General features: G+C 46.6%; 1 protein-coding gene and 1 long non-coding RNA gene across 2 annotated transcripts; one reads left to right on the top strand and one right to left on the bottom strand.

Moving 5' to 3' along the window:
- Positions 1 to 31,301: 31,301 nt before the first annotated feature.
- On the bottom strand, positions 31,302 to 33,794 carry LOC129549294 (uncharacterized). Its single transcript, XR_016036998.1, has 3 exons — positions 33,005 to 33,794; positions 32,220 to 32,345; positions 31,302 to 31,516 (listed from the first exon to the last, which is right to left on the bottom strand). It is a non-coding gene; the product is annotated as an uncharacterized LOC129549294 (long non-coding RNA).
- Positions 33,795 to 36,869: 3,075 nt separating this feature from the next.
- Positions 36,870 to 135,578, top strand: KCNJ6 (potassium inwardly rectifying channel subfamily J member 6). The gene is made up of 2 exons (XM_055420520.2): positions 36,870 to 37,782; positions 135,253 to 135,578. The coding sequence occupies exons 1-2, from the start codon at positions 36,885 to 36,887 to the stop codon at positions 135,576 to 135,578; spliced, it is 1,224 nt and encodes a 407-aa protein (XP_055276495.2). The 5' UTR covers positions 36,870 to 36,884.
- Positions 135,579 to 144,179: the final 8,601 nt, after the last annotated feature.

Raw genomic sequence — 144,179 nt, 5'->3', positions numbered from 1 at the left:
CAGGCTAGGACATTAAAAAAAAAAAAAAAAAAAAGCCACAGAGCAATCAGAGAATGAAGTACAATTTAGGGAGCATGAAAAATGAAAAAGCTGCAGACTACCATTCCAGATGTTCAGTCTTAAGAGGAAATGAGCTCCTATTAGGTGCAAGGTCTCGTTTTAAGTACCAAGTTTATGGTCAAAGGAAGCCCTGTGCACTCCTTTATTTCCCCACGGTTTGATCAGAGGGGAGTTACTCAGAGTAGAGTGAGTATGATGAAGGATGTGGCATTGTCTTTTTTTTTTTTTTTTTTTGGTAATTATTTTTTATTGGAGGCAAATTATTTTACAATATTATATTGGTTGGTTTTGCCATACATTGACATGAATTCGCCCCGGGTTTACATAAGTTCCCCCTCCTGAACCCCCGTCCCACCTCCCTCCTCCCTCTATCCTCGCTCTGGGTCATCCCCGCATGCCAGCCCCGAGCATCCTATAACATGCATTGACCCTGAACTAGTGATTCGTTTCACATATGACAACATACGTGTTTCAATGCCATTCTCCCAAATCATCCCACCCTCACCCTCTCCCACAGAGTCCCAAAGACTGTTCTATACATCTGAGTCTTTTTGCTGTCTAGTATACAGGGTTATCATTTGCATCTTTCTAAATTCCATATATATGTGTTAGTATACCGTATTGGTGTTTTCTTTCTGGCTTACTTCATTCTGTATAATAGGCTCCAGTTTCATCCACCTCATTAGAACTGATTCAAATGTATTCTTTTTAATGGCTGAATAATACTCCATTGTGTATATGTACCAAAGCTTTCTTATCCATTCGTCTACAGATGGACATCTAGGTTGCTTCCATGTCCTGGCTATTATAAACAGTGCTGCAATGAACATTGGAGTACATGTGTCTCTTTCAATTCTGGTTTCCTCGGTGTGTATGCCCAGGAGTGCGATTGCTGGATCATAAGGCAGTGTTATTTCCAGTTTTTTGAGGAATCTCCACACTGTTCTCCATAGTGGCTGTACTAGTTTGCATTCCCACCAACAGTGTAAGAGGGTTCCTTTCTCTCCACACCCTCTCCAGCATTTATTGCATGTAGACTTTTGGATAGCAGCCATTCTGACTGTTGTGAAATGGTATCTCATTGTGGTTTTGATTTGCATCTCTCTGATTATGAGGGATGTTGAGCAATTTTTCGTGTGTTTGTTAGCCATCTTTATGTCTTCTTTGGAGAAATGTCTGTTTAGTTCTTTGGCCCATTTTTTGATTGGGTCACATTTTTCTGGAATTGAGCTGCAGGAGCTCCTTGTATATTTTGGAGATTAATCCTTTATCCGTTGCTTCATTTGCTATTATTTTCTCCCATTCTGAAGGCTGTCTTTTCACCTTACTTATAGTTTCCTTTGCTGTGCAGAAGCTTTTGATTTTAATTAGGTCCCATTTGTTTATTTTTGCTTTTATTTCCAATATTCTGGGAGGTGGGTCATGGAGGATCCTGCTGTGATTTATGTCGGAGAGTGTTTTGCCTACTTTCTCCTCTAGGAGTTTTATAGTTCCTGGTCTTACATTTAGCTCTCTAATCCATTTTGAGTTTATTTTTGTGTATGGTGTTAGGAAGTGTTCTAGTTTCATTCTTTTACAAGTGGCTGACCAGTTTTCCCAGCACCACTTGTTAAAGAGACTGTCTTTTCTCCATTGTATATTCTTGCCTCCTTTGTCGAAGATAAGGTGTCCATAGGTGTGTGGATTTATCTCTGGGCTTTCTATTTTGTTCCATTGATCTATATTTCTGTCTTTATGCCAGTACCATACTGTCTTGATGACTGTGGCTTTGTAGTAGAGCCTGAAGTCCGGCAGGTTAATTCCCCCAGTTCCATTTTTCTTCCTCAAGATTGCTTTGGCTATTCGAGGTTTTTTGTATTTCCATACAAATTGTGAGATTATTTGTTCTAGTTCTGTGAAAAATATCGTTGGTAGCTTGATAGGGATTGCATTGAATGTATAAATTACTTTGGGTAGTATACTCATTTTTACAATATTTATTCTTCCAATCCATGAACATGGTATATTTCTCCATCTATTAGTGTCCTCTTTGATTGCTTTCAGTAGTGTTTTATAGTTTTCTATGTACAAGTCTTTTGCTTCCTTAGGTAGATATATTCCTAAGTATTTAATTCTTTTCGTTGCAACAGTGAATGGAATAGTTTCCTTAATTTCTCTTTCTATTTTCTCATTATTAGTGTATAGGAATGCAAGGGATTTCTGTGTGTTGATTTTATATCCTGCAACGTTACTATAATCATTGATTAGCTCTAGTAGTTTTCTGGTAGAGTCTCTAGGGTTTTCTGTGTAGAGGATCATGTCATCAGCGAACAGTGAAAGTTTTACTTCTTCTTTTCCAATTTGTATTCCTTTTATGTCTTTTTCTGCTCTGATTGTTATGGCCAAAACTTCCAGAACTATGTTGAATAGTAGTGGTGAGAGTGGGCACCCTTGTCTTGTTCCTGACTTTAGGGGAAATGCTTTCAGTTTTTCACCATTGAGGATAATGTTTGCTGTGGGTTTGTCATATATAGCTTTTATTATGTTGAGGTATGTCCCTTCTATTCCCACTTTCTGGAGGGTTTTTATCATAAATGGATGTTGAATTTTGTCGAAGGCTTTCTCTGCATCTATTGAGATAATCATATGATTTTTATTTTTCAGTTTGTTAATGTGGTGTATTACGTTGATTGATTTGCGGATATTGAAGAATCCTTGCATTCCTGGGATAAAGCCCACTTGGTCATGATGTATGATCTTCTTAATATGTTGTTGGATTCTGATTGCTAGAATTTTGTTAAGGATGTTTTCATCTATGTTCATCAGTGATATTGGCCTGTAGTTTTCTTTTTTTGTGGGGTCTTTACCAGGTTTTGGGATTAGGGTGATGGTGGCCTCATAGAATGAGTTTGGAAGTTTCCCTTCCTCAGCAATTTTCTGGAAGAGTTTGAGTAGAATAGGTGTTAGCTCTTCTCTAAATTTTTGGTAGAATTCGGCTGTGAAGCCGTCTGGACCTGGGCTTTTGTTTGCTGGAATATTCTTGATTACAGACTCTAGTTCCATGCTTGTAATGGGTCTGTTCAGATTTTCTATTTCTTCCTGGTTCAGTTTTGGAAAGTTGTACTTTTCTAGGAATTTGTCCATTTCTTCCAAGTTATTCATTTTATTGCCATATAATTGCTGATAGTATTCTCTAATAATCCTTTGTATTTCTGTGTTGTCAGTTGTGATCTCTCCATTTTCATTTCTAATTTTATTGATTTGATTCTTCTCCCTTTGTTTCTTGATGAGTCTGGCTAGTGGTTTGTCAATTTTATTTACCTTCTCAAAGAACCAGCTTTTGGCTTTGTTGATTTTTGCTATGGTCTCTTTTGTTTCTTTTGCATTTATCTCTGCCCTAATTTTTACAATTTCTTTCCTTCTACTGACCCTGGGGTTCTTCATTTCTTCCTTTTCTAGTTGCTTTAGATGTAGAGTTAGGTTATTTAGTTGACTTTTTTCTTGTTTCTTGAGGTGTGCCTGTATTGCTATGAACTTCCCCCTTGCACTGCTTTTACAGTGTCCCAGAGGTTTTGGGTTGTTGTGTTTTCATTTTCATTCATTTCTATGCATATTTTGATTTCTCTTTTGATTTCTTCTATGATTTGTTCATTATTCAGCAGCGTGTTGTTCAGCCTCCATATGTTGGCATTTTTAATAGTTTTTCTCCCGTATTTGAGATCTAATCTTACTGCATTATGGTCAGAAAAGATGCATGGAATGATTTCAACTTTTTTGAATTTACCAAGGCTAGATTTATGGCCCAGGATGTGATCTATCCTGGAAAAGGTTCCATGTGCGCTTGAGAAAAAGGTGAAATTCATTGTTTTGGGGTGAAATGTCCTATAGATATCTATTAGGTCAAACTGGTCTATTGTATCATTTAAAGTTTGTGTTTCCTGGTTAATTTACTGTTTAGTTGATCTATCCATAGATGTAAGTGGGGTATTAAAGTCTCCCACTATTATTGTGTTATTGTTAATTTCCCCTTTCATACTTGTTAGTAATTGTCTTACATATTGCAGTGCTCCTATGTTGGGTGCATAAATATTTATAATTGTTATATCTTCTTCTTGGATTGATCCTTTGATCATTATGTAGTTTCCTTCTTTGTCTCTTTTCACAGCCTTTGTTTTAAAGTCTATTTTATCTGATATGAGTATTGCTACTCCTGCTTTCTTTTGGTCTCTATTTGCATGGAATATCTTTTTCCAGCCCTTCACTTTCAGTCTGTATGTGTCCCTTGTTTTGAGGTGGGTCTCTTGCAGACAACATATATGGGGGTCTTGTTTTTGTATCCATTCAGCCAGCCTTTGTCTTTTGGTTGGGGCATTCAACCCATTTACATTTAAGGTAATTATTGATAAGTACGATCCCATAGCCATTTTCTTTATTGCTTTGGGTTCAAGTTTATACACCCTTTCTGTGTTTCCTGTCTAGAAAAGATTCTTTAGCATTTGTTGGAGAGCTGGTTTGGTAATGTTGAATTCTCTCAGCTTTTGCTTGTCTGTAAAGCTTTTGATTTCTCCTTCATATTTGAATGAGATCCTTGCTGGGTACAGTAATCTGGGCTGTAGGTTATTTTCTTTCATCACTTTAAGTATGTCTTGCCATTCCCTCCTGGCCTGAAGAGTTTCTGTTGAAAGATCGGCTGTTATCCTTATGGGAATCCCCTTATGTGTTATTTGCTGTTTTTCCCTTGCTGCTTTTAATATTTGTTCTTTGTGTTTGATCTTTGTTAATTTGATTAATATGTGTCTTGGAGTATTTCGCCTTGGGTTTATCCTGTTGGGGACTCTCTGGGTTTCTTGGACTTGGGTGATTATTTCTTTCCCCATTTTAGGGAAGTTTTCAACTATTATCTCCTCAAGTATTCTCTCATGGTCTTTCTTTTTGTCTTCTTCTTCTGGGACTCCTATGATTCGAATGTTGGAGCGTTTAACATTGTCCCAGAAGTCTCTAATATTGTTCTCATTTCTTTTAATTTGCTTTTCTTTTTTCCTTTCTGTTTCACTTATTTCTACAATTCTATCTTCTAGCTCGCTTATCCTGTCTTCTGCCTCTGTTATTCTACTGTTTGTTCCCTCCAGAGTGTTTCTGATCTCATCTATTGCATTATTCATTGTATATTGACTCTTTTTTATTTCCTCTAAGTCCTTATTAAACCTTTCTTCCATCTTCTCAATCCTTTTCTCCAGGTTATTTATCTGTAACTCCATTTTGCTTTCAAGATTTTGAATCATTTTCACCACCAAAATTCGAAATTCTTTATCAGGTAGATTCCCTATATCTTCCTCTTTTGTTTGTGTTGGTGGGCATTTATCTTGTTCCTTTACTTGCTGGGTATTTCTCTGCCTCTTCATCTTGCTTATAATGCTTTGCTTGGGGTGGCCTTTCCCTCTTCTGGCCGTTTGTGGAGTTCTCTTTATTATGTAGTTTCCTCTCTGTGTGGGGGATTGGTCAGGTGACTTGCAAGGTTCCCTGGTTATGGAAGTTTGTGTCAGTGTTCTGGTGGGTGGAGCTGGATTTGTTCTCTCTGGAGTGCAATGAAGTGTCCAGTAATGAGTTATGAGATGTCAGTGGGTTTGGAGTGACTTTGGGCAGCCTGTATATTGAAGCTCAGGGCTAGTTTCCTGTGTTACTGGAGAATTTGCATGGTATGTCTTGCTCTGGAACTTGTTGACCCTTGGGTGGTGCTTGGTTTTAGTGTAGGTATGGAGACGTTTGATGAGCTCCTATCGATTAATGTTCCCTGGAGTCAGGAGTTCTCTGGTGTTCTCAGGATTCGGGCTTAAGCCTCTTGCCTCTGGTTTATGGTCTTATTCTTGGAGTAGCCTCTAGACATCTCTATCTGTCATTTCCAAGGTGGTTCCCTCTGTTTTAGCTTCTGTTTGCTGGTCTCTTCAGTGTCTAATTTCCGCCCTGATACTAGGGGGTGGGTGGACACTTTTTAAGGCTCAGTTGTTCAGTCCTGTTCTGGGAAGGGAGGAATGCTGCAGACAAATATCTCTGGCGTCTGTGGGGAGTGCTCGCAGCGTCTCGGCCACACTGGGTTTGCCCCCGCTCGCAGCCCATGTGTTGTCCAGTCTACACTGCACAGGCTCTAGGTTGCTCTGCCGGGAACTGTCCGAGGCCGGCGCCAGGTTGTATGCACTTCCCAGGTCTGAGCGGCTCAAGTTCAGGTTCTCAGGTACTCCACAAAGGCGCAGACTTGGTTGGGCCTGCGTTTTGTGCCTTCCCTGGTCCGAGCAGCTCAGGGGACCAGGTGTTTGGCGAGCGCAGTCTCTGCGACTTATCGCCTCCCCAGTCCCCGCCACTCAGTTTTCTGGGTGTACAACCGGCGCACCTTCTCAGGGGGATATCGACTGGCCCGAGCCCAAGAAGTCCTGATTAGCAACAAGCCTGCCTGCAGTTTGTATCAGATGCCTTTCTGGGGCCGTGGTTGCCTGCTCCGGCTCTGGCTGCGCTCCCTGCCTGTCTCGGCGGGGGATGGGGGATGGGCCAACAGCAGCCGGCTCGCTCTGCTCAGTCCTTTATTCTGTGAGCAGGGCTGGCCGAGTCTTAGGTTAGAGCTTTCCGCCTTTTCTTGGGGAAGCTATCACACAGTCTGCTTTGCTCTCCCCAGTTCTCTCAGATTGCCCTCGCGGCATTCAATCCAGTCCTCTCTCTAAGCAGTTCAGCCGGCTCCTCCCTGCCCAGCCCCCGCTTGCTAATGGCGTATGCAGGCGTCTGCCCTGCTTCTCCGCTGGGAGTTACCGTTTGGCGGGTAATCTGTGGGTTTTAAAAAAATCTTAAAAAAAAAAGAGGGTTATGTGGCCCTCTGAGCTTCCAAGGCCCGCCACAGATTTGCCAGTGAGAGTGTTTCCTGGTGGTTGGAAACTTCTCTCTTTTTAAAGCCTCCCTTCCCAGGACGGAGCTCCATCCTTACTTCTTTTGTCTTGCTTTTTATCTTTTATGTTTTCTCCTACCTCCTTTCGAAGACAATGGGCTGCTTTTCTGGGTGCCTGACGTCCTCTGCCAGCATTCAGAAGTTGTTTTGTGGACTTTACTCCGCGTTCAAATGTTCTTTTGATGAATTTGTGGGGGAGAGAGTGGTCTCGCCATCCTATTCCTCCGCCATCTTGTTCCTTCTCTGGCGTTTGTCTTTAATAAATGGATTTTTGGCTGCACTGTGTCTTCGTCGCTGTGTTCGGGCTCTCTCTAGTTGCAGTGAGTGAGGGCTACTCTCTAGTGGTGTACGGGTGTCTCACTGCAGTGGCTGCTCTTGTTTCGAAGTGCAGGCTCTAGAGTGTTGTTACACATGGGTTTGGTGGCCTGTGGGCTTTTCCTGGGCCAGGGATCAAATTCATACCCCCTGCACTATCAGGTGGATTCTTTACTACTGGACCACCAGGGAACTCCAAGGAGGAGGGCTTTGACGTAAGACAGGAACTCAGACATGCTGGCTAAGCTACAAAATTTTTCAGAACCTCCTCTTCCTGTACCTTGCTGCTACTGCTAAGTTGCTTCAGTCGTGTCCAGCTCTGTGCGACCCCATAGACAGCAGCCCACCAGGCTCCCCCGTCCCTGGGATTCTCCAGGCAAGAACACTGGAGTGGGTTGCCATTTCCTTCTCCAATGCATGAGAGTGAGAAGTGAAAGTGAAGTCGCTCAGTCGTGTCCGACTCTTATCAACCTCATGGACTGCAGCCTACCAGGCTCCTCTGTCCATGGGATTTTCCAGGCAAGAGTACTGGAGTAGATTGCCGTTTCCTTCTCCATCCTGTACCTTACCAATTGTAATACTGCACAGATGATATCTGCTCACAGCATTTGGGGGAAGATACAGTTGCACACATAGAGTGAACTTGATAAATATCCCTCTCCTCCCCCTCTCAGAGGTCACACTCAGAGCCATGCCAGATCGCCAGACTTCCAGGTAGAAAGAAGGAAGTGGCTTTCTTGCAATCTCATACTTTGTTTAAGCTCTTCGCCACATTTGGGATGTTTCTAAGCCTCTCCTTTTCCACCTAAGAACTCCCTGCTTTCTTCAACCTCCACCTCACACCTGATCCCAGACCATTAGTCCACCTTCTCTACATTTCTATATGCTGTGTGTGTATGTGTTAACAGCTCAGTCGTGTCCCACTCTTTGCAATCCCATGGACTATAGTCCACCAGTCTCCTCTGTCCATGGGATTTTCCAGGCAAGAACACTGGAGTGGGTTGCCATTCCCTTCTCCCAGGTATCTTCCTGGGCCAGGGATCAAACCCAGGTCTCCCACATTGTAGGCAGATTCTTTACCACTGAGCCACCAGGGAAGTCCTAGACCAAATTCACTTCAGTTCAGTCACTCAGTTGTGTCTGAATCTTTGCAACCGCATGAACCTCAGCACGCCAGGACTCCCTGTCCATCATCAACTCCTGGAGTCCACCTAAACCCATGTCCATCGAGTCGGTGATGCCATCAAACCATCTCATCCTCTGTCGTCCCCTTCTCCTCCTGCCCTCAATCTTCCCCAGCATCAGGGTCTTTTCAAATGAGTCAGTTCTTCGCATCGGGTGCCCAAAGTATTGGAGTTTCAACTTCAGCATCAGTCCTTCCAATGAACACCCAGGACTGATCTCCTTTAGGATGGACTGGCTGGATCTCCTTGCAGTCCAAGGAATTCTCATTATGTCTTCCCAAAATTCGTGTGTCGAAGCCCTAACCTTCAGTGTGATGGGATCCGGAGGTGGTGCTTCTGGGGGTGGTTAGATTGTGAGGATGGAGCCCATTGATGAAATCAGTGTCTCATAAGAACAAACCCCAAACAGCGCTCTCCCTCTTCCCGCCCCCCACCATTGCCATCGTGTAAGGACATAGGAAGAAGGAGACCATCTACAATCCACCAAGAGTCCCCACCAGGAACCGAATCAACCAGTGCCTTGACCTAGAACCTGGCCTCCTGGACTGTAACAAACAAGTGTCTGTTCCTGAAGCCTCTCATTCTGCTAGTCTAGTGAAGCAACCTGAGCTGACTAAGACCCCAGAGTCCTGGGATCCCCAAGGCTGACTAGTGGCTGTGTGCACAGATCTTCCCTTCGAAGCTGAGATCCCACAGGGGCGGGGCCGCGTCCTTATTCACCATGACCCCCCAAGCACTTAGCGTGGGATCTACTATCTTAAACGGTTTCCTGTCGCTGCTGTAAGATGTCATCACCGATTCACCACACTGCTAATGCTTACAGTTCTGGAGGTCAGAAGGCTGACACAAGTCTCGCTGGGCTAAGGGCAAGGTTGCATCTTTTCGGGAGGCTCTAGATGAGGCTCTGCTCCCTTCCCCCCACCAGCCTCTGGAGGCCACTTGCATTCCTGGACTCCTGGCTTCATTCCGCCATGTTTGATATTATGTTGCCATCTCTCTGGTCTTCCCTGTTCCACTTTTAAGGACCCAAGATAATTCCAATGGAGTAAAACTTCACTTCCATCTTGAACTTCAACTTCCATTTGCTGTGCAACATACATATTCACAATGGCTCAGTAGGGAAAGAATCAGTCTGCAGTGCAGAAGACACAGGAGACCCAGGTTCGATCCCTGGGTTGGGATGATCCCCTGCAGAAGGAAATGGCAACCTGCTCCAGTATTCTTGCCTGAAAAATCCCAAGGATAGGGGAGCCTGGCAGGCTGCAGTCCAAAAGGTCTCAAAGAGTCGGACACTCCTGAACAACCAAGCATGCACGCATAGATATTCACAGGATCCAGGGACTAGGATGTGGACATCACAGGGCATGGTCTTGCCCACTACAGGCCATAGAAGGATACATCAAATAAACCTGGATCCTAATGTGTGATGTCCAAAACTCAGCAAAACCCTATCCCCACCACCCTACTGCCATCCTCATGACACTCACCCCCAATAAGCCGGGTCTCTAGTCTTGAATATCTCAGAAACCTATTCTGGAAAACATTGCTTAAGAGATACATTACCCATCCCATGATGCTTGAGGGTTTTTGTTGGTTTTTTTTTTTTATGGCCTTTAGTCCAAGAACCATTTAATCTTCACTTTTCTCACTTGAGTTACTTCTGCAAGTGCTTCTGGGAAAGTTTTGCAAGGGAGTTCTGCCACTTTCGCTGCCCCTGCACCTTTCCAAAGGACACTGGCTGGTGACTAGGAAACCCTAGATGAGCCCCACATGTGATCTGCGTGTCTAGCCACTTGGACCTCGAATTCTTTGTTTCCAGGAAATCATAGATCATCTGCATTGCTTCCCCATCATCTCTCCTGAAGTCCTCTCGTGGGAAAATGGGATCCATGCTATCCACTATTTATACAATAGTGCAGCTCCCTTATTGATTTGGGGAAAAGTGAATTTTCCTGCAAAAAACTCAAAGCATTTTTATGAATATAACATTTCACTTTCCATGAGATCTTTGTAGAATTATAGCCAGGAGAAATAAAAATGGAGGCAACAAATACAGAATTAGTACTGACCACATTTAAAGGCAATAATCCAGATTTTTTTTAAGTGGTTTAAGTGGCCACTCCAAGGAAGGCAAGTGTTGGCATTTTCTACTGGTACCCAAAATCAACCCTGACGTGCAGCGAGTTCATCTACAGATCGATATGTGTGTGGAAACACACATATTCATACAATTTCATCCATCCACCAACTTACTCATTCAGACAGCGTCTACAGAGCCTCCACAGTGTTTCCCACATCATCAGAGGCATGGGGCTCAGGGGTGCAGAGAAAGCGGGTGAGCCATCACCGGTCACCCCTGAGAGTTCGGGGCCTGCCGGGAGAAGGTGGCCTCTGTCACATGGCACACTGAGTGCTGTCCTCTGCAGGCACTGGGTGGTGAGGATGCCAACCAACCATCTTGGGAGCTCCCTGGGGAAGGGAAGTTTGAGCGGAGTCCTGAGGACTCGGGTGAGTTGTGGGAGGTGAGAAACAGCACGGAGGATGAGGGAAGTGAAAAGACATATACGTGAGTGCCCACTGTGCCTTAGAGAACCCTGGGATCTTTAGGTTCAGGCAGAGGGAAAGCCAAGGTCACAGCATCGCTGGGACCACTGAACAACGCAAAGCAGGCTAGGAACACGGTGGGATCCGAGCTAGAAAGAGCCCAACTGGAAGCTCTGTGAAAAAGGAAGTGGAATCTCTATCTGTTTTACACCTGAAGTTAACACGACATTGTAAATCAACTATACTCCAGTTTTTTAAGTAAAAAGGAAGCGGAGTAGGAAAGATTGGAACTGTGACCTAAACTTGGAGACCCCTGCAGGAATCCAGATGCAAACTGATGAGAGGGCTACAAAATAGCACGCGCGGCCTGACCGCTTGGGTGTGCGTCTGTGTTGTGACACACAAAAAGGCAGTGGGAAAGATGTCCACTAAAATGTTGACGGTGGCTTCCTCGGGCGGCAAGACCCAAGGCAGATGCTTGGCTTTGCTTCGTTATTCTTTCCTTGGCTCCTCAAAAATTTCTCCGCGAGGCTATGTGGTCTTTATAATCGAAAACAGAAAAAAAAAGTTTTGTTGCTGTTGCTTATTAAAAACTGACAGTGAGGTCCTTCCCAGTCTGTCCGGCAGTCTATGCTCCCCTGAGCAGGGGGCTCAGGTTCGATCCCTGGTCAGGGAACTAAGATCCCACATGCTGCACTGTGTGGCCAAAACAAAATAAATAATTTTTTTTTAAAAAGCTGCCAGTTACCTGAGAGACTGAATATATAAATAGGCAATAGCCAGACCATATATAAAAATAGAACATTGACCCACATCCAGCAGCAATTTCCCCAGGAAACCAACCCCTTATGTACAATAAACAACCCAGGAAGCTAACCTGCTGTTAAATCAGAGGGGTAGAAACCCAGACTTTCATCTCTAGTAAAACCCAGGAAACTAAATAGTGACTCCCATAACAGTCAGCTCAGAATGACCAGGCCTTGAGTAATAATGGACAGCTTTCCTAACCTTTGTCTCCACTTCCAATTTAGTACCAATTAAAGAAAGCTAACTACATAGCCCTAAGAAATCCCATGGGATGCCTCCCTGACTAGTTGGCCACCTACAGCTTCTCCAATAGCTTCACCTTCAGCCTCCAATCAGGGCCTACCCGCAGCCTCCTCTGTCTCCATTATGAAGCTTTCCCGCTCCTCTGCCTGCCTTTGAACTGCTGCCAAAATGCAAGTCGCACGGTTGACTCTCCTGCTGCAGCAAGTCCTAATAGTCTCTGCTTTTCTCGTCTGGTTGGTCTTCATTTATTCCACAACCCAAGCTGTTCTGGTACAGGGAAGTCATAAAGTGAGGCCAAGAGGAAAAGCTTTTAGGAAGAAGAAGCCCTGGGACTTGGCCATCTTAGTGGCCGTGGGGTGAAGCAGACAGGAACAAGGATGCCCTGGCTCCTGGCTTGCGGGTCTGAACAGACGCCACTGCCATCCGTGGAGTCAGGGGAAGGGAAGAGACACGTGGGAGATGTATGTGTCAGGGTCTATAGGACACAGAAGACACACATGGTGGAGGGGATGTGGAGGGTCGGAAGACAGATCCCATAGAGATGTGCGGAAAGCTAGGGGGAAACATTCACGGAAGGGGGGGCAACAGGGCTGGGAATAACTGGAGCCCTCCACCCAAAGTGCCAAAGGAGGAGGCAAGATAGAAGTGTGGGAGAGAGGACCACTGAACGGGACTGCGCTGGTGTGAAAGAAAGATTGCGATAAGTCGTGTCCGCCTCTCTGCAACCCCATGCACTGTAACCCCCCAGGCTCCTCTGTCCATGGGATTCTCCAGGCAAGAACACTGGAGTGGGTAGCCATTTCCTTCTCCAGGGGCTCTTCCTGACCCAGGGATCAAACCCACATTTCCTGCATTGGTAGGTAGATTCTTTACCACTGAGCCACCTGGGAAGCACCTTTTCTCACTTAGGCCGGCAGTTTGGCTGCTCCTTGGAATCAATTTCATTTACAACATGCTAGAAGGAATAAGTGTTGCTAAGTGGTGTACGTTCCCGTGACAACCCTGTCCAGTGGAAACATAATGCCAGTCACTCATGTTAACTTACATCCTCTAGCAGGCAAGTTTAAAAGGAAAATTAAACAGGTGAAATTAATTAAATGGGTGAAATAGTGAAATATTGTATTTAACCCAGTATAATAATAGAGTATTATCATTCTAGTGCAATCAATAGGTGAACCATTGGTGATACAGTTTACATTACTGCATTTTTACTTTTCACGTGATGGCTTCAAAATCCCCTGCTTAGTTTGCACCTACAGCGCATCTCAGTCTGGCTCAGACCCATTTCAAATGCCCCGCAGGGACATGTGGCAGGTAGCTGCCGTATCAGTCCAGTTCCATGAGATCACAAGAGACCAGGGAACTTCCTGGCCCACCCGCTGGGAACCGCCACAGTGTTCTCTCCAGAAAAAGTCACTCATTCTTCCCAGATGAAATGAGTCCGTCAGTCCATCCAAGTGGAACTTGCGGACTAAAAAGGATCTCTTTGTTTTGCATGTATCAAGAAGTTTTTAGAAGTTATCATATTAAATAAGTCCGCAGAGTTGGACACACCTGAGTCACTGAGCATACAAGAAAGTCAAAGACAAATATATGGCATTGCTTATATGTGGAATATAAAAAAAATAATACAAATGAATTTATTTATAAAACAGAAACAGACTCACAGACTTAGAAAACAAACATGGTTACCAAAGGGGAAAGGGATAAATTAGGAGTTTGGGATGAACATATACACACAGCTAATTATGGAGTTTAGCACAAGGAACCATACTCCATATTTTGCAATAACACATAATGGAGGGACTTCCCTGATGGTCCAGGGATTAAGACTTCAACTTGCAGTGTGGGCAGTGTGGGTTCGATCCTTGGTTGGGAAGCTAAGATCCCACATGTCTCACAGCCAAAAAAATTAAAACATAAAAACATCAGAAACAATATTGTAATGAATTCAATAAAGACTTTTAAATGATCCATGTCAAAAAAGATCTTTAAAAATACATATAATGGAAAAGGATCTAAAAAAGAATATATATATATATTCTTATAGATATAAAAGAAGATATATATCTAAAAGAAGAATATATAGATAAAAGAATATATATCTAAAAAAGAATATACATATATAAATATAGTGTGAAAGTCGCTCAGTTGTGTCCGACTCTTTGCAACCCCATGGACTATACAGTCCTTGGAATTCTCCAGGCCAGAATACTGAAGTGGGTAGCCTTTCCCTTCTCCAGGGAATCTTCCCAACCCAGAGATGGAAGCCAGATCTTCCAAATTGCAGGCGGATTCTTTACCAGCTGATCCGTGTAGTGTTGGTCACTCAGTTGTGTCCAACTCTTTGCGACCCCATGGACTGTAGACCACCAGGCTCTTCTGGCCGCAAGGATTTTCCAGACAAGGATACTGGAGTGGGTTGCCATTTCCTTCTCCAGGGGATCTTCCCGACCCAGGGATCGAACCTGGGTCTCCTGCACTGCCAACATACTCTTTACCATCTGAGCTCACGTTGCTGTACACCTGAAACCAATGCAACTTTGTAAATCATCTATATTTCAATGTTTGAAAATTTGAAAAGAAAAATCTGAAAAAGGAAGCTATTAGTTTTTAGGGATGGTACGAAAGGAGACCGAGCTGATACGTAACCCATTGTGCCTTGTTATGTAATTAACAGCATTCTCTAAACCAACACAGGAGCCACTAAAGCAAACACACAAGCAAAATCTCTCCTGGTCCACCTGAGTATTTAGTTGAAAAGTATTTCTTGGGACTCGAGGGAAAGGAGATAAATAGGAATATTAGATTTATAGTTAGGAGCACCAGCATCTCTGAATTTATGATAAAAGCCAGAAGTTTGCAAAGCTAGATAAAACATGACTTTTCAAGGACACATCATTTGCAACTGTTGACTTCCATAGGCAAGGCAAAGTCGAGAGAAGAACACAGATTTCTATTTTTCCTTTTAAGAAGAGCAGATGTAATTACTTCAGTGTAGGTATCTGCGTGGAGAATTCAATCAAGTGACTTTAAAAAAATCAAATAAACCTTGGCTGGAGAACCGAAAAGCAAGAATGATTCAGTGGGAGGCTGAACTAAGAGCACAGCAATGCTGATGGGCCCCAGGGGAGGAGCACAGAAGCAGGAGAAAATGTAATTTTAAAAGGACCATATCCCAGGAGCATGAAACCCAAACAGCATTGCAGCAGACAGACCACAGGGGCAGAGGAGCTTGAGACCATTTGCAGTCTATGGGCTGATAATAAGTCAGCCTCAGGAGATACACAACGCCAAATGGGGCATCGTAGTTGCCCCCAAGGGCTGCCTGAAACCATAGCCCATGCCAGCTTCTGCGGCAGCAGAGAATCAGAAAGAGCTTACTGTTTAAAAAGAGCCTGATGGGCTTCCCTGGAGGTCTAGCGGTTAAGTCTCCGCACTGCCACTGCAGGGGACACGGGTTCAATTCCTGGTCCGGACGCTAAGATCCCATATGCCACCCAGCACAGCCAAAATAAATAAATAAAATAAGAAGAGCACGGTGTGGACATTGAGCATACACAGCATCAGGAAACCTCCGAAGCCACTGTCCCAAACCCCTCCCTCCACCCAACTTCCCTGAGAGCTGACCAGATGCAGAGTCACGTCAGCAAGAACGTTCCCTCTCTTTCCAACAAAGGCAACTTCCTTGAGAAGCACACTCAGCCACAGAGACTTCCAAACCCATGAAAACGCAGACTTGAAAACCTAGGAGCAGACTGGCCCTCCTCCCCTAGTCAGAGCCATGCAGGGCTTAACCAGCTTTACTGTGCAGACATGTGCAGCTGGTGGCAGGCCTTCCCTGGTGGCTCAGACGGTAAAGAATCTGCCTACAATGCAGGAGACCTGGGTTCAATCCCTGGGTTAGGAAGATCCTCTGGAGAAGGGAACGGCTACCCACTCCAGTATTCTTGCCTGGGAGATCCCATGCACAGAGGAGCCTGGCGGGCTACAGTCCACGGCGTCGCAAAGAGTCGGACGTGACTGAGAGACTGACATGTACAGGAAACAGCCCAGAGCCGTGGCTTGGGGGACTGAGAGCCTCAGGTGGCGTTCCCCTCTCTCTAGCTGTGAGAGGACAGAGGGAGTAGACAGTCCGCTTTCCAGACCTCTTTCCCTCCCGGGACAGAAGGCTCAATTCGAGACCTGTTAAGGTCAGCACTGCCTGAAGTTATTCCAAAATGCAAGGTTGCTGCTTGGGAAAACTGTCTTCCTTTTAGCAAAACGACACCGGAAAAGAAACAAAACTGGCAGAGAAATCGTCCCCTTGATGTGCCTTCTGCTTTGCTTTACAAAGGCACTTGATTTTGCAAGAGACACACGCAGTCTGAGCTGGAAGAAGGAGGGAAATGCAAATATTTCCAGTGGCTGATAAAAATTCACACAGTACTGCAGGCTCAAGCGGGGAATCGTCCTCCAGGAGTAAATGAATGGTAGGTACCGATTCAGCCCACTTCTGGCCGCTGTAACCCCAAAGGAGACCTTCTCTTCCAGCAAACTCATGCAAAGCGGGGCAAGATGAAATAGGTCTCCACTTGGCATCGGATGGAGAGGGGGCCTTAAGGAAGGAGCAAGCCGTGCTTTCTAAGGAAACTGCTGTGCACCTCATGACATCAGAGTCAACCCGGGAATGTTAACATCACAAAAGGAAAAAGACGGCTGTCCCCAAGGGATCTGTTGGGAAACTGACCTCAGAAGAAAAGCTTGCTGTCAGCCAGTCAACTGCAACAGTCCATGGTGGCAACTGATGTCTAATTAGCATAATGACCGGATTCAGATGGCACCACCCATCCAGGGACTGTGAAAGGCTAACGCTGGTTGGAGCTCACGGGCATTCATTATAGTCACTGGTTATGAAGGGGTAGGCAGAGGTCCTAAACTGGCTTCGGCGTGATGGTGGGCACTGGAGAGGTAGCAGTGAATGGCACATGAACAGGGAGCTGGGCAGACAGTCCTCACCTCTGTCCACCTCTGCATGAGGCCAGTGGCCCTGGGCAGGTCTGCCAACATGCTCCACCTCCCAACTGCCTGTGTGATTCTCAGGTTTCAGCAGACGGGGAGTCATGACCTTCTGGATTTTTACCATGCAATGCAACATTTTTCTTAGGTGAAATCCACATAACATGAAAGCTAATCTTTTCTTTTCTTCTTCTTTTTTTTTTTTGCTGCACCACTCTGCATGTGAGATATTAGTTCCCCAACAAGGGATCAAACCCAGGCCCCATGCAGTGTAAGGTCAGCGTTTTAACCACTGGACACCCAGGGATCCAAAAACCTAATTTTTCTGAAGCAGCTTTCAATAGCATTTAGTCCATTGACAAGGTCATGCAACCAGCATCCCCATCAAGTTCCCAAACCTTCTCATCCCCACCAAAAGAAAACCCCTTGCCCATTAAGCTGACACCCTCCCTCATTCCAACACAACCTTTAAAAGAACATCTTCTCCTTGTGGTACATATGCACAATTGAATAGTACTCAGCCATAAAAAGGAACACATTTGAGTCCGTTCTAATGAGGTGAATGAACCTAGAGCCTATTACACAGAGTGAAGTAAGTAACAAAGAGAAAAACTAATATCATATATTAATGCATACGTCTGGAGTCTAGAGAGACGGTACTGATGATCCTGTTTGCAGAGCAGGAATAGAGACGCAGCCATGGAGAACAGACGCGTGGACTCAGTGGGAGAAGGAGAGGGTGGAATTAATTGAGAGAGCAGCACTGGAACGCAAACATTCCCACGTGGAAAGCAGAGAGCCGGTGGGAATTTGCTCGATGTCACAGGGAGTTCAAACCTGGTTCTCTCTGACAGCCTAGGTAGGTGGGATGGGGTGGGAGGCAGGAGGGAGGTCCAAGAGGGAGGGGACACATGCCTACCTATTGCTGATCCATGTTGATGTATGGCAGAATCCAACATGATATTAAAGCAACTATCTTCCAGTTAAAAATAAATAAAATTTTCAAGAAAGAACATCCTCTTTAATTCCCTAAAACTGTCTCCCCTCACTCCCTCCCTGACCTCAGCCCAGCTTCTAGCCACAAAAGAGCATGGTGTTCTCAGGCAGGGAGTTAGGCTTGGTCCATCCTTACATCCCCAGGGCCTTAGCACAGGGTGTGGCTCCCAGTTGAAGTTGTGGGAGCAAAACGGTAGAAACAGGGTGCTGAGCCTGCAAGAAAGACATCAGGAGTGCAGACTTCAGCTCCTCTGAAAGTGCCCGCCACCCCAGACTCTGTGGCAAGCTCACCCAAGGCCTAAGCTCACGGGGAAACCAGGGAAAGCCAGGAGTGAGGACCTCCTTCCCTCACGGTGTCGGGACCCCAAGGGCTTCCCAAATGGCACATCCACAGATGGGCTCCATGTCAGCATCCCCTCTCCCCCGGGAGACTCAGCCACGGGCAGTCCATGGGATGCTGGAGCGTGATCCGTCACAGCACAGAACAGCAAGCACTTTTCAGGGACAGACATTTGACTGTGGCAAACTGTCCCCTAGGAATCCCATCTGGTTCCAATAAAGCAGCACCTGCTGCTCCAGGGAGGGGGCTTTGGCCTCAACCCCCACCTACTGCGGGCCTCTCAGAGCAGATGTCTTTTTCTCGTCTGTCTGCAGCTGTGGGTCTGCACCCAACAAGGACTTTGTCCCTTTAAGCATCTCTTCTGCCCCGTGGCCCCACACTATGTCTCTGGGGGAGGGTTCGGGACTTGCCCTGACCTTTTGGAGTGGGGTCAGGTCTGGATAGGGCTTCCCGGATGGTTCAGTGGTAAAGTATCTGCCTGTCAATGCAGGAGACTTGGGGTCGATCCCCCGGTGAGGAAGATCCCCTGGAGGAGGAAACAGCAACCTGCTCAAGTATTCTTGCCTCGAAGATTCCATGAATAGAAGAGCCTGGGAGGCTACAGTCCAAGGGGTTGCAGAGACGGATGTGACAGTGACTCACACACACACACACACACACACACTGGTCTCACACACACACACACGTCTCACACACACACACACACACACACTGGTCTGGATACTGGGCTGGCCTGGCACCAGCTTTCCCCAGAGGGGCAAGCTTTGGGGAAAAGGGCTGGAAGGAGATAAATACATGAAAATGCCCAAAGTCTGGGTGCTGAGATCTGGGGTTCCCTGTTCCTCTAAGGGGTAGGACCACACTTGAACATGGAAAGATTGCACTTTCAAACCCATAGGGAAAGACGCACTGGGTAAAAACAGAAAAAGCAGTGCGATGCATCTGTAGGTGATTCCCAGCCCCAGGCGGTACCCATTTCTGGTTAAGTGATTCTATTTTAGAACCTTGACTTCCATCTACCCTCTTAGTCTAGCAACAGAGGCGCAGGTAACCTCCCATTTGTGTTAGAGAGTCTTCCTTTTATTGGGATAATATGTCACTCTCATCTTGGCTCATCACTGAGGGACTGAGTCATATCTTTCTTTCCCGAGCCAAGGGGAGGGAGGAGGAGCATGGGAGGAGAAACTCCGAGAACAATAGGGATCCTGAGAGTCAGGGAAGCCTGCAGCACCAGCCATGTCAGCCAAGCAGAGGGCAAGAGGGGCCAGCCCTGAGCAAACAGTAAAGAGGGCCACGGGTGGACCCGACCGTCTCCAGACCCCACTGCACCCCAGGAACCAGCAAACGTGCATTTCAGATACACGGTCCCCAGACCTGAGATGTGCACAGGTGGTCCTGAGCTGAAATGAGCTTGGGGAATTTGGGCGGGGAGCACATTCAAGCAATTACAAATTACATCCGTGATATATTCTTATATTCCCACTCCAGTATTCTTGCGCTTCCTTGGTGGCTCAGCTGGTAAAGAATCCGCCTGCAATGCAGGAGACCTGAGTTCGACCCCTGGGTTGGGAAGATCCCCTGGAGAAGGGAAAGGCCACCCACTCCAGTATTCTGGCCTGGAGAATTCCATGGACTGTATAGTCCATGGGGTCGCAAAGAGTTGGACACAACCGAGTGACTTTCACTTTCACTTTTCACTTTCATATATAGCACAATATAACATTATAATAAAACATGTATAATCTATAATATATATAACATTATTTGTTGTCCAGTCGCTAAGTCGTGTCCCACTCTCTGTGACCCCATGGACTGCAACACGCAGCTTCCCTGTCCTTCACCATCTCCCAGAGTTCACTCAAACTCATGTCCATTGAGTCTGTGATGCCATCCAACCATCTCATCCTCTGTCGTCCCCTTCTCCTCTTGCCTTCAATCTTTCCCAGTATCAGGGTCTTTTTCAATGAGTCAGCTCTTCTCATCAGGTGGCCAAAGTATTGGAGTTTCAGCTTCAACAGCAGTCCTTCCAATGAACACTCGGGACTGATCTCCTTTAGCATGGACTGGATGGATCTCCTTGGGAGTTTTTACAACACAGGAATTGGCAGACTCTCCAATCAAGGCTTCTCTTCTCCCCTCCCCCAGTGGAGCTGCATTACCAGCGTAAGAGGGCTCTTAGCCCAATTTACAGTGTCTCATGGACTTGGAGGGCGTGTCGGGGGGCTCTGAAGATTCCCCATGTCCTGCTCTCTGCTCTGTACAATTCTTGAACCAGGTCCCCTTTGGGGAACTTTTGAGGATTCCCTTCTCCGCAGACTGGAAGGGGGTGGTACTTTCCACTCCACTCTTTCAAGTGGGAACACCTTGAACCATACCCCAACTCTCAGCCCTAGGGTGAGTAAATCCACCTGATATGGCTTATAAAGTAATCTCCAGACAGTGAAATAATTATGAAAAGAAAGACAGTGGTATTCCTGGAACCCGGCAAAACAGAGAACCAGAAGCCCACATCCAGCCTAGAGATTGAGATTCTGCTTGCCTGCATCTCAGAGCCCTGGACAGGCGTCACACTGTGGCTGCAACAAATGAGAAGAACACTTAAAATACAGGAGACTACAGGAAATAGAGCCAGTGAGATCGGCTGCCTACGCGGTCACCTGGCCGGCTGCCTCCGTCAAGTGCCATCTCGAAGAGAACCCAGGATGCAAGCACTGGTTCACAGGAAGCCGGGGCACCCAGGGCGTTGGGGTGGAGGTCAGCGAACGGCCACACCTACCTGTCTGATGCCGGTGGTGGGGAGCCACGTCCTCTTCCTTGAAACCTGGGGGAACACAAGCCTTGTCAAACGTAATCACGTGTGTGAATAGATGGTGACTGTGACTGTGAGTCTCACATCGACTGAAAACTCACTAAAGTCTTTAGAGAAGTTATGGCTACAATTCTATTTTATTTGCTTCCCAGGGAAAACTACATGCAATTTGCTTCAGTAGATAGAGATCATTCAAAAATACATCAAGCTTCTTTTTTTAATGTTTTGAATCGAAGTACAGTTGATTTATAGTGGTGCGTTAGCTTCTGATGTGGTTTCAAAGTGATTCATATATATAATATATATATATAGTCTGTGGGGCCGCAAAGAGTCGGACACAACTGAGCTACTGAGCACACATATACATACATTGATTTTTATAGTTTTTCCAGTATGCTTTATCACAGGATGTTGAATATAGTTCCCTGTGCTACACAGTTGGTCCTTGTTTATTTTATATACAGTGCTGTGTATCTGTTAATCCTAAGATCTTTGTTTATCCCCCGCTTTCCTCTTTCGAAACCATAAATTTGCTTTCCACATCTGTGAGTCTGTTTCTGTTTTGTACACAGGTTCATTTGCATCATATTTTAGATTCCACAGATAAGCGATATCATATGATGTTTATCTTTGGCTTATTTCATTAGTACGATCATCTCTAGGTCCATCCACGTTGTTACCAATGGCGTTATTGCATTCTTTTCGAGCTTCCTTTTAAAAGAAATTTCTTATTTCATCCTAGAAAACAACTGTAGATGGAAATTATTTTTCAGGATCAAAGCTGGTGGGGTAGGTTGTCTACCAGCAGTCCTTGGGGAAAAGGCACCGGGAGATGGGGAAGTAAGGCCCGGGGACCAAGATAGGGGACCAAGTGGTTATCTGAGGACTGAGGTCCCAAATCCAGTGAATTTTCCCTCCACAAAGTCTAAGGAGAATGTCTGGCTAAGGACCTGCCCCTTCCTGAGGACTAAGGCAGTGAGTGAAGGGACCAGGCTTCTCTTCAACAGACTCTGAGACGCCAACAGCAGGTTTCTCCAGAACAGCACAGACTTCATGAAACGCACAATGTAGGCCTCCTGCACTCCAGCCAGAGCTGTACCAGGAATTTAAACCACATCTCGATAAAAGCGATGCAGTTTCTCTGCTGTAGAAATTAGTGTAATCACTGCAATACATTCAGAGGATACAAGCCTTCATAGGAAGGGGACCATCAGGTTTAATCTGATCAAAATGCTAACAAACTTTGAGTGCCAAGTTAAATGACATGGTCCCTATAGATTGAGCAGTAATGGTGAAGATGAGGGGAAATGACAGGGAAATAACTGTTTTCTTATAAAATTAAATATACCTTATTAGAGCAAATACCCCGAATCCTGGTCTCCAAGTCACTCCCACAGGTAACAGAGTCTCCCAACAAGGGTTTCATGCGGGGACCAGTTTTCCTGAAGCTTCCATTTACCTGGTCACTGCTCAGAGTGAACTACCAGGACCTTTCTCCTTCTTTTTATTCCTTTATAATTTTTATTGGAGTATAATTGCTTTACTATATTCTAATAAAATCCTAAAGGAAATCAACCCTGAATTTTCACCGGAAGAACTGATGCTAAAGCTGAAGCTCAGATACTTTGGCCACCTGATGCAAAGAGGCAACACATTAGAAAAGACCCTGATGCTGGGAAAGATTGAAGGCAGAAGGAGAAGGGGACGACAGAGGATGAGATGGTTGGATGACATCACTGACTCGATGGACGTGAGTTTGAACAAACTCCTGGAGTTGGTGATGGACAGGGAGGCCTGGCGTGCTACAGTCCGTGGAGTTGCAAAGAGTAGGACACAACTGAGCGAATTCACCTTCCCTTTGCTGCTTAGTCCAACCACTGCTGACCCCTGTCTCTGACATGCTGGAACATTCTAAGTCTCTTGCCCACCGTATAGCATGCGTGTTTAAAGAGATAACTAATAACTAATGTACAGCACAGGGAACTCTACTTAACAGGGAACTCTCCTCTACTCTGTGATGACCTAAATGGGAAGGAAATTCACAGAAAAGGGGATTTATGTACATGTACAGTCCATGGAGTCACAAAGAGTTGGACATGACTGAGCAGCTAACACACATACATGGCTGATTCACTTTGCTTCATACTTTGAATATTAGTCAATTCACTTTGATTCAAACTGACACAGCAGTATGAAGCACCTGTATTCCAATAATTAAAATAAAAATGCAACAAACTAGGGAACATTACCAGAATGAAGCAGAATCGCAAATACAGAGAACAAACTAGTGGTTACCGTGGGGGGAGGGGAGAGGAGGGAAGGGCAACACAGGGTGGAGGATTAACAGGTACAAACTAAGGTATAAAACTAGTTACCAGCATATATTGTACAACAAGAGAAATATAGCCAATATTTTACAATCACTATAGAGCGTGATCTTAAAAAAACTATGAATCACTAGAGCATGCACCTGTAACTAATCTAATCTTGTACATCAACTATACGTCAATAAAAAATTTAAATTTGGAAAGGAGGAGGATGAAATCAATGATACCCAAAGGCAGGCAAAGCACAGACTGGATCTCAGCCTCTTACTCCCCTCCCCCAGGCACCCTATGCAGTGCGCAGCCCACGCAACTGTGTGCAGTGGTCCTGAGAGGTTCTCAAGGGTCCTGAAACAGAGCAGGACCCTACAGCCCTTTCTCCCGCCCCAGCCCCCATGTCCTCAGCCTGCCTGACTATTATTGATTGTCTTTGACTATTTTCCTTTGTTTCTGCACATAACATAAAATTTACCATTTCAGTCATTCTATAGAATCTACATTTTCGTGGCATTAAGTACATTCATATTGTTATGCAGCCATACTATCTATCATTCAACTACAGAATTCTTCACCTTCCCACACTGAAGCTCCGTACCTATTAAACCCTAACTCCTCATTCCCTCCTTGGCACTTTCTGTCTCTAAGGACTTGCCTGTTCTAGGAAGCTCCTATAAATGAAATCAAACAACAGTTGCTGTCTGTGACTTTATCTCACTTACTGTAGGGTCCTCAAGGTTCATCTGTGCTGTCGTATGTGTCCGAATTCCCTTCCTTTTAAGGCTTATCAATTCATCTGCTGATGGATTCTTGGGTTGCTTCCACCTTCTGGTTGTTGTGAACAGTGCTGCTATGAACAGGAGGGTACACGTTTCTGTTTACATGTGCCTTTCTTGAGCAGTGAGGATGCGGAAAGCTTAGGCTGATCTCTGATTATGCAGAGTTCAGTTATTTGCATTGTGAGATGTACATGCAATTCAATAAGTCTACTGAAGTGCAGACTGCTTTTTAAATTCACACTGGAAAATGAGCCCATCTGAAGCTCCTCCGGGACATGAAGCCTGAGAGAGATGTCGCCAAGATTCCCTCCCCATCCTTCTCTCTTCCTCTCCATTCCACACCTGCCTCTGGGGAGGAAATGGACATGTCCATGGCTCAGCAGGTCAAGAATCTGCCTTCAAGGCAGGAGACACCGGTTTGATCCCTGGGTCGGGAAGATCTCCTGGAGAAGGAAATGGCAACCCACTCCAGTATTCTCGCCTGGGAAATCCCATGGGCAGAGGAGCCTGGCGGGCTGCAGTCCATGGGGTCGCAAACACAACAGAGCTTGCATGCACCACACCCTGCCCCGCTCCACCTTTGCTCTCAACAGTACTCCGTGTTGATTGACAGCCCATCAGACACCTCACTCCTCCACACCCTCCGTCCCTGTAGAGTCAACCTCTCCCCTTCGCTTCTTCTCAGGATATAAACCTGCCCAACCACCCCACCCCACCCCACCCCCGCCGCCCTGGTTCAAAGTCACCAACTGCATTAGTTTCCAGCGGCCAGAACAACCAAGTGGGTGGCTTGAAACAACAGAAAAGTCTCCTCTCTAATTTCTGGAGGCCAGAGTTTGAAATTAAGGTGTCAGCAGGGCCGCCCTCCCTCCAGACGCTTCAGGGAAGAATCCTACCTCACCCATCTGCTTCCGGGGGCTCCAGGTGTTCCTTGGCTTGCGGTGGCATCACTCCACCCCCCAACTTTCCCATCACACAGCCTTCTCTGCCTGTCCCTTTCTGTCTTGTATAAGGATGTTCTAATTGGCTTTGGAGCGCACCCTACTCCAGAATGATTCCATCTTAATCCTTATCTGAATTACAGCTCCAAAGTGGACTCCTATTGTTGCTTAGTCACTGAGTCATGTCCGACTCTTTTTCGACCCAATAGACTATAGCCCACCAGGCTCCTCTGTCCATGGGATTTCCCAGGTAAGAATACTGGAGTGGGCTGAAATTAGATTCTACTTCCAAACAAAGTAATAGTCTGAGGTTCAGTTGTGCGTGAATTTGAGAGCAACACCATTCAACCCTAGTAAATCCCAATTGCCAAGACCAACGGACATGGCCCTGTAGCTATCTGCAGCAATTGTTTTGATTGTTTAAAACAGAAATAGCTTTATATTTCCTACAGATTGTTTAGATTATAGAGTCATTAAGGGAAAGTTTCAGTGTCGAAAAATTGAAAGAAAGCAAAAACACCCACAAACTTACAGCTCTTGGAGATTTACAGAAATTAACATTTTGGAGGACATTCTTCTACACTCATTAATATAAGACAATAGATGCAAAGTAAACTGTGTATTTTATTATTTTTTTTCACTTAAACTGCGACATGGACAACATACCAGGTTGATAAACACATACTCACTCATTCAACAAATAGATGCAGAGGCTTGCTATGCGCGCGTCAGGTACATTTTCCAGAGCCTGAGACCTAACGGTGAATAAAACACGCATAGATCTTTGCTCAGAAACTGCCTTTCTGACAGAGACAACCGACAATAAGATGATTAGCAGAATAAATAACCTCCTTGGAGATGAAAAGTGCTACAGAGAACGCAAGCAGCGGCATAAGGGAGAGCAGTGTAGGAGTGAGTGGCAGTGACCGCGACTTTAAAAGAGGAGGTAGGTGCCTCATCAAGAAGGCGCCTTCCGCACAAACAGCTGAAGACGCCAAACACTGGAAAACCGTTTTCAATGACTGCATAGTATTCCACTGGTTATACCTGCAACAGTATATTTAACTGGTGCTCCGTGGATCTATATTTAAATTGTCTCTATTTTTTAACTATTATAAAAGAGGCTGCAATATCCCCTGCCTGAAAGTGAAAAGTGAAAGTGAAAGTCACTCAGTTGTATCCAACTCTTTGCAACCCCACGGACTATAACAGGCCATGGAATTCTCTAGGCCAGAATACTGGAGTGGGTAGCCTTACCCTTCTCCCGGGGATCTGCCCAACCCAGGCATCAGACCCAGGTCTCTGGCACTGCAGGCGGTTTCCTTACCAGCTGAGCCGCAAGGGAAGCCCATGCCTACAATAGAAAAGTGTTGTAAAATTATTTTCTTAGGATAAATGTCGAGACCTAGAATGGCTAATACATCCAATCATTTCCAAATTGTGAGACCTACCGTCACCCCATCCTCCAGGAAGACTTTGCCAGTTTACACATCCAATAATATATGCAAATTCACAGTTCTACTGACCTACCATGCACACAAACTCCACATACTGTATTTATGGTCTATTTTTAATGATACTAACTTTAGAGTTTTAAAAAAATGTTATTATATTTGCAGTGCTTTTACTTTGCCATGGTTGAACATATGTTCCTCAACTCTGTGTATTTCTTCACTTATAAATTCCTTATTCACTTCCTTTGATCATTTTTTTTTCCTATGGGGGTATTCATTGTTTTTGTAAATTGAAAACATTATGTGTGAAAATATTTTTGGTGGTTTATCTTCTTGCTTTATCTTTGAAACACTTATAACTTTTATATTAACAAAACATCAGCGTCCCAAGATAGTTTTTGAGACCCCACAGACTGTAGCCCATCAGGCTTCTCTCTCCATGGAATTTTTCAGGCAAAAATACTGGAATGGTTTGCCATTTACTCCTCCAGGGGGGTCATCCTGACCCAGGGGATTGAACCCACCTCTCCTGTATTGGCAGGTGGATTCTCTACCACTGAGCCACCTGGGAAGGCCATGAAAGAGGGAAAGGATGCACCACTCTTCCTCCAGCTGCCCCCCCAGCGTGTGTGTCCCACCTGCCGCCTGGGCAGCCCTCTGCCCCTCACGTCTTCCACCCGTCCCTGCCTCAGGACCCTCTCTGGCTCCTCTCCTTCTGACTTCATACTATAGTTGGTTTCCGGACTCTTGTCTTCTGTCTCCTGTACTCACGATACAGTCTCCCAGGGAAGAGAGAGGCTTTCACCAGACCCACAGTTACACTTCCATGAGTGTGTGCTGACCACCTCCAAATCTAGAGCTTGGCCCGGTCCCTGATAAGCCACATCCCCACACACCTGATTTCCCACAGGTGCAAGCACGTGCATGCGTACTCAGTCATGTCCGACTCTTTGTGACCCCTATGGACTGTATCCCGCCAGGCTCCTCTGTCCATGGGGATTCTCCAGGTAAGAATACTGGAGTGGTTTGCCATGCCCTCCTCCTGGGGACCTTCCCAGTCCAGGGATTGAACCTGAGTCTACTGCATTGGCAAGCGGATTCTTTACCACTGAGCCACCCGGTCAGCCCACGGAAGTGAGCAGATACTTTCACCTGAAGCATCATCCTCTGCCTCCAGGTCTCAACCATCCTGCCATCCCCCATCCTCCTGGCTGCTCCCCTCCGTGGCCACTAATCTCCAGATTATTTGAGTTTTGCTTCTTATTCAGCCCAGATCCATTGCCCCATCTTCACCCTCATGGCTGCTCCCTTAATCCAGCTGTGAACTATCTCTCTTTCTTACCAGCATTCTGCTAACCCAGAGGTCTGTCAACCACAGCCCAGTGAGTCAAATCCAGCCTGCAGCCTCCTTTTGCACTGCCCATGAGCTAAAGATAATTTTATATTTTTAAAATTTTATAAAAATTTTATATTTTTAAATTTTTTTAAAAAATTTAAGCTTTTTTTTTAGTGTGGACTATTTTTAAAGTCTTTATTGAATTTGTTACAATATTGCTCTGCTTTATGTTTTGGTTTTTTGGCATCAAGGCATGTGGGATCTGGATCCCCAAACAGGGATCAAACCTGCACCCCTACATTGGAAGGTGAAGTCTTAACCACTGGATTGCTAGCGGGGGGCTGGGGGAGCAGAGGGAAGAGTGTGCAACAAAGATCTATGTTATTTGCAAAACCTGAAGTATTTACCATTGGCCCTTTACAGAAAACATTCACAGACCTTTGCCTCCAAGCTATACTTCATATCCACCCCTGCAGTGGTCTTGTTGCAGGAAGGAGGACCCCTTCCATGGCCCAAAAGTGAGCTCTTGTTTAACACTCGGAAATGAATTGTCCAAGGAGACACATGTGCTAAGAAAGCAAGAGATTTTATTAGGAAGGGGCGGCAGGGCAGAGATCAGTGGGTTCAGAGAACCCAGGAGAACAGCTCCGCCACGTGGCTCACAGTTTTATGGTGATGGGATTAGTTTCAGGTTGTCTCAGCCAATCACTCTGACTCAGGGTCCTTCCTGGTGGGGCACACCTTGTTCAGCCAAGATGGATGCCACTGAGAAGAATTCTGGAAGGTGGTTGGACGTGGTGTCACTTTTTGACCTTTCCCGGACTCTTCCGGTTTGTGGTGGCAGCTTATTAGTTCTGTGCTCCTTACCAGGACCTCCTGTCGTAAAACAGCTCGTGGAAATGGTTGCGATGGTGCCTGGCCAGGGTGGGCAGTTTCAGTCAGTGTGCTTCCCGTAACAGTCTCAGACCCACACACATTCCCCGTACCCACTGCTCCTCCCAGCACAAGCATCCCATGGGACTCACTTATGATTTCCTTAGAGTCAAGTGAAGCAAATGTCCTCATTTCCACGTTACGAGACACTTGGGATGGGACACCTTCAGATCAAGTACTTGATCATTCCTTAGCTCCTATGTGCTAAATTCTGTCAGTCATACGCCAGGAGAGTCTCAACATTTTGTTTGAAAAATACCTTTTTTTTTTCCCCCTTCTGATGGTAAAAGTAATATAAAGTCATCCTAGAAAAATTGGGGAAACAATCAAGACTCTTTTAATATGTATTTATTTGCTGCCGAGGTTCTTGCTGCTGCACACAGGATCTTTGTTGGTGATGTGCGGGCCTCTCCCTGGTCGTGGCACGTGGGTGTTCCCTCTGCAGTTTGCAGAGCTCCAGCTCTCTAGCTGAGGTGCAGGCTCAGTAGTTGCGGTGGGATCACTTAGCTGCCCCGGGGCATGTGGTGTTGCAGCCACGCGTTCCGGGAAACAAAGTCACTCAGAAGGACAATGCAGATGGTGGACTGCAATTTATTACACTGGCGGGCCCAAAGCAGAGTCTCCTCTTAGCCAAGAAGCCCGACCAATTTTTGTGAAAACCTTATATACCCTAAGTGTTTGTCCCCAAATTCCCTGAAACTAGTCTGAACAAAGGAAAAAAAAGATTCAATCAAAGTTAACCCTGATGCCTTAAGCCTAGGTAGTTAACAGTGGACAATTATCAATAGGCATGTGGTCATATCCCAATAAGCATAATAGAATGTATGATTCTATTTGGTTACACAGATAATTACGGTATTCTTTTAGGTGACAGAGAGTCTAGGTATGAGCCCCGGGCTCTTCCATAGGGGCGGTGTGGGGGAGGGTCTGGTTTTCCAGTTGGTATGTCGTCTCCATAGACACTGGGCATATAGCTCAAAGTCCACAGTCCGGCCCAAGACGGAGTCCTGCTTTCAAGACGGAGCTTGTTCTGTCTGTCTCCTCCTTCAGTGGGATCTTAATTCCCCAACCAGGGATGGAACCCACATCCCCTGCACTGGAAGGAGGATTCTTTACCACTGGAACTCCAGGGAAGTCCACAGAGTATCTAAAAGGAAAATTAGAAGCCCCCTCAGCCCCCCTCTCAGAAGTTCCCTATTAATATCTGTGTACGTTTCCTTCCAGTCTTTGATTTGGTCTGTGCCTTTGAGATCCACCCTGTTTTTCTGTGGGGTTTTCCCCCATGATACTAGAAATTCTCAAAGGGCTCCTTGAACACTCTCTTAGACATCACAAGTTTCCCCCATAGAATTCATGTATAATTTGCCATGTAGACTTGCTCATCCGGAGAAGGCAATGGCAAGCCACTCCAGTACTCTTGCCTAGAAAATCCCATGGATAGAGGAGCCTGGTAGGCTGCAGTCCGTGGGGTCGCTAGGGGTCGGACATGACTGAGCGACTTCACTTTCACACATTGGAGAAGGAAATGGCAGCCCACTCCAGTGTTCTTGCCTGGAGAATCCCAGGGATGGGGGAGCCTGGTGGGCTTCCGTCTATGGGGTCACACAGAGTCGGACACGACTGAAGTGACCTAGCAGCAGCAGCAGCAGACTTGCTCATCAGAAGAACATTTCTACTGGCCTAGAGCATCACAGCAGCCTCTGTCCACAAGCGAAGCCCCCAAAACTCGAGGTGACTCTAGTGATTCTTTGACCAGGTCCTTTCCAGCTTGTAACTCAGTCATGTGTTGTTTTTTTGAGGTTAGAGTTCACCATCGGATTATTTTGCACCTTAGCTAGTTTAATATTAATTAATCATCTTTCTAATGTCTTTCTGAGCTAAGTCACTCAGTCTTATCTGACTCTGTGTGACCCTATGGACTACAGCCTGCCAGGCTCCTCTGTCCATGGGATTCTCCAGGCAAGAATACTGGAGTGGGTGGCCATTACCTACTCCAGGGGATCTTTCCAACACAGGGACCCAACCCCTCTCCCGTTTCCTGCATTGCAGGCAAATTCTTTACTACAAGCACCACCTGGGAAGCCCATCCTTCTAATAAGGAGAGAGAAAAAGAACAGGGAGAAGGGGTTGGCTTTTTCACACAGACCCACATTTACTCTGAAACAACAGACAGAAAAGCAACTCAGGTCAAGGAAACCATCAAGATCCCGGGCCCCGCTCGGGTCATCCTTTTGCATGCTGTACAGCACTTCACAGTTTGCAGAGAGTTGTGCTACATCATCTCTGGGCAAGCCACGTGCCAGATGTGGAAGGACCGGGGCAGCGGTTCTGACCGGCAGTCTGATGCGCGTGCGCTTGACTGGGGCCCAGGGCAAGTGCCGGCAGGGCGGTGGTGGGGCTGCAAGGCTGGCGGGAGAAGTCCTTTGCGTCCCAGGCTGTGCAGGAACAGGAAGCACGGTCTGTTCTACCAGCCACATCTCCAGCTCTCCCCGCTGAGCAGCTCAAATGCTCTTGCCAATGCAATTCACATCACCCCCTCAAATTCACACCTGGGATTCCAAGAAAGAAAGAAAGAAACGTTAAAAGCGATCATTAACATTCCTTTCTGTATTCCCCCCCACTTCCCCACCCCCCCCCCGTGCATATTTGCATTCGTGCCCACAGGTGCTGAAGCAATGCTCACAGCTCAGACCTGCCATGGCCCTCTCCCATCTCCAGGCACGGCAACCCCCTCCAGTATTCTTGCCTGGAGAATTCCACAGACTGAGGAGCCCGGCGGGCTAGTCCATAGGGTCTGAAAGAGTCCCTGTGAAGTGACTGAACATACCTCCCCAGTCCAGGGCTGCCTGCATGTGCTCCGGACTGGGCCTTGAGGCTGGGCCACTCCCTTCTGCCCACTCCACACCTGACTCCGACTCCTCCTGGCGTCATACTTACTTGACACTCCAAATGCAGTCTCCTCTACGCTCCAGATACTCTCACATTTCATCGGCTCTTTTTGGTTTCTCAACTGTGTTCCTATTCCCCACCAGGTGCTATTAAGCTTCGCATCCCACCTTCCCTCGGATACACCTTACTTAACACACACTGCCTCACCTGGCTGAGGCTGCTATATAGTCCAGGCTCATATGACTCGCCCACTACAGGCCAATGAGTCAGGAGAAGAGTCGCAGGGGCAAGGAATAATGACTTTATTTGGAAAACCAGCAGACTGGGAAGATGATGGACTAGTGTCCCAAAGCACCACCTTACCCAAGTCAGAGCTCGGACTTCTTTTATACTGAAAGCGGAGGGAGCGTGGTTGGTTGTTGCAAACTTCTTGGTGTCGGAATCCTTTGCTATTGCAATGTTGTTTGTGTAGGTCCAGTCATGATGATCCTAGAAACCTCCAACAAGACAAATGTTATTCTCAATTCTACAACTTTCGATCTCTATATCAATGAGTATTACACCTTTAAAGGTCAGAGCTTTGAGAATGGGCTACCCTGTGTATCTCAGGCTATAGGCAACATTCTTAGCTTGTAGCAAAAGCAATTGAGTACAAAGGTTAAAGTAAAAGAAACCAATGCAACAGAGAGTCAGATTTGTTCTTCCCTACTTCAAGGCCACCTTTCCATCCCACTCCCTGGAACTGTTACCTTTCTTTGCTCCCATTTTTGTTCATTTTTAAAAGGCACTTAAGTAGCATATGCATGGACATTTTTTTCCCTGACACACAACACGGACATTCGATTAACCACGTGCTAGTTCATTACGGTGTCAACTGAAAAAAACAAAAACAGCACAACCTAAAGGCTGAGAGTTGTGTTTTATTCAGAAGACTGACTGAGAGCTTCAGGCTTGGGAGGCAGTATCTCAACTAACTCAGAACTGCTCTAAGGCGGCGAGGAGGGGGAGCTAGAACATGTAAGAGTTTTGCAACAAAGGGCATATAATAGGAAAAAAAAGATGACAGTTAATAAAAGGAAACTAGCTATCTCAAGCTAAGGAACTGAGTGCTTTTCTACGAATGGGAAAATGCAAGCGTCTGAGCTTACTGAAGTCATTCCTTTGACATGCTCCTCAGCTGTCTGGGGCCAGCATCCTGTGCTTTCACATCCTGAGTTTCTGCAGGGCTCCCTGTGGGGAGTGGTCACAATCTGATGGCTGCTAGATGACAGGTATTCTTCGTTTCCTTCCTGAGTTCCCTCAGCGCTCATCTTTGGAGGGCTGCAGTTGCTGAAGACCATGACAGTCTTTGTTTACTGACATAGCAGGCGGTATTTTATTTCTCACTAGATACTGTTAAAAAGCAAAACTCAGCTGAGTACCTTTGAAGATCAAATTGGCTTTATTCAACAACACACAAACTAGGCAGCATCCTATTTAGCAGACTGACACCAGGGGTGCTGTACAAAGTGGATGATTTCCAAAGGTCTAAAGGGGATGGGACAGGAAGTCATAAACAATAAAGGATTATTTCAGGCAAGATCACCTGCTTTACGGGGAAAGGGGGGGTCTATGTGGGAGATTACCTCATCTGTGGCCAGGAAATTCCAGACTGACTGGTAAAAAGTCACATTTCTGGAGAGACTGAACCTGGGGTTAGGATAGGTATTCAGTCTGCATTGGCTGATATAGAGCTTGGCACAAGGGACTCCATGTGGGGAGACCCTTGTTTCTTTTCAGCAACATCAAACCCAAACACTCCATCTTCACTTTCTTCCTCTCTCCCAGCTTTTTCCCACATCAGCCCTGCGAGAACTCTTCTATCTGCTTATCCATGTCAGTACTGATGCCCACAGCATTAGAGAAAAAGCTCGATTCAAAATGCTTCACTGTTTAAACACAATGATTTTTGTTTCTGGTTAGATGGCAGCTTTCTGCCACCAGCTGGGGACACCAGGCCCCTCCACCTCATGATTCCATCATCCATCCTACAAGGGACAAGGCCAGAGGAGGGGGCATACCCATTCTTTAAGACCTTGGCCCAGCAGGGCACATCCACTCCCGGTGGGCCAGGCCTGGGCACGTGGCTGCCCCTCCATGCAAAGGAAGCTGAGAAATGTGGTCCAGTCCTGAGCTAGGAAAAGGGGGAAAGGATCAACTGGCAGGCTCCCAGGACTTCCCAGAGCAGTTACCTCTGTTCATGTAGGTCCAGAAACTCATTGACCATTCAAACAGGAAGGTTAGAGATGACCCAGAAGATGGAGAATACAGCTTCAAACTGGGGGCTGAGATGAGTGTAGGTTCCCTTCATGACATGTGAACGTGTGAAAGATGGCAGAAAACTGTTGCTGTTGAGTTGCTAAGTCATGTCCGACTCTTTCATGACCCCATGGACTATAGCCCACAAGGCTCCTCATGTCCGTAGGATTTCCCAGGCAAGAATATTGGAGTGAGTTTTGCCATTTCCTTCTCCAGGGGATCTTCCCAACCCAGGGATCAAACTCACGTCTCCTGCATTGACAGGTGGCTTCTTTACCATTGGAGCTACCAGGGAAGCCCAGAAAACTGTTAAGAGGCAGCTAATCTGACAAAGCCCCCTCTTCCACCTCAGCACTCAGCGAAACAAGACCCCAGGGTGACTCTAGACAAGCAGAGAGCTCCCCACCTGGGGCCAAGGTCAGACCACACTCCAGGTCTCCAGACAAGAGTGCCCAGCCTGGCTGATTTTGAACCGAGTTCAGCCCACATGAAGTCAGACTTAGAGACTCCATCTCAGGGCGAAATCAGCAATGAGAGCTCAGGTATGACAATCCCTGCATCAAACACCCCCCTTGCATCGGGTGCTGGCAGTGAGCAGGGACATTGCCCATGACCCCATCCAGATCCCCCAACCCCATCCACCCTGTTTCAGTGGCTTCCTTTGACTCTTGTCCTGGTGTCTGTTCTGCTGTCGGGGGAAAAGGCAAGGTTCCTCCTCGACAATGAAGAGTTACTGAGGGCAGTTACCTAAACGTCAAAGCTATCTCGCCAAACACTGGACTCACAGACCAGATGCTGCTTCTTCCTCGTGCTGAAAAATAAAAACAGATCCATGGGATTGATTATTAAGGAAACTATCCAACCATGAGCAAGGTTAATCCATAAGATAAGTTGGTACTACTCGAGTCCCATCCCCAGCTGCTTGCTTATTCAGACAAACGTGTTCTCAACAGACTGTTTTTCTCCTTTAACCAGGGGGAGAAAATGCACCCCAGAGTCAAATGACACAGAACACAAGCCTGAGGGAAGGAACTGCTTATAAAACTTTCAGAAAGCTTTAAAATTATTGGCTGAACAAGAAATTTCACACAGCAGTGTATATGTGTTTCATAGCAACATCGGTTCTAAATGTCCCCTTGCACTCGGATTCCGGGAGAGTCTTCCTAATGCTTCGCCATCAAATGATTGTACCAATGCATTAATCATGAAGGCCAGCAGAAAGAATACAACCACAAGCCGAAACTGCAGATGTTAAATGTTGAGGCAGAAACCAAATCAAATATGTAAGCACATAGAAAGAGAAAGGGCATGCCCCACACTGCTTTTAACCTTGGCATCGCCTTAGCGTAAAATGCATGCATGTGAAAATCACTCAGTCATGTTCAACTCTCTGCCACCCCATGGACTGTAACAGTCCCTGGAATTCCCCAGGCCAGAATACTGGAGTAGGTTGCCATGCACTCTTGCAGGGGATCTTCCTGACCCAGGGATCGAACCCAGGTCTCCCACATTGCAGGCAGATTCTTTACCAGCTGAGACATGAGGGAAGCCCAAGAATACTGGAGTGGGTAGCCTATCCCTTCTTCAGGGGATCTTCCCGACCCAGGAATCGAACCGGGGTCTCCTGCATCGCAGGGGGATTCTTTACCAGCTGAGCTATCACGGAAGCTCATACTTACCAATAAAAACAAGAATTTTTTCAACTCTGAAATTTGACTGACAATTTAAAGAGTTCACTCAAAATTCTTGCCCCTAAAATCGAGAAGAGTAGCAAAGGAACAATTACAAAGGAATGTTTATTACACGTCTGTTCCATACAGACATATATCATCCACGTGGTTTTGTTTAACTTTATAATAACCGTATGAATTGGCTATCCTGATGACCGTTTTGTAAATGTGAAAACTGAGGATCAACCAAGGAATTCGAATAGTCTATTGGTCTACTCAGGCTGCCGTAACAGAACCCTGCAGACCGGGGGGCTTAAACAGCAGCAATTTATTTTGCCACAGTCCTGGGGGCTGGACGTTTAAGACCACGGTGCCCGCAGGGTTGGCTTCTGGTGCCCTCAATCGGTTTGGAAGACCTTTCTTCCTACCTTCTCACTGTGTCCTCACATGGCCTTTGTCTGCAAGCTCAACCCCAGTGTCTCTTCCTTTCCTTAAAAGAGCACAAGTCCTTTTGGATTCAGGCTTCACCCTTATGCCCTCATTTAACCTTAATTACATCCTCAGAGGACCCGTCTTCAAATAGAGTCACACTGGGTGTCAGGGCTTCAGCATACGGCTTTAGGAGAATACAGTCTGTAACAGCACGACCAGGAGCCCACAGCCGCTGAGTGGTAGAACCAAGGCTGTCTGGATCGAGACATTTCTTTATCCGGAGTGTGCCGCTTCTCACATACCGCAGCATCTCAGAGAGCCAGGAGACACCCTGCTGTCAGAGCCGCTGGCAGGGAGACACTTTCACAGCAGTGAGCCTCGTCCCGGTGGGACGTGTGGCAAAGTCCTTACACAAGCTAGAGCACAGAGCACAGGCAGATGACGCTCCCCCCAAAAGAGGCTTCATCTACTCTGATAGGAGCGGCACGAGTGGTCCAGGGATGCTCGGTCGTGGACCGCACTGCCAGCCACCCAGGGGGTTTGCAGGACCCTCAGCGGGCCAGCGGTTCACTGGGTTTTTCTTTTCTTTCCCTCCAAACCGCCAGCTAACGTCCTAGAGGGCGACTCCATGGACCAGGACGTTGAGAGCCCCGTGGCCATTCACCAGCCAAAGCTGCCTAAGCAGGCCAGGGACGACCTGCCGAGGCACGTCAGCCGGGACCGGACCAAGAGGAAGATCCAGCGGTACGTGCGGAAGGACGGCAAGTGCAACGTGCACCACGGCAACGTGCGCGAGACCTACCGCTACCTGACGGACATCTTCACCACCCTGGTGGACCTCAAGTGGCGCTTCAACCTGCTCATCTTCGTCATGGTCTACACCGTGACCTGGCTCTTCTTCGGGATGATCTGGTGGCTCATCGCCTACATCCGCGGCGACATGGACCACGTGGAGGACCCGTCGTGGACCCCGTGCGTCACCAACCTCAACGGGTTCGTCTCCGCCTTTTTGTTCTCCATAGAGACAGAAACCACCATCGGCTACGGCTACCGGGTCATCACGGACAAGTGCCCGGAGGGCATCGTCCTCCTCCTCATCCAGTCGGTGCTGGGCTCCATCGTCAACGCTTTCATGGTGGGGTGCATGTTCGTGAAAATATCGCAGCCCAAGAAGAGGGCGGAGACCCTGGTTTTCTCCACGCACGCCGTGATCTCCATGCGGGACGGGAAACTGTGCCTGATGTTTCGGGTGGGGGATCTGAGGAATTCCCACATCGTGGAGGCTTCCATCAGAGCCAAGCTGATTAAATCCAAACAGACCTCGGAAGGGGAGTTCATCCCTCTGAACCAGACGGACATCAACGTCGGGTATTACACGGGGGATGACCGTCTGTTTCTGGTGTCCCCGCTCATCATCAGCCACGAAATTAACCAGCAGAGTCCTTTCTGGGAGATCTCCAAAGCCCAGCTGCCCAAAGAGGAACTGGAAATTGTGGTCATCCTGGAAGGAATGGTGGAAGCTACAGGTAAGGCGTGCCTGCTCTGGGGTGTCTGGGGATGGTTGTTCATGTTAAGCCGGACTTCACATCCTTACTCACGACAAGATCTGGAAAACCGAACCTCCCTCACTATTAGACGTCACCTCTTTATTCATGAAATGGTATGTAGCCTCTTACCTTAAGGATGTCCACCAAGAAGTCTAACCATTTAGCTTTAAAAAAAAAAAAAAACTTGGGAAAATAAATTTACAATTTTTTAAAACACCTCTTAATATATATTACATTTTCAAACATTTACTTAAATGAAAATTTGATCTCCCTCTAAACCAATTTTAGGTAGTTTTAAAGCATTGTTTTCTTTGTATAACTTGAGGCTATTTATTGCCAAGACAGGAAAAAGAAGTTAAGCCTTTCAAAGGAAAACCTGACAAATTGCTTTAATAAAAATGCAATTTTGCCCCTTCTTTGGAAGTCATTTGCAAGACCCACAACCTTGGCTTTTCTTTTACATCAAGTGAGAACTTGGTGTCTTTTCTCTATACTCTAACTGCCACACCTCCTGTACATGCAATAATGCAGACCCAGTAAATAACTCAAGCAGAAAAGAATAAAAATTGAGACCCACTCAGCATAGTCTTATTGACCCTTCTGCTGTGAACAGCTAATTGTTGGAATATTTTAACCAAGATAATCTCTTCTAAAAATAGAGAAATGGCCTGTTTTTATTGAAGTCTTCACTCATATCTTTTCATATGTCTTACACATCCCAGCCACAAAGGAGGTCTTCCATATTGATCTGTAACATTCTGTGAAATAGAGTCATAACCGCTGACCTAAGCTAACAATAGTGCCCCATGGGACAGGCATAAAGTAGAACACTAACCCACACGTTGCTTTACTGTCTTCTGAGTTATTGATATTAGCCTTGGGATGCTCTTTAGTTGCACAATCAGCCCTTCTATGCTTTGAGGTCTTCAACTTGAGGCCCAGGGTGGGTTCACACAGTCTGAAAATGCGTGGCCACTGGCCAGACTCCAGGCTCTTCGTCTACCCATACTTGAGCTCAGTCATCCCATCCAGTGAAAGTCATTGGTGCCGTGTCTCTGCCTCCCTGGACCCAACAGGCAAGGTCATTACCTCTAACAAATTTCTCTTAAGGTGGTAAAACCTTCGGTGGTAGATTTTTTAAAATGCTGCAAGCAGTGAAAACGTGAATAAAAGGTGTTGCATAAACTGTGCTTCTTTGCATGAGACAAAAGGAACGTCTAAAACAAAATAATTATTGTGAAATGCTAAATAAGTGCTACACAGGTGCACAGGGCTCTCTGTACCCGGAGCCTGCTTTGGGGCACACGTGAGGCAATAGTTGTGTGGGAGGAAGGGAGAAGGGAGGAGGAGAGCGGGGAGGAGCCTGGATCAGGGAGAGGGAGGGGAAACAGACTCAAACAGGGAGCTCCATCAATTCCCACGGACCAGAAACTTCCTCCCCGGCCAAGCACAGGGACTCTGGGTCCCCCTAGTGGTGGCCATTGAGATACAACCTCTGGCAGCACAAACTGACCACTGGGGATACAGTTTTAATATTTGATTTCTCGCTTTAAACTGTCCCAAAAGGACAGGAGGGAGGAAAATGGGCAAGCCTCGTTCTCCTCCCATCTCTGAGCCCCAGAAGCAAAATCCAGTGGAGAGGTACCATCTGGTTACTGGTGTTAATGCAAACTTCAAATTGCAGGAGCTGTGTTTCCTCAGATCAAAGCCCAATCGTGAAAGATAAATAAATGCAGAATAAGGAAGTTATCTTTGTGTTGTCCCTGAGTTGGAATCCTCCCCCGGGCACACCGCGTCCTTCTGATGACAGCTTGTAATGAGTGAGCCTTTCCAACCAGAGGAACGTCCCTTTGTTGGTAATTAATAGTGATACTTGCCTCTGAGCATCCAGTGGCCTTTCTGCTGCTGCTTTAGAGACAACTGGGTGTTTGCCAGCAGAAAGGAATCAAAACACTCCTGTTCCTGGGGAAAAGGCAACTGCCATTAACTTTCTAAAAATAATAACAATAATTTTCTAATTTCTGGAAAATGGAGGGGCAAGGAGGAGTGCTCTAGAAAGTTCTGGGTTTTTCTAGAAGCTGGACACCTTTTTTTTTCTTGACAGGATTTGCACAGTTCAGTCTTTCCAGCACGTCTGATCTCTTAAACTTTAGGGGGACACTTTTTTCTTTGTGAATGAAAAGCACAATTGGGATTTATGGGTATGAAACAGGCCTTTGGGAAGGACTCCCTGGTGGTTCAGACGGTAAAGCATCTGCCCGCCATGCAGGAGACCTGGGTTCGATCCCTGGGTCAGGAAGATCCCCTGGAGAAGGAAATGGCAACCCATTCCAGTACTCTTGCTTGGAAAATCCCATGGACAGAGGAGTCTGGTAGGCTACAGTCCATGGGATCGCAAAGAGTCCGACAGGACTGAGCGACTTCACTTTCACTTTGGGGAAGGAAAGATGTTTCAATGAATCAAAGCCACAGGAAAAAAAATTAATGTGAACCAAATGCAAACTGAGGAAAACAAATTCACAAAGATCTCATTATTCATTGGAGAGCTAGATGGGAAACTAGGAGTCATGGAAATCACAAGCTGACACAAAACAGCCTCTGCTTGACTCCAGCTTTGTTTCAAGTCTGCCTCAGTTGACCTTAAACTACTGTCCGTGACCTCCATCAGGGAGCCTTTCACTGAGGCCCATTTCAAGGGCAAGCCCCATCAGCAACACCTCTGCAGCCTCGAAGCAATGCCCTCTTCCTGTCTTGCACGGTGTGGGCGCACAGTGACACGATGTGGTATTTTCTGGAGATCCGAGCTACTGAGCAGTAGGCTCAGAGGACCAGTCCTTCAGATGGCTGGGGACTCAGACTCAGCACAGGTCAGCCAGTGACGCATAGTAAATATCCCATCCCCGAGCTCGCTGCCCCCAGCCTGCTTCAGTCACGTCACTCAGGGTCAGGCTCTTCTTTAGAAATGGCAGGTCAGCTCCTGGAAGGCAAGCAGCTGAGACTTACCCACCGTTGGGGGCCTGCGGGTCCTGGCCACAGTCCTTTACTCAGTGAACGTCTCCAGCCTCGTAAAAGACAGACTCATGCCCACAAAAGACAGACCCACGCTCCTGGTGGATGGCTTGGATCTGGCCCTGCCCGGATCAGGGGGAATGTGTCACCTCTCAAGAACCTTCCAGTCATGAGATTCTATTTTTGAAAATGAATCCAACCCTGGAAAATTCTGACACCAGTCACCCAGACATCTGGGCACTGGCCACATCTCATCGCGCAAATGTATTTTTAAAGGGGGCCCTTTATGTGCCTGACACATGGGCAATTTGGAGATAGTGATGTTTACAGAAGGGTTCACAGCTACGTAAACAGACACGCCGAGCAGCTGCGGCAAGCGTGCGTTAAAATAGTAAAGCATTCATATAGACTGATATTTATAGAGGGCAAATTGGCCTGGAGGCTAGATGACAGCCACACAGAGCTGGGCCCCGTGCCAGCTAGCGCCTCCTCACTATAGGCTTTCTGATTGATGCACTTCCAAATTTACCCCCAACGATTATGCAACGGTGACAGGCGGCCCTTTCCAACACCTCAGCAAATATGTCTCCTCCAGGATGAATCCCTGTTAAGCTTTTTTTCTTTAATTTTATCCGGGAGTACAGTTGATTTACAGCACTGCTTTAGTTTCCGGGGTACAGCAAAGTGATTCGGTTACATGTATCTGCGTTTCTCCTCTTCTTTGGATTCTTTTCTCATATAGGTTGTTATGGAATGTTGAGTCAAATTTCCTGTGCTGTGCAGTAAGTCCTTGCTATCTATTTTAACCTTTTACATATTTTTTAATCGATGGAAGCTATGAGACTTATACAAAAGTAGACCAAATCATGTAATCAGCTCCCATGTGCCCACCAGTCAGTTTCTATAACTGTCAACTCATCGCTGAGCTCGTTTCATCTGCATCATCCATTCACTAACTGCCCCTCCAGCATCGCATTCTTCTATCTGCAAATATTTCCAAATCTGTCTCTAAAAGATAAGGACTCTTTTTAACACGTAACTGTAACCCTGGTATGACACCTAAAAAAAAATTCGTGATCATTTCTTAAGATTCAATATCTACTAAATGTGCCAGTGCCAATTGTCTTACAAATGTCTTTTTAATTTTTTTTTTAAATCTGCTTGTTCGAATCCAAATGAGGTTAACACACTGTGGTTGGCTGAAATCTCTTCCAAGCCTTAGTCTGTGAGCTCTTCTTCCGTCTCTGTGGGATTTTTTTTTTCCTTTCAAGTTTCGCTCAAAGAAGAGAATTTCTGAAACATTTATATACTACATAGAAAACTGGGGCTTGGTGGAGGGTGGGAAGCTCCCAACTTAGTGAGGTTATCCTAGATAACATTTTGTGGATGACAAAGAGGGCTGACTGTCCAGAAGTCAGTATCTGGGGGTTACCAAGGAGGAGAGGGCAAACCAGAAGCAGATGAAGGCAAACCCTCCTTCACCCTAGGAAAGCTCAGTTCCATTTCCAGAGTCACTTGATTTCACATGAAGAGAGCTTTGTCACATAAGTCACACAACAGACGGCGGGATTTTTGAGTTGCAAGTCTTCAACCTACTCTTACTTTACTGGTGAGGAAATCGAGTCCCAGCAAGACCAGTGAGCTGGCTAAGGTCAGCTCGTCAGGGGCAGAGCGAGAATTTGAAGCCCAAAAGCCATGGGTGATGTTGTCCAGCCCCCAGGGGCAGCACCGAATGCTGTCATTTCGTGAAGACTCTGTGGGGCCAGGCACCCAGAAGGACAGCTGGCGTTTCATGTGAGGACAGGGTCTCTTCTCTCTCACCATCAGTTTGTCTTCTCTGAGTTTCTCTGTTGGGCTCCAATGTTATCAGCTTATTTTAAAATTCCTTGTTACATTCACATGAATTTTTAACAACTGTATATTAAAATCAGATGTGCCACAAAGCCATTCTGAAATTGAAATTAAGTAAGCACCACCTACAAAAGTACTCCTGGAAGACCATAATGTTGCGTCAAGTCTGATTCCCAAGGACCACTTTTCTTTGCCATAATCAAAATGCCACTTCACTATAATAGAGGCACTCACAGAGTTTGAAAAGGTGGCATTTCTCAGCTAAGATGGTTGAGGGTTAGTGCTACAGTACTTTTAAGCCGTTTCTACTAATAATATTTCACAGCCTTTGTATTTCTCAAATCTTATTTTCTTCTTTAGATAAGTTACTGCTAATCCCTCTGCTGGCCATTCCTTATCTCCAGATTTGCCATTTTTCTTTTAAGTTGCAAACCCCAACTACCTAGCCTGGGAAAAGAATTCATTGATAAGATCTAGAATGCTTAGATCTTGGGTGAAAATCTCCCGGTAAATCTCTATAAGGTGCAATTAAAAAAAATAATAATTCGAAGGTATATGAATTTATTTTTCCTGGTAGAAATCTACCACTCATCAACATCAAGAAATCCAACCACCCTCTCTTCTTCCAGCATTAGGCTCAGGTGATTTCTTCAGAGCTTCCTCTCAAACGTCCACCTCAGTATAAGATACCAGGGTAATGTCATTGGCTGGCTGAAACCTGATAATACCTACTCCCCAAACATGGTCAACTTTTTGTGACCCTAAGCAGTTTGGGGATGCTGTTCCGACCCTAACAATCGGAAGTCGGATGCGACGGAACACACATAGAATTTTAACCTCTTCCACCACCCCTTCTAAAAAAAAAACAATGCTGTCACCCTGTTAAACATTATAACTCTGTTAAATATTTCCCATGATTTAGAAGGCACTTAGAATCTCACAACTTAGACAGCAGCAATGTATCAAGGTCAGCATATATTATTGTGATTGAAAAGGCAAAAATACTGGGTAACTATAAAACTTTTCATTATTAAAACACCAGTACCAGAAAATCTGGGGCTCTCCAGGCAGCTCAGGGGTAAAGAACCCACCTGCCAATGAGGAGCCACACGAGACACGGGTTTGATCCCTCGGGTTTGATCCCTGGGTCTGGAAGATCCCCTGGAGGAGGAAATGGCAACCCACCCCCGTATTCTTGCCTGGAGAATCTCCATGGACAGAGGAGCCTGGCAGGCTGCAGTCCATGGGGTCACAAAGAATTGGATGTGATTGAGTGACTGACCACACACACAGACAAGAAAATCCGTTGTTCTTCCTTCTCCAGAGGGGCTTTGAGGAGCTCATAAACTAGATGTTCAGGAAAAGTCAGGGATGGTCACACAATATATACCATTTAAAGTTCAAACCCAAGAAAAAAATAGACTAGCACCTAAAAGTTTGCTTTTTAGCTAATTTTGTTTTTCAAACTCTGAAGTCAATACCCATGTTGGGAAGATACTACACCATTCAAATTAAGAGATGAGTATCAAAGAGTGAGACACCTCTAATTAGGGCATCCTTAAATAAATTGAGCTTTATTATTTCCTAGGGCATTCAGTAATGTGAGTGCTGACAGCGTGGTGCCAGTGAAGCGGTTCTACCCAGCAATTTCTAATGACCGGAAGAGGATCACTGGGAAAAACTGTGTAAATTACACACATACACAAATACACACACACACACACCTCTGCTAAATACCTAAACATGCAGAGGGGCTTCTTCCCCACTTAAGCATGCCCTTGCTCCTCTGTTTTATACCAACCCACTTACAAATCTTATTTGCTATTTTAATTATTCAGTACTCCTCTTTTTTTTTTTCGGAAGTAATCTCTCTAGGCCATAGCTCAGTTTATCTGCACTTTTCTGTGTCATTTATAGTGTCAGGCAATCCTGGGTTGAAACCACAATTGTCGCATTCACTGGCCCATTTAACCTCTCTAAGGCCTCAGTTGTACCCTCTTTAAAATGGGAACGGGCTTCCCTGGTGGTTCAGCAGTAAAGTATCTGCCTGCCAACGCAGAAGACACAGGAGACACGAGTTTGATCCCCTGGGTCAGGAAGATCCCCTGGATGGGGAAATAGCATCCCACTGCAGTATTCTTGCTTAGAAAATCCCCTGGACAGAGGAGCCTGGCGGGCTATAGTCCACAGGGTCACAAAGAGTCGGATATGACTGAGCACACACGCACATCACAGAATGGGAACAGTAATGGAACCTACCTCATCGGTGACTTCTCAGCATCACAGATTCTATTAGATAATTCCTTCCCCTCTAGACGGCACAGGTGGATGTCGCTAGAGAGGAAGAAAGCCGGGCATTTGGGAGAGCCAGTCTCAGGCACGGACTCCATTGTCTCCAGGGACCTGTGCCCCAGGATGACATGACTCCCTCTTGGAAGGCACTCTGAAGAAGTCAAAACGGCAAATGCCAACCTGTGATGGCCAGTGCAAGAAATGCCCACTCACCACATGACAGTAAATGCCAGCTGGGCCTCTGTTGCCGTTACCTGGCATCGGAAATTGATACGCTCTGAATTAATGAGGCTCACTGGAAGAAGAGACTTTGCACTCCTATAGATAGCAACATTTTATCATTATAATGTCTGCCCCAATTGGACATGAATATCGATTATGCTCAGGGCTTCCAAGGCCACTCCTCAGGGAAGACAGGACCAAGAGTCTGCGTTGAAACAAGATTCAAGTTTCAACTGAAACAAGTTTTCTTTTTTTTTTTAAGACATTGAAACAAACAAGTCTGCATAGAAACAGGATTTTTGTGTTCCCGACCCCCCTCCTAGGCCCTTCATAAGAACGCTTATCAGTTGATGCCCCAATTTGGAGCATGTATTTTTGTGCTGTGAACTCAACTGAATAATACTTATTTATATAATAAGTCCTGAGAGAAACTTCTGCTTTAAAGTACAGGTGTACTTCCACGAAGCAGACGGTAAATGTAGATTTCTATTTAGCCAATTCCATTGTTCTCTATTTACTGAGAATGGTAAACATCATAGCGGTCTGCTCTGGCTCCTTCACGCTGCAGTAACGAGCAGCTCCAAGTTTTCTGAACCCAGAGGTTCATTTCACACTCATGTTAAACGCCAGCCGCAGCCCTGGTTCATGTCCTGCTGGCTCCAAGATGCAGACCGAAGGAGCAGCCTCCCAAAGGACGTGCCACTCTAACAGCAGGGAGAAAAGACAGAAATGCCAGAACACCGCACTTGTGCTTGCCATTCATTAGTCACAGCGAGTCATATGGCAGGGCCTGATGTCCATGGAATGGGGAATGTGATTCTCTCACAGGAGCTTGGAATAAACAATTCAGAACAAAATAATACCATCAACCACAGATACCCAGGTGGTTCTGAAAACCCACAGGGTAAGTTTAAAAGTTTTTGCAAGTTAGGGCTTAAAATATGTAGTAGTCATTAGTGTTGTTTGTGGAATATGTCCAGGTAGACACATGTTAGGATCCTATGGGTTGCTCAGGTGGCGCTAGTGGTAAAGAACCCCTCTGCCAATGCAGGAGACATAAGAGATGCAAGTTCGGCCCCGAGGTTGGGAAGATCCCCTGGAGAAGGGAATGGCAACCCACTCCAGTATTCTTGCCTGGAGAATCCCACAGACAGGAGCCTGGTGGACTGCAGTCTATGGGGTCACAAAAGTCAGACAAGACTGAGTAACTTAACACGCACACACCAGGCTCCCATTTCTGTTTCTGCTGAACGTGGTCATGTGACTTACATTTGTCCCAACCATTTGGGGCACTAGAGCTGGGGCTGGGGGTGGGGGTCCCTATCCCTGACCCTTGGACCCGAAGACCGAGCTCCAGAGGCAGCCCTCCGTCCTGTCTCGTGCTCAGTCACTTGTGATATCCACACGTGGTAAATTCTCAGGGTCCTGGAAGGCAGCTGCCAGTTTGGTGCAAGAATCAGTCATTCCTAGGCTGTGTGCCTCTTACAAAGCCACTGGCCTGCTTCACTGCTGTGGTGACAGTACTCAGGCAATACCCACCCTCGAGCAGGGCCTGCACGAGGCAAGTCAGTGGCTCTTTAGGGACAAACCTTCAAGTTTGCTGTTTCTGTACCATGAGGAGAGTAAGCATCCCTTTGGCTTCCCTTGTGGCTTGGCTGGTAAAGAATCTACCTGTGATGCGGGATATCTGGGTTCAGTCCCTGGGTTGGGAAGATCCCCTGGAGAAAGGGAAAGGCTACCCACTCCAGAATTCTTGGGCTTCCCTGGTGGCTCAGCTGGAAAAGAATCTGCCTGCAATGTAGGAGACCTGAATTCAATCCCTGGGTTAGGAAGATCCCCTGGAGAAAGGAAAGGCTACCCACTCCAGTATTCTGGCCTGGAGAATTCCATGGGGTCACAAAGAGTCAGAGACAACTGAGTGACTTTCACAACAGTATAAGCACACATCATGAGAATCATTCTGGTGGAAACCTTACAAGTCAACATATGATAATGCCCTTCCTAGTTCCACAGTTCTCATGGAAGCATAGGTCACAGTGAAGCTTCTGTCATTCTGGACCTTTGGCTTTGAAGAGTATAGCTTTGCCAAGTCACTTGGGACTTGGTACATGACTGGGAATAACCTAACAGTGTGTTAAGACACTGTAATCTGGGTTGTTTGTTGTTGTTTGGGCACCCAGTTGTGTCCCACTCTTTGCGACCCCATGGACTGCAGCATGCCAGGCCTCTCTGTCCAACACCAACTCCCAAAGCTTGCCCAAGTTCATGTACATCGCCTCAGTGATGCCATCCAACCGTCTCATCCTCTGATGCCCTTCTTCTGCCCTCAGTCTTTTCCAGCATCAAGGACTTTTCCAATGAGTCAGCTGTTTGCATCAGATGACCAAAATACTGGAGTTTCAGCTTCAGCATCTTCAGTCCTCCCAGTGAGTATTTAAGGTTGATTTCCCTTAAGATTGACTGGTTGGATCTCCTTGCAGTCCAAGGGACTCTCAGGAGTCTTCTCCAGCACCACAGTTCAAGGACATCAATTCTTCAGCCCTCCGTCTTCTTTACAGTCCAGCTCTCACAACTTTATGTGACCATTGGGAAAACCTTAGCCTTGACTATACTGATCTTTGTAGGCAGAGTCATGTCTTTGCTTTTCAACACACTATCTAGGTTTGTCATAGCTTTCCTGCCTAAAAGCAAACATCTTCAGATTTCGTGGCTGCAGTCACCATCCACAGTGATTTTAGAGCCCAAGAAGAGGAAATCTGTCACTGCTCCCACCCTTTCCCCTCTATTTGCCATGAAGCAATGAGGTCACTTGCCATGATCTTAGTTTTTTTAATACTTAGTTTGTTTGTTACCACAGTTCTAACTAACCTCTTCTGCCTGATACAAAATGCCATATGAACATTTTGACAGTTTGACTGTTGTATACTGTTGATAACTCCAGACATGGCATGAAATAGACTTTTGGCCAGCTGCTTTGCAGAATTTCTCCTTCTTCCTTTAAATTCTCTCTTCACTGGGTAGGACTTTGAGGTCAGACAGGCAGAGTTCAGATTCTGCCTCCACTCCTGACTGTCCATGTGATTGGGCATATCACATTCCTTAACTTCGGCAAACTTTTTTTGTTCTGAATAGGAATGATACTTACATTTGTAAGAAGATTCTGCAGGATAATAAAGGCAAGTCATCCATCTTGGGGCCATAGTAAGTGTCCAGTAAATGCAAAGAATGAATCTGTGATTCTATAAATCATACTATTCTCATCCATCATTCATTAGGTGACTGCTGAATGTCAGTTACTTGATTAGATGCTTTACATATATCATTTTCAATCCTCGAAGCCAGTCTGTAAGGGAGTATGTATGGATGTGAGAATTGGACTATAAAGAAAGCTGAGCACCAAAGAATTGATGCTTTTGAACTGTGGTGTTGGAGAAGACTCTTGAGAGTCCCTTGGACTGCAAGGAGATCCAACCAGTCCATTCTAAAGGAGATCAATCCTGGGTGTTCATTGGAGGGACTGATGTTGAAGCTGAAACTCCAATACTTTGGCCACCTGATGCGAAGAGCTGACTCATTGGAAAAGACCCTGATGCTGGGAAAGATTGAGGGCAGGAGGAGAAGGGGACGACAGAGGATGAGATGGTTGGATGGCATCACCGACTCGATAGACATGAGTTTGATCAACCTCTGGGAGTTGGTGATGGACAGGGAGGCCTGGCGTGCTGGACAGGGATCCCAGTCCATGGGGTCGCAGAGTCGGACACTACTGAGCTGCTAAACTGAACTGAAGGGAGGTACTATATTCTCACTTAACAAATGAGGAGGTTGGTTCTCGCGTGGGACGTTGGGGAGAGTAACCTGTCGGAGGTCACCCAAATGGTGAATTAGCAAAGCTGGGATTCCATCTCAGGGACGCGCACCTTCCAGCCTGTCTCCTCTGTGTCTATCCAGGGAAGGCACAGCACACAAAGGCATACCGGAAGCTGTGGTTGTTGATTAAAGTTCATTAGCACGTAGACAATGGTGGTTCGATGATATATTCTTTTTTAAACTTTTTATTTTGTATCAGAGTATAGCTGATGAACAGTGTTGTGATAGGTTCAGGTGAATAGCAAAGGGACTTAGCCATACATATACATGTATCCATTCTCCCCCAAACTCCCCTCCCATCCAGGCTGCCACATGACATGGAGCAGAGTTCCCTGTGCTGTACAGCAGGTCCTTGTTGGTTGCCCATTTTAAATACAGCAGTGTGTACAGGCAACCCAGAGTCCATTTTCTAAGACTGTGAGTCTCTTTCTGTTTTGTAAGGAAGTTCGTTCGTATCATTTCTTTTTGATTCCACATATGAGGGGCGTCATAGGCATTTCTGCTTCTCTGTCTGACTTACTTCGCTCCGGATGACCATCGCTGGGCCCACCCACAGCGCTGCACGCGGCGTTCTTTCATTCTTTTTAATGGCTGAGTGACACTCCGCTGTGCATGTGTGCCACGCCTTCTCCTCCGTCCCTCTGTCAGTGGGCATTCGGGTCGCTTCCGTCTTGCTCACAGCACTATTGTAAACAGTGCTACAGCGAACATTGAAGAGCAATAGACTTTCCAACCATTGTTTTTCCCAAATACATGCCCAGAAGCGGAACTGCAGGGTTATAGAGTTATACACTATGTTGCTCTATTTTTAGTTGTTTGAGGAATCTCCATACTTCTCTCTGTAGTGGCTGCACCAATTTCTTTTGATTACTGGCACTGGCTCCCCTAATCAGGCTCACCTCACCTGACCGCAGGAGGCAGGTGGGGGCATCTGCTCTTCTATAACAGCTGGCACTGAGTCTCTTGAAAGGACACCTACTTGTTTATACACTCAGATTCCACCCAGTTCAACGTTATCAGGCAACCACGCCAGTCAACACTCCGGGGCAACCCAATCCAAAGCAGTTTTGTTCTGCGTCAAGCATAACAGGAAGTGCAACCACACAGCCAGCTCAAAAAACCCTTAGGGGAGTTTAAGGTTGAAAGGGAAGAATCCATTTAGACTCTGAGCTTCCTGCCAGAAAGCATGATAATAAAAAGATTTAGGCTCTGAGTAGCCTAAGTAAACCCTGTTGGGGTTTCCCTTTCACTGCAAAACATCCAACAAGATGGTTTTTGGAGTTTGATGGGGATGATAATCAGCCTTCTCTAGTCACTGAGGCCATCCTTAGAAGATTTTAATCAAACATTTGCTAAGTTAAATACATTTTCAGGATGCTTGGGACTGGCGCACTGGGATGACCCAGAGGAATGGTATGGGGAGGAAGGTGGGAGGGCGGGTTCAGGATGGGGAACACATGTACATCCGGGGCGGATTCATGTCAATGTATGGCAAAACCAATACAATATTGTAAAGTAATTAGCCTGCAATTGAAATTTCAAAAAAAGAGAGAAAAAAATACATTTTCTTTTACATTTTCTCAAGCATAGTTTCTCTGGGTGCATGTTGAAAGAAATCTGTGAGCGCCGATGGATAAAGGAGGGGCCGTCGGGTAATGACATTAGAGATGAACATGGAGCAGAGAGCAGCAAAGGGACAAGGCTGAGGGCTGAGCCTGAGATGGACAAAGGCTGTGTGCACAGTAGCCCCAAACAGCTGTTGTTCAGCCAATGAGTCATGTCTGAGGCTTTGCGACCCCATGGACTGCAGTACGCCAGGCCTCCCTGTCCTTCACTGTCTCCCCAAGTTTGCTCAAACCCATGTCCATTGAGTCAGTGATGCCATCCAACCATCTCGTCCTCTGTCGTCCCCTTCTCCTGCTGCCCTCAATCTTTCCCAGTCTTTTCCAGTGAGTCAGCTCTTTGCATCAGGTGGCCAAAGTGTTGGAGCTTCAGCATCAGCATCAGTCCTTCCAATGAATATTCAGGGTTGATTTAATTTAGGATTGACTGATTTGTTCTCCTTGAAGCCCAAGGGACTCCCAAGAGTCTTCTCCAGCACCATAATTCAAAAGCATCAATTATTTGGCGCTCAGCTTTCTTTATGATCCAAGTCTCACATCCATACATGACCACTGGGAAAACCACAGCTTTGACTATATGGACTTTTGCCCCAAATTAAGTATGTTTAAAATAACTCAGAGAGCTAAAGTAGAAGTAAAGTGTTTGCTTTAGATACTGCTGTTGCTACTGCTGCTGCTGCTGCTGCTAAGTCGCTTCAGTCATGTCCGACTCTGTGCGACCCCATAGACAGCAGCCCACCAGGCTCCCCTGTCCCTGGGATTCTCCAGGCAAGAACACTGGAGTGGGTTGCCATTTCCTTCTCCAATGCGTGAAAGTGAAATCGCTCAGTCATGTCCGACTCTTCGTGACCCCATGGACTGCAGCCTACCAGGCTCCTCCACTCATGGGATTTTCCAGGCAAGAGTACTGGACTTCTTTAGATACTGCCATTCTTTAGATACTAGGTCATATATATTGTCTGTCTCCCCAGAGTTGGAAAAGATGTAAAAGCAAGGGGAAAGAGGGGGATTGGATGAACTGGGAGGTTGGGATTGACATATATACACAGTAAATACTACATATAAAGTAGATAGGGCTTCCCTAATGGCTCAGATGGTAAAGAATCTGCCTGCAATGCTGTAGACCCAGGTTTAGGCCCTGGGTCGGGACGATCCCCTGGAGAAGGGAATGGCAACCCACTTCAGGGAGAATTCCATGGACAGAGGAGCCTGGCGGGCTACAGTCCCTGGGGTCACAAAGAGTCGGGCGTGACTGAGGGACTAATAATAAAACAGAGAACCTACCGTGTAGCACAGGGACTCTCCTCAGCGCTCCGTGGCAACCACAACGGGAAGGAAACCCAAAACTGAGGGGGTAAAGTAAACATGTAGATGATCCAGCCACTGTTATGCGGCAGAAGCTAGCACAACAAGGTAAAGCAACTATATAACCAATAAACCAAGTGCAAAGTGAAAGTCGCTCAGTCGTGTCCAACTTTTTGTGACCCCACAGACTATACAGTCCTTGGAATTCTCCAGGCCAGAATACTGGAGTGGGTAACCTTTCCCTTCTCCAGGGGATCTTCCCAATCCAGGGATCGAACCCAGGTCTCCTGCATTGCAGGCAGATTCTTTACCAGCTGAGCCAAAAAAAAAAGCAACTATATTCCAATCAAAAAACAATCAAACAGAAAAACCTAAAGGGGGAGAAAAATGATGCTGGTCTATGATTCTTGCAAAAGCTCTTATGAATCCACAGAGGGAGGCAAAAAAGATTTCCAAACACCTCCCTGGGTCTCTCCAGCATGAGTCCATGGTGTTCGCCCAGAAGGACCTCAGCCTGTTCAGCTTGGCCTGCAGACCCTACTTCAGCCCCCAAGATGGGGTCGGGGGGAGGGCAGGGAGGAAAGAGGTCACATTCACTAAGCCAACACGGATGGGTCATATTTGAAAGGGGGAGAGCGGGCAGCTTGATTGGCCATCAGCGAACCAGGCCAAGAGCAAGGCAGGGCAGGGACGTTCCCAGTCCAGACTCACAGCTCCTGCAGCTCTGGGGACCTGGCCCAGAGTCACACCCTGGGTTTGGTGGATGACTTAGGAAAGCCCCGCCTGTGGCTGGAAATGCTCGTTCCTGACACTGAAGAGACCAGCTGGCGGCGCTTGGAGTGCCCAGGTCAGAATCGCGAGGTCTCCTCCAGGGCCAGGCAGAAGGCTGGAATAATGGCATGGCACCTCTTCCCTAGAGCTCACTCTGACGCACGCCCACCAGGTAGAAGCGGGCACCTCATGAATAAGGAGCATCCGTAACCTGGGAAGGTGGTGCCCAGTGGACAGGAGACCGAGAAGATGTCAGACAAAAATATGCGGTGTGTCCCGCCCTCGGGACAGTCTTCAACCCAGACCGCTAACTGGTCCATCTACGTGGCTCTCAGGTCTCTGCAGTACAATTATCCTAAACTCAAACCGGCTCCCTCGTATCCACCCTTTGACGAATGGAACCTCTGGTCTCCACGTTGCCCGGGTCAGAAACCTGGCTGTCATCTTGTGATCTCCCCATCCCACCCCGCCTGGGGAGCTGCACCCTTCTCACTCCCATCCATTTCTCCAAACCCTGGACAGCTGCTAGCCCACAGGACTCCTTCGTGCAAATGAGGAAAACTCATCCCATCCTCAACTCTACCGCCATCTGCTGGGAAATGCGTGTCATAAATATGTCAGTATATCTGTACCCCCGGGTGTAGTAGGTTGTGCAGTGCAGAACCTGCACAACCGTATGTGGCAGCCCTGGCTAAATTCATCCATTGCATCTTTGACCTGTGCCTAGCATCCAAGCGTCCTCTCCTCTCCAGCTTCTTAGTCAACTTCTCCAAGTGTAGACTCTCATGTCAGCAATTTCACTCCTTATAATTAGCAGAATAAACTTGAAAGTGAAAGTGAAGTTGCTCAGTCATGTCTGACTCTTTGTGACCCCATGGACTGTAGCCCACCAGGCTCCTCCATCGGCGGGATTCTTCAGGCAAGAGTACTGGAGTGTGTTGCCATTTCCTTCTGCAGGGGATCTTCCCAACCCAGGGATCGAACGTGAGTCTCCGGCGTTGTAGGCAGACGCTTTATCATCTGAGTTTCCCCCACTCCCAGCTCGAACATTCTCAGTAGCTTCTGAGTAGCTAAAGAATCAAATCCAGTCTCCTTTGATTGTCAAGTCATGTCTCCTGTCCAGGAGACCTGTCACTTGCCCCACTACCCACATGAGCTACTAAAATTCCTGAATACACCATGGGTTATTTTGCCTCTGCACACAGGCTATGACATTATCTCTGCCTGAAACATCTTCCTTTTACCTCCCAAGTAACCCCTTACCTACCCACTGAAAGTCCCTGCAAACGTTGCCCACTGTGAAACCTTCCTGACTGCTTAGCAAAAGCAGGCATTCCCCATCTCTGCTTCCCCTGTATTTCTACAAACTTCCATCATGTCTGACTACATTGTGGGTGGCTGATCATACGGCTAGGTGTCCCCAGCAGACTCTACATTTTTGAGGATAAATATTATGCCCTTTTTTTTCCCTATCCCCAACAACTAGCACAATCTGCCACATGGTACGTGCTCAGTAAAAAGAGTGAATGCATTAAAAAAAATTTTTAAAAAAAAGTGAATGCACCAGTGGCTTTGTCAAAGCAAGGTCTGCCCTTTCTAAATGTGCCTTAGACTCTCTAAAGCATTTCCTTTTCACCTGGCACCATGCTCTCTCAAGTCTACTGAGAGCCAAGGGCTATATCTGCTTTCCCTATGAGGCTGTTACATCATTTAATTAAAAAATTAAAGACACATTTTATTAAAAGAGTCTGTTTATTCTACAAGATCTTTCCACTAGCCAATATTCACCAAGAACCGAATAAAGTCTATCCAATATGTATACACAGACAGTTTAAAGCAGAGATCCAAAAGGCAAACTTGTTCTAGAATTTGATCTCAAACCACACAGCAGGCTCTGCCAGGTAGATATATCCCTGTGCCCCTTCTCTGAGCAAGTCTAGCCCACCAGAGGCTCAGCGGGGACAACAGGCAGGACCTCCTTGTGGCTTTCATTCCCCTTCATCCCACACATGTCTATTTCCCTCCTATGCTGTCTGGTTCTGCTCACCAATCTCCTCCCCTCTGCCAAGGACCAAGCAGATACCTCAGAACAGCAATTCGTGGGAAGAGAAGATCCCTTTACCCAAACTGCTAATCCAGAAATAAATAAGGAGTCTCTTCATATGAACCACACCCACTGCAGAGAAGCTCCAATACATTGGCCACCTGATACAAAGAGCCAACTCTTTGAAAAAAATCTTGATGATGCTTTGGGAAAGATTGAGGGCAGGAAGAGAAGGGGGCGACAGAGGATGAGTTGGTTGGATGGCATCACCGACTCAGTGGATATGAGTTTGAGTGAACTCTGGGAGATGGTGAAGGACAGGGAAGCTGGTGTGCTGCAGTCCTTGGGGTCTCAAAGAGTTGGACACGACTGAGCGACTAAAAAACAACACTGCAGTGCTGAAAGACAAGGGTGGGTGCCGAGTCAGGACACACCAGCCCACCTCTGAAGCCTCCTAGGAAGCCTTTCTGGAGGTGAAAACTCAACAGGCAAAGTGTCTGAAGCTGAGGAGTATCCAGTCGGCAGGCAAGGATTTTCCAGAACCTTCCATGTGCTAGGCATTGGGCAAAGTTAGACAAACACAGTCCTGCCCTTAGGGAACTCACATTTTAGAGCAGAGGTCAGCAGAACGTTTTCTGTAAAGGGCCAGGTAGTAAATATTTCAGACTCTGTGATGTCTCTGTCACAATCTCGACTCTGCTGCCGTAACTTACAAGCAGCCGTGGGCAATACATTTTCAGAGGAGCGTGGCCATGTCCCCGTAAGATTTTATTTATGGACACATAATTTTCACGTGTCATAAAATATTACTCTCCTCTGGGGTTTTTTCCAACCATTTAAAAATGTCAAAACCACTTTCAGCTCTAGGCTGAGGGACTGGACATAAAAACAAATTACAATGCAAAATGGAATAATGTATATTAAAAGAGCATTTTTTTATGGGGAGGTGGCCCAGCGGGCAGAGAGCTCTGCTCTTGTACTGCCAGGCAGAATTCCACTTCAAGTGTGTGGCACCTAAGAAGTGCTAGCAACAGCAAGCCTGGCACCTCCCTGGAGGAGGAGAAGCAGCCACCATCCAGGAGAGAAGAAATCACATAGATTTTCTGTTTGCATCAGCATTCCCCCAGAATGAGATGATAAGAGGGAGGAGAGGGTCCCTGACCTTGGAGAACAAACTAAAAACTGAACTTCTGCTCAAAAGCAGTACTCAGTAAACAGTACTATTATCAACATAATGGTTTGAAAGGGAAAACAATTTTAAAAAGTGAATGTCTTTGTTTCATGAGGGTTTGCACTGATGCTCCCTTTTGTGCCTGCTCTGTTTGACTGCAAATCACTCCGCTTACTTAAAGTTGGCTTCCCTAGTGGCTCAGTTGGTAAAAAAATGCAGGAGACACAGGTTCGATCCCTGGGTCAGGAAGATACCCAGAGAAAGAAACTGCAACCCACTCTAGTATTCTTGCCTTAAAGTTGCACTGCTGTTCTCCCAGCAACATTTATTCTTTTTTATAAGTTAAAATATTTATTTATTAATTTTATTTTATTGACGTATAGTCAATATACAATGGTTTTGGGTATACGGCAAAGAGATTCAGATATATATGTTACTTTTCAGATCCTTTTCCATTTCAGGTTACAATTTACTGAATATAGTTCCTTGTGCTGTACAGGAGATCCTTGCTGTACACAGTAATGTGACTCTGTTTCATACACAGTAATGTGACTCTGTTAATCCCAAACTCCTAATTCATCCCTCTCCTACCTTCCCACTTTGGTAACCATAAGTCTGTTTTCTATGTCAACCTTTATCCTTTTTTAAATTTCTTTATTTTTGGCTGCATTGAGTCCTTGCTGTGTTCGGGCTTTCTGTCAACTAAAAACTTAGTCACAACGTGAAAGTTGTTTTATTTGGTGGCACTGTTAGGACTCCAAGCCCAGGAGATAGCATTTCAGGAATCTCCGAGAAAATTGCCCCAAGGAGGCAGAAGAGGAAGTCAGGCTATATACAAGTTTGCAACAAAGGGAGCAAGCAGTTGGAACGTCAAAGATTATTATTAAATAAGGAAAACCAGATATCATGTTTCTGTTTCCCTGATAGCTCAGCTGGTAAAGAATCTGCCTGCAGTACAGGAGACCCAGGTTCAATTCCTGTGTCGGGAAGATCCCCTGGAGAAGGGATAGGCTACCCACTCCAGTATTCTGGACTGGAGACACAGTGCCTTATTCCTGGTGCTTTTTATGACCCGATCCTGGGGAACTTTCTCTCCCTAGCATTGGCTACCCCCACCCCGCCATCATGATGGTTGCTATGGATATCTAGGCTACTTGTATTAGTCGTGTTGGGACCACCATTAGAAATAACACAGGCTATGCAACTTGCACAGCAGACACTTATTTCCTCTCAGTTACGGAGGCTGGAAGTCCCAGACAGAGGTGGTGGTGGTGGTGGTGGCAGATGCGGTTTCTGGTGACCACGCTCCTCCCGATTTGCAGATGGCCACCTTCTCCTGGTGTCCTCACAAGGCCTTTCTCCTTGGTGCTGGCAGACAGACCACACTTCCTCTTCTAAAAAGACACCGATTCTATGGGCTTCCCTGGTGGCTCAAATGGTAAAGAGCCCACCTGCCATATGGGAGACCCAGGTTTGATCCCTGGGTTGGGAGGATGCCCTGGAGAAGGGAATAGTTACCCACTCCAGTGTTCTTACCTGGAGACTCCCATGGATGGAGGAACCCAGTGGGCTATGGTCCATGGGGTCGCAAAGAGTCGGACACGGCTGAGAGACTAAACACAGTTTTCTATGGGATTGGAGCCTCATCCTCATGACCACACTTAACCCCAGGTGGCACTAGTGGTAAAGAACCCACCTGCCACTGCAGGAGACATCAGAGACCTGGGTTCGATCCTTGGGTCAGAAAGATCCCCTGGAGGAGGGCATGGCAACCCCCTCCAGTATTTTTGCCTGGAGCATCCCAAGGACAGAAGAGCCTGGTGGGCCACAGCCCATGGGGTCTCAAAGAGCCGGACACGGCTGAAGCGACTGAGCACACAGGCACCTCTGGATAGGCCCTACCTCTGACAGTAGGCCCTCCACGTCGGGGCTTCAACATGAACTTGGAGGGAGGGGACAGAGCTGCCTATGACACCATGTAAACCACGTCTGTCCTTGTCAACCACAAGGGCCAATGTGTGCATCCTCGCTAGGCGTCTGCAGCCTTCACTGCTCTGACCCCTCACGCACAGGCCTGCCAAACCCGAGACTCGATGGCCTGTGCTCTATCTGAAACTGTACTCAGTCATGCCCGACTCTTGCGACCCCATGGACAGTAGCACCCCAGGCTCCTCTGTCCATGGGATTCTCCAGGCAAGAATGCTGGAGGGGGCTGCCATGCCCTCCTCCAGGGGATCTTTCCCCCCCCAACCCAGGGATCGAACCCTGGTCTCCTGAGTCTCCCGCGTTGGTAGGTGGATTCTTTTACCACTGATCCACCTGGGAAGCCCCCTCTATCTAAAACTATATAAACAACACTCCACTAAAACTTGGCTCAATTATTCTACAACCAGTGGAGAAAAATCCTAAAGCACCACACGCTCCCTTGCCCAGAGCTGCCCACACCCTTCCTTTCTCTGTTGGAATGTGAGCTCATTGTTGTTAAAAGGGTGTAGGGAGGTCCTAGGTCTGAGCAAAGATGCTGTCACCTGCCCAGGTGAGAACCGCCAATGTAAAAACACAGCGGGACGGCCGGCCTCTTCTCAGGAAGGGAAGCCTGAGGGTGCGTGGCTGGGGTCCTGGGCACATCACAGCTGCACCCAAGATTGGCACTTCCTCCTCTCTGAGGCTTCTCTGCACGTCCGTCTCCCAAGCCCCTCTCCCAGGAGGGTGCTGCTGGCCCTGCAGCTGGGTTCATCTGAAGCTTCAGGAGCTCTGTTTCAGTTCACGCAGTGCGGTTTCTGCTTTTCTTCCCAAGTCATCCATCCATCTGGAATGATCGGCTGGACTCTGTGGTTCACCCTCTCCTGATCACTTCTACAGACAACAGACCAAGCAGCTCGGGTTCTCAGGGCAAGTGTGTCTGCCCAGCAGGGACACCCACAGATCCGCGCACACCGCCTGGCTCCTGCAGGGGGCTGCCCCAGCCTCTCCTGTTCTGCCCCAGAACCACTCAGCCCACCTGGACTCACACCTGCTTCCTGCCCACAGGATCTGGCTGGGTGGACGTGGCTGTCAGTTCCAAGCCGTCACCCAGGATGCAGTCTTGCTTACTCACGAATCACATCTCAGACCCACAGGCTCCTTCCTCCTCCAGCTCAGGCACACCCCCGGGGCCCCCTCCTTGTAGAAGAGGCATCTGACACACCATCCCCCAACCAGTGACACTCTTCAAGAGACCACAGGGTGTATACCTCTGCTTAGATGTTATTGGGCTAGTCGTTGCTGGAATGCTGCCCGAGAATACCTGTGACGTAGCACTTGGCAGCACCAATGCCAGAAGGAGACATTATCACATTTCAGTAGCTGATCTGACAGGTTTCCAAATTGGATTAGTGTTCTTTTCTGCCGAGAGTATCACAGGATCTTTTCTCCCTACCCCCCAGTCCTTTTTTAAACTGAAATATATTTTATTTACAATTTTGGTTAATTTCTGCTGTACAGCACAGTGAGTCAGTCACAGTAATATATACATACATGTATGCATTCTTTTTCATATATTCTTCTCCATCATAGCTCATCACAGGATGCTGACCGTAGGTGCCTGTGCTAAACAGTAAGACTTTTTGTTTATCCAGTCTGCATGTATTGGTTAACATCTACGAACCCCAACCTCCCTCTCCACCCCCTGCGCCAATCCCCTTCCCCCTTGGCAACCGCAAGGCTCTTCTCTGTGTCCAGGGAGTCTGCTTCTGTCCCACAGGTACATTCGTTTGTCTTACTTTAGATCCCACGTGCAAATATTAGCACATGACACTTGCTTCTCTTTCTGACTTACTTCCCTTGGTAGTTGCATCCACGTTGCTGCAAATGGCATTATTTCATTCTTTTTATGGCTGAGCAGTATACCACATCTTCTTCATCCATTCATCTGTTGATCATTAGTCCTTTTTAATAAAAAGACAAGCTAGAACATCAACAGAGTGTAGCTAGTCCCTAGTGAGACGGTTCTTGCAAGGTTGCTCACAGAATCACTTTTGTTGTGGTGATTTACAACACAAACAGAGATATATAAAAAGCTACCCCTTCTTGGCATCTATATTAAAACTTAACAGATATAGTCCAGCCGTTTGATTCTAACTTTAACCAAATAGCCATTTCACTGAGGGAAGTTTCCATCGCCACCAACCCCGAGTGACCAGCAAAGTGCGTTAGAATCCATCCAAGTCAGGAATTGCTTAGAATAAGAGGGCAGCTAGCTGAGGGCAGATAAGTTTTCTTTTAATCAGACGGTAAAGCATATCAGAAGAGAGCTGCCTTTGGTGCATAGGGGTGGATCACGGCAAGAGCGTGTTGAGTGAACAAGCGCGTTTGTGTCTGTGCCCTTGTTTTAACTTAGAAGGTCCTGCAGGGCCCACGGAGTTCTGACGGCTCTGCTCTCCAGGCACGCACAGGTGTACTAGTAACGCTCCGAATTCCACTCCTGCCAGGCAGCTCCAGCCAGGTCTGATCACATGTTATTATTACTGATTTCAACTTGTGCCTAAAACTGAGCAAAGCACAGGGGGCTGAAACGGTGCCTGGAGGCCATCCCAGCCAGGGGCGGAATTGTGAATCAGGCACAGGACAGGGCAGCCAAGACTTCTGCAGACCTCAGGCTCAGCTGGTGCTTTCACCCAGTGGGGGGACTTTCAGGCTTCCAGCAAGCGCTGCCGGCTCCATGAAGGCCCGCAAAGTGAGCTGTCAGAACCCGGGTCTCTGGCCCAACTCTTCCTTGTTGTCGTTCAGTCGCTTGATCGTGTCGGAATCTTTGCGATCCCATGGCCTGAAGCCCGGCAGAATCCTCTGTCCAGGGGATTCTCCAGGCAAGAATACTCAAGTGGGTTGCCATTTCCTCCTCCAGGGGATCTTCCCGACCCAAGGATCGAACCCATGTCTCCTGCATTGGCAGGTGGATGCTTTACCACTGAGCCACCAGGGAGGCCCAACGCTTCACTCGCGTTGAAAGTAAATGGTCGGAAGTGCAGAATTAGAGAGCACGGTGAGACCATGCTGCCTGCCCAACCCCCTTACATGGCCAGCAGCCCCCCAGCAGCGGTTTCCTGAGCTAGGAAACCTGGGCTCTCAGCCCCCATCCCCGTCCTTCCTCCTCAAAAAGGCAGCTTAAGGATGCTTGGCTTGACATTGCAAAGTCAGCTGAGACTTCACCATGAATATGCTCCCCTGATCTATGCCTGCTTCGTACCCATCTTCTGTTTGGAAATGCAAGGGCTTTATGGATTTTACTTTTTTAATTCATCTTTGTGCCTGAATTGTGGCCATAGGCTATTATCTGCGTCAGCTGCCACCCTTGGTAATCAGGTCCCCAGAATTGAGGAAAATATCCATATGATATTATTGGAGTTTCCTACAACCACGACCTTGTATTCTACCAACACCTGTTACGGGCACAAAGTTGTATAGCTGCCCAGCAGCCTTTGGCTGAAGTCAAAAATTTAACCCCATGGAGCACAGATATTTATTAAAAGTCTTGTAGCCAATAGTCTTTGATTTTTATTAATTTAAACAAGATTCAAGGCGGGAAATTTTACTGTCACGTACATGCTACAGAGTGGAAGTGTGCATGCGTGCATGCTGTCATTCAGCCATGTCCTACTCTGTGTAATCCCATGGACTGTAGCCCTCCAGGCTCCTCTGTCCGTGGAATTCTCCAAGCAAGAATACTGGAGTGGGTTGCCGTTCCCTTCTCCAAGGAATCTTCCTGACCTCGGGATCGAATTGACGTGTCCTGCATGGGCAGGAGGTTTCTTTCCCACTGTGTCACTGGGAAACCAACGTGCAAGCATCTAAAGTGAAAAAAATTAAATGAAAAATAATAAACCTCTGGACATAGAATAGTTCATAAAGATGATAAAAAATAAAGCAATTGGTAATTTTCATATGTGTGGGTATTTTTAGCTAATTATATCATGTGTTGATTAGTTGTTGATTTTAATTACTTAATGCTACACAGAGAAGACAAGGGTTTTTATAAGGACAATCTCAAGTTGATTGCAGTGGATTTCTTTCATCTTTCTAAATCCTCAATCCAAAATTAAGCTCCCTATGGATAGAGCAGCTTGGGCCCATTGATGATGAATAAGCTGGTGCCTTGGCCATCAGAGATTTAACCTTTGATTCTTGGTTTGGGACCCAAAGCAGCTTCAATGGTGGAGAAGAGCCAGTACTTCCCTAAAGTGAACCAATGGTGTGAGGATAGGATTCTCAGGTCACCCAAGCTTCCCACCAACTCTTGATGCCAGAGGTGAAATAAGCAAGAGATTAAACCCTATCTTCCACAATCAAACACGGGGTTCAAAACACAAATAGCCCAGCACGACGTATTACTTGTTCTGACACTGAGCGACAACTGTTCTCTGGCGTTACCAACAGACTGTTAATCCTTTAAAGGGAGGAAGGGAGACTGCCTCCTGGGTACTAAGAGCCGGGGCTGTAGTTGGGTAGGTGATAGACAAGAAGCGATCTGAAAAAGTCTACCTGACGTTTGAACACCGCCTTCTTGGGAGGCTTCGATAGCAAAGAAACGGGATGAGAACACTGAAGCCCGTAAAAGGAAGAGAAAACCAAGGTGGGGCCCCTGGAAGGGGGAGGGAGGAGACAAGGAAAACACGCTTTGCCTACTGGCTCCGCTGGTCTCCCTTCTCCCTTCTAACCCACCAGACTTTCTAAATTTTGTGATTTTGAAGTGACTCCAGGGCAGGAAATTCAGCAAGATTTCATCTCACGAAGGGCAGTGGAGGGTAGGAGAGAGCATTGCCTTCCTCACTTGGGCTCTGTCCACTAGGAAGGGATCACTTTTTAAAAGCTGGGGACCCTGACAGTTTTTTCCCAAGTGACGTCTCACTCACTTTAACTGTATTTTCAAAAATATGTGTATAGCTCAACTCAGTGCTCTAGTGACAACCTAGAGGGCTGGGGTGGGGTAGGGGGTGGGACGGAGGTTCAACAGGGAGAGGACATATGTACACCGAGGGCTGATTCGTGTTGTTATACAGCAGAAGCTGACACAACCTTGTAAAGCAATTGTCCTCCGATTAAAAATAAATTAATTAAAACAGAAAGAACATATGTATATTATATGGGATCTTCCTGGCAGTCCAGTGGTTAAGACTGTGTGCTTCAACGGCGGGGGCCACAAGTTAAATCCGTGGTCAGGTAACTAAGATCCCTCACGCCAGCAGAGCAGCCAGGAAAAAGGAGTATATGTATACGAGAGTGACAGTGACAGTCGCTCAGTCGTGTCCCAGGCTTTGCGACCCCTTGGGCTGTACAGTCCAGGGAATTCTCCAGGCAAGAACACTGGAGTGGGTAGCCTCTCCCTTCTCCAGGGGATCTTCCCAACCCAGGTCTCCCACACTGCAGGCAGATTCTTTACCAGCTGAGCCACAAGGGAGCCCTGTGTATATAATAATACATAATATTTAACACACCAAAATGAAGCATATAATGCTGGATATTATACATATGCATACATGCATGCGTGCCAAGTCACTCAGTCACGTTCAACTCTGTGACCGCATGGACTGTAGCCCACCAGGCTCCTCTGTCCATGGGATTCTCCAGGCAAGAACACTGGAGTGGGTTGCCATGCCCTCCTCCAGGAGATCTTTCCGATCCAGGGATCAAACCTGCATCTCATATGCCCCCCTGCATTGGCAGGCAGCTTCTTTACCACTAGCACCACCTGGGAAGCCTGCATGTGCTCATTACATGTAAATAAATATATATATAAGCATACATACACGTTATGTGAATCTATATGCATATATTTAATGATATCTTGACTGCAAATGAATTACATTAGCTCAGTATATATTCACAGATTTCTCCATTTGGATCTAATATTCTAGCCAACACCTCCACCCATAATGTCACTGTGTCTATTAAATGCCTTTTCTAAGACTGTGGGACTAAGAGAAAAATACTTACTAAGCAACCAAGTCTGGTTTCCAGCCAAGTATGGATATAGACGGGTTCCATTAAAGAATAACCTTGGGTATCTTATCTGACGACCTGCAGCCCTCTCCCCCAGTTTGGCCAGTAGAATTCGATGTCCCGGAACCAGCCTTGCCAGCATTCAAGAAAACCTAGCGCCTGACAGTAGTGAAAGCAGTGAAAGCAGATTTTCATCAGGAATGATCACGATGGGGGGGAAAGAAAGCTCAGCATAGAAGTGGGCTCCATTCCAAGCAGAGTGTGGTCAAGCAGGGACTTTTAGCCAAGGTGGTGGAGAGGGAAGGTGTCAGTGGGTGGAAAAGTACTGAGAAGGAACAACCCGGGTAAGGGAGCATTCTGACGAATCCAACCCAAGAGGACGCTCACTGAAGGCAGGCCGGGGCGATCAAAGGCCATGCACATCAAAGGAACAGTGAGCACCGAGAGAGAACCAGCTCAGTACCGGAGGCGATCCGGTATGGAGGATGGGTGTTCTGGCTAACCCGCTTAGGAGGACGTTTGGCTAAAACTGGGCAATTCAGAGACAAGTCCAAGGGTCAAGGCCTCACTGGAGAGAGGATTCGGGGGAGCCTGCGTAAAGTTGGGTCGGGGAGAGCCTTCAGCACCAGCAGTGGGCTGTGTTTCACCCTGCATTGGGCTAACTGAGAGGGTGAACTCCACCAGGGAGAGCCGTGATCTCTTGCGATCAGAAAATGCGTTCACGTCTTGACCCTGCACTGTCCTCGACCAGGATATCTGATTCAGTCAGATCTCCAGTTCCTGCATCTGATGAGAAAGGAGAATAGCCTGCCTGGCTTGATTCTGATGATTACAAACTGAGATTCCATAAAAGCACTTAGCATAGAATCTGAAATAGTACAGACAATAGAGAACAAAAAAAGTCTGCTTTTTTTTAAATCTTGGCATCTCTCTCGTGCTCGGAGGTTTTCCTCACCTGTAAAATGACAGATGGTTCAAACTCCTGAAAATGTCAAGGTAGAAAAATCATGCCTCCTCCTTATTAGCTGGTGATTCTTTCTTAGGATGAATCTTAGCCAAATGAGCTGGGAATTCCATCACATATAATCCAGGTAATTTTAGAACACATTAGTTCTAAAACTATCTTTATAGAGGGAAAGGAAAAAACTCTGTCTGCCAAGCCCTCACCAAAAATACGAGCTAAACTAAAGATGGAGAACTGTCTGTTTCTCATCAGGGGTTCCATACCTGAAGCAGGTCTGACCAGAGGCCTGCCTTCCATCTTAGACAGTAGGACTCAATGAAGAAGAACCACAGAATTTAAATCATCCAGAATTAATAAGGTCAAAGTAGCACTAAAAAAATTATTTAATCATCTGACACTTATTTATCTGGCAACTTGATCCATCTAGATTCCAGAATCCAACTAAGAACCCAAAAGTGAGGTAGAAATGCAACAGCAAATAGGTCAGAGTGTCCATTCTGGGGCATTTTAGCACAGAGGGCTTCCCATGGCAGGGTGCAGTGGTAAAGAATCCACCCGCCAACACAGGAGACGTGGGTTTCAGCTCTAGGTCGGGAAGATCCCTGGGAGTAGGAAATGGCAACCCACTTCAGTATTCCTGCCTGGAGAATTCCATGGACAGAAGAGCCTCGTGGGCTACAGTCCATGGGGTCGCACAAAGTCGAAAATAGCTGATCATGCAGTCGCACATTTTAGCACAGGCCCGAAGGCTGACATGAAGATACGCAAGAGCCTGTTTCTTTCTTTTTTCTAATCAGAAATCCTAAGAAGGTGGGTTGACTGGGTTCCCAGACCAGAAACAGAAGCAGTAAATAAAGACAGAACACGGGTTTGCAAAACAGCTGGCTGATGGAAAGCAGTGAGTGAGGGAAGCCCGGATCCACACAGAAAAGAAAAAGAGCCCAGCGTGCCACCTTAAGGAGCTATTTGGGAAAGAAGCCCACGTTCCTCCGGCTTCTAGACTCCCAAGGTCAGGTCTGCACTGAAGAGCAGTTCAGGAGTTGAGGTTTCCGTTGGACAGCCCCAGGGACACGAGAACACGCTGGGATGATGCCCAGCTTCGTCTTGCTTGAAAACAAAGCGGGGGTGTTGCCCACACTGGCAAATGACGTGTGGCTTCAACCAAAAAGCGTTTGTTCCTTTCCATCGCCGCTTACAGGGGAAAGCCTCGGTTGCCCTGGAATATCCACCCCGCAGGGCATAATCCCGTGGGAGGAAGCGGCAGCTGATACATCAGCTGGGTGTGAGTCTTCCAGGTCCTCACCCCAGCCTGTCCCCAGGAGGATGGACACTCCTCCTCATGCAAGCCAGACCCTGAAGCTCTTCCAAGGGCCTGGACAATGCCCTCCACCCCACACACCGCACCCCCCCACCATGTCCTAGAAGATACCCTGCTCTCTGGCGGTGTTAAGGACTCCCTGGAAGAAAACGGCATGGACCAGGGGGCCAACCTGCTGGGGGTCTCCTTCTCCTCTTTCATCTGGCTGACTGTTTTCAGGAGCACGGCTTTGCCGGCCTCGCAGAAGGACATGTGCTCTGGGTTCTGCCAGGGTTCAGCCACAGCGCCCCCCACTCATTTCCATACTCACCCCTCCCTCCCCACAGCAGCTGTGTCCCAGCAGATGGGTGCCCAGGAGTTAGGGGCCCACGACCCAAGACGGAGGCTCCTGTCTAATCCTGTTTCCCCACGTGTGCTCAGTTTCTCAGTCGTGTCTGACCCTTCGCGACCCCAGGGACTGTAGCCCTCCAGGCTCCTCTGTCCGTGGTATTTCCCAGAAAGGAATTCTGGAGCAGGTTGCCATGTCCTCCTCCAGGGCACCTTCCCCACCCAGGGATCGAACCCGAGTCTCCCACATCTCCTGCCTTGACAGGCGGATTCTTTACCACTGAGCCATCAGGGAAGCCCCTAGGGTGCCCAGAGCATCTAACTTGAGATGGGGAGGGTGTGTGGAGGTCGAAACTCCCGATTCAGGGCCTGTTTGTTAAATCACAGGAACTCTTGCCCTGCCAGACCACAGACACTTTAATCCCCCGCCTACACTGCCAGTTTGATTAAGCTGATGAATCTCTTTCTTTCTTTCTTTGCTTCCATCTAAAGCAATTAAATGTTGTCTGTCAGTGTCCCCAGCTGTGTGCATGAAAGAGTTTCCCAGAGAAAAATCATTTTATTGCCAGGGAAGGATCAGTGTGTGGTTCCTCGTTTTGTTTTTCACTTTAATTTCGATCTTTTTACATTACAAGTCACAGTGGCACACGGTAAGAAGTTCCAATAGCACAAAAGAATACTTGATGAACAGGACATCCCCTCTCTCCTTTCTGTTGTCTCTGCCAAGAGCCGGGCATACTCAGCCACTTGTACGCCTTCCGGAAATGTTCCATACTTATTCAAGCATATGTCCACGTGCGCTAATACATATTTATATTTTGTTACACATATGGAAGCATACGGGTTTTGCCCCTGGTTAGTTGTTTTTTCAAAATGTAATCTATGTATGCATTCACGAGTTCTTTTAAACAACAAAATAAGAGTCCGTTTTATGGATGTGCGATCGTTTACAGAGTTAGTCCTCTGTTGATGAATATTTAGGTAGCATCCGACATTTTTTCTGTTATGAACAGCACTGCAAGGAAACTCTTTGACTTCCATAAAATAGATTATTAGAGGTGAGATTGATGGGAGAAAAGAGGGTACGGGTATTTTGCTTCTGAAGACCCCGCCAAATTGCCCCTTGGAGGTTGTGTTGACTACAAACCTTCCTCCAGAGGGGCGGGTGCCTTTGGAAAGGTACCTTCACCCTCACTGGATATAAGAACTCACTGATCTTTACCAGCAGGATAGGTGGAAACTAAGTGTCATCTATGTTTCTTAGAGGAGTACTGAGCATATTTTAATATATTTACTGCTGCTATTTTTTCTGCCCTCTGCCCAGTTTTCCAAACACATTTTTAGCTTTTTCTTATTGACTTGGAAAGGCTTGTTTCATATAAAGAAAATTAGCCCTTTGCCAGTAACATGATGTGTACATACACATTTCTCACAATCTGGCCTTTGCCTCATGACTTTGTTAACGGTACTTTTACTTGTTTTATTTTTAGCCTGAATATTTGTATAATATTTATATGTTATGTAGTAAAGCTTATCAGTGTTTTTCCTCGTGAGGTCTCAGCTTTATGTGGGTTTAGGGTTTAGTAACATAAGAATTGTTGTTGTTCAGTTGCTCTGCTGCTGCTGCTGCTAAGTCACTTCAGTCGTGTCCGACTCTGTGCGACCCCATAGACGGCAGCCGACCAGGCTCCGCCGTCCCTGAGATTCTCCAGGCAAGAACACTGGAGTGGGCTGCCATTTCCTTCTCCAATGTGTGAAAGTGAAAAGTGAAAGTGAAATCACTCAGTCACGTCCGACTAGCAGCGACCCCATGGACTGCAGCCCACCAGGCTCCTCTGTCAATGGGATTCTCCAGGCAAGAACACTGGAGTGGGTTCCCATTTCCTCCTCCAGGGGATCTTCCCCAACCAGGGATCAAACCCGTGTCTCCTGCACTGGCAGGCTGATTCTTTACCACTGAGCCACCAGGGAAGCATAACAGAAGAATAGGCCTTCCCTGTTCTTTTGTTATTAACATGAAACAACTCTGCTTTGCTTTCTTACAGTCCTTTTAACAGTTTCACTTTTAGACTGAGATCTTGGGTCCAGCTGGACTCCGCTGGAAAGCCAGCTTGCATTTTGCTCCAGATGACCAGCTAATTGTCCTAACACTCTCCTCTGAATAATCCACTGTTCTCTCTGCTGCTCTGAATGCTCATCGACTTTGCAGGTGGCTCAGGGGTAAAGAATCCACCTGCGATGCAGGAGACCCGGGTCTGGTCCCTGAGTCGGAAGATCCCCTGGAGAAAGAAATGGCAACCCACTCCAGGATTCTTGCCTGGACAATTCCATGGACAGAGGACCGTGGCGGGTTACACGCCATGAGATCTCAAAAGAGCTGGACGTGACTGACCATGCACGCGCTTGCACACACACACACACAGCTTTGACCCATGTAATTTTGCCTGACCCTCTTCGGCAAAAAAAAAAAAAAATACAAGTCAATAGTAAATATTCCTAATCTGTGGGTTACAGTAATAGTTTCAAATGTCAGTCTAAGGCCTCTTAAGCTGCTTATGCCAACAAGACTTTTTATAATTATTACTGTTAAACTATATCCCCCCAAATTCAGATGGTGACATCCTGGCCCCCAGAACCTAAGGATGCGTGCTTGTTTGGAATCAAGGTCATCATGGATGTAATCAGTTAGGACGAGCTCATGTTGGAATCAGGTGGACCCTGACCCTAAAGGACTGCTGACCCTGAGCCTAGAGGACAAGCCCGCTGCCCTTATAAGAAGGTACATTTGGGCACAGACGGGGGCTCAGGAAGAATGGCATGGGGAGAAGAGGGCAGAGACCGGAGTGGTGCACCTCAGAGCCAAGGATCACCAGTGATTCCAACAAGCCAGGACAGGGACCTGGAGCAGACCCGGCATCACCACCCTCGGAGGAAACCAGCTAAGGTCACCTCGCTGTCCGACTCCAGACCTGCGAGATGCAGCTCTCCGCTGCTGAAGCCCCCAGTCTGAAGGACTCTCTTGCGACAGCCCCTGCAAACCAAGACAGCAACATGAGGGAGGGTCTTGACTTCTTCTTAAGACTGGAGACCAGCTGGTTCACTGTGGGAGAAGCTTCGATGGGGAACGTCTCCCATCTGTGCAGGTCAGCCTTGCACAGATGTGGTCACTGGCCATCTCGGGCCCTCGGGGAGCTGCGCCCCATGGCCTGGTTCTCCCTACCCTGCCCCCCACCAGCCCCACACCGCTTGCCCACCCAGGCAAAGGCTCCTTCCCCCGCAGTACATCAGCAAATAGCAGCTCCCCCATCCCGGGTCCAGACCAGCCGCCGACTATGCTGAGCAGCCTTCCCCAAGCCAGCCACTCTCAGCCCCCAGCAGAGCTCTGCCTGCTCCTGCCCTGGCCTTGGCTGCCTCCCTGCCTCCCTCCTCTGACCCCACCAGGCTCTGGGCCTTCCTTCCCTCTTCCTGCAAATGAGCAAACGTGCTGAGCCAGGCAAACAAGCCATTCCCACCCTTGCAGGGACTATGCGTCCAAGGTTCTACAGCTAAGAAGTATTATCCGCAATGTGTTCGTAAAAATGGCAGAAAAGCCAATAGGCTGAGCGAAGTGGGGGGTGACGTGAGGAAAAGGATGATCCTTTCAGGGAACCCTGAGGAAGGAAGGATTTATTCAAAGCTGCTCTCTGTAAATGCTATTTTTAAAAAAGCAAGAGCCGTGAAACATCCCTCCAGGAATGGGGGCTTCTTAACGACCACGTGGCACTGGCTGGCATCTGCAGCCACGACTGTCACCAGGGAAGCCACCTTTGTGACACTTGCTCCATCGTTTTGGGCAAATACAGCTTTTCTTCCTGTTGCTTCGCGCTTGTATGTGGACTGGGGAGGCGGGTGGGGACATGGCCTGTAGCTGATTTCCTCCCTCTGGGAGCATGCAGCTGAAGAATTGATCATGGGAAACCCGTATGATTCACAGGACACACGTTTCCAGGGAGGCTCCCCAGAGACGAGAGGCAGTGGGTGCGAGCAAGCAGGATCTACTTGGAAAGGCGGGCCTGGATGTAGGCGCTCTGGCTTGACCATCCCCAAGGGCTGCTTCCAGAAGCATCCCGGCCTTTGCTCCCACTGCTCAGAGCTCCTGAAAGCCGCTGGGGTTGCAGCCCCTTTCCAACAAGCTGCAGAGATAGACAGAGCCCTTTCAGCATCCTCGAGTCAACAGAGGACCACTACGGTCACTGCTTGGGCGCCAAGAGTCCTATAAGGGGTTGAATGGTGACCCCAGCCCCGAAAGATGGTTATGCCCTAAGCCCCAGGACCTCTGGATGTGACCTTACTAGAAAAACTGTCTCCAAAGACATAAGAAAGCTAAGAATTTCAAGATGAGGTCATCTTGGAGCCCAGGTGGTCCCTAAATCCCACGACGAGTGTCCTTACGAGACAGGAGAAGAGAACACAGATCCAGAGGGAAAGGCCGCGAGAAGGTGGAGATGGGAGTGAGGCAGCCACAAGCCAAGGGACTCCTGGAGGCTCCCAAGGCTGGAAGAGGCAGGAAGCCTCTTCCCCTGGAGCCTTCAGAGGGAGTTCAGCCCTGCTGACACCTTGATTCAGACTTCTGGCCTCCAGATCTACACAGGGATCAACTTATGTTGCTTTAAGCCATCCAGTTTACGGTGATTTGTGATGACAGACATGGGAAATGAACACACATCCCTCCAAATAATCCCTCACCTTCTGCTGTCTCCTCAGAGACCATCTAAACACACACTATTTGTGGAATAAAGAAACCAACCAGATAGAAAAGTACCAGGCCCCAGCCAGCCCCCTAACATGTGGGCACACCAGACCTCTTTCCCCTAAATAAAGAAATAGAGCAGCAGGTACCCGTGCCCTTCAACAGCCATCCGAGAAACGCAGGGCACGCCCTGACCTCTGATCACACGGGAGCTCCAAGGACACTGGTCTCAGTTGGCCAGGGTGTCTGCCCGGAGCCTTGACTTTCCAGAAAACACCATCTTTACCTTCTCTTTCATTTTTCTTTATTTTTTGGTCACCAACTGACTTCACTAGCATAATTCACCAGCCACATATACACATATACATTCACAAAGAGAAAGTTGAAGCAACAAGATGAGAAAGCATTGCTCCTGGTTTTCCTTTTGGCATCACCAAAGGTTGTGAAGAATCCGACTGAGTGCAGACATTCCTAAGGAAGCAAGCCCGTGGGGGACGGATCAGAGTGAAGACATTAGGCTTAGGCATGCACCTGTCAGAAGCTCCTGATCAAATTACAGGTTCCTATTCTGCTCAGGACAGTGCAGAATCCTGTGCTATTCACTGATAATTCACCAATGAGTACCTGTCACTCTCCTCTCAGACTGAAACCAACATAGGAACCATCCAAAGAAGATGAAGAGAAGAATTCAATCAGAGAAACGTGGACAGTTATTAAATTGTGCTCAATCACTAAGTCGTGTCTGACTCTTTGGGACCCCATAGACTGTAGCCCACCAGGCTCCTCTGTCCACGATATTCTCCAGGCAAGAACACTGGAGTGGGTCATCCTGCCCTCCTCCAGGGGGTCTTCCAGACTCAGGGATCAAACCCTTGTCTCTTGCATCTCCTGCATTGGCAGGCGGATTCTTTACCACTGAGCCACTTGGGAAGTTACCAAATTACTATCTGGCTATTTCTGGATCATCCTCCACTCAGATCACATTACACCTGTTGACACCTGGGAATTTCCTCCCCTATACTATTGCCTAGAAAATCCCATGGATGGAGGAGCCTGGTAGGCTGCAGTCTAAGCGACTTCACGACTGAGCAACTTCACTTTCACTTTTCACTTTCACACATTGGAGAAGGAAATGGCAACCCACTCCAGTGTTCTTGCCTGGAGAATCCCAGGGATGGCGGAGCCTGGTGGGCTGCCGTCTATGGGGTCACACAGAGTCGGACACGACTGAAGTGACTTAGCAGCAGCAGCAGCAGCAAATGAAAATTGCCAGGAAAAGTCAAGGACTGAAAACTCTCAACTCCTGGAGACTTAGCATGACAAGGGGAAAGCTCAGCTTTGGCATTCTTATTTCTGACCGAGCCCATGGGACTAAGCTCTTTAGTCCTCGATAGGCATCAGACAGATTTCTTGAGGTCACTTGGAAATCTTGCGGGGAGCTCTAGGATCACAGCTCCCTGCACAGCCAACAAGATCCTCAGTTGAGTGCTCTTGGTGGGAAGCTTTGCAGAAACACAAGATCTGCTGGAAACAGTGAATGCTGCCTGCTCTGGAGAAGGGACTCTATTGAGCACTGATGCCCCAGAGCTGGGGTTAAAGAAGCTCCGTGAAGGGTGATGGAGATGCTGGCTGCAGTGTTCTGTGTAGCATGTGTATTAGCCTGGGCCCTCCAGAGAAGCAGAACCAATAGGATCAGTCAGTTCAGTCGCTCAGTTGTGTCCGACTCTGTGCTACCCTGTGGACTGCAGCACGCCAGGCTCCTCTGTCCTCCACTATCTCCCGGAGTTTCCTTTGATTCATGTCCATTGAGTTGGTCATGCTATCTAACCATTTTATCCTCTATCGTCCCCTTCTCCTTCTGCCTTCAGTCTTTCCCAGCATCAGGGTCTTTTCCAATGGGTCGGCTCTTTGCATCAGGTGGCCAAAGTATTGGAGCTTCAGCTTCAGCATCAGTCCTTCCAATGAATATTCAGGCCTGATCTCCTTTAGGATGGACTGGTTGGATCTCCTTGCAGGCCAAGGGACTCTCAAGAGTCTTCTCCAACAGCACAGTTCAAAAGCATCAATTATTCTGCGTTCAGCTTTCTTTATGGTACATAGGTGAATAGATAGATAATAGCTCACAGATAGACACAGAGAAACAGATGGTAGCTAAAAATACTTACTATAAGGGATTGTCTCACACAGCTATGGCAGAGAAGGCAATGGCAACCCACTCCAGTGTTCTTGCCTGGAGAATCTGGGATAAAGGAGCCTGGTGGACTGCTGTCTATAGGGTCGCACAGAGTCAGACACGACTGAAGCGACTTAGCAGCAGCAGCAGCAGCAGCTGTGGAGGCTGAAAAGTCCCAGGATATACAGTTGGCAAGCTGGATGCCCAGGAGAACCAAGAGTGTAGTTCCAGTCCAAATCCAGACCCAAAGAGAGAAGACCAGTGACCCAGCGGGAAGACAGTCACTAATCATAGGAGAGGTCCTATGTTGGTTTCAGTCTGAAAGGATCTCCTTCTCCACCCTTTGGTTCTGTTCAGACCTTTAATAGATTGCATGAGCTCCCCACATCATGAAGGGCACTCTGTTATACTCAGTTCAACCATTCGAGTATGAACCTTATCCAGAAACACCCTCACAGACACACTCAGAATAATGTTTGACCACATTATCTGGGCACCAACTGGCCCCCACCAAACTGACTTATACAATGAACTGTCATTGATGTCAATGGCAGCCACACGGTGCCCGGAGCTGGCTGGTGAGCTGCTCTGTGGTTCAGACAGTGAGCATCCTGGGAGATCCCTGAAGTCTGAGAACTCTGGTGGTGTGCAGAAGGAGCTAAAACATGCTAGAGGGTCATGGGAGGCACAAGTCAGAGAATCAGCCCCATTAAAAGACCGAAAGGGGAAGGCCCTTGGCAGCAGTCCAATGAAACCAGCAGTGACAGCATTGGCACGCATGCTGAGTGCCCCTTCCTGCTGGCGCCCCTTGGAAATCCACACCATCAGATGCTCTCCAGGGCCCTGGCTGATTAGACCAAGGTCACAGGCTGTGATGAGCAGTTTTGTTACCTTCATGCACATCGTTCTTGGGCAAATGTTTCTCTCTGATCCATCCCCAGAGGGCTTCCTCGGGAATTTCTGCACCAAGTTCTATCTTCACACACATTTTTCCCTCCAAAAGGAGGGGGGCGGGAAATGAGTAAAGAACAAGTAAGAATGTTCTGTTATTTATGTACACTCCCAGTCAGCAGGGGAAACCACTGGAGAAGCTGAATAGAATCTACACATCTAGCTTTCATTTTGGAGCGGGGTGGGGAACGTGATTCACTGTAGACCATTCATTTATATACAAATATCTCACCATGGTAACTGGCCCTTCTGCTGACTCAGGGCTTCCCAGGGAACTGGTGCTCACAGATACTCAGCTGCTTCAAAACTATGAGTAATGAGGATGTTTGGTAAAGCTTTGTAAGGTCAGTATTAGACGGGGTTCTTTCAACCAAGCGTAGCCGGTGAGAGCCTGACCTCTGAGTCAGTGCAGCAGGCGGCCAGGAGGATGTCCCGAGACAAACAGGGTCCAGGCTCAGCCCAATCCCGGTTCTCCACGGTGACGGCCACTCACCTTCATTCACTCACCAGCCCACGGACGTCCTCACCCTGGTGCGGGCGGGGCTGGCCAGCTGGTTAGGATGAGTGTCGATTCCCATCTTCCGTTCATCCAGCAAGAACTCTATTTCTTCCCTTCTCTTCCATCTTTACCCAAAATTCATGCAGTGTTACTAATTATACTTAAAACTAATGATTGAGCGATTACCGCACGCGAGGCACTGTTCTTAGTACTTCATATGGACTAACTCACAAAACTTTTACTGATCGTCTGTGACAGAGATACCATTATTATCACCCTAACCATATGGGTGAGGAAGCAGAGACACCAGAGTTTTAATTCACTTGTATGAGGGCACAGAGCTTCTGTTCTGGTCATCCAATGCTGTACCACAACTTACCCCAAACTTGGTGGATGAAACGACAAATATGTGTTGTCTCCTGTAACTGATTTCTAATCTCATAACATTGTGTTCAGAGAGGATGCTTGATACGATTTCAATTTTCTTTAATTTACCGAGGCTTGATTTGAAGTTTCTGTAGGTCAAGAGTCGGGAGCTACTTAGCTGGGTGGTTCTGGCTCAGGAGACTGCAGTCTCCCAGGGGATTGATGGGGCTGGAGCATCCGCTTCTACATGGCTGTTGGCTGGAGGCCTCAGTTCCTTCTCTTGTGGGTCTCTCTCTAGGCTTCTTGAGCATCCTCACTACATGGCAGATAGTCTTCCCCGAAGCAGGTGGTCCAAGAAAAAGACACAGACAGCCTCAGTGCTTTGAATGACCTCATCTCATCACTTCCGCTTTTACTTCTTCATTAGAAATGAGTTCTAGGTCCAGACCACACTTTGTTGTTGTTCAATTGCTAAGTGGTGTCCAATTCTTTGCAACGCCATGGACTGCAGCACACCAGGCTTCCCTGTCCTTCACTATCTCCCAGAGTTTGCTCAAACTCAAGTCCATTGAGTCAGTGATGCCGTCCAACCATCTCATCCTGTCACCCCCTTCTCCTCCTGCCCTCAATCTTTCCCAGAATCAGGGTCTTTTCTAATGAGTCGGCTCTTCACATCAGGTGGCCAACATATTGAAGCTTCAGCTTCAACATCTGCCTTTCCAATGAATGTTCAGGGTTGATTCCCTTTAGGATGGACTAGTTTGATCTCCTATGGGACTCAAAAGTTTGGTATCCAAGGGACTCTCAAGAGTCTTCTCCAGCACCACAGTTCAAAGGCATCAGTTCTTCAGTGTTCAGCTTTCTTTATGGTCCAGCTCTCACATCCATACATGACTCCTGGAAAACCCATAGCTTTGACTGGACAGACCTTTGTTGGCAAAGTGAGGTCTCTCCTTTTTAATATGCTCTCTAGGTTTGTCATAGCCTTTCTTCCAAGGAGCAAGCGTCATTTAATTTCATGACTGCAGTCACCATCTGCCATGATTTTGGAGATGGGTGAGTTGGGAGATAAAGAGTGGATGGGTGGCAGAATGGATAGAAACGTGGATGGGTGGATGAATGGTTGGCTGGTTGGATGAATGAGCTGATGGATGGATGAGCAAATGAATGGGTTGATAAATAGATGGGTGGGTTGGGAGATGAATGAGTGGACAGATAGATGCACGTATTCATGAATGGATGGATGACGGTTGCATAAATGATTGGGTGAATGAATATTTAGGTTGGTAGGTAGATGGGTGAGTGGATGGATGGAGAGACACAACTTCTGATCTCACGGAGCTTCAGTTCAGTTCAGTCGCTCAGTCGTGTCCAACTCTTTGCAACCCCATGGACTGCAGCACGCCAGGCCTCCCTGTCCATTGCCAACTCCCAGAATTTACTCAAACTCATGTCCATCGAGTCGGTGATGCCATCCAACCATCTCATCCTCTGTCGTCCCCTTCTCCTCCTGCCTTCAATCTTTCCCAGCATCAGGGTCTTTTCAAATGAGTCCGCTCTTCACATCAAGTGGCCAAAGCACTGTAGCTTCAGCACCAGTCCTTCCAATGAATATTCAGGACTGACTTCCTTTAGGAAGCACTGGCTGGCTCTCCTTGCAGTCTTACAACAGTCAAATAAAAATAAGATTTACAGAATATATGTATTCTGGAGAAATCTACTAAAGAAAGATATTATGGACTTCCCTGGTGGCTCAGAGGTTAAAAGTGTCTGTCTGCAATACAGGAGACCTGGGTCCCCTGGAGAAGGAAATGGCAACCCACTCCAGTGTTCTTGCCTGGAGAACCCCAGGGACGGAGGAGCCTGGTGGGCTACAGTCCACAGACACGACTGTATTATGGAAAACAACCTAATCCGGATAAAAACCATATGAAAAACAAAGCATAAAATGTTAATACAAACAATATCAAAAGGGGGAGAAAGATAAGAAAGGCTAGAAGGACCCCAAACGAAAGGGCAAATAAAAGCACCAGGATTTCACAGACCCAAGGATTTGGTCCTCTTGAGCAGCATTACTGCTTTTGCCCCAACGGATTGAAAATAAACCCTCAGCCAACTCGCTGTCTGGGTAGGATGCAGGCTGCCTGTGCCCCGTGTGCCTCAGGAGCGGATCCAGCGCGGAGCTGTTGCCATGGAAAAGCCATCGGCCCTGGCCCTGTTCACAGGAGCCCTCCGCCTCCCCCGCCGCCCCACCACAGCAGCTCAGAGCCTGCCTTCAGCCTCGGGAGGGACGCCTCCAGCTGTCAAAAGCAATTGTCCAAGGCCGGCAAGGAGGCGGGCCCCGCAGTCCTGGCCTCTGGGGAAAGGGACTCGAATCAACGGCGGATTTCTGCCACTGGACCGACGGAGCTCCCGGATGCGGGCGCGGCCTGGCCAGGAGCCCTGTGCCTGCAGCCCCTGGGACCAGAACTGCAGGCCCTCTGCATAAGGTCGCAGGCCCCAGTGCTGGGAAAGTGGAGGTGGTGGAGAGGATGCAGGCACCAAAAGACTGGAAAAGCGCCAGCAGTGTGGACGGAAGCCCTCTGCGACCCCGCTCAGTCCCTCCAACGTGGCGCGGCTCCCAGCTGGGGCGTCTGCTGGGCGGCCTTCCGGGGCGTCGGAGGGTGTTTTGCAGCCGCATATCTGGCCTCTACCCTCTAGGGCAGTAGCAACGCCCCCCGACTTTAACCACCCAAAGTGTCATCAGAGGAGCCCAGGGCCCCTGGGGGTGGGAGAATACTGCCCACTGAGAGCCCCTGCCCTGGCAGGAAGGCCGACCCCTCTGCTCCCCTGTTCTTTCGGGGACTCACTGTCACCTCCCTCCAGGCCAGCCCTGGACCCAGCCCCTGCACAGACGCTCCAGTGCGCTCGGGCGACCCCAGGCGCCCAGGGCCCCGTGCGCATGCTCAGAGCCCTCGCGGCTCTTCCGCAGGGCCCTGCGACTGTCCATCCGAGTTCATGCTTCATTCATTCCCCAGGGATTTATTAGGTGCCCAGCGTCAGCTGGCAGCAGCGGGCAACAGGGGCCGGAAGGCAGGAACGGTGGAGCTTGGAGCCCACCTGTCCACCTGCCCATGACCTCCTTAGGGTCACGGGACACACACCTGACCCGCGGCAGGACCGGCCCCTAGAGGAAGGTCCATAGCACGCTCTCAGTACTGACCAGCCCGTCCGGTCCCCAGGCTGCAGGCATCACCAGCCTAGCTCTCCGCCCTCGGGCTGTGGGCCCCCCGCCGGCCTCAAGCTTCCCGAGGCACACAAGCCTGATGGGGAAGGGCTGACATGTACGTGGTGACAGAGTCGGTCTGGGCTCTGCATTCCACCCAGCTGCCAGGGCTGCTGCTGGTGCCGGTCTGAGGGGTCACACGCGAGATCCAAGTCCCACTCAGGAAATCTGACAAACGCCTCGGGCAGGGTTAGTGCACTGTCGCCCGCGGACGTGGGGACTGCAGAGGCGTTCGCCCTAAAATGACGCTAGCGATGAGAATTCCGGGGTTGGGGCAACGGTGGCGTACTTATTCAGGAGCAGGACACAGGAACTTGTCTAAGAAATTACTGTTGCAGCTTGATGGCTTCAGTTGTATCTGACTCTTTGGGAACGCCATGGACTGTAACCTGCCAGGCTTCTCTGTCCTTGGAGTCCCAGGCAAGAATGCTGGAGCGGGTTGAGATTTCCTTCTCCAAGGGCTTCCCAGCTGGCTCAAGCAATAAAGAATCTGCCTGCAATGCAGGAGACCCAGGTTCGATTCCTGAGTCGACAAGATCTTTCTGGAGAAGGAAATGGCAACCCACTCCAGTATTCTTGCCTGGGAAACCCCATGGACAGGACAGTCCATGGGGCTGCAAAGAGCTGGACATGACTGAGAACTAACACTACTCCGAGAGGGTCTTCCAGACCCAGGGATCCAACCCATGTCGCCTGCATTGCAGGCAGATTCTTTATCACTGAGCTACCTGGGAAGCCACAAGTCAGTTTGCCAAGTTGCTGTTGCTTTCAGGAAAAGAGAAGGCCTCTGGTGACACCTTCCAGGGTCTGTCTCTACAAGTCAAGATATACTGGCTTATCACACACCCTCTCCAGGGAGCTGGAAAGGCACTGGAGCTCAAGTCATCACCACGGCCCGTGACACCAGGTCCAAGAAGAGATGAAGGAGATGGTGGGGACCCGAGGTACAACCTGAGGTCTCCCGGCGACAGCACCTTCCCTAAGTGACATTCATGGTGATCACCCAGCACTCTCAGTTCAGTTCAGTCACTCAGTAGTGTCCAACTCCTTGCAACCCCATGGACTGCAGCACACCAGGCCTCCCTGTCCATCACCAACTCCCAGAGTTCACTCAAACTCATGTCCATCGAGTCGGTGATGCCATCCAACCATCTCATCCTCTGTTCCCCTTCTCCTCCTGCCCTCAATCTTTCCAGCATCAGGGTCTTTTCAAATGAGTCGGCTCTTCCCATCAGGTGGCCAAAGTACTGGAGTTTCAGCTTCAGCATCAGTCCTTCCAGTGAATATTCAGGACTGATTTCCTTTAGGATGGACTGGTTGGATTTCCTTGCAGTCCAAGGGACTCTCAAGAGTCTTCTCCGACACCACAGTTCAAAAGCATCAGTTCTTTTGCGCTCAGCTTTCTTTATAGTCCAACTCTCACATCCATACATGACAGCTGGAAAAACCATAGCTTTGACTGGACAGCAGTGACGGAAAGCAACCTGGGTCCGTCTGACCATCTCTGAAAGACGCGCGAGCGCCACCTGGTGGTGAGGTGACCACACAGCGGGCCGCGCATCGGCCTGCCCACAGGCTGACCGACCATCTCTAAAACCATCCATCAGTCAACCCCTAACTCTATTCCTCTAACTCTATTCCTCCCTTCCGAGGTTAATTCTGTGGACGTTCGTATCTCCGAGGTGTAGCCATCACCCCCGGAAACTCCAGACAATGAAAGGAAAGGTCTGTGGGGTTTGCCCTGACCCGAGACCATAGGACTCTAAACAAAGCAGAAAGTTTTGAGGCCTCTCGAGCTCAGTCCACGCCAGACACTCAGAGTGTGATGTGCAAGACGTCTGCTGAGTTAAGTCCAGGGCGTCTGGCCCTCTGAGCAGGGCTCCCTGAGCCCACCAGGGAGGCTGGGAGGGCTGGAAGGGATGGGTCTGGAGAGAAATAATACCCTTTCTCCTCCTCAGCCACCCTAATGGAGCCAGCTGGTTGGATTTGGTGCATGCATGCATTCACGCATCATTAGTGAGCACACAGTCTTGAGTGTTCCAGAACTCATGCTATGCACCCAGCAGTGAGTAAAGCAGGCTCCAAGCAGAGGAGTGGGAGACGGGGGCTAAGTGAGAAAGTACCCGGGTCAGGGTGGGGTGGGCGAGAAGAAAAAGGAAGCGGGAAGCAGGCTCTGAAGTGCGGGGTGGCACAGGGGAGGCGGGGAGTCAGAGAGGGTCTCTCTGAGAAGGTGAGGTTAGAACCTGCCTGCACAGGGAAGCCATGTGGAAGTCTAAGGGGGAGAGTGTCCCAGGCGGAGAGGAAATGAATGCTAAGGGCTTGCAGGGAAAGGGCAGCGTGGAGAACTCGAGGCTGTGCTGGGATGTTCAGAGCTAAATCTGGGCAGGCCTGGATGAGCTGGTCACTCTGACTGTGGCCGGCAGCCAGGAGAGGGAGAGAGGTCAAAGCAGGGGCCCAGGTGAGAGGCAGCGTTGGGGGGTGGTTGGAGGTGAGAACCCAGAAGCTCCACAGTGTGGGCCTGGGCTTATACAGGCACCTGTGGGTTCTTCCCTGCCCCCCACTCCAGAGAGGCGTGTCTTCACTGGCTCTATGGACCCCAGATAGAGGCCGACTTCTCATGAGTGGAATACGCTGTATGCACAAAAGGAGAGAGCTGAAGATTACACAGTGAAAGCAGACAGGTAAACTCTGCTCTTCAGCCACCTTCTCCTCCCAGGCTCCCCCAGGTTTCTCCAACACACAGCGGGGACGAGCCCCGTGAGAGCCTCTTCCCCTTCTTGCCTTCATTGAGCCACCTGGTAAACTCCTATTCATCCTTCAACACCCAGCCTATCTTTTTTGAAGACTTCTTGCTACACTCTCACCCATAAAATCCCTCCCTTCTCTCTGCCCCCTCGAGCTCTGAACACACCTCTAAAATTAAATGTGCCCATCTATCTTGTTACTAACAAACTAACAAATTGTGGGAAATTCTGAAAGAGATGGGAATACAAGACCACCTGACCTGCCTCCTGAGAAATCTGTATGCAGGCCAAGAAGCAGCAGTTAGAACCAGACATGGAACAACAGACTGGTTCCAAATTGGGAAAGGAGTACGTCAAGGCTGTATATTGTCACCCTACTTATTTAACTTATATGCAGAGTACATCATGAGAAACGCTGGGCTGGAAGAAGCACAGCTGGAATCAAGATTGCCAGGAGAAATATCAATAACCTCAGATATGCAGATGATACCACCCTTGTGGCAGAAAGCAAAGAAGAGCTAGAGAGCTTCTTAATGAAAGTGAAAGAGGAGAGTGGAAAAGTTGGCTTAAAACTCAGCATTCAGAAAACTAAGATCATGGCATCCAGTCCCATCACTTAGATTAGAAAATAATGGAAACAGTGACAGACTATTTTGGGGGGCTCCAACTGCCAATGGTGACTGCAGTCATGAAATTAAAAGATGCTTGCTCCTTGGAAGAAAAGCTATGACAAAGCTAGATAGCATATTAAAAAGCAGAGACATTACTTTGCCAACAAAGGTGCATCTAGTCAAAGCTATGGTTTTTCCAGTAGTCATGTATGGATGTGAGAGTTGGACTATAAAGAAAGCCGAAGAATTGATGCTTTTGAACTGTGATGTTGGAAGAGACTCTTAAGAGTCCCCTGGACTGCAAGGAGATCCAACCAGTCCATCCTAAAGGAGATAAACCCTGAATATTCATTGGAAGGACTGATGCTGAAGCTGAAACTCCAATACTTTGCCCACCTGATGCAAAGAACTGAGTCACTGGAAAAGACCCTGATGCTGGGAAAGTTTGAAGGCAGGAGGAGAAGGGGCTGACAGAGAATGAGATTGTTGGATGGCATCACCAACTCAATGGAGATGAGTTTGTGTAAACTCCGGAAGTTGGTGATGGACAGGGAGGCCTGGCGTGCTGCAGCCCATGGGGTGACAGAGTCGGACACGACTGAGGACTGAACTGAACTGACTACATATAAAATAGATGAACAGCGAGGACTTACTCCTTAGCGCAGGAAGCTGTACTCAATATCCTGTAATAACCTATAATGGAAAAATATGGGAAAGAACGGAACCATTTTCCCGTATACTTGAAACTAACAAAGCATTGTAAGTTGGCAATGCTTCAGTTAAAACTAATTAGAAAATTAATTAAAATTTTAAAGGAATATTTCCTTTCTCCATTCTCTGTGTGATTAGAGTAATCTATCCTTTAATGTTTAAGAAAGCACACGGTGAAAACACTTCATTTTTTCCATCTAGTATTTCTTTTTTATGAAGCCTTTTAACTATTAATTTAGTTTCTTTAACAGTTATAGGACTATTCAGGATTTTCTATTTCTAGTTAGGCGTTTTTTTCTTGAAAGTTACATTTTTTTTTAGTAAATTTGTCTGTTTCATTTAGATCTTCTAATTTACTGGTATAAATTTATATATTATAAAATAAGTTTATATTTATTATATTTTTATATCTCCACACACCTTTGTGTATACATTTTGATCCCTAATACTACATTTATGAAGGAGGAAATGGCAACCCACTCCAGTATGCTTGCCTGGAGAATCCCATGGAAGAAGGAGCCTGCCAGGCTACATAGAGACGGACATCACTTACTGAACTCGCACACACACGCTGTTCATTTAAATTATCTTTCTTTTCAACTACGCTATGCTCGTTAGTGGTTGGCCCATTTCATTAATCTCCCAAGCATCCGCTTACTCCTTTCTCTTGCGTTGCCGTTTTCTGGCTCATTACCTTTCACTTTCGTCTTTATTGTCTCTTTACCTCCGCTTCTTTGGATTGTTTCTGTTCCTGTTTCCCCTTAAAGTGCGGGTCTCTGTCATTTGGTGTGTGTCTCCTTTTTCTTCTCTAATAAATTCAGGGCTGATTTTCTAAGAGTCCCTTTAGTTTCATCCCACACGTTTTGATTTGTCGTTTTTAAATTATGGTTCGATTCTAAGAGTTATCTAACCATGATCTTGGATCAATAATTGACAAATTATCTAGACATGACTTTATTTCCAAAAGCACAGCATTTTATTAGTCTTGTTTGGTATTGACTTGTAATTTAATTTCATGACAGCTGGAGACTGTGAACTGAATGACAGTTCTTTGGAATTTATCAGCCTTGTTTGCTGAGTTTGTGCATGGCCGATTTAATAAACACTCTGTATGTGCTTAAGAACGCCATCCCAGCCCCTGGATGTGGTGTTTGACACAAGCTCAAGATGTTAGTTAAGCTTTTCATTGTGTTCTTTGTACAGATACATGTATTCTTACTGGTTTCTGGTCTGTTTAATCTGTTACTGTTAGAGCCTTCATTACATTGGTGACTATGTCCCCTTCTTCTTGTTCTATATTGCAACATGTTAATATGTGCTCAGACACCCGGCTGTGTCCAGTTCTTTGCGACCCCATGGACTGCAGCCCTCCAGGCTCCTCTGTCCATGGGATTCTCTAGGCAAGCATACTGGAGTGGGGTGCCATGCCCTCCTCCAGGGGGTCTTCCCAACCTATGGATTGAACTTGCATCTCTTGTATCTCCTGCTTTGGCAGACAGATTCGTTACCAGTAGCATCACCTGGGAAGCCCAAAACATGTTATTAGATGTATGTAAAGTTAGCATGTTTATATCTTCTGAGTAGAAACATTTATCATTTTGAAGTGATCCTTTCATCTCTTGCAATAATTTTGGCTTTAGTTCAATTTATCACTTATTAATATAGCTACCCAAGTGTTCTTTTGTATGCTATTTGCCTAATATACCTTTTTTTCCCCAAACTTTCTGTGCTCTTCTGTTCAAGGAATGCCTCTTTTAAATAGAATTCCATTGAATTCTTTAAAAACTCAGTAGAATCATCTTTGTCTTTTTACCAGGGAATTAGTTGAGTGCTCAAGGTCAGATGTTAAGAGGGGTTTGTAAACTTTCTGTTCACACATTCCTTAAAAAGTTGGGCAAAGTATTAGGCCTCTCATATAGCTTTAATTTGACATCTAGCATGTTTATCATAAGCTGCTGCTCCTGCTGCTAAATTGCTTCAGTCATGTCCGACTCTGTGTGACTCCATAGACGGCAGCCCACCAGGCTCCCCCGTCCCTGGGATTCTCCAGCCAAGAACACTGGAGTGGATCACCATTTCTTTCTCCAATACGTGAAAGTGAAAAGGGAAAGTGAAATCGCTCAGTCGTGTCCAACTCTTCATGACCCCATGGACTGCAGCCTACCAGGCTCCTCCATCCATAGGATTTTCCAGGCAAGAGTACTGGAGTGGGGTGCCATTGCCTTCTCCTGTATCATAAGCTAAGTAACTGCAAAAGATTTTTTTGACATATTCTAAGAATTGATGCTTCTGAACTGTGATGTTGGAGAAGACTCTTGAGAGTCCCTTGGACTGCAAGGAGATCCAACCAGTCCATTCCAAAGGAGATCAGTCCTGGGTGTTCATTGGAAGGACTGATGCTGAAGCTGAAACTCCAGTACTTTCGCCACCTGATGCAAAGAGTTAACTCACTGGAAAAGACTCTGATGCTGGGAGGGATTGGGGGCAGGAGAAGACGGGGACGACAGAGAATGAAATGGCTGGATGGCATCACCGACTCGATGGACATGAGTTTGAGTGAACTCCGGGAGTCGGTGATGGACAGGGAGGCCTGGTGTGCTGTGATTCATGGGGTCGCAAAGAGTCAGACACAACTGAGTGACTGAACTGAACTGTTGACAATAACTATTAAATGATTACATGATTCATTTAAATATATTTCATGAAACATAAATGTGTAAGTATTACTCTATAAAAATATTCTTAATTCTATAAGAATTCTCATAGAATAAGTATTATTTTTATAAATACTTAAATAGTGGTAAAATGAGTATCAATATAACCTGTAACTCAATCATTTGAGCTTCTTCAGAGTCACTCGTTTTAAAAGTTACACATTGATTAATCATCAAAAACTATTTTAAATGATCCGTACACTGAGACATGAGTTAAATATTGTTCTAGTTTTGTTAAAAACAAACCCTTAGAAACCAGGTACTTACAAAAGGATGTGTTACTCCTACTGAGTCTGAGCTCATGCTGCTCATCACAAGACAGTCCAATAAACAAGAGACAAGCTTTCTGCCATTAGGGTGGTGTCATCTGCATATCTGAGGTTATTGATATTTCTCCTGGCAATCTTGATTCCAGCTTGTGCTTCTTCCAGCCCAGCGTTCCTCATGATGTACTCTGCGTAGAAGTTAAATAAACAGGGTGACAATATACAGCCTTGATGTACTCCTTTTCCTATTTGGAACCAGTCTGTTGTTCCATGTCCAGTTCTAACTGTTGCTTCCTGACCCGCATACAGGTTTCTCAAGAGGCAGGTCAGGTGGTCTGGTATTCCCATCTCTTTCAGAATTTTCCACAGTTTATTGTGATCCACACAGTCAAAGGCTTTGGCATAGTCAATAAAGCAGAAATAGATGTTTTTCTGGAACTCTCTTGCTTTTTTCATGATCCAGCAGATATTGGCAATTTGATCTCTGGTTCCTCTGCCTTTTCTAAAACCTGCTTGAACATCTGGAATTTCACGGTTCACATATTGCTGAAGCCTGGTTTGGAGAGAATTTTGAGCATGACTTTACTAGCGTGTGAGATGAGTGCAATTGTGCGGTAGTTTGAGCATTCTTTGGCATTGCCTTCTTTGGGATTGGAATACTGACCTTTTCCAGTTCTGTGGCCACTGCTGAGTTTTCCAAATTTGCTGGCATATTGAGTGCAGCACTTTCACAGTATCATCTTTTAGCATTGAAATAACTCAACTGGAATTCCTTCACCTCCACTAGCTTTGTTCATAGTGATGCTTTCTAAGGCCCACTTGACTTCACATTCCAAGATATCTGGCCCTAGGTGAGTGATCACACCATTGTAATTATCTAGGTCATGAAGACCTTTTTTGTATAGTTCCTCTGTGTATTCTTGCCACCTCTTCTTAATATCTTCTGCTTCTGTTAGGTCCACAGCATTTCTGTCCTTTGTTTGTAGCAAAAGCAGTAAAATACAAAGGTTAAAGTAAAAGAAACCGATCCAACATGGAGTCATATTTGTTCTTCTCTGTTACATTACTAGTCCTTATGAAAGTGCAAGTGTTCACCGCTCAGTCTTGTCTGACTCTTTGTGACCCCATGAATCCCATCAGACTCCACTGTCCATGGAATGCTCCAGGCAAGAATAGTGGAGCAGATTGCCATGCCCTTCTCCAGTGGATCTTCCCAACCCAGGGATTTAAGCTATAGTCAACTACATTTTCAAAGAATTTTACAAGGGTGCTGAAGTGGATGAGGTTATCAAAACTATTACCAATAGTATCTAATGCTATTAACTAGTATCAAGTTAATTATATGATAATAAAATAATCAAAATTAATTATACCAGTTCCTCTTGTAAAAGCATCTCTTTTAGCCCATTTTCCAAAAATTTTTGGAAAAACAGAAATATTATTCATTTCAATACACGTTTTCAAAGGAAAAGTTGAATAAGGTATTCAGTAATTTAAAAGTTCGCAAAATTTAATGCAAATGCTTCCCCTGTAAGTCTGCATAATGTTGAAGAAACTCTAAAACACTGTCTTACCTCTGATAGATGCCATGTGTGTATGTGTGTGAGTGCTAAGTTGCTTCAGTCATGTCCACTTCTTTGTGACTGCATGGACAGTAGCTTGCCAGGCTCCTCTGTCCCTGGGATTCTCCAGGCAAAAGTACTGGAGTGGGTTGCCATGGCCTCCTCCAGGGGATCTTCCCGGCCCAGGGATGGAACCCACATCTCTTATGTCTCCTGCATTGGCAGACGGGTTCTTTACCACTGGCGCCACCTGGGAAGCCCCTCTGATAGATGCTGCCTTCTCTCGAAGATGTCACAATGCTGTGCTAGAAGTGGACATCCTTTCCTTCTCATCCTTAAAACCAGGCAGATGGTCCACAGAGACACCAACGGAAGACAAGGCTCCCCGAGATCAATGGGGTGAATTAGGAGAGAGTGGAATTCCCAGTGCCTAGCTGGCATCAGGAAGCTTCCGTCTCAAGGGTGGAGAACATGCAGAGAGGGTGCTCGGAGCCCAGAGGGCCCTGGAGCATGACTTCTCTCAAGGCCGGATTTTTCTAACACCGAGAAACAGACAAAGCGTGGACTCCTGTGTGTGTATGTGCGTTTGCTCGTTGGGTGACAGGAGACATTACCATCCAAGAGTCTTTGTTTCATCCTCAAGGGGACGATGCATGCTGTGGCCATAGAAGGAGATGAAAGGGGAAAGATATCTAAAGGGAACCTGATGCTCTGTGCGCTAAGCTGCTCTGCAAGAGTTTGCATGCAGAGCATCACCGCTGAGCTGGAGCACCAGTATCCGGCACTCCAGGGTGGTGCCTGGTTACAAGTGTATGCATCAGCTTTGGTATTTCTTACCACGCCTTTGGGGCCTCAGGAAATCCCTGCACTCTGGGGCATTGATTGATGCTGGTGAACTGTGGCCATTCTTGGTCAAGTGCAAGGGGATCCATCTCGAAAACAAGGGGGAGCGGGGAAGAGACTGCAGGTGCGTGCCAGGCAGATTCGTTCGGGAAGGCTACCTGGACTGTGAGACTCTGCAGTGATGCTTATCCTCCCCCCACCCCCGGGGGACAGAGGATCCTCACTGGGGGTCCCCTAGCTATCTCCACTTGCCCCCCGAGTCCCTCTGCCTGCCTCTTGGCACTTCCCTTTCCTTCCAAGTTCATCTGTACAGACACCTACCTTTTTATCACGTATCCAGCATTTTAAGTATTTCAGAGGGGGATGGTTTTCTGGTTGTTTACACAGCTAGAAACAGAAGTGCTTGGATAGCTTTACAAAAGGTTTTGAATCTCTTCTGGGTAAGGGAGGCTAAAGAAGCCAGGAGTGCGCTGGCTGGAATCCTGAAGTCTCAAACTTGACCAGGTATAACCCTGTCCCCAGCACCCGCCGTGGGTCGAGGGTGACTGTGGTCCCAGCACTGGCTTGGGCTGGAGACCACTGGCTCCTGTGAGCCCCCCAGTGAGGAAGCGGAGGGTCTAGCTAGCACCTGCCCCAGGGGGGTCCTGGGCTGTGGTGAGTACAAGCTCCCCTGCCCTCCAGATGTGTCTCCCATCCTTCTCTGCCCTTCCTCTGGTTTCTTCTGCCTCTTTCTCAAGCTCGCCTTATTTCCAGTCTCGTTGTCTCGGCTACATCTCAGACTGACCTAGACCCTTACAGCATATCTAGCAGTGGGGGGTTCACAGAAGATTTGCCCCAGGGGTGAGGGGATGGTCCCTGTCCGCCATCCCCACTTAGAACAAGGTCTCTGCTGCCAGTGAGGGGGTCTTCAAGAGTCATCTGCCCACTCCTGTCACACCTTCTGGGTTCACTTCTGTGACTCCTTTGGGGCCAAGTTCATGGTCAAGAAGGCAACCTCATAACCCATTTCTCATGAGGAACAGTGTGATCTGACCACACTACCATTTTCAGGAGTGCCTGGGAAAACAAAACACCCAGGGATGGCCTGGAACTCTTCTCGAAGCTCCTGCTGTGGCTCTGAGAACCTCTGAGAACCAAGTTTTAACCAACGAGCCCTGACAAAGCAGGGACGCATTTGAGGCCAGGAAACTGGATCAAAATACATCTCCTTTGGAAAAAAAAAGAGTGAGGAGTATTCCCAGCTCAATTTCTAGCTAATGTAAACACTGGAAATAGATTACTCACTTAAGGAGCGAGAACAAGGAATTTGATGTTTTAAAGCATGCGAGCCAGCATTTCTATAGAGATACTTAATGTCTGGGGGGAGGCAGAATGGAAAGAGGGTCGCCCTGAGGACTGGAGGGTCCAGGTGAGCCCCAGGTTCTGTCACAACCCAGATGGATCACCAGGGTCAAGCGGTCACTGCCTCTGTTTCCCCACCTGGCACAGAAGGAGTGGGGGCCCCCTGAGACTCCTTGCACCCCTAATGAGTCAGGATTCTGTGTCACAGAGAATTCTTTTGGCCTAAATGCTTTGGCCGCCTGATGTGAAGAGCTGACTCGTTTGAAAAGACCCTGATGCTGGGAAAGATTGAGGGCAGGACGAGAAGGGGACGACAGAGGATGAGATGGCTAGATGTCATCACCGACTAAATGGATATGAGTTTGAGTAAACTCCAGGAGTTGGTGATGGACAGGGAGGCCTGATGTGCTGCGGTCCATGGGGTCGCAAAGCGTCAGACACCTCTGAGGGACTGAACAATAACAACAGCAAAAGCAGCCCTTCCCCTCCCATGAGCCTTGCCGCTGGTGTCTGCATTGCCTTGGGAGTGAGCACAGTTTTGGAGTACATTTTCTCTTTCCACTCATTCTAAAAACAAAGCAAAAAGGAAAACCTATCAACATTCCTTTTCCCATGTCTGCAGGGCTTTTCAATCCATCAGAAAGTTGCACACAAACATCACTTCCCCCTGCTTGCTGCAACATTTTAGCAACTGAGAAGCTCTTCTCAAATGTTCTACACTGCAGATTTTGTAGGACCCACGTTAAATGCCTGTGCAGCGGCAGAAACTTGATAGAGACCCTCGCACACATGCAAAGATATTTCCAAGGGATCTTGGCTTTCTCATCCAGACTAAATTGCAATGTCATGCATGTCTTTTAGGTCTAAATGTTTCCGTCCCTCCCTTGACTTCACTGTGCATTCCTGCTGTATGCTTGTGATGCCCTGATCTCACTTTTATTTTCCTCTTAATCTCTAAAATAAACGTCTCCACCAGGCCATGGCTGGTGTGAAATCAGCTCAGTGGGCCCTGACTGCAGAAGGCCATGTCCTGCACCCCCACCATGCTCAAAGCAATTCTGTTCCGTGTGTGATCAAGTGATTAGTAAATATTTACAGGAGCAGGAAACTTGTTTTAGGATGAAAACACCCAAGTTAGAAAAACAAGTCTCAGAGCGCGAGTCCAGCCCAGCCACGGTGTGATCCACTGGGACGGCCAACAGACCCGAGTTCCAAGCCTCCGCTCCAGACTGAAACACACGCATCACCACTTGTAAAGCAGACAGCCAGTGGGAACTTGCCGTGTGACTCAGGGAGCCCAAACCTGGTGCTCGGTGCAACCTAGACGGCTGGGGTTGGGCGGGGGGGAGGCTCAGGAGGGAGGGGACACGTGTATACCTGTAGCTGATCCATACTGATGTATGGCAGAAATTAACACAATACTGCAAAGCAGTTATCTTCCAATTAAAAATGTTTTGTTTTGTTTTTTTGAATTCTCCACTCACCATTTTACTAGCTCATGAGACAACCATGGGAAAGATGCTGTCAGAGAAACAGGTCCCCAGAAGAAAGCATCGCAGGACTTCGTGTTGTAGGGACTTTTCTGAATCAGGGGGTGGTCCAGACGGGTCGGTCTTGAGAAATCAACTTATTTAACGGCCTTTTCACAATGACCTCACTTAACTATCTTTCCACCAAAAATGATCTTTAAAAACTGGAGAAGTGTGATTTTTTTGCCAAGTCCAGGAAATTAGGAGAGCCCCTCTGGTTCACTGTGGTCCCCCTGATTGACCCTCGCCTGTGGACAGGGTCTCTTTAGATGAAACAGAAAAGAAGGAGCAGGGGACAAGGCCCTGATGTCCCCGCTGAGCTTGGGTGGCTCTCCTGCTCTGGACAGAGAGGAGGGGCTCTTCCGAGGGATGGGGGTGCAGTGCCCCATCTCAGAACCACCCCCCATTAGAAGTGCCCTTCTGGGCCCCCTGGCTGCGCCCCACCCCAGGCCCACCTCTAAGGTTCGCAGGGCCAGGGCAGGAGCACAGGTGCAGCGTCAGGATACACGTGTCTTCTCTGTGGCCCCCAGCCCCCAGCTCATCCACGGGGGCCCTTGGGGCTGTGTGGGTTCACCCCGGTGGATACACCCAAGCCTACCCACAGCCCCTCAGGCCCAGGGCCACCCACACAGCCAATTCTGTGACTTGGGCCAGCTCAGGCATTGAAAGAGGATGGGGAGGGTGTTCCCAGGTCCCAGATACCCGGACCAGCAAGTCCAGCGCAGGTCCCGGGGCTGTTTCTGTATTTAGTCACTCAGTCATGTCACTCCAGAGAAAGATCTGGAAACATCACGCTTCATCTTCCTATTGGTGTCAGGGTTTGTTCGATGCCTTATTATTCTCTGAACATTTCCAAATACCCTTTGATACCTGATATTTGAAGAGTCACTCTTCTCCTGAAAGAGAAAAGTGTTAATGGCTTAGTCATGTCTGACTCTTTGTGACCCCATGGACTATAGCCCACCAGACTCCTCTGTCCATGGGGATTCTCCAGGCAAGGATACTGGAGTGGGTTGCCTGCTTTCCTCCATGGGATCTTCCCAACCCAGAGATAGAACCCAGGTCTCCCTCATTGCAGGCAGATTCTTTACCACACCAGGGAAGCCCAAGAATACTGGAGTGGGTAGCCTGCAGGGGCCTGGTATTTATGGAGCCCTTGCAAAAGATCAGAAGTTCTATTCAGGTTCCCTGGTTAAGAAATGAGGGTGGAGGTACAAAAATATGTTTACTAAATGCATAGACTTATGCCTAGTTGAGGAACTCACACTCATTTTTTCAAAGGAAAAAGAACAGACAGAATATGAAAAGACCATAGCCAGTGGTACAGACCATAAATGAATCAGAGTTCCTGAGAATAAAGCTGGTCAGGGTGCTCAGAAAGGCCTCCTTATGGCATTGGATGGGACTTCAACAGGCAGAGGAAGAGCAAGAATGTTCCAGAAGGGAGGGCTGGCACAAAGGTGCCGTGGTTGCCCCCCACCCCACCCCAGTTGCTGTGTTTGTGGAGAGCTGACCACAAGTCAGGTAAAATCCACAACATACCTTGTATAGTACCTGGAAGGTATTGTTGTCCTTCTTTTGCAGATAAGGAAGCTGTAAAAGAAGGAGGCTCAGAGAGATGCAGTGACTTTCCTCACGCCACACAGCGAGTGAGATGCAGACCAAGGTAGCTGACTCCCAACAATGACCCTGGGCTGCCTCCTTCCACGCAGGCCCACCTTGTAGGGGGCAGGTTGCTCAGAAAGGACCGGAGGGAGCTGGCCCAGGCCCTCTGTGTCAGCCTCCAGTGGAGCCAGGCTTCCCTAAGGGCCGGGCAGGGTGGAAGGCACAGCTTAGTGCACCGCTTTTCTAGAACCAGACCCGGCGAACAGGTTGTCTTCAGAGCTGGAATGAGTGTTTCTTGGTTATTTCACAAATGGGAACATCCTTTTGTGTGTCAAGTCCAAAAAGAGATAAATAGACATGTCTCTCCCTCATGCAGTGCCACAAATCTTGGTAAGATTTTTGTGCTTTCCCTAGTGGTTTGAGGATCTTCAATCCTTATAAGGGTCCAGGGCTGAACTAGTCTCCAGGGGCAGAGAAAGAGAGGAAGCCAAGCAAGCTACTGGGTTTTTCTCCCTGACCCCGGGAGGGTCTTCCGTCCACTTCTTCTGCTAGAGTAACACCACCACTCCAGGAGTTAGTGATGGACAGGGAGGCCTGGCGTGCTGCAGTCCATGGGGTCGCAAAGAGTTGGACACGACTGAGCGACTAAAATCAACTGAGCCACTTTCAAGAAATACAAACTTCTTATCAGATCACTGAATCAGCGAGGTGCAGGCTAGATTGTTAATGAAGTCTGAAAACTGTATTTGAAGAACTGCCAGCGAAAATGCAGATTCAAACTAATAATGGGAAAATGCAGCGATAGCTCAGAGTCCATTAAACATTTAACTAAAAAAGTGAAGTGACTTTTTTCCAGACATGTCAGTTCAGTCGCTCAGTTTGTCTAACTCTTTGCAACCCCATGAACAGCAGCACACCAGGCCTCCCTGTTCATCACCAACTCCCAGAGTTTACCCAAACCCTTGTCCCTTGAGTCGGTGATGCCATCCAACCATCTCATCCTCTGTCATCCCCTTCTCCTCCTGCCTTCAATCTTTCCCAGCATCAGGGTCTTTTCAAACGAGTCAGCTCTTCGCATGAGGTGGCCAAAGTATTAGAGTTTCAGCTTCAACATCAGTCCTTTCAATGAACACCCAGGACTGATCTCCTTTAGAATGGACTGGTTGGATCTTCTTGCAGTCCAAGGGACTCTCAAGAGTCTTCTCCAACACCACAGTTCAAAAGCATCAATTCTTAGGCTCTCAGCTTTCTTTATAGTCCAACTCTCACATCCATACATGACCACTGGAAAAACCATAGCCTTGACTAGACGGACCTTTTTTGACAAAGTAATGTCTCTGCTTTTTAATATGCTGTCTAGGTTGGTTATAACTTTCCAAACATGTAACCAAGGTTATATGTGTTCGGTTACTCAGTAGTGTCCAACTCTTTGCAACCCCATGGACAGTAGCCCACCAAGCTCCTCTGTCCATGGGAATTCTCCAGGCAAGAACACTGGTGTGGGTTGCTACGTCCTCCTCCATGGGATCTTCCTGACCCTGGGATCAAACCCTCTTATGTCTCCTGAATTGGCAGGCGGATTCTTTACCACTAGCCCCAATAAATCAGGTGAAAAGTAAGGCCATCCTAAGTCTACTCCCCCTCTTCATTTAAAAGCAGAGCTGGTTTTTGCCATACATTGACATGAATCAGCCACGGGTGTCCATGTGTCCCCCCGTCCTGAACCCCCCTCCCACCTTCCTCCCCATCCCTTCCCTCTGGGTCGCCCCAGTGCACCGGCTTTGAGTGCCCTGTTTCACCCATCGAACTTGGACTGGTGATCTATTTCCCAATATTGCAAAGTAATTAGGCTCCAATTAAAATAAATTAGTTAATTTTTAAAAAAAGCAGAGCTGGGAATATGGAGGCGAGTGCAGAAAGGGGGTACTGTGTCCAGCACACACTTGTCAAACTGCGGAGAATCTCCACGGACTAAAGCCATCCAGCAAAGGGCTGACAAAGAGAATACAGCTAACGAGAGGCAGGCAGGTGGGTCCCCGGAGCCTGGAAAGGACGGAGCCCATCTGGGCATTGCAACTGGGACCCAGGCTGGGGTAGAAGGACCCCCAGTTGCATGTCCTGGGCCCTCCCCCACACTCCCTGCCTGAATCCTTGAGCCCATGTGCAGATCAGCACAAACTCACCTCCACTCCAGACCCAGGGGGGTCCATTCCTTGATGGTCAGTCGCGCCGCGTTCTTTCCCTCTTCCACCCATCCACTGATGTACTGAGCACCTGCTGCTTGCAAGGCACGGGGTCAGTACTGTGTGACAGCAAGCTTTCCGGTGAATCGGGCAGGGGAAGGCTGAGACCGCTACGCAAGCAGGTATGGTTCAAACAGCAAAGGAGCCGGGACGCCTGGGGACCCGGCTCAGTCTTCTGCGCTCTGGGCCCTGACTGGCACGATCGCTAGGGCTGCTCTTTCTCTTGGCTTCGTCTCCACTCCCTTCTCAGTTCTGAAAAGTTCCAGCTGACACTGTTTTACTCAAACATTGTGCTTTGGGGTTGTTTTTTCTTCATAATTTTATTTATTTTTTACTTTTGGCTCTCAGTTGCTGTGCACAGGCTTTTCTCTAGTTGTGGGGAGCGGGGCACTTTCCACCTGCAGTGAGCCGGCTTCTCAAGGCAGCAGCTTCTCCGCTGAGGAGCCCTGGCTCCAGGGCACAGGCCTTCAGCAGCGGCATCACGTGGTCGCAATAGCTGTAACTCCCGGGCTTAGCTGCTCGGCAGCACGTGCTGATCTTCCTGGACCAGGGACTGAGCCTGTGTCTCCTGCACGGGCAGGCAGATTCTTTGCCCCTGAGCTCCCACACAAGCCCAACACTTTGCTTTTTAAAGTTGGTCTTCCACTATATGTCATGGTCCATGCACAGGTTGGAAAAGAATTTCCAGATGTGACACAGAACAGGAGGGAAATCAAGTTTCTTAGAATGGGGGATGCTGTTAGAACAGCTCAAGGGAGAACTGACGTTGAACAGGGGTCCTTAGTCCACTTTTATACCCAGGATACAAGGAGGGAGTGGGAGAGGGGTCTTGCGGGTCATTTGCTGATTGGATGAGGCGCATACACTCAGAGTCAATTCAGTTCAGTCTCTCAGTCGTGACCGACTCTTTGCGACCCCATGAATCACAGCACACCAGGCCTCCCTGTCCATCACCAACTCCCGGAGTTCACTCAAAATCATGTCCATTGAGTCGGTGATGCCATCCAGCCATCTCATTCTCTGTCGTCCCCATCTCCTCCCACCCCCAATCCCTCCTAGCATCAGACTCTTTTCCAGTAGGGCAAAATAAATACCTTCTTCCTGTAGGGTAGGAGCGGAGACGGGTTATACTGCTCAGTTCAGTTCTGTTCAGTTCAGTCGCTCAGTCGTGTCCGACTCTTTGCGACTCCATGAATCACAGCACGCCAGGCCTCCCTGTCCATCACCAACTCCCGGAGTTCACTCAAACTCATGTCCATGCTCAGGAGGACCTGAAATCCGTGGATAGTTACAACGTGGGGGAGGGAAGGACCATCAGGGTCTGTTCCTGCGTTCCAAGACCCTCCTTGGTCTTATCTGCTCTTTAGTTCCTGGGTCACACCACACTATACATTTTCTGATTAATTCAGATCACATCGTAAATTATTGCTTTCACATGTATTGTTACATACTCGTATGATCAGTATTTTCACAGAGAAGGTGTCCTTAGGAAGTGCTGTGATTTGTAAAGTGAGATATGGGGCCTCTGTGAACCAAGAGATATTCCCAAAACCCTTGGCCACCAAGGCTGTGCGAGCGAAGCAGGGCTGTGTCACCCACGAAGGTCTTGGCAGGGGCATGTAGAAGATGCTCACCGCGTCTCATTGATGCCACGTGGCCGCCTTCTATTCAGTGACATAGAATAAACGCAGGGGATGCAAATGTGGCTAAATCAGAAACCAGCCTGCTTCATCTGGAAACAGCCCCTTCCGAAACATCAGCAAGGGGCGGCCCCACCAACGGCGACCTCTGATTCATGACTGCATCTCTGAGGATGGTACAGACAGACAGCCCCTAGCAAAGGGCTGCAGTCACCCCACAGCCTCCCACCTTCAGTTCAGTTCAGTCGCTCAGTCGTGTCCTACTCTCCGCGACCCCATGAATCACAGCACGCCAGGCCTCCCTGTCCATCACCAACTCCCGGAGTTCACTCAAACTCATGTCCACAGAGTCGGTGATGCCATCCAGCCATCTCATCTCCACTGAGCTCCAGTAGCATACTGGGCACCTACTGGGGAATTCCTCATTCAGTATCCTATCATTTTGCCCTTTGATACTGTTCATGGGGTTCTCAAGGCAAGTATACTGAAGTGGTTTGCCATTCCCTTCTCCAGAGGACCACGTTCGGCTGTGGTCCATGTGATCAGATCAACTAGTTTCCTGTGAAACCCTCATTTCCCATTGTTCTCGTCATGTAAGCATCACAGAGGGCTTTTGCAACCTACAAAAGAACTCCTCTCTAGGGCTCCTTCAATTTCTCATCCTATATTCCTTAACAACTTCCACTGAGTTGTCCAGTTGTGGTGAATTCTGTGGAACATGATCAAACAATTAGTGGAAACAGGGGAAAGGTGGTTGCCGGAGGGTAAGAGCCATCCCATCTTCCTCCTGGAAATCTAAGTGCTAGGAGGCCTTGGCTCAACACTTCTCAGGTCTCTTCCACAGCAGCTCGTGGATGTTTTAATTGCGAAAATTAAACAGAAGTCAAGGGGAGGGAAAAGAAAAATACAGTCGTTTTAATATTCCCAGTTCTTTAAAAAAATTTTTTTGTAACCGCCGTGTAATAAATCCAATAGAATGTGGCTGAGAAATTACAAGAAACAGGGAAGGTAGTTGGTTTTCATCATCTTGTCAGGCTGAGAAAGGTCCCTGACATCTACAGTCCAGGACTCAGCACAGTGAAATTGAGACCCTCTAGTCTAAAATCAGGCTTCCTGGGCTTAGTGGAAAGAATCTGCCTGCAAAGCAGGAGATTCAGAAGACCCGGGTTCGATCCCTGAGTCAGGACGATCCCCTGGAGGAGGACATGGCAACCCACTCCAGTATTCTTACCTGGAGAATCCCATGGACAGAGGAGCCTGACGGGCTTTCGTCCACAGGGTCACAGAGAGTCGGACACGACTGAAGCAGCTGAGCACACACACACACGCATTCTAAGAGCAGACATGGTAAATGTTCACCGATTGACAATCTGGTTAGGAGGAAACGCTAAAGGAGTGAAGTTAGGGTATCCAGAAAGGAAAATAAACATCTTCCGGTTTTCACCTCCTAATTTAAAGATTGACCAGATGACATTCATCCCTTTGAGGCCATGGACCAGTTCTCCAGGTGGATGCCCACGGTGTGTGTGCATGAGCACTTCCGCCAGCTTTCCCCCCACCCTCCGGCTCCCCTGAGGACCACACTAAGAGCTCCGCAAGCAGCTGACAGAGGTCTGAGCAAGGAACCAGCTACTTGCCAGACTGCAGCCCCAAACCCTGCACACAGAGCAGCCTGGTCTTGGCCGTGCCAGCCTCCAGCTTCTCAGCAGAGCTCTGCCCCTGTGAGCCCCTCCAGTCCTTGCTCCCCAAGTCCTAGCTCCTCTGGGGAGCATGCTAATTCTGGAAAGAGAATGGCAGAGGTCACGCTCAAAGCTGCCTCCCCTGCAAGCTCCTGACATATCCCCTCCAGGAGTGTCTCAAGATCCCCGCAGGACCATCTCAAGATCCCCGCCACGACCGTCTCAAGATCCCCGCCACGACCGTCTCAAGATCCCCCCAAGGACCATCTCAAGATCCTTGCCAGGACCATCTCAAGAGCGCCTCCCTATTGGGGAGGCCTCCCTGTCCTGGCTACTCCAGGCCAGGAGGGCCTCCAAGCAGCGTCAGAACAGCCCAGATATCAGCCACGACCCCTGACCCCTGGCGCTGGCTCAGACCACCTGTCCCAGTCTGAGGGCCAGGAAACACAATTACTGTGATCAGTGCTGTCACTTCCTCACCGGCTACATCGTCCACCAAGCCGCGGACCCTGTCCTCTGATTTCTCCAGAGGTAAACTCTTTATAGAGTGTATCCACTGAAAAGTTGAGACTCAGTCAGGCCAACAGATCAGGGGCGTGTGTGCTCAGCCACTCAGTCATGTCCAGCTCTTTGCGATCCCATGCACCGTAGCCTGCCAGACTCCTCTGTCCATGTACTGGAGTGGGTAGCCGTTCCCTGCTCCAGGGGATCTTCCCCACCCAGGGATCAAACCCATGCCTCCTGTGTCTCCTGCATTGCAGACGGGGTCTTTACCTCTGAGCCACCAGGGAGTCCCAATAGACCAAGTGATGATTGCAAAGATGACTCGCTGCATGTCCCGGGAGGATGGGGCACGCCATGTCAGGAGGGGGTGGGAATGGGTCCCAGGAAGGGGAAACTGTAGCAAAAGCTTTTATTGTGATTTCCATGGGAGTGTGCACCTTCATAAAGAAAAAGATAAGAATCGTGTGTTTTATCGGCAAAATGATTTTATTTGAGAAGAGCAGAAAATTGCGATTCGGGACGAGCAAACTGGTGAAGCACACGCCAGTCCAGAGAACAGAGGAGGGCGTTGAAAGGAGGAGACGGGGGAGGGCGTGGGGTCACCGGCTACGGGCACTGGGCGGCTTGCGTCGCGGGGTCAAAGGGAAACCTTGCTTCCTGCCGAGTCTGTACGTTTCAGGGCTTCCCGACCCCATTCTGAAGAGGGTTTCCTTTGTCCCTGTTTGTAGAAGGAGGGGCGAGGCAGGCCCCAGATGGGTCAGTCCGGATGGTCTCAGTGGACTCTGGGCACAGAAGCCATCCCTGACTGTCTGGTACGGGGCCCTCGGGAGTGATGAGGGCCAGCGATCAGGGCCCGAGAGCGTGACGGTCTCATAGAGGAGGCGGTCGTGGCAGGGGCTCTGAACCAGTCAGTGTGCATTTTTAAATCTCACTGGCACGCAGTTCACTATTGATGGACAGGGCTTTGCAAAACCTGGGAGGGGCAGTCCCTCCAGAAGCACCAAGACCCCAAAGGTCAAAGAATCAGGACATAGAAAATAAAAGACACAGTTCATACATTAACTCAGAACCCAGCCACGAAGCAGCCACAGTGTTCTGCCCCTCCAGCCAGCCCTGATCCTGAAAGTGTACACACCCCTCACCCAGGACTTTAAACCTTACAGAATACTCTTAAGAAGACCCCGCCAAAAAAAAATCAAAGGATCCAAGGAAATGAGCTGAAAAGAATCACTGGTACATCAAGGATACAACCAGCAACACATAACAGCTTGGCCTTAATAGGCGGTGGCCTCGGCTGGGAACACGTTAAGAGCTCAGCGCTGGGCTAGAGACCCGAGTCTTATTCCATCTGATAGAAGACTTGCCTTCCTCCCGCTGAGACAGGGGAGGGTACCCCCTCCCTTCAATCTTGACCCAGGCGCGCAGTCTCCGCCATGCTGGGCAAGGGCCACAGTCACTGGGAGTCGGAGCTGACTGCAGACACACACCGCAACCCAGCATCTCGGCACCTGCTGTTCCTGACTCCCAGGAACTCTGCTCAGCATCTCCAGGGACACCGGCCAGACATCCCGGCCTCGTGAGAAGAGATGGCAGAGATTAGCCTGAGAAGGAACACGGTGTAGCCGTTCGGGTCCTTCTTGCCTTAAAAGGCAGAGCCAAGTAAATGATGCGGCTCCCAGAACACAGGATCACGCCAGGATAATATTAGCCAGAAGAGGTGGATAGAAACCAATGGGACGGTTCTCTCACGGTCCGGAGCTCAGGCAGGCTAGAACCTGGACCCCAGGCGGGGATTCAGGGCCAAGGGATGGAGCGTGGTGAGGGATTACCTGGCCACGCCAAGTTGCCATTCCCTCCTTAGAAATATTTGATTCTCCTTTAACATGAAAACCCTGTATTTGCAACATTAGACCCTCTTGGGTTACATCCCTCACCATAAATGGTTTGGAATGAGCAATGTAGAGATCAGTTGACCTATGTACTTGGAATCAAGACTTGAACGTGAATTTAGCCTCAGCAGCCTCTCCTTTCTAACGAGCTGACACATGTTTATGGGGATGTGTTCATTTAGAAGGCTTGCCTCACGTGCCACACACCAAACCAAATTTTCCATGTGTCGGGAAAGAATTCAGATTTGAAGAAAGGATGCAGGATGGAATCGCGTAAGCAGAAGTGACCTAAGTTTGTTCACGGTTCACTGTCAGTCGAAGAAGGAGGAAATTCCAACAGATCACAAGAGCAGCACCAGATTTGTAAGTCAGGCTGTAAAGGGGGGTTTTCTGTTGTTTTTAGAAACCTATTGCTTATGGTTTAAAAATGTCCTTTAGGATCTGTTCTGTTATTTCTAAAGAAAAACACCTGCTTCATCAGCATTTCTCCTGCCTCACACTCGCCACTTCCTCTGTTGTCCAGCCCTTGCTTTCCCCCAGGAGGGCGGGCACCTTTGAATCTTCCAGAAAATTGACTTTGAGGGAGAGAGGGAGGGCAGGAAGTGTGGCTATTGTTCTGCAGGTATGCCCTTAACCTTAAGAAGAATGTCAAACATGCTCAAAGCATCTCCTTTCTTTCCTTCCATGTTGTTGAGCTGTGATTGACAAGCCGCACTATGAAAGTTTAAGGCACATGACCTGACTGACATGTCTTGTGAAATAATATTACCACAATAGGTTTAGTTGACATCTGTCATCTCTTACAGATATCAAAAAAAGAAACAAAACTTTTTCTTCGTAATGAGCTCTTAGGATCTATTCTCTTAACAATTCGGAAACCTACCCTGTGATGACGTTAACTATCCTCTTGGTATCCTACCTTACAACCGAGGACTTGTTTCTCTTATGACTGGAAGGCTGTAACTTTATACCGTCTTCACCCCTCCCCCTCCCCACCCTGAAAACCACAAATCTGGTCTCTTTTTCCTGTGAGTTTAGTAGTGGTTCTTGTTTTTCCTTGATTCCACACGTAAGTGAGGTCGTGCAGTGTTTTTCTGTCTCCAGGAATTTCCTTTCGACAGGTTATTAACAAGGCAGAGGACAGACCGGTCCTCTGAGAAGGTGCATCTCTGCAAATTGATGAAACGTGCCTCCTGAGGTGTAAAATTAATGAAACACATAAACAATTAGGAAAAGGCAATAAAAGTGAACTATGGTCAGGCCAGGCTCAAGCTACACATAATTTTTCAGGGAAGGGGCTCCAATTTCTGTGCATTCCTGAAACATCAGACAGAGCTAAAGGAGAATCAGGAGGTCGCCGTGGTCTGCTCCTTTCTTGCACGTGAATCACCCCACTACTAAAATTGATCAAGGGTTGGACACATGCCTCTCACAGGGAGAGACAAACCCCAGGTTGGGCAACTGAAAGTCGTTTTAATAGGTGTCACTGGCTTTGTGCCTGCAGGCATGCTGAGTCACTTCAGTCATATGCAACTCTTCTGTGACCCTACGGACTGAACCCCTCCAGGCTCCTCTGTCCATGCGATTCTCCAGGCAAGAATACTGGCATGGTTTGCCATGCCATCCTCCAGGGGATCTTCGTGACCCAGGGATTGAACCCCATTCTCCCACGTCTCCTACATTGGCAGGTTCGTTACCACTAGCACCACCTGGGAAGCCCACTGGCTTTGTTCAGTTCAGTTCAGTCACTCAGTCGTGTCCGACTCTTTGCGACCCCATAAATCACAGCACACCAGGCCTCCCTGTCCATCACCAACTCCCGGAGTACACTCAAACTCATGTCCATCGAGTCTGTGATGCCATCCAGCCATCTCATTCTCTGCCGTCCCCTTCTTCTCCTGCCCCCAATCCCTCCCAGCATCAGAGTCTTTCCCAGTGAGTCAATTCTTCGTATGAGGTGGCCAAAGTACTGGAGTTTCAGCTTTAGCATCAGTCCTTCCAATGAACACCCAGGATTGATTTCTTTTAGAATGGACTGGTTGGATCTCCTTGCAGTCCAAGGGACTCTCAAGAATCTTCTCCAGCACCACAGTTCAAAAGTATCAATTCTTTGGCGATCAGCTTTCTTCACAGTCCAACTCTCACATCCATACATGACCACGGGAAAAACCATAGCCTTGACTAGACGGACCTTTGTTGGCAAAGTAATGTCTCTGCTTTTTAATATGCTATCTGCTGCTGCTAAGTCACTTCAGTCATGTCTGACTCTGTGTGACCCCATAGACGGAAGCCCACCAGGCTCCCCCATCCCTGGGATTCTCCAGGCAAGAACACTGGAGTGGGTTGCCATTTCCTTCTCCAATGTGTGAAAGTGAAAAGTGAAAGTGAAGTCGCTCAGTCGTGTCCGACCCTTAGCAACCCCATGGACTGCAGCCTACCAGGCTGCTCCATCCATGGGATTTTCTAGGCAAGAGTACTGGAGTGGCTTGCCATTGCCTTCTCCGAATATCTAGGTTGGTTATAACTTTTTCGTGGCTGCAATAAGCATCCGCAGTGATTTTGGAGCCCAAAAAATAAAGTCTGACACTGTTTCCACTGTTTCCCCATCTATTTCCCATGAAGTGATGGAACCAGATGCCATGATCTTCGTTTTCTGAATGTTGAGCTTCAAGCCAACCTTTTCACTCTCCTCTTTCACTTTCATCAAGAGGCCTTTGAGTTCCTCTTCACTTTCTGCCATAAGGGTGGTGTCATCTGCATATCTGAGGTTATTGATATTTCTCCCAGCAATCTTAATTCCAGCTTGTGCTTCTTCCAGCCCAGCGTTCCTCATGATGTACTCTGCATATAAGTTAAATAAGCAGGGTGACAATATACAGCCTTGACGTACTCCACTGGCTTTGTACTCTGGGCCGAATCAAATGCAAATTAGTTGGTATTCTCTCTCTCTAGTAACAGTGTCACCTTCTCTTCACTTTCAGCTTTCTAAACAACTACCCAGGTGAAAATATGTGACAAGGGGCACTCTAGAGACCTAGGTCACCACCCACTGGGACGCCAAAAATATCCACAGGATGCCAGATCGAGCCTTTGTTGACGTGTCTAGTTCTCGATGGGAACACCTTAGCCCAGAGAAGGAAATGGCAACCCGCTCCAGTATTCTTGCCTGGAGAATCCCAGGGATGGAGGAGCCTGGTGGGCTGCCATCTATGGGGTCGCACAGAGTCGGACACAACTGAAGCGACTTAGCAGCAGCACCTTAGCCCAGAGCTTGTTTGCAAGTGACAGGTGGAAACGTCAAGGCACGTGGGTTCTGCTGTCCTGGAAGCCCTCTGGCTCAGTCGTCAGGGCCCAGCTAGGTCCAGGCAGCCCGGTCCAGAGGCTTCCCAGGGGGAGCCCCTCGGCCGTTACCCTTGGGCACACTCCCTGAGCTGCTCATTTTAGCTCTGAGTATATGCGCCTCCCACTACCCGCTGTGTTTTCCCCGGGTGAAAGCATTCCCTTTGCCGCTGAAACTGGCACACTGGAAGGGTCCTCAGGGAGAGAAACGCTGGGTACGCGCCGTCATTTCCTCTCGTTTCTTAACTTACCCAGATCTTTAGGGGGCACTCACCGTGTCCCACTCGGGGGTGGTTCCAGAAACATAAAACAGGGACGGTCCCTGCTGTCACCGCGTTTACGTTCTATCAGGGAATACGGGCCATTTCAGCAAGAATGGCAGTGAGCGTCTCAAAGCGTGGGTGTGATGGGCGAGAGGGACAGGGGGACCTCACTCCAGGCAGGGGTCCGGAAAGGCGCCCCTGATGGAGGCGATAGGACCCCCGAGATCAGTCTCAAGCCAGCCACGTGAGAGGGGGCTGGGGGTCAGGGAAGGGGAGCAAAAACCGGAGAGACTGCTGGAAGGATCTGGGAAGAGATTATATTCCAGGAGGGATGGGGAGACACGACAGCCTCGAAGCAGTATTCTTGCCTGGAGAATCCCATGGACAGGAGGCTAGCGGACAACAGTCCACGGGGTCAACAAAGGGTCGGACACGACTGGACTGTGTGAGGCACACAGGAACACGTGGGACGCAGACATAATCAGATCTGCTCTGTTCCAAGGTCACTGTGTCGGCAGGAGGGGACCGAGGCTGAAGGTGAGAGTTGCTGCTGGAGGGCCAGGATGGCGGCCAGGAGGGGACGGAGCAGCAGGGAATCCCAGCAATTCCCTGGTGGCTCAGCTGGCAAAGAATCCGCCTGCAATGCAGGAGACCTGGGTTCGGACCCTGAGAAGGGAAGATCCCCTGGAGGAAGGTGTGGCAACCCACTCCAGTGTTCTTGCCTGGAGAATCCCCATGGACAGAGGAGCCTGGTGGGTTACAGTCCGTGGGGTCCCAAAGAGTCGGACACGACTGAGAGACTAAGCACAGCATCAACCAGAGGTGTTCAGGGAGTGGACGCTGGGGGGAGAGGAGGAGAGGATTCAGTCCGGGTGATGGTCCCGGAGCCTGGAATCAGACAGCTGGGGCGAGGGGCAGGCTTAGAGGAAAACTGATCCTTCCCGCAGGCATTCCATCAGGGACACTGGGAAGATGCCCAGTGGGCAGGTGAATGCCTGGGCTAGGAGATGAGCTGGAGGGCCAGCTGGAGGTTCGAAAGCCAGCAGCACGTGGAACCACATGAGTGAGTGGGACCATCCGGGAGAGAGTGTGGACAGAGGACGTCGAAGCCCCAGGCCACCCTCCTGATGGCCGTGAGGGCCTAGGAGCTGGCTGGCCAGAGCCACTGCAGAGCCCCTCCAATGGGCCACGCATAGTAGGAGCTCTGGGATCCCTGAACTGATTTTCACAGGACAAGATAACCTGCCCACAGCAGTGGTTCTGCCTGAGTTTGGGCTTTACAGAAAGCTAGATGAGGGGATGAGGTCATCATCTAGAGTTGCCGCGGTGTTTTATTTATTTATTTGGCTGCGTCAGGTCTTAATTTCAGCATGCGGGATCTTCCTTGCTGCCCTCGGACTCTCTAGCTGCAGTGCCCGAGATTAGTTGTTCTGCTGTGGCACACAGGATCTTAGTTCCCCAACCAGGGATCCAACTCATGTCCCGTGCACTGCAAGGTGGATTCTTAACCACTTGCCCATCAGGGAAGCCCCTTGCCTCCACGCTTTTAACTCTTGATTGTCACAAAACACGATTGGCAGTGGTTCATGTAAGTTTTAGTCTTCTCAAAACCACAGTACCTGCTTTCAACACCAAAGAATCAATGAACTGGACAAGAGCCCACAGATCCATAGAAATGACCTATATGTACATCCTTTTGAGCTTTCCAGGTAGCTCAGTGGTTAAAGAATCTGCCTGCAATGCAGGTCACTTGGGTTCAATCCCTGGGTCAAGAAGTTCCCCTGGAAGAGGAAACGGCAACCCATTCCAGTATTCTTGCCTGGAGAATCCCACAGACAGAGGAGCCTGGTGGGCTACAGTCCACAGGGTCACAAAGAGTCAGACATGGCTACAGTGATTGGGCACTCACACAAGCATACATCTTTTACCAGTCAAAAATATCCTCATTTCTCTGAACCCCACCCCCATATATCTATATTGTTCGAATTATCAAACTCAAAACTTGGAAGTCTGATTTTACTAGAATCTTCAAGTCAGTTGAAATAGGATGCTTATGTTGAACTGTGTAAAGAGTCCTAGAATCACCTAAGCTTTCCTAAGCTTTGTAAACTCACCAGAATGCATCCTCAGGCTCACAGTTCAGTTCAGTTCAGTTCAGTTCAGTCGCTCAGTCGTGTCCGACTCTCCGCGACCCCATGAATCACAGCACGCCAGGCCTCCCTGTCCATCACCAACTCCCGGAGTACACTCAAACTCATGTCCACAGAGTCGGTGATGCCATCCAGCCATCTCATTCTCCGTCGTCCCCTTCTCCTCCCGCCCCCAACCTTTCCCAGCATCAGAGTCTTTTCCAGTGAGTCAACTCGTCTCATGAGGTGGCCAAAGTATTGGAGTTTCAGCTTTAGCATCAGTCCCTCCAATGAACATCCAGGATTGATCTCCTTTAGAATGGACTGGTTGGATCTCCTTGCAGTATAAGGGACTCTCAAGAGTCTTCTCCAACACCACAGTTCAAAAGCATCGATTCTTTGGTGATCAGCTTTCTTCACAGTCCAACTCTCACATCCATACATGACCACGGGAAAAACCATTGCCTTGACTAGACGGACCTTGGTCGGCAAAGTAATGTCTCTGCTTTTTAATATACTATCAAGGTTGGTCATAACTTTCCTTCCAAGGAGCAAGCGTCTTTTAATTTCATGGCTGCAATCAGCATCTGCAGTGATTTTGGAGCCCAAAAAAACAAAGTCTGACACTGTTTCCACTGTTTTTCCATCTATTTCCCATGAAGTGATGGGACCAGATGCCATGATCTTTGTTTTCTGAATGTTGAGCTTCAAGCCAACCTTTTCACTCTCCTCTTTCACTTTCATCAAGAGGCTTTTGAGTTCCTCTTCACTTTCTGCCATAAGGGTAGTGTCATCTGCATATCTGAGGTTATTGATATTTCTCCCAGCAATCTTGATTCCAGCTTGTGCTTCTTCCAGCCCAGCGTTCCTCATGATGCACTCTGCATATAAGTTAAATAAGCAAGGTGACAATATACAACCTTGACGCACTCCTTTTCCTATTTGGAACCAGTCTGTTGTTCCATGACCGGTTCTAACTGTTGCTTCCTGACCTGCATACAGGTTTCTCAAGAGGCAGGTCAGGTGGTCTGGGATTCCCATCTCTTTCAGAATGTTCCACAGTTTATTGTGATCCACACAGTCAAAGGCTTTGGCATAGTCAATGAAGCAGAAATAGATGTTTTTCTGAAACTCTCTTGCTTTCTCCATGATCCAGCGGATGTTGGCAATTTGATCTCTGGTGCCTCTGCCTTTTCTAAAACCTGCTTGAACATCTGGGAGTTCACGGTTTACATACTGCTGAAGCCTGGCTTGGAGAATTTTGAGCATGACTTTACTAGCGTGTGAGATGAGTGCAATTGTGCGGTAGTTTGAGCATTCTTTGGCATTGCCTTTCTTTGGGATTGGAATGAAGACTGACCTCTTCCAGTCCTGTGGCCACTGCTGAGTTTTCCAAATCTGCTGGCATATTGAGTGCAGCACTTTCACAGCATCATCTTTCAAGACTTGAAATAGCTCAACTGGAATTCCATCACCACCACTAGCTTTGTTCGTAGTAATGCTTTCTAAGGCCCACTTGACTTCACATTCCAAGATGTCTGGCTCTAGGTCAGTGATCACATTATCGTGACTATCTTGGTCGTGAAGATCTTTTTTGTACAGTTCTTCTGTGTATTCCTGCCACCTCTTCTTAATATCTTCTGCTTCTGTTAGGTCCATACCATTTCTGTCCTTTATCGAGCCCATCTTTGCATGAAAAGTTCCCTTGGAATCTCTAATTTTCTTGAAGAGGTCTCTTGTTTTTCCTATTCTGTTGTTTTCCTCTATTTCTTTGCATTGATCACTGAGGAAGGCTTTCTTATCTCTCCTTGCTATTCTTTGGAACTCTGCATTCAGATGCTTATATCTTTCCTTTTCTCCTTTGCTTTTCGCCTCTCTTCTTTTTACAGCTATTTGTAAGGCCTCCTCAGACAGCCATTTCGCTCTTTTGCATTTCTTTTCCATGGGGATGGTCTTGGTCCCTGTCTCCTGTACAATGTCACGAACCTCCGTCCAGAGTTCATCAGGCACTCTATCAATCAGATCTAGTCCCTTAAATCTATTTCTCACTTCCACTGCATAATCATAAGGGATTTGATTGAGGTCATATCTGAATGGTCTAGTGGTTTTCCCTACTTTCTTCAATTTAAGTCTGAACTTCGCAATAAGGAGTTCATGATCTGAGCCACAGTCAACTCCTGGTCTTGTTTTCGCTATCTGTATAGAGCTTCTCCATCTTTGGTTGCAAAGAATATAATCAATCTGAGTTCGGTGTTGACCATCTGGTGATGTCCATGTGTAGAGTCTTCTCTTGTGTTGTTGGAAGAGGGTGTTTGCTATGACCAGTGCATTCTCTTGACAAAACTCTATTAGCCTTTGCCCTGCTTCATTCCGTGCTCCAAGGCCAAATTTGCCAGTTACTCCAGGTGTTTCTTGACTTCCTACTTTTGCATTCCAGTCCCCTATAATGAAAAGGACATCTTTTTTGGGTGTTAGTTCTAAAAGGTCTTGTAGGTCTTCATAGAACCGATTAACTTCGGCTTCTTCAGCATTACTGGTTGGGGCATAGGCCTGGATTACTGTAATATTGAATGGTTTGCCTTGGAAACGAACAGAAATCATCCTGTCATTTTTAAGATTGCATCCAAGTACTGCATTTCGGACTCTTTTGTTGACCATGATGGCTACTCCATTTCTTCTAAGGGATTCCTGCCCACAGTAGTAGATATAATGGTCATCCGAGTTAAATTCACCCATTCCAGTCCATTTTAGTTCACTGATTCCTAGAATGTCTATGTTCACTCTTGTCATCTCCTGTTTGACCACTTCCAATTTGCCTTGATTCATGGACCTAACATTCCAGGTTCCTATGCAATATTGCTCTTTACAGCACCGGACCTTGTTTCTATCATTGGTCACATCCACAACTGGGTATTGGTTTTGCTTTTGCTCCATCCCTTTATTCCTTCTATAGTTATTTCTCCATTGAGCTCCAGTAGCATACTGGGCACCTACCGACCTGGGGAATTCCTCATTCAGTATCCTATCATTTTGCCCTTTGTTACTGTTCATGGGGTTCTCAAGGCAAGTATACTGAAGTGGTTTGCCATTCCCTTCTCCAGGGGACCACATTCGGCTGTGGTCCATGTGATTAGATCAGCTAGTTTCCTGTGATTATGATTTCAGTTTGTCTGCCCTCTGGTGCCCCCTAGCAATACCTACCGTCTTATTTGGGTTGCTCACAGGCTCTGCTTTTTCCCCTGCAAGACGAAGGCACTTAAGTTATAAATGTCAGTTTTTGTTTTATTTGAGAAGGAGGCGTTCTAAGAATTTTAAGCCAACTTTTAAAAATACGTTCAAGGAGAGTTTATAATTTCATAGACGCAACACTCAGGAAGCAGAGAGAGAACTGACTTTTCTCTGCAACTGAAATTGACTCTTCTCTTAAGCTCCGTTTTTGTTTCCTCGGCAGAAAAAAGAAACCTTAAATTTCCCAGTTGAAAGGTAACAATCACTTCCCACTTTAAACGTGGATAATTTGGATCTAAGCTGTCACTCGAGATGCTCCTCTCCTCCACTCTAGCAGGGCTGTCTGTACACCGGTTCACGATCGTGGACTCACCTCTGCCCATCATTTTATACAACGGTCTTTAAATTCATCCTCCACGAGCCACTGAATGAACTGCCTGTGCCTTCTGGAACCAGTGACCATGGCTAAGAAAATGGATTGTATTAACAAGCTTGAGCCAGAGGGACCCCAAAGTTGATGGGCTGTCGTGGTGGGGTGCACCTAATAAAGCTCTGAGCCCTTTTAGGAAGGCGGGATATTGGCAACAAATAGTCACGACAAATTCATGATTACCTTCCCGTCTCATTCCATCTTTGTTTCTCTGATTAACCCACTCTCCCGCTCTCCACAGAAAATTTCAAATCTTCCCGCACCCACATCCTACTTCACAAAGAACACAGGAACTGCAAGACAGAAATCCCCATATCACAAATTCATCAGGACCGACACCCAGGAGAGTGAGGACAGAGGGGCCCCTGCACCTTCAGATCCCAGCTTTATCCATCTCTCAGGATCGTGAGTTCACTGATTACCTCTTCTTCCAACTTAAACCGAGCCCTGCCCACTGAAAGCCTTTCCCATCAGTATTTGAATGCACTCAGGTACCCCACGTCTTCAAGAAATTACTCAACCCCTTGTCCCTGGCCAAGAACTGCCTTCCCTCCTCGTCTCTGTGGAGGATTCTTGACAAACTTTCCTAAACCCACTCACCCCCACTCCTCACCTCCAGGCCACTGCTCAGCCCCCTTCACTAACTCCTTTACCCATCGGCTGTCACTAAGTGGGCAGTGACCATCATGTCTGAAATCCAACACAGAGTTTTCAGTTTGGGACAGTTTTTCTCATCAGTCTTTTTGGCACTAATCACCACCTGCCCTTCTCGAAACGTTTCTCTCCTGGGCTTCTCCACCCTCCACCCTTCTGCCTTTCTATCTCTGTAACCAGCCTCTCTCCTAGCATCGTGGGCAAGCTCATCCTTCGCCACCTTCAGATGTTACACTGTCATAAGACTTAGTCTCATCCTCAGTTTTTTTCATCTCGAACACTTCCCTGGTAGCTCAAATGGTAAAGAATCTTCCTGCAATGCAGGAGACCCTGGTTCAATCCCTGGGTCAGGAAGATCCCCTGGAGGAGGGCATGGCAACCCACTCTAGTATTCTTGCCTGGAGAATCCCATGGACAGAGGAGCCTGGCGGGCTCCATGGGGTCCATAGGGTGGCAAAGAGTCAGACACGACTGAGTGACTCAGCACCCACGCGCGAAGAAGATTCCGGTAGGGTGAGCACTGGCTACTGTGAAAGCACACGGGCTCCCTACAACCCAGGTGCAGCGTAACTAAGCCCTCTCTTCTCTGTTTTCCCTTAACCCTCTTCCCCTTCACGTGCAGGCACACCTTCCCCTAAAGCTAGAATGGTTTTCTTGTTTTGTTTTTGTTCGCTTCCCTTTGTTTTGTCAGAACCTAGGATCCCACCAGCTTCAGTTCCAGAGCATTTGATCACGTGCAAACTGTTAAGAAAGGATCTATGAATTTCATAAAATTCCCGAAAGGGTTCTTAACTTTAAAAGTTAAGAACATTGCCTGGGAAATGCAGAATAATGGGGGACATGGTCAGGAAGATCCTCTGGAGGAGGAAATGGCAACCCACTCCAGTATTCTTGCCTGGAGAATCCCATGGACAGAGGAGCCTGGTAGGCTACTATGCATGGGGTCATTAACACTTTTCACTTTGAAGAGAAGAGTAACTCTTCAAATATTAGGCATCAAAGGATATTTGGAAATGTTCAGAGAATAATAAGGCATCATGTAAACCCTGATATCAGTAGGAAAATGAAGCATGATGTTTCCAGATCTTTCTCTGTAAGATTTTTATTCCTTTTATAAAAAATCAACAAGCAACAAAACACCTGATGTAAGGGACAAATGCTGTTGATCAATGCTGCTAATTCTACAAGAAAGATCAGCTTTTATACTTCACTGAATGGAGGAAGAGACCTAAGAGAAATGCCAGTGGTGTCCTTGGCCGAACTCTGTGTTAAGGCTTTCATGTTGAAATTTCTTTTTTATTGTTTTATTTTATTTATTTGCCTGCACTGGGTCTTAGCTGCAGCACACAGAATCTTTATTTCACCTTGCAGAATCTTTTCTTGCTCTACGTGAACTCTTGGTTGCAGCACGGGGGATCTAGTTCTTTGACCAAGGATGGAACCTGGGCCCCCCGCATGCAGAATGGGATGTCTTAGCCACTGGACCACCAGGGAAGTCCCCATATTGGAATTTCTTGTAGATGCCTTCGTATCTCTACTCTGCTCCTTAATGTCTCAGTAACGACAGATGAGGAGCAAGAGATGCTCAGTAGCCTATCCAGGCCACAAGGAGACTCAGATGCTAAGCTGGGCCTGTCTGCCTCCAGCCTCGACTGTTCGGCTTCACTCTACCACTAAGGATCCTATGGATTCTGTGATAATAAGAAATGAGCACATCAGAGATTCCAAATTACTCTAGCAGGAGGAAATCATCATACAGCTTCCTGTCCTGAAACACATGCCCCCCACAGGGTCAAAATGAAAAATAAGAGTGTCTGTATGTGTATGTTGGCTTATTTTACAAAGGAAAACAGGAGGTAAAGCAGAAACTAACGATCATGCTGCATATAGGAGGTAGGTGGAAATGGGATAAAAGAAAAGGTAGGAATGAGACCTTTCTGAGTGTATCTTTTTATACTGACCTTATTTTTTAATGATTTAAGAGGCTTAAGATTTCTTTTAAGAAATGGACGACAAAAACAAATCCTAAAAGGGAACACAATTAGAAACAAACAGAGATGTGGATGGACCTAGAGTTAAGTAAGTCAGAAAGAGAAAAGCAAATATCGTATTTATGCATATATGTGGAATCTAGAAAAATGACACTGATGAACCTATTTGCAGGAATAGAGACACACAGAGAATGGACATGTGGGCACAAGGGAGAAGGGGAGGGTGGGGTGAACTGGGAGATTAGGATGGACGTGTATCCATAACTACGTGTGGCTCAGGGGTAAAGAATCCATCTGCCAATGCAGGAGACCTAAGAGACACGGGTTCAGTCCCTAAGTTGAGAAGATCCCCTGGAGGAGGAAATGGCAACCCACTCCTGTATTCTTGCTTGGAAAATTCCACAGACAGAGGAGCCTGGTGAACTACAGTCCATGGGGTCACAAAGAGTCGGACGTGACTGAGCAGCTGAGCATGCAGTGCACAGATGTGTGTAACATAGACACTAGTGGGAAGCTGCCGCATGACACGGGGAGCTCAGCACTGTGCTCCATGAGACAGTGCACAGATGTGTGTAACACAGACACTAGTGGGAAGCTGCCGCATGACACGGGGAGCTCAGCGCTGTGTTATATGAGACAATGCACAGATGTGTGTAACACAGACACTAGTGGGAAGCTGCCGCATGACACGGGGAGCTCAGCGCTGTGTTATATGAGACAGTGCACAGATGTGTGTAACACAGACACTAGTGGGAAGCTGCCGCATGACACAGGGAGCTCAGCGCTGTGTTATATGAGACAATGCACAGATGTGTGTAACACAGACACTAGTGGGAAGCTGCCGCATGACACGGGGAGCTCAGCGCTGTGCTGCATGAGACAGTGCACAGATGTGTGTAACACAGACACTAGTGGGAAGCTGCCGCATGACACGGGGAGCTCAGCGCTGTGCTGCATGAGACAATGCACAGATGTGTGTAACACAGACACTAGTGGGAAGCTGCCGCATGACACGGGGAGCTCAGCGCTGTGTTATATGAGACAATGCACAGATGTGTGTAACACAGACACTAGTGGGAAGCTGCCGCATGACACGGGGAGCTCAGCGCTGTGCTGCATGAGATGAAGGGGGAGTAGGATGAAAGGGATGGGGGGATGGAAGGGGGGTAGGGTGGAAGAGGGAGAGAGACACAAGAGGGAAGGGACATCTGTGTACTTACAGCTGATTCACTTCATTGTACAGCAGAGAGTTGGCTCAGACAGTAAAGAATCTGTCTGCAATGCAGGAGATCTAGGTTCAATCCCTGCCTCGGGAAGATCCCCTGGAGAAGGAAATGGCAACGCACTCCAGTATTCTTGCCTGGAGAATCTCATGGACAGAGGAACCTGGCGGGCTACAGTCCATGGAGTCACTAAGAGTCTGACACCACTGAGCGACTTGCACTAACACAGCATTGGAAAGCAACTATCAGTTCAGTTCAGTCGCTCAGTCGTGTCTGACTTTTTGAGACCCCATGGACTGCAGCATGCCAGGCCTCCCTGTCCATCACCAACTCCTGGAGTTCACCCAAACTCATGTCCATTGAGTCAGTGATGCCATCCAACCATCTTATTTTCTGCCGTCCCCTTCTCCTGCCTTCAATCTTTCCCAGCATCAGGGTCTTTTCAAATGGGTCAGCTCTTCGCATTGGGTGGCCAAAGTATTGGCGTTTCAGCTTCAGCATCAGTACTTCCAATGGATAGTCAGGACTGATCTCCTTGAGGATGGACGGATTGGATATCCTTGCAGTCCAAGGGACTCTCAAGAGTCTTCTCCAGCGCCATAGTTAAAAAGCATCAATTCTTCAGTGCTCAGCTTTCTTTATAAAGCAACTATATCAATTTAAAAAAAGAATGTAGAGAAAAGAAATTTTTAACAGATAACATGGCCACATAGAAAAAAGGATGAATTCAATAAATTGGAACTCTGTACTTGGATTTTACTACTGGGAATAGTTTAAAGTTAAAAAGAATTACGATTTTTAATTTTACCTCATAGGCTTCAACAATACAAAGAACACCTGTACTATTAACAAAAAGTATTTATTCAGATAATAAGGGATATTAATAGTTTGCTACCATCTGTTTCCTTCCCAGAGAAATTCATGGGTTTTATAGAGTAAAAGGTAGAAATGTCATGACTGTCTTTGATTGGCGAGTGCTCTATTAGAGAATTTTTGGAAGTGGGGAAGCATTCTGATTGGCTTTTCAAGTGCATTTGGCAGTCTTTGGTTGGTTAACTCTCTAATGGTACATGCTGGGGCTTTCCCGCCAAGTCACAGGGGTTTTTCTGTTTCAGCTGGAAGGATATCTGGTCCTCTTGCTTTGAGGTCTGAGTCTTGTACAAACAAATCCTCAGTAGACGTGTGTGTGTGCTTAGTCGTGTTCAGCTCTTTGCAATACCATCGGTCTTCTCCGTCCATGGGATTTTCCAGGCAACAATACGGGAGTGGATGCCATTTCCTCCTCCAGGGGATCTTTCCAATCCAGAGATCGAACCTGCGTCTCCTATGGCTCCTTCATGGACAGGCCGATTCTTTCTCACTGTGCCACCTGGGAAGCCCCCTTACTGGTGTCATCATTCCTAAACTGCTTTGTGTGCTTGTCAGAAAGAGCCAGTGATAAATGTGTAGATTGTTGGGAGCCCAGAACTGTTGGAGAAGAAAGACACACATACAGAGTGGGAGAGGTTGAAGAAGAATTCCACAGTTTGTGATTTGATTTGAGGCTATCTCATGATTTCTTTCAAAAAGAGAATCAAGGTTGCTTAATGTCTCCAAGCAACGTTCTAGAGCTGGTAGCCAGTGCTCCAGACTCAGTGGAGAATAAACACACTTGTGTGGAAGACAAGGAACAGATGGACAGGCTTAGGAGAGCTGGTGGGGAAAAAAATGGAAGACATAGTGGGAAAGATAAATGATTAGTAAGTATTTGTTGGCAACTAAGTTACAACACCCAATGGCAGCACCCTCTGGCCATGATGATTCAGCCACGCTCCATTTTATTTCATAAATTTAAGTATAAGGCATGTGTAAGAGTTACGAGGGCTCCCCAGGTGGTGCTAGTGATGAAGAACCCGCCTGCCAATGCAGGAGACACAAGCGAGGCAGGTTCAGTCGCTGGGTCGGGAAGATGCAGTGGAGGAGGAAATGGCAACTCACTCCAGTATTCTTGCCTGGAGAATCCCCCCAACCGAGGAGCCTGGAGGGCTACAGTGCATGGGGTGACAGAGAATCAAACACCACTGAGCATGCTCGCATGCAGGAGGAGTTATAAACATCACAATGAACACATAATCCCTGTTTTAAAAAGCAGATACAATAGTGTGGCAGTTGAATATAAATGCTCTAGAGGCTGACTCCTTAAATTAGAACTCTGGTTCCACCAATGACCACTGGTATTACTCCATTAGGGCTGCCGTAACAAAACACTGCAGATTGAATGGCTTAACCAACAGAAATTTACTTTCTCACCATTCTAGAAGCTGGGAGTTTAAAAGCGAGGAGCCAAGAGTGCTAGTTTCCAGCGGGGCCTCTTTCTCCGCCCTCTGGCTGTGTCCTCACGTGGCCTCCTCTCTGAACACAGGGTGAAAGAGACGAAAGCTCTCTGGGGTCTCTTCCTCCAAAAGGACGCCATTTCTTTTGGATTAGACGGCTTCATTTAACTTTAAGTCCCTCTCTAAGGTTCCTATTTCCAAACACAGTCCCATAAGAGGGTTCGGGCTTCAGTCCAGGAGTTTCAGAGGCACACAGTTCAGTCCATAAAACTGTGTGACCCAGAAAAGTTATTCAACCTCTCTTTGTCTTAGTTCACTTCTATGTAAAACAGATATCATGGCATCACCCACCCAGAAGGACTGCTGTAAGATGTTATTGGTGGACAAATATAAAGCATTTGGTGCCTGGCATACAATAAACGGGCTTCCCCGATGGCTCAGGGGGTAAAGAACCTGCCTGCAATGCAGGAGACACATAAAACATGGGTTCAGTTCTTGGGTCGGGAAGATCCCCTGGAGGACAGCATGGCAACCCACTCCAGTATTCTTGCCTGAGAATCCCACGGACAGAGGAGCCTGGTGGGCTACACTCCATACCGTCGCAAAGAGTCAGACATTACTAAGTGACTACACACACGGACTGTGATTCATGGGGTCGCAAAGAGTCGGACATGACTGAGCGACTGAACTGAAATGAACACACATGGATGCATACAATAAACACTCAGTAAATAATGTATATTACTTGATTTATGAATTTATCAGCTACTTTGGTGAAAGCAGAATTAGGAGTACACACGTAGAATGTCTTTTTTTAAAAGCACATTACAATGTCTTCTTATGTAGCTAGAGATGAACTTCACTGTCCGTCCAGTACTCCAGTAACAGAAAAACACAACTGTTTACTGAAGGTATTTTTAACCTAAACATGAGGCAGAACTTGTTATTTAAATGATCAGCAATTGGCTGAGCCTCCTGAACTGAAACCACTGTTACGGCAAGATTATTCTGCTTCTTTTTGACACTGGGCTTGGTAGATCACCAACCTCCTTCTCCACACGAAGACCTATAAACACTAGTGCAGAACACTTTATTACTGCACTAATTCAATGCAGGTTTATTAGGATGAGAAACAAGAGTCAACGAAAACATTGCATCATGTACCTGGTATTTGAAATAAAAAGGCAAAATGTCAGCAGTTCATTCTCCGTTTCTGAGCATTGGCAGTATAGATTTATTTTACAGAATTCCAAAGTGGTGACGGCGGTTCATATCCATCTTATTTCATCTTATTTCATTGGAATCACATTCTCCAGGCCTTTGTGATGCATTTTCTATCTACTGAGTGAGTACCTCTGGCTTTTTTCAGGGGTCTTTCTTGAGGATGGCTTTCATCATATTGCTATTCTGCACGAAACGTCTCTTGTCATTATTTGTCACTGTGAATCTAAAAATAGGACTTTGTCTGTTAAATCTCCATCTTGCAGGGCCTTACCCGTGTTGGCTCAGGGCTTATCAGATCCCTCAGCTGGGCCTCAGCTTGGTCTCCTGGCTTTCAGGCTTTCTGTTCACACCACCGCCAAGCCTTGCCTCCTTCACCGCTCCTTACTCTAACACTGTCTTACTCAAGGACGGAAACACCACCAAAAACGATGGGCTGTTTCTACTCGCTTCCAAGTGAGTTAAACTCTTGGAAGATTAACCAGAGATTGGCTCAGACAGTAAAGAATCTGCGCAATGCAGGAAACCCAGGCTCAACCTCTGGGTTGGAAAGATCCCCTGGAGAAGAAAATGGCAACCCAATCCCGTATTCTGGCCTGGAGAATCCCAATGGACAGAGAATTGTGGAGGGCTGCAGTCCATGGGGTTGCAAAGAGTCAGACATGACTGAGCGACTAACACACACCAGAGAAGTTCTCAGTAGAGAAATTAAGTGCAATAATTTTTTTAAGGCACAAACATACACACACACATACACACACACAGCCCTACCCCTTTGGGCTTTGAGGAAATAACTTAGACCAGACAAGTTTTGGCAGAAATCAAGCAGCCTTCTCAAGCACAAAGTCAAAAAGGCTTGCCTGGCCCAAGAACACACCAAGAGGCCCTTTCTCCTCCGACCTCGCTGGCATACATGCTGTCTTGTAATGTTAGTGTCCAGCTGTTTCTCTTGAGATGGCAAAGCCAGATTCCCCAGGGATGGGACGTGAGTGGTCTCCACTCCCCAGTTTCCTCATCTGTAGAACAAGAGTAGCGTGAACAGCACCTGCTCACAGCACTGGTATAAGGATTAAATGAAATAGACAAGGTAAAGGCCTTGGGAAAGCCCAGCTCAGAGCAGAGACTTAGAAGTGTTCCATGAAGATGCCAGTGACATGATAATGCAGAATAAGAGAAGTGGAGACTGTCATTCAGAGCACAAGTCTTACAACCGCATCCCCGCCTCCGGCTTAATCTCATCCTCCTGAGTTGACGCTCAGTGGTGGCATCTCCCAGGCTTATCTGCACAGAAAGCAGTCAAGGAGGCTGAGTAGGCGGCATTCTAATCTATAGAGACCTAATTTCTGACTCACTGTCAAGGAAACAAAAATGCATGGAAAGTTAGTTGAAAGGTGGCAAACACAAGCACGCACTTTCGTTTAACTCCACCAGCTATAGAACATGGAGCCAAGGAGACAGGAATGGAGGTCAGGCCCCAGAGGCAGCAAACCTCACTTCCCACCCCACCATACATTCCAAAGGCCCCAGGCATCCGATCAGATGTTGGTCTTGATGAGTCCTTGGTCTTTAGGCCAGGGTCCTCACTTCTGAAAGTCCCAGTCAGAATATCTGAGGCTGAACTGCTACAGGAATGAAAAGATGGACTGTTGGTCCCTTGAGGCTAGGAATGCAGTACTTAGCATATGGCTTGCATTTAATAAATATCACCTGAAAAAATAGTAGTTAGCAGTTCTGAGAACAGAATAGCTTCAAGAAAATCATTATAGCCATTTTGAGCCAAAAGATGCTTGGAAACATTTAAATGACAGTCCAACTCTTTGGGACCCCATGGACTGTACACTGCATGGAATTCTCCAGGCCAGAGTACTGGAGTGGGTAGCTGTTCCCTTCTCCAGGGGATCTTTCCAACCAGGGATCGAACCCAGGTCTCCTGCATTGCAGGCGGATGCTTTACAATCTGAGCCACCAGGGAAGCCCAAGAATACTGGAGTGGGTATACTATCCCTTCTCCAGTAGATCTTCCTGATCCAGGAATTGAGCCTGAAAAGAATCTTCTTTGCAGGCAGATTCTTCATCAGCTGAGCTACAGGGAAACCCATAAATGATAGTACAAAGCAGAATTACATATTCTTTTTTACTGTTTCTAATTCTTTACATAAAAAGAATAAGTTCATATAGGCAACAGGGACTACTGTATAGCACAGGGAACTATTCAGTGTCTTGCAATAAGCCACACTGGAGAATACTTTGGAAAGAATATATACACATAGAACTTAATCCTTTGCTGTATACCTGAAACTGCTGCTGCTGCTGCCGCTAAGTCACTTCAGTCGTGTCCGACTCTGTGCGACCTCATAGACGGCAGCCCACCAGGCTCCTCCGCCCATGGGATTTTCCAGGCAGGAGTACTGGAGTGGGGTGCCATTGCCTTCTCCATACCTGAAACTAACACGTTGTAAATCAACTCCTCTTCAAGGGGAGAATAAGGAGGAAAAAAAAAAAGTTTTGAAAACACAGAACAAGAAGGGCCCTTGCACAAAAGATAAGCAGGCTAATAGTACAACAAAAAATGGAATTACTGATCGAACCCAGGTCTCCCGCACTGCAGGCAGACACTTTACCATCTGAGCCACCAGGGAAGCCCTATTTAAAATATAGTACTTGATAAGTACGCCTGGAGAATCCCATGGACGGAGAAGCCTGGTAGGCTACAGTCCACGGGTCGCAAAGAGTCGGACACGACTGAGCGACTGAACGGAACGGAATGGAAGTACAAAATAATGTATGTCACATATTATGTTACAAAGTATTGCTGGTTCAGTCGCTCAGTCATGTCCAACTCTTTGCAACCCCATGAACTACAGCACGCCAGGCCTCCCTGTCCATCACCAACTCCCAGAGTCCACCCAAACCCATGTCCACTGAGTCGGTGATGCCATCCAACCATCCCATCCTCTGCTGTCCCCTTCTCCTCCCACCTTCAATCTTTCCCAGCATCAGGGTCTTTTCAGATGAGTCAGTTCTTTGCATCAGTTGACCAAAGTATTGGAGCTTCAGCTTCAGCATCTGTCCTTCCAATGAATATTCAGGCTTGGTTTTCTTTAGGATTGACTGGCTTGATCTCCTTACAGTCCAAGGGACTCTCAAGAGTCTTCTCCAACACCACAGATCAAAAGCATCAACTCGTCAGTGCTCAGCTTTCTTTATGGTCCAACTCTCACATCCATACATGACTACTGGAAAAACCATAGCTTTGATTATACGGACCTTTGTTGGCAAAGTAATGTCTCTGCTTTTTAATATACTGTCTAGATTTGTCATAGGTTTTCTTCCAAAGAGCAAACATCTTTTAATTTCATGGCTGCAGTCACCATGTGCTGTGATTTTGGAGCCCAAAAATATATAATCTGTCACTGTTTCCATTTTTTTCCCCATCTATTTGCCATGAAGTGATGGGACTGGATGCCATGATCTTAGTTTGAGTGCTGAGTTTTAAACCCTTATCGTCCCCCTAGTGGTAACATTCCGGAGTCTGCGGGTGGCTGCATTTTGTATTTTGTCCAGAAGTCTTGACTGTTAGCAATGGGAAGGAAAGGCTGAACTGACTCCATCTTCACCAAGCCCAGAAATCCCATCCCTTACTTTTTATTGAACTTACTTTGGATAAAATTAAAATGTTTGTAATTTTCTGGTATCTAGTCCGCATTGTAGCTGAGAGTCCTTCCCAGATCATCTGACATAAGGCAGGAAGCAGAAATCTCCCACTTTCTTTTCTAAGGACCACAAGCCATCTTTTAATTTAATGATACATGTCAGACATTTCTAATCAACATTTCTCTCGAGTTCCTTAGGTCCACCCTCTTCACTTAACAACAGGTACCTGGGAGGAACTTCCTACAGTGAAGTGAAGTGAAGTTGCTCAGTCATGTCCGACTCTTTGGCGACCCCGTGGACTGTGGTCTACCAGGCTCCTCCATCCATGGGATTCTCTGGGCAAGAATACTGGAGTGGGTTGCCATTTCCTTCTCCAGGGGATCTTCCCAACCCAGGGATCGAACCCGGGTCGCCCGCACTGGAGGCAGATGCTTCCAGTCTGAGCCACCAGGGAAGCCTACAGTGAAACACTTGCTAAATGGTATGGAGATAAAAAAGATAAAGAAACCTCAAGGCATTCACCATCTGACAAGGACACCAGATGACAAGGAAACCAGAAGCTTAGCCTGAGTTGCAGAAGCTGTGAGAAGGCTGAGTTGGGATGTCATTGTACTGTCTGTCCTGCTAGCCCTGGGTTCCTAGTTCCAATTCAAGAGGTGTCAGTCCTAGAGAAAGTGAAAGCCGCTCAGTCGTGTCCAACTCTTTCAACCCCCTGGAGTATACAGTCCATGGAATTCTCCAGGCCAGAATACAGGAGTGTGTAACCTTTCCCTTCTCCAGGGGATCTTCCCAACCCAGGGATTGAACCCAAGTCTCCCACATTGCAGGCAGATTCTTTACCAGCTGAGCTATGAGGGAGTCCGAGAGGAGGTAGAAAAGGAGATAATAAATCGGCCCTTATAAGACGAGCAAGATGCCGCTGAAGAAAAGGCATTCAAGATAAAGCAAACAGCACAAATACAGACATAAGAATTATAAATGCAAACAGCAAGACAGCCCAGAGTAAAGGCTGTGACCCCCAACTTGGAGATCAGATTTTTCAGGTTTTGCTCATTTCGACAAAAGAAGCATCTCGTTTTCCACAGATTACTTCACTCACTTAAGAAACCTACCTCGGGACAATGTAATGATCTTTCTGATATGGAAAACAAACACAACTGCATACACACTGATTGAATCTTCTTTTTTTCTGGATTCAAGAAAGTCTCCTCTTATTTTATCGTTTTTATGTATGTGTAGATTTGTTGTTGTTGTTAGTAGTGTCTGACTCTTTTGTGATCCCATGGACTGTACCTGCCAGGCTCCTCTGTCCACGGCTTTTCCCAGGCAAGAATATGGAGTAGATTGTCATGCCCTCTTCCAGGGGATCTTCCCGACCCAGGGATCAGACCCACTTGGGGTTTCTGCTTGGCAGGCAGATCCTTCACCACTGAGCCATCTGGGAAGCCCACATATACAGATAAATGGTATATAAACGGTGTTGGATAAGACTCTTGAGAGTCCCTTGGACTGCAAGGAGATCCAACCAGTCCATTCTAAAGGAGATCAATCCTGGGTGTTCATTGGAAGGACTGATGCTAAAGGTGAAACTGCAATACTTTGGCCACCTCATGTGACGAGTTGACTCACTGGAAAAGACTCTGATGCTGGGAGGGATTGGGGGCAGGAGGAGACAGGGACAACAGAGAATGAGGTGGCTGGATGGCATCACCGACTCGATGGAGGTGAATTTGAGTGAACTCCGGGAGTTGGTGATGGACAGGGAGGCCTGGCATGCTGTGATTCATGGGGTTGAAAAGAGTCAGACACAACTGAGCAACTGCACTGAACTGAACTGAAACATTTACTTGGACAGTACATTTCCTTTATCAGTGTTGCCAATATTTGTATGTTTTTTATGCTTCATCTTCTTTATTAAAGAAATAAAATTCTGCATCCTCTGCTCACACTCAAAGCCTAAGACAAAATCCATGAAAAACTGTTCTCAGAGTCAGTCACACTTCACTGAGTCAAGTGATACTGAAAATCACGAGGGTTCCATTGTCACACACAAACATGATGTTGGCAGCTCCATCTTAGTTGGTTTTATTGGGTTATTCTTTTTTTGTGTGTGTGTGACTTTCTCAAAATTTATTTATTTATTTTTTATAATTTTTTTTTCTTTACAGTTAAAAGTATTTTTATTGAAAAAGCACAAATGCAAAGAAATGAACAGAGGAAAATTTATGCGTCGAACCTGGACTGGTCACTTATGATAATATACATGCTACAATTCCATTCTCCCCAATCATTCCACCTTCACCCTCTCCCACAGAGTCCCAAAGACTGTTCTAAATGCCTATGTCTCTTTTGCAGTCTCTTATACAGTGTTCAGGTTACCATTTTTCTAAATTCCATATATATGCGTTAATATACAGTATTGATGTTCTTTCTGGCTTACTTCACTCTGTATAATTGGCTCCAATTTCATCCACCTCATTAAAACTGATTCAAATGCATTCTTTTTGATGGCTGAGAAATACTCCATTGTGTATATGTACCAAAGCTTTCTTATCCATTCATCTGCAGATGGACATCTAGGTTGCTTCCATGTCCTGGCTATTATAAACAGTGCTGCAATGAACATTGGAGTACAGGTGTCTCTTTCAATTCTGGTTTCCTCGGTGTGTATGCCCAGGAGTGCGATCGCTGGATCATATGGCAGTTCTATTTCCAGTTTTCTGAGGAATCTCCACACTGTTCTCCATAGTGGCTGTACTAGTTTGCATTCCCACCAACAGTGTAAGAGGGTTCCCTTCTCTCCACACCCTCTCCAGCATTTATTGCATGTAGACTTTTGGATAGCAGCCATTCTGACTGGTGTGAAATGGTATCTCATTGTGGTTTTGATTTTCATTTCTCTGATGATGAGGGATGTTGAGCATTTTTTCATGTGTTTGTTAGCCATCTTTATGTCTTCTTTGGAGAAATGTCTGTTTAGCTCTTTGGCCCATTTTTTGATTGGGTCACTTAGTTTTCTGGAATTAAGCTGCAGGAGCTGCTTGTATAATTTGGAGATTAATCCTTTATCAGTTGCTTCATTTGCTATTATTTTCTCCCATTCTGAAGGCTGTCTTTTCACCTTGCTTAGAGTTTCCTTTGCTGTGCAGAAGCTTTTGATTTTAATTAGGTCCCATTTGTTTATTTTTGCTTTTATTTCCAATATTCTGGGAGGTGGGTCTTGGAGGACCCTGCTGTGATTTATGTCGGAGAGTGTTTTGCCTACGTTCTCCTCTAGGAGTTTTATAGTTTCTGGTCTTACATTTAGATCTTTAATCCATTTTGAGTTTATTTTGGTGTATGGTGTTAGGAAGTGTTCTAGTTTCATTCTTTTACAAGTGGCTGACCAGTTTTCCCAGCACCACTTGTTAAAGAGACTGTCTTTTCTCCATTTTATATTCTTGCCTCCTTTGTCGAAGATAAGGTGTCCATAGGAGCGTGGGTTTATCTCTGGGCTTTCTATTTTGTTCCATTGATCTATATTTCTGTCTTTATGCCAGTACCATACTGTCTTGATGACTGTGGCTTTGTAATAGACCCTGAAGTCTGGAAGGTTAATTCCCCCAGTTCCATTCTTCTTCCTCAAAATTGCTTTGGCTATTCGAGGTTTTTTGTATTTCCATACAAATTGTGAGATTATTTGTTCTAGTTCTGTGAAAAATATTGTTGGTAGCTTGATAGGGATTGCATTGAATGTATAAATTACTTTGGGTAGTATACTCATTTTTACAATATTTATTCTTCCAATCCACGAACACGGTATATTTCTCCATCTATTAGTGTCCTCTTTGATTACTTTCACTAGTGTTTTATAGTTTTCTATGTACAAGTCTTTTGTTTCCTTAGGTAGATATATTCCTAAGTATTTAATTGTTTTCGTTGCAACAGTGAATGGAATAGTTTCCTTAATTTCTCTTTCTATTTTCTCATTATTAGTGTATAGGAATGCAAGGGATTTCTGTGTGTTGATTTTATATCCTGCAACTTTACTGTAATCATTGATTAGCTCTAGTAGTTTTCTGGTAGAGTCTTTAGGGTTTTCTGTGTAGAGGATCATGTCATCAGCGAACAGTGAAAGCTTTACTTCTTCTTTTCCAATTTGTATTCCTTTTATGTCTTTTTCTGCTCTGATTGCTGTGGCCAAAACTTCCAGAACTATGTTGAATAGTAGTGGTGAGAGTGGGCACCCTTGTCTTGTTCCTGACTTTAGGGGAAATGCTTTCAGTTTTTCACCATTGAGGATAATGTTTGCTGTGGGTTTGTCATATATAGCTTTTATTATGTTGAGGTATGTCCCTTCAATTCCCACTTTCTGGAGGGTTTTTATCAAAAATGGATGTTGAATTTTGTCGAAGGCTTTCTCTGCATCTATTGAGATAATCATATGATTTTTATTTTTCAGTTTGTTAATGTGGTGTATTATGTTGATTGATTTGCGGATATTGAAGAATCCTTGCATTCCTGGGATAAAGCCCACTTGGTCATGATGTATGATCTTCTTAATGTGTTGTTGGATTCTGATTTATTGGGTTATTCTTTCAATATCAGTAAAAATCACATTTTTTCTAAGAATGGACTGGGACCAACGTCGATATGTAAGACAGGGGTCTCTCTGAAGGAAATGAAAATTCACAGCTTACACTAGAAATACTTTTTAATACTGTTAGACAAATACATTAATATTCTTTTTTTTTCTCTTCTACAATGAATTAGGACACCAAAAGATGAATAAAACTTGAAAAAGTATCCATGAGCATTTGTTTAAATCTCACTCATTTTTTTAAATTGTAGGAGATTTGCTCGACACTGTTGTGTTAGTTTCTGCTGAACAACAACGTGAATCAGCTCTGTGCTTACATATATCCCCTCCCTGTTGAGCCTCCCTCCCACCCTCTAGGTCATCACAGAGCACAGAGCTGAGCTCCCTGTGCTAGACAGCAGCTTCCCACTAGCTATCTAGTTTACACGCAGTAGTGAGGAGACTGACAAAGCTGGCTTAAAACTCAACATTCAGAAAACTAAGGTCATGGCATCTGGTCCCATCACTTCACGGCAAGTACACGGGGGAAAAATGAAAACAGTGACAGACTTTATTTTCTTGGGCTCCAAAATCACTGCGAACAGTGAGTGCATCCATGAAATTAAAAGATGGTTGCACCTTGGAAGAAAAGCTATAACAAACCTGGACAAAGTATTAAAAAGCACAGAGATCACTTTTTCGACAAAGCAAAGGTCCATATTGACAAAGCTATGGTTTTCCAATAATCATGTACAGATGTGAGAGTTGGACCATAAAGAAGGCTGAACACTGAAGAATTGATGTTTTTGAACTGTGGTGTTGGAGAAGACTCTTCAGGGTCTCTTGGACTGCAAGGAGATCAAAACAGTCAATCCGAAAGGAAACCAAGCCTGAATATTCATTGGAAGGACTGATGCTGACACTCCAATATTTTGGCCACCTGATTCAAAGAACCGACTCGTTAGAAAAAACTCTGATGCTGGAAAAGAGTGAAGGCAGGAGGAGAAGGGGATGACAGAGGATGAGATGGCTGGATGGCATCACCAATTCAATAGACATGAGTTTGAGCACATTCTGGGAGATAGTGAAGGACAGGGAGGCCTTTCGTGCTGCAGTCCATGGGGTTGCAAGGAGTGGGATGTGACTCAGTGACTGAACAACAACACTATCTTATTAAAGTGGTGCTATGAAAATGTATCTGGGCCTGGCTCCCGGCGGCGCAGACGCGAGAGACGCCCGGCTCCCGGCGGCGCAGACGCCAGAGACGCCTGGCTCCCGGCGCAACCGACCACGTGCAGAATCGTGGCTGAGATGAGCTACCCCGCGCCCAGGGTTAGGGCGGTGGCCGAGAGGAGCTGTACCACGTCCAGGAGGCGGTGGCTGCTTGGGCACCGGAGGGCCGAGAGGAGCTGATCCACATTCAAAGCAGGAGGGGCGGCCTTGAGGAGATACCCCTCGTCCAAGGTAAGGTACAGTGGCTGCGCCTTGCTGGAGCAGCTGGGAAGAGGTACTCCACGATCAAGTGGAATATAAGAATCCAGTGTTCTGGGGAGGAAGGAACAAGATGGCGGAGGGATAAGACGGCGAGACCACCTTCTTCCCCACAAATTCATCAAAACAACATTTGAATGCGGAGTAAAGTCCACAAAACAACTTCTGAATATTGGCAGAGGACATCAGGCTCCCAGAAAAGCAGCCATTGTCTTCTAAAGGAAAGAGAAGAAATCAAGCTCCACCCACCAGAACACTGACACATGCCTCCCTAACCAGGGAACCCGGACAAGTCACCCGTCCAACCCCACACACAGCGAAGAAACTACATAATAAAGAGAACTCCACAAACTGCAAGAAGAGGGAAAGGCCACCCCAAGCAAAGCAATATAAGCAAGATGAAGAGGCAGAGAAATACCCAGCAAGTAAAGGAACAAGATAATTGCCCACCAACACAAACAAAAGAAGAAGATATAGGGAATCTACCTGATAAAGAATTTCAAATTTTGATGGTGAAAATGATTCAAAATCTTGAAAGCAAAATGGAGTTACAGATAAATAACCTGGAGAAAAGGATTGAGAAGATGGAAGAAAGATTTAATAAGGACTTAGAAGAAATAAAAGAGTCAATATACAATGAATAATGCAATAGATGAGATCAGAAACACTCTGGAGGGAACAAACAATAGAATAACAGAGGCAGAAGACAGGATTAGCGAACTAGAAGATAAAATTGTAGAAATAAATGAAACAGAGAGGAAAAAAGAAAAATGAATTAAAATAAATGAGGACAATATTAGAGACCTCTGGGACAATGTTAAACGCTCCAACATTCGAATCATAGGAGTCCCAGAAGAAGAAGACAAAAAGAAAGACCATGAGAGAATACTTGAGGAGATAATAGTTGAAAACTTCCCTAAAATAGGGAAAGAAATAATCACCCAAGTCCAAGAAACCCAGAGAGTCCCCAACAGGATAAACCCAAGGCGAAATACTCCAAGACACATATTAATCAAATTAACAAAGATCAAACACAAAGAACAAATATTAAAAGCAGCAAGGGAAAAGCAGCAAATAACACATAAGGGGATTCCCATAAGGATAACAGCTGATCTTTCAACAGAAACTCTTCAGGCCAGAAGGGAGTGGCAAGACATACTTAAAGTGATGAAAGAAAATACCCTACAGCCCAGATTATTATACCCAGCAAGGATCTCATTCAAATATGAAGGAGAAATCAAAAGCTTTACAGACAAGCAAAAGCTGAGGGAATTCAGCATCACCAAACCAGCTCTCCAACAAATGCTAAAGGATCTTCTCTAGACAGGAAACACAGAAAGAGTGTATAAACTTGAACCCAAAGTAATAAAGAAAATGGCTACGGGATCGTAGTTATCAATAATTACCTTAAACGTAAATGGGTTGAAATTTTCAAAAAGGCTAGGAAACAATTCTCATAGCCATCAATAGTTCAGTGTTGAGTTCATGAGTAGTTTTTAAAGTTTGGGACAAACTGTAGTATTTGCTATTTGAAGTACTATTTGTAATTGGCATATTACGATGTAACATTGGTCTTCATTTCCAACTTAAAATGCCTAAAAATGCCTAACAGGTTTTTAGATTTGTGAATTTTAGTTGAAATGTATTTTACGATGTTACTAAACCTGCAGAAATATTGAAATATTTCAGAGAACTTATTCACTGTACATTTAATTTATTTTATTTATAAAAGTTATGAACTGTAGAAAGTTTTACTTGTTGGGTCAAATGCTTGTTGCTTCAAATGCTTGTTGCATTTGAAGTGCTAGTTACAAGAAAATCAAATACCTTCAATGTATAAATGCTATTAAGTTTTTAAAGGACTCTGGAGTATAGGTAAGTTTGTTTAAAGAAATTTAGTCTATTCAACCTGAATCAGCTCTGTCAAACATTAATTAAAAGCCTCATTTTAAAAAAATAAATAAATAAATAAATAATGGTGGTGGGAGGGAGGGTTGGGAAGCTGGCTGGAGGTAGAGGTGGTGAAGTTTATAAATCTAATTAAAAATGAAGTTGCATTTCCATTTTCCAAATCCACCCATCCACCAGCATACTGTGTCACTAGACATTATGTACGATTTTACTTTGCGACAGAAACCATTACATTTAAAAATTCATTACAGCAAGGTGAGTTAGACACATGATGGATGCAGCTTTAATTCTGCCATATATTATTACAGTTAAAATGTAAATGATGAAAAATATTTTGTGCCTATCAGCATTTATGTGGAAATGTGTTTTACAGTGATATATGATGTTATATTTCTATTATTGTGATTAAAAAAAAAGCAATACAAAAAGACGAAGTGTTTATTAAAACATGAAAAAAAAAAGAAATAAATGGTTTTGCAGCACTGAAGAGATTATAGAAAGTAAATAAGCTAGATCAGACCTGTTGTATGTAGTAATTTTATAGTTTATTTTAATTATTTCAGTTGTAAAATATTGTTATACTGTTAATTAGTTCTGATTGTTCATATTAAACTATTGTAATGCAAAAAAATAAATAAAATTAAAACAAAAAAAAAAACACACACAAAAAAAAAAAAAGAAAGAAAATGTATCTGACTATCCCACTGAAATTCAATAAGCACGTTCATTTGCTACAGCTGACCTTACAACGCACCACAGACTGGGAGGTTTAAACAGCAGAATTCATTGTCTCATAGTTCTGGAGGCTAGGGGCTCAAGATGAAGACGCTGGCAAGGTTGGTTGCTCTCTGCTCAGTCTGTGGATAGAGGTAGCCATCTTCTCCCTGTGTCTTCAGATAGTCTCTCCTCTGTCCTCATCTGTGTAACTAATCTTTTCTCGCAATGACACCAGTCACAGAGAATTAGGACACCCCCGCATGGCTTCATTTTAATTTAATTACTTCTTTAAAGACCCTTTCTTCAAATACAGTCACAATCTGACGCTCTCGGGGGCGGGGGGAGGGGAGGTTGGAACAACATATGTATTTGGGGGAAGGGGAGTACAAAATTGGCCACTGGTTGTTTTTGACAAATGACCAAGGAAAAAGGCTATTTTAATTGGGCAAGATCTATGCTTGGTCAAAAAAGAGACATGTTTTGTGAATGGGGCTTTCTAGGGAATTGCTGGAAACTTCAAATTAATGACAGTTCTGAACATGAGACTTTGAAAGAGCTACAATTCTGTTCCCACCTCTCCAGGAGAGGCTAGCTGCTCTTTGCACCACAATTGGGTTTGTTGTTTTTGTGTTGTTGTTTTTATATGGTTGCCCGTGCTGGGTCTTCATTGCTGCCCAGGCTTTTTCTCTATTTGGAGCAGGCAGGGGCCACTCCCCGGGTGCCTTGCATGGACTTCTCATTGTGGTGGCCTCTCTGGTAGCAGACCATGAGCTCTGAAATACACAGACTTCAGCAGCTGTGGCTCACACACTTAGTTGCCCCTCAGAAGTGGGGTCCTCCCAGACCAGGGGCCAAACCCATGTCTCCTGCATTGGCAGGTCAATTCTTTACCACTGAGCAACCAGGGGAAGCCAAGGCTATTAATTTTTAAGACTAACATAAGCTGAGCAGGGGGACATTGAAACTTTGCCAAGCTCAGTGTTCTTACTGAGATTCCGCCATTTTTCTTGAACAGACACTCCTGGAGTTCATTTACAGAGTTTTGAAGAGTTTGTCTTGTCAATTTCTGCCAATGTCCTCATTGCCTTCATGGAGGAGAGGGTTTTCAGAGGTCCTTTCCCCATCACTCCCAAGGACATCCTCTTGGCTGCTTCCTGTGCTGTTTCTTCATACCTATATCTTAAGTTTCTGATTCTCTCTTCGGCCAATTCCAATCAGATGTGAAACAGATTGATTTTAACATTAATTTAACATATAGAGTTTAATTTTAATCATTGGGTTTTTAATTTCTAGTTCCATTTGGCTATTTTCAGTTCAGTTCAGTTGCTCAGTCGTATCAGACTCTGCAAACCCTTGAACCACAGCACACCAGGCCTCCCTGTCCATCACCAACTGCTGGAGTCTACCCAAACCCATGTCCGTTGAGTCAGTGCTACCATCCAAACATCTCTCATTCTCTGTTGTCCCCTTCTCCTCCTTCCCTCAATCTTTCCCAGTATCAGAGTTTTCTCAAATGAGTCAGTCTTTGCATCAGGTGGCCAAAGTATTGGAGTTTCAGCTTCAGCATCAGTCCTTCCAATGAACACCAGGATTGATCTGCTGTAGGATGGACTGATTGGATCTTCTTTCAGTGCAAGGGACTCTCAAGAGTCTTCTCCAACACCACAGTTCAAAAGCATCAATTCTTCAGTAAAGAAAGCTCAGCTTTTTTTATGGTCCACCTCTCACATCCATACATGACCACTGGAAAAACCATAACCTTGACTAGACGGACCTTTGTTGACAAAGTAATGTCTCTGCTTTTTAATATGCTGTCTAGTTTGGTTATAACTTTCCTTCCAAGGAGTAAGCGTCTTTTAATTTCATGGCTGCAGTCACCGTCTGCAGTGATTTTGGAGCCCCAAAAAATAGTCTCTCACTGTTTCCACTGTTTCCCCATCTATTTTCCATGAAGTGATGGGACCGGATGCCATGATTTTAGTTTTCTGAATGTTGAGCTTTAAGCCAACTTTTTCACTCTCCTCTTTCACTTTCATCAAGAGGCTCTTTAGTTCCTCTTCACTTTCTGCCATAAGTGTGGTGTCATCTGCGTATCTGAGGTTATTGATATTTCTCCCAGCAATCTTGATTCCAGCTTGTGCTTCCTCCAGCCCAGCATTTCTCATGATGTACTCTCCATATAAGTTAAATAGCAGGGTGACAATATACAGCCTTGATGTACTCCTTTTCCTATTTGGAACCAGTCTGTATGTAAATTTGGCTATTTACATAACCAGAAATGAAAATCTGTGTGGATACTATTTTATGTGCCTCTCTCTGTTTTCTAGTCATGTTAAAATAAACATATGCTTCTTTTATGGGAAAAAAAGTTATAATTGTTTTATCATCTTTCCTTTGACTTCCTGTCTGCGCATCACTTTGAGCCCGTATAACCCTGCCATCACCTGCCTTCCCCCATGACTCCCAAACGAAGCTAAAGAGTTGCTAACTCCAAAGAGAAACGTTCTTTGAAAAATCAAAATAAGATGCTGTTGTTTTTTGCTTTGCAATGCCTAGTAGTCTGGTAAACTTGTTTTAGAGGCATGGGGGTGAGGGGACCAAGTCATTGGTGAGTCAGGAAAACACTGAAGAAGGGTAGCATTCAGTTTGGAGTTTCAGAGGAAGAGCAAAGGGCTAAATGAAGACTGTGTGGGCTCAGACTCTGCCATCTGCGGCAGGTCAGTCCTTTAGTCCCTGCCTCCTTAAGTCCCAATCCTTAGGACCATTTTCTCCTTTTAGCCATGAGAAGTCAATGTACTGCTGTGGGAATATTTTGTAGATCTGAACCCTTCTGTGTAAAACCTATTTGTGTCCTATTCTCCTTACCCCAACTGCATTCAGCATAAAGCAGTTGCTTAGTGCATGTTATTAACTGTCCTGACGGACAATATATGAGTGACTGGTTGCTCCCCTGGATGAATGAACACAGGGAGGCAGTAGGCCTATTATGAGTCCTACAGAGCTTCACCTTTGTGGTCTCTTTATTCCATTTTTTAAATGTTTAGTCATATTTTTATAGAATTACATGATATAATATGCATGAACTATATAACCTACTTCATATGATATATAATGAGGGCTTCCCCGGTGGCTCAGTGGCCAAGAATCTGCCTGCAGTGCAAGAGATGCAGGTTCGCTCCCTAGGCCAGGAAGATCCCCTGGAGGAGGGCATGGCAACCTACTCCAGTATTCTTGCCTGGGAAATCCCAGGGACAGAGGAGCCTGGCGGGCTACAGTCCATGGCGTCACAAAGAGTCAGACTATACTTAAGTGACTGAGCATGCATGTACACATAATATGCAATATGCTGTTGTTGTTCATTGTTCAGGCCCTCGGTCATGTCCGACTTTTGCGACCCCATAAACTGCAGCATCCCAGGCCTCCCTGCCCCTCACTGTCTCCTGGAGTTTGCTCAAACTCATGTCCATTGAATATGTAACACACTTTATATAGAGATGAATATATTAACATTTTCTTCTACCTGAAATCTCTTTTTATTTTCTTCTGACTTTAAAAGAAAATAAAAGTTTTCATGGGCCCCTAAAAACAGGATGCTGGAGAAGACTCTTGAGAGTTCCTTGGACTGGAGATCCAACCAGTCCATTCTAGAGGAGATCAGTCCTGGGTGTTCATTGGAGCGACTGATGCTAAAGCTGAAACTCCGAGACTTTGGCCACCTCATGCGAAGAGTTGACTCACTGGAGAAGACTCTGATGCTGGAGGGATTGGGGGCAGGAGGAGACAGGGACGACAGAGAATGAGGTGGCTGGATGGCATCACCGACTCGATGGAGGTGAGTTTGAGTGAATTCCGGGAGTCGGTGATGGACAGGGAGGCCTGGTGTGCTGTGATTCATGAGGTCGCAAAGAGTCAGACACGACTGAGCGACTGAACTGAACTGAACTGAAAAACAGGATGGGCTTTTAGCACTGAGCTTACTGAGCTGAAGGGAAAATCAGACCTGAAGGGATGGCTGAATGAGTGCTTCCAGTTCCTGAGAAGTTTCATAAGAAAATTCTTTGACCTCATGGGGGCGGAAAAATGCACCAATGACATTCCCCTATGTCTCCCCAAGCCTGTTGCCTCAATTTCTTTCCTTAAGGTAACAGGCAGGATTTCGCTTGTTCTGCCTTTTTTATGGAGCCACTCCTGACTCCTGGTCTGCTAGTAGCTCACATGGCATTTTTATGCAAATTAGAAAAAGTTTTCTTGTCTGTAAGCAGGAAGGGCGGGTGAGATAAGGAGTGACTTTTCTATATTATTGCATGAGCCGAAAGGCATCTCCACTAGTCCTAGGGAAAGTACAAACTCGGATGGGTTTCCTTTCCAGCCTTATTTTGGGAACCACTGTCATGGCCTACGTGTCAGGGACGTAGGCCTCCAGCTTAAGGGCATGAAGTGTAGTTCATAAGTCAACTTTCTTTCTAAGTCTGTGGCTAGAGCACTCAAATCCCAGTAGGACTCAGGCAAAGCCTCTGAGATCCCAGTCATGACCTCAGGTGAATTTGGAGCAAAACGTGGACAAGGCACAGCCACGTGAGTGTGCACCTGTGTGCGTGCACACACCTGCTGTCCTGTGACCTCGCAGGCGAGCACTGCCTGGTGTGGGCCAGGACTCTCGCCGTGCTCCCTGGGACTCTGCAGGAGAGCTCATGCATATGGTAGCACACTAGGCGTCTGTGACAAGAAACGCACCTCCTTAGCTGTGGCCCTGTTACCGAGTCCAAGCCTGAACTGCTCCACAGGCCAGTAAATCAAGAGATGAGTTTTCTTTAGTTTAAAAGCCAGCAGACCAAGAAGATGGTGGACTAGTGTCCCAAAGAACCACCTTACCTGACCGAGAATTCAGGCTCCTTTTGTATTAAAAGGGGAGGGTGTATGGTTGTCACTGCTCATTTGCTCAGTTATGTCTGACTCCTCGGGACCCCGTGGGCTGCAGCAGGGAACCCCGGCTTCCCTGTCTTACACTATCTCCCGGAGTTTGCTCAGACTCATGTCCATTGAGTCGATGAAGCCATCCAACCATCTCATCCTCTGTCACCCCTTTCTCCTCCTGCCTTCAAGCCTTCCGAGCATCAGGGTCTTTTCCAATGAATCGGCTATTTGCATCAGGTGGCCAAAGTATTGGAGCTTCAGTTTCAGCATCTGTCCTTCCAATGAATATTAAGGACTGATTTTCTCTAGGGTGGACTGATTGGATCTCTCCTTGCAGCCCAAGGGACTCTCAAGAGTCTTCTCCAGCACTACAGTTTGAAAACATCAAACTTCTCAGAGGGGGAATCCTTTCTTCTTACAGCTGTCCGTATAGTTCAGGTCATGACCTTCCGGTAAGCTCCAACAAGACAAATGTTATTCTCTGTTCTGCAACTTTTTATCTCTGTACCAATAGGACCATGTTATACCTTCAAAGGTCAGAACTTTGAAAACGGGGTCTCCTGTATATTTCAGGCTATCAACAACATTTGTAAGTTGCAGCAAAAGCAACCGAGTGCAAAAGTTAAAGGAAGCGGATAAAATGTGGAGTCAGGTCTGTTCCTGTTACAACAGCCTATGCAGGTCACAGTCTCAACACCACACGCAGCAGTACTGCCCAGCTCCCTGAGCCCCCTGGCCAGTGGGAAGCCTGCACGTGTGCATGCACACACACACACTCACACACTAATGCTTCTACTCTCCTCTCTGCAGGGATGACGTGCCAAGCTCGAAGCTCCTATATCACCAGTGAGATCCTTTGGGGGTACCGATTCACACCTGTCCTGACGCTGGAGGACGGGTTCTATGAAGTCGACTACAACAGCTTCCACGAAACCTACGAGACCAGCACCCCATCTCTCAGTGCCAAAGAGCTGGCCGAGTTGGCCAGCAGGGCCGAGCTGCCCCTGAGCTGGTCTGTCTCCAGCAAACTCAACCAACACGCAGAACTGGAGACTGAGGAGGAGGAAAAGAGCCCTGAGGAGCAGACGGAGAGGAATGGTGACGTGGCAAACCTGGAGAATGAATCCAAAGTTTAGTCCCCGGGCCCAGGGCCACCCCTGCTCCTCTCCAACCCCCACCCCCACCCCTGCAGCCTTCCCTCGTCTCTCATTCTCTTTCTTTTCCGTCTCTTACTGTTCTTTCCTTATATTTAGGTTTGCCATTACCAGGAAACAGATCTTCAAGGTGTAAAATATCTACCTGCCCTCTCAGTTAATTCAGACTGACGAGGTAGCTTGCAGATTGGGTTAAGGTGTCGTATGCCCTCGTTTGTGGGCCCAGCCTGGTCTCCTCCCGGGATAGGGCACATCTGACTAGAGATTTATGCTACTCCCCTGCATGTGTTGTAAAATAGCAGATCACTCAAAAGAGTGCATCGAAGTGTTTCCCTGGGGTAGGACGAGGAAGGTCTCTGGTGCCTATTCATCATGCAGTGAGACATGGAGTTGAGCCCTCCGTTTTACACATCTCAATAAATTTCATCCACGGGGCGAGGTGCTTGCCCTCTGTGGGCGTTGCGGTTATAGGACCCAGGTGAGGTGAAGACAAAACACTGTACATATATATGCCTTATGTAATTATTTTCTTTTGCAGTTAGTAATAAAACCCAGCATGTACAAAAGTACTGTAGAACACAACTTCTAAATACTGTACATAGATGTAAAATCAATGTAGGTTTAGATATATAACTTTAGAAATAAGATTTAAAAAAAAAAAAATCCCCAAAGTACAGTAGGCATTTCTGTTCTGCTGTCTCTGTTTTTTGGATTTCTTTGATCCTATCGACCACTGGCCCTTTAGTGCATGGCCTTTGTTCTGTGTCCCAGACTGGCAGCCATTTGGGTACCTAACTGTTCCCTTTCGTTGACTCTAATAAGCCATAGGTCTGGGGGAAGTTTGGAGATCCAGGAGATGGCAAAACCCACCACCAATATGCTGATATACTGTGAAATGTTTACAAAACTGAGGTCTCTTTTTTTAAGACTTCAAGGACCTCACCGACTAGCTTGGGGCAGAATTTCAGGAGGAGAACATGCTCTGGCATGCCACCAATGATGTGCATTTTTTTAGTTTCTTGTGTGTGTGTGGTTTCTTTCCCTTCTTTTTTTTTGGTGGGGGTGCGGTAGAGGGGTAGGGGTGACTACTCTGCAAAGCTTGTGAGATCTTAGTTCCCTAACCAGGGATTGTACCTGGGGCCCTGGCAGGGGGAGGAGTGCCAAGTCCTAACCACGGGACCACCAGGGAATTCCCATCAATGATGTGTTGATGTTTTTCCAGTGAGTTTCACCGTTTATAGAACCATAGTTTATGAACCTTTTCTTCTACAAAACCATTGACTCTCCAACTGTTTCCACTCTACAATCAGAGTTTAAAGATGAGACATGGTAAGTTTGTAAAAGATGGTTTGGGTCTAAAGTCGTGAAATTCACGATGGCATGTAGTGGGCAAAGTATACTGTAATCACTGCTTGCACACACCTTGACTCCATCTGACACTCTTCCTGTACCTAGGGCTTAGCCATCAGAATTCCTTGCATTGGTATTTATTATTATTATTATGAAATTACCAGAGCTCAAAATGCAATGATTAGATCAACAATCTTGGTGATCGTCTAATAATCACTCTAGAGTATGACACAGGTTAGAAACTAGAAATTCAAAGTGTCTCCCAATCAAAGAAAATGACCAAAAAATGACAGTCTTAATTCATTTTAATCTGCAAAGGTAAATGAAAAAAGAAAGAAAGAAGAGAGGAGAGAAGAAGGGAAGGAAGGTACAATATTTTGTGCTGAAAATCTAATTTTCAAAAATGAAAAAAATTTCAAATGAAAACTATAAGAGAAAGAAGAGAATCTTAGACAAAACCTCAAGGGCAGGTGGAGATTTTGCACTGAAACAGATCTTTCATGTTAATTTTGCATTTATAAACTGTGTGTTCCCTAACACAACCATCCATCACAGATACTCATTGACTGGATCCAAGTTCATTTTCAGCTCCTACAGCTGTGCTCAGTTTGAGGCTTTGCACCGTGGAGGTCATGGAGCTCAAACTAGCTGCCCCTTCCTATTGCCCTTGCCTTGCCTGACCAGATAGCACAGGCCTTCACTGTAGTTTGGGGACCCCGTGTACTAAAAAGCATGTCCCAGAGATAAGGAAAGTAACTCCTAAATTTGACGTGGTGGGGGAGAGAGGGTGGCTCTCTTCTCCCACTTCTGACACTGTATCAAGACAATTGCGTCTTGGCACCGATCATATGGAAAACAAAACTGTTGGCCGTAGCTCTTGCCTCTTTGCCAACATTTCACTTTTTGCATTGAATATGTGTTATTTTTTCATTCCACACACTCCAAAAAGGAGGTTGTAGTTGAGGAGGGAGCCCCGTGTGTTTCTTGCCAGGCTGTAGGGAGGCACTGTGGCCTTACCTCACTGTAGCCTTAGAAAGGGCGCTCTTGCCTTGGGGACGCTAACCCTGCAACATCACCAGAGTTGCAGGGAAAGGCATGGTAGCACAAAGCAAGATCAGCTGGGACTGCAAAAAGTCTGCTCATGTAGCTTCTGGAGACTCAGTGGGTCTTTCCAAATGCTGTACTAAGGCTTGAAGGACAAAACACAGACTGTTGTCTGGTTGGGGTGGGGCCCCTTGAGCACAACTGAACAAAGAGCCTTAGCAACTCTCTGGGCAGACACGTGTCGGTTCTGTGTCTGTGACAGGACGCCCGGGTGTGAGGTCTTTCCCCTTTTCTCACTGTCTTTGGTGTCAATGTGGTTGGAGACAGAACACGAACCAAACCTCGTTTTTGTAATGTGAGCCTCTGAATCTTTAAATGATGATGCTCCAGAAGAACCTTTTATTAGAGTGTCCTTATCAGACATGTCTATTTTTCTACAATTGTTGCTAACACAGTTTAACAGTGTATTTTGTGTCAACTGTTAAGATTTGGAACTGAAAGAAGCTCATTAAGACTGAATTTTCTAAGTAGCAAGTATTGAAAAGGTGTTTTTCATTGACAGTCCAGCAAAGATGACTCCGCAGTTTCTACCCGTTCTCTTCCACCATATCCAGTCTCCGATCACGCAGTCCCTCGTTTATTTCCATAGAAAATCCAGCATTACTGAAATAAATAAGCCTACTTTAATCCTTCAATATTCATAATGAATGAGGATCACTCTCAACTTGATATTTTGATCTGTCCAGTGGCATATTTGAGTCCCTTTCCCATAAAAGCATGGCTGTATCATTAGCCGGATAAAAATTTTAGGCTAAAGGGTTACAACTTGCCACGGCTGACCCCAATCAGGAGAAAAAACAGACTCAGCTGGAAGCATGACCTCCCCAAGGGCTGCTGAGAGCCTCAGATTCTCATTGCCACCCACCCCGACATGCTTTCCGACTAGAAGATCACCTGTTTATGTCAGCTTTATGTAACTAATAAAATTGTTTATGTTTCTGGATGTCCCATGGGCAAACTATACTCTTTTGGATTAACACCATTGTGATCCCTGTAAGGTCAGGTCATTGCTTTTCAATCTCTTCAAAACATGGCCTTCTGGACTGGTTTGGTTCAATACATAGACACTCTAGGTCCGTGGGAAGGAAATCTCTCTTTCCTCACCCCCTTCTTCCATCCGACCCTCTCTTTTGCTGTTTCCTGCATTCTCCAGTTCTAATTCCCTTGATTTAGTTTAGTATCTTATGTTCCCAAATATTAATTCCAGCCGCTGTATCTAAAAAGTTCAACCTATTTCTAAAGCACAATTTTCTCTTGCCGGTTTAACCAAACGAAGGCTCTGAAATGTCTATTTTTCATGATACTCTATAATTTTAAAATTATTTATGACTTTATTTAAAAGCCTAAGTTTTGAAGTTTCCAAGCAACATTCCTGTTCTTCTCTCCCTACATTTTCTTACTTTTCCCCCCCTTTGCTTTTGTATTTAGGTTGAAGTCAGTATCTTTGGGATATTCAGAAAGTGTTTATGAATGTGGATGCCAGTGGACAAAAGCTCCATTAGAAAACTATTTGAACTCACCGAGAGAATGTGAAATTATTTGATTTTGATTAGCTAAGTGATTCAAGATAAAAAATAAAATATAGTCGTTTCCAAAAGAGCTTGCCAAACTAGTCTGACTAGTTTTCAGTCTTGCTGTGACTTGGGTGATACTCTATGTGATTCAAAAGAGTCCTAAGGGTAGTTGAAAGTTAAGTGTCTTATACAGATGGCGAACTCTGTCTTCTATCATTTCTTTTCAGTGGATGGCTATAAAGTAAAAAAATATAGGCGATAGATACCTATTAAATGTTTCATTGATGTTGCATTACAATAGAGTCAATTAATAATATCTTGTTTCTAGATTTTATGGCCAACCTGTATTTATGCAAATGTAATCCTTTAATTCAAAATTGAGTAAAATGCACCTCCCCCAAGTATTTCTGCCCTTAACGTCATAGAGAGCTTCTGGATGTAGTATCATCTAGAATTCAAAACTTGGTCAAGCTACTATTTGATTTGGACAAAATACAGTATGGACAATAATAACAAAACAGCAGGACACCCTACATTGTGTAGTGTTTTGGAGCATTCAGAGCACTGTCATGAATTATCACATTTAATTCTAATCTACCATGAGAGCTTGAATATTATAATTTACACTTTACAGATGGAAAACTAGGGCTTGGGCAAGCTGAGTAATATCCTTGAGGTCACAAGTCCAGTTAATTACAGATCCTGGTCTCAAATTCATGTGCAAAATAAAAGAGAGAGAAGGATATTTAGTGACATGTAAAAATCACACCAAATTCAAATTTCTGTGTCCATAAATAAAGTTTTATAGGAATAAAGGCACACCCATTTGCTTATGTGTTGCTATGACCACTTTCACAATACACAGCAGCTGAGTTAATTAGCCAGAGGTCCCATAGCCAGAAGACTAAAGTATCTACTATCTGACCCTTTACAGGAGAAGTTTGCCAACCCCAGTACTATACTATTAAATAATATCAGTACCATTAAATACTATTGTGCTGTACTATTAAAAGATTCCTGGGCAACTTAGAATAATGATGATCTTTTCCAGTATAAATCTATTTTCCAGTATAAATCTATTTCCAGTATTGTGCATAGGTTTATTTGAGGAAAAGTAGTTTATTTTTTAATAAGAGAGACAACTGCTTCACAGTTGTATGTTTCTTTGAGCTGAGTTTCAAAGAAAAGCTGTTTCCTTATTATAACCATTTCCCAAGAGTGGTAAATAGAGTAAATAGTAAGGCAAGATCCAGTGGCAACTTCAGAAAGTGATATGACTACTATATTAAAAATTAAAAGTAATGAATGATTTTTTTTTAATCAGAATTCCCAGCTATTCCTTCATGGAGCTATTGTTTCGCTGACATTCACAGGAGTTTAAATACGGAGATGGTTGGGTCCCAAGTCTCTGTGGAGTAGGATAGCCTGGACTTGCAGTGGTTGGCACATGTCCAAACAAATTCCCCTCCCTACCTGCCTTCCCTCTCATGCCTTCTTGGAACAGAACTAACTAGACTATTGAGCTGTCTCCATCTTTCCTTGCCAGGTTCATCTAGCCCACAGCTGATCAATATGATAAGAACCCCTAAGCCACCACTCCTGTTTAGTTGTACATGTTCTGGCTCCCTCTAGCTACTCAGCTAAAAGGTTCAGTTCAGTTCAGTTCAGTCGCTCAGTCGTGTCCGACTCTGCGACCCCATGAATCACAGCACGCCAGGCCTCCCTGTCCATCACCATAAAAGGTTAACATGCAAATAAAAGCAAACAGGTCCTTTGAAAAAACGCTCAGGAAGAAACAGAGGCGTAGTCAAAGAATTGTTGTGTTGTTTGCTGCTGAGTCTGAAGTTCAAGGTAATGATTGGTTACTACAGAAACATTGGATCGAAGAAATTCAGACATTGGGGTCTTGAGATAAATCAATATTAAATGACACTCTTTAGTATCACCAGACTGAACTCACTTGTATTCTAAGGGAGCATTTTCAAAGCCAGACATAGGTCAGCCAAGCCACGTTTTTCACCCCTTTAGTTCTACTGAAAAATACATCAAGTTCTCTTACAAGTGCTTTCCTGGAAGTTAGGTGGGAAAGAAAAATTTTTGTAATAAATTATTGTGACATTGTATTGCTGACAGATAAATGATGGAAACTGAGGTGGATTTGGTCCTGTGTTTGAAACTAGCCGATGGGATCTGCAATCATGCACAAAGCTTGCAATCTTGCAGCTGTGTGGAACAGCATAATAACTAAGGGGGAGGGAAAATATCTCAAAGCTCAGCACCATAAAACTTATGTAAATGTTAAAAGGAGTCAAACTTTTACTTGGCCCCATTACCTTGGTGAAAGAAAGCTTCATGCAGCCACCTAATTCAAACAGAAGAGTGATGGGGGCAGGAGGAAAAAACACTGTAACACTCACAAGAATAGCTCACTGAAGTAGCAACATGACTAAATGATTGAGGTTTATCACCAGTGAAAATGGTGCTTAAAAGTTATTCTTAGACACCACACCCCTAGACAGCCGGTTTAACGTGCTCTGTGGTCAGTTAGAGAATTGTGACCACATAGGCAACAGACCTTGATTTCAGAGAACTAAACTGTTTCTGCTCACAAAGCGTAATAGACCATTTCAAGTTTAACACTATGCACCCCCTGTATTAACACCGATCGTGAATGCTGTGATATCAACCAGTCAGTCTTTATAAGAACATGAAGGGCTGTTTCTCTCAGGCAGTCTAAATATCTGCTACCAACAGGCACTAGTGAAATAAGCACCTAATGCATCATCATATCTGAAGTCCTAATAGAAAACATAAAATATCCAACCAAAGGAACAAGACATCCCAGGAGCCTAAGATGGAACCTTGGGTTACTAAAACCCCAGTCCCAACTGAATGCCTTATGGACACATCAACACTGGGTCTATCCCAGCTAAACACAGCTAGCAGAACCGGATCAGCTGGAGAACAGAGAGCTGGGCTCCCAACAGCTGTGAGACTGGAACCTCTGGGTGTTTAACCAGGCTGCTTAGAGAAAGAGACGGAATACTGTTCACAGATTCCGTCATAGCAAGTACCCTTCGGGCATCATCTCTCAGCCTGGCTGACTTGGGGGACGCATTTGAACCACACCTTCCCTTGCCCCTTGGCTCAGCCTTGGGTAGTGCAGAAGCCCTGGTCGTATCCACCACCTCTGTGGGTGAGTCCTTCCCTCCAGCCTTGGTTTCTGCCCATCTAACTGATGACAACTCCCCCAGAAGCGTCTGCTGGCAACACTGCATCTTTTGAGCTTGACTTGGCCAGCACTCTTGACCCCACAGAGCACCCACGTGGCTCAGAGATGATAACCCTCCCTAGAAGAACTGAAATAAGACCTTTTGAGTCCCCTGTGCACGGGGATGCCCCTAACATATGTAACTCAAAATTAAGCAGTACTAAAGGCAATGGCACCCCAATCCAGTACTCTTGCCTGGAAAATCCCATGGATGGAGGAGCCTGGTGGGCTACAGTCCATGGGGTCGCTAAGAGTCGGACACAACTGAGCGACTTCACTTTCACTTTTCACTTTCACGCATTGGAGAAGGAAATGGCAACCCACTCCAGTGTTCTTGCCTGGAGAATCCCAGGGACGGGGGAGCCTGGTGGCCTGCCGTCTATGGGGTCACACGGAGTCGGACGCGACTGAAGAGACTTAGCAACAGCAGCAGCAACACGTAAATAAGAAAGTGTAAAGTCCCAGGGAGTTCTCATTTCCTGTGGTGATTACCTCACTGCTTTATTTTCCTTTTTACCTAATTCTTCGGCCTCTAGAAATTGTCACATTTTGGTATCCCAGTGCCCTGAGTACATACTTGATTGGCTCATCCAGCAATTTCAGCCATCTCCTAAGATGATCTGACCTTGTCCCCTCTTTTTAAGTGAGGAGTCTTGATGTGTTCAAATCCACCCCACAACCAAAAAAAAAGAAAAAAATGCCAGCCAGGTCAAAAAATTTTGCATCTCTTCCCCTCCCTCTGGAAGAGCCACCAAATGCGACAGCAAAGTCAAGGGTCTCCCTTTTATTTGCAAGGAGCACCTCTGGACTGCCACATTGGAGACCCAGCCTAAGCTGCCCCCAGGTGCCCACAGAGCTCCCACGCCGCTGCAGATGGTCATGCAAGCACTCTACCCAGCTCCTTTCTGAATTCCTTCCTCAGCAACTTCCAAAAGCCAACTTTCCATTCCGTTCCTGAGCAGCAGCTGAGAAGCTATTGTGTGAGTGCTAAGTCTCTTCCGACTCTTTGCGACCCCATAGACTGTAGCCCACCAGGCTCCACTGTCGTGGGGTTCTCCAGGCAAGAACACTGGAGTGGGGTGCCATGCCCTCCTCCAGGGGATCTTCCTGAGCCAGGAGTCGAACCCACATGTCTTACTTACATCTCCTGCTTTGGCAGTCAGGTTCTTTACCGCTAGTGCCATGTGGGAAGCCCATTATTGGGGTTAATCCTCTCTTACTTCATTGTCTACCACCAGTTTTAATTGAACATGTAATATATTCATGGTCGGATTACCTGAGACCAAAACGTAGAATATTTTGTTCCTACCCAGTAGACGTGAGACACTGAGGGCCCAAGTGCGA

This window comes from Moschus berezovskii, chromosome 1 (assembly GCF_049115385.1).
Source record: "Moschus berezovskii isolate FMDL1 chromosome 1, NW_MosBer_1.0, whole genome shotgun sequence".
Lineage (NCBI taxonomy): Eukaryota > Metazoa > Chordata > Mammalia > Artiodactyla > Moschidae > Moschus > Moschus berezovskii.
Note: the sequence above shows the minus strand (reverse complement) of the source record. Positions and strands in the feature narration are given on the sequence as shown.

Excerpts from the sequence above, each read along its gene's own strand:
- KCNJ6 (XM_055420520.2), top strand. The coding sequence starts at position 36,885 with ATGGACCAGGACGTTGAGAGCCCCGTGGCCATTCACCAGCCAAAGCTG. Across the intron at positions 37,783-135,252 it reads AGGAATGGTGGAAGCTACAG|GGATGACGTGCCAAGCTCGA; the intron begins GTAAGGCGTGCC and ends TCCTCTCTGCAG.